The 144,179-nt window shown below is 41.3% G+C and overlaps 1 long non-coding RNA gene across 1 annotated transcript; it reads right to left on the bottom strand.

Moving 5' to 3' along the window:
* Positions 1-80,545: 80,545 nt before the first annotated feature.
* Positions 80,546-130,005, bottom strand: LOC143976171 (uncharacterized). The gene is made up of 3 exons (XR_013272538.1): positions 129,819-130,005; positions 114,186-114,338; positions 80,546-81,992 (listed from the first exon to the last, which is right to left on the bottom strand). It is a non-coding gene; the product is annotated as an uncharacterized LOC143976171 (long non-coding RNA).
* Positions 130,006-144,179: the final 14,174 nt, after the last annotated feature.

The raw sequence follows: 144,179 nt of genomic DNA, 5'->3' as shown, positions 1-144,179 counted from the left end.
ACGCGTAAAGAAGACCAGGTGCTGATGAAAGCCTCTGCAGCTGTGACGGTGCCAGGCTGAAGGGCTTTGTTTCAGGGTAAGTCTTGCATAATGTGCTAGTATTCAATGCATAGTAGCACATTATACCTTTACCGTGCAGTCAGATTTTTTCCCCCCAACTTTTACTACCACTTTAATTGTTGCTTTCAGAGAGAAAATAAATAAATAGATATTCATGAAGGTAAATTATAGTAAAAAGAAAACAACTTGCAATTAAACCAAAAAATTGCACATATTACATATTTACTTTCTTTCTATGGTAAGGTTATATTAGTCATGCTCAGCTTGTGATAGATAGATAGATAGATAGATAGATAGATAGATAGATAGATAGATAGATAGATAGATAGATAGATAGATAGATAGATAGATAGATAGATAGATAGATAGATAGATAGATGTAATTTAAAAAAGCAGTAGCTAGGAATAGTTATAATAATTAAACTTGGGGAAGGAAGGCAATATGAGTCAAATACAATGGAAGATAGTACCTGTAAAAGAACAGTGAGTCCAACAGAAAGTTAGAAGCAACAGAAAATAGAAATTCTAACAATGATATACAGAGACAGCTCTCAAGTCCCATATGTTTAGGAAACAGAGCCAAGAGGAAGCCTGAGGCATTAAAGGAATACAAATCACCTTCCAAAGAGTAGTTCATTTAGGCTTTAGTGCAGTGCTGGATTCCATGAAGCTAATTCAGGATCACCCACTGGTAGTCTGTGCTATAGATCTTTCCAGTGGAAGCTACATGTGGTATTGTATCATGGGGTGGAACATACATCTTAAAACATAACTTTTCAAAGAGAATAAACATCTTCTCCTATTGTTTGATCATCACTGTTCTACCTAAAACACATTCACAGTAACACCTTGTTGAGTAATCCCTTCATCAAGAAAGATCTCAAGCTCAACAATCACACCAATACTTGTTTTTTTCACAGATTTCTTAATTTTCTTTATTTTATGATTCATGGGCAGCCATTTTTGTGAGGGTGCTTTTTTAGAAATGCTTTTAAAGTGCATTTTAAACAAGATCATTGTGCTGAAAGGTAGACAGAAAATGATAAATACTTGTTAAAAACTATTTCCAGGAAACAAGTGATATGAATGCTATTGAACAGTGTTAATGTTAAATTCAGCATGTTCAGTTTACATTAAAGGATAGGTTCACTTTTGTACAAAAAATCTTTTTGCATGTAAAAAAAAAAAGTGCATTTGTTATTTTTTGTATTAGGCGCCTGTGAAGCATTGCACCAGTGATCAGGAGATGCCATGATGCCATGCAGGTCTCCTGCACATTGTCAGTGTATCTGCTTACCCGTGCATACCCGCACAACTCCACATCGCTGCGATAGATCATTGAGAGCCGCTAAGGCTGTTGGGACTTGTAGTTCATCATACACATAGCTCTGTGCATGAATGACGCAGCTGTGTGGGCGGAGCCCCGTACGAACGCAATGCTTTCAAAAACTAACAGCTAGCACAGGGAACTTCTCCCTGTACTGCTGCCACGGAGGGTAGGTGGGGTACTTGGAACATGTTCCACCCTAAAATTGGATAAAAAATGTAACATTCTCAAAGGTGAACTCATCCTTTAAAATCTATAACAGAAACAATAGCCAAGTGATCACACCTCAATTGTGAATGCCAGCATCCCTAAATCTTTAAATAGACCTTACTATGTTTAGATGGGACTTTTTAGGCATTCTGCTCATACACACACGTAAAGCTATAAAATGTTATTAATTAGAAACTAGTTAAAATAACATAGATATAAAAAATATATATATATATATATCAGGAGGTCATTATAATGATCAGAGTATGCTGAATATAGTATAATTGGTTTCTTTTGTAACAATCATTGAGTAAAGACATTGAATCTCCCATTCAGACAGCTACTAGAGAGGGGCCCAAAAATCTGCATTTGAAATATGATTGCACTAATATAACAAAAAGCAAACAAAAGTAACTACTCAAGATATTAATATACATAAAAGTATGGGATTTCTTTCTCTTTAAGATTGCGTTTAAGCCCAGTGACTCATTTGTCCACTCTCCACATAAATGATAATACAATGCTTTATGTTCTTCAGGGCCATAAGCTATTGTATTTCCTTGGTGGCACCTACAACTCCCCAGACATAAGTTTGCCTTTCCTCCCCTGAAATTTATGAGCAGAGAACTCATCCGACTTCACTTAAACCAATTTCAGGTCTTAGTTCTTCAGAAAAAAGCTGCTTTCATAAATAACCTTCAAAGGCTTACAATGCTGGAGACACAAAAAGATGTCACTGCACCTGACATGCATTATCAAAAAGACATATCACTATCAATAAAACATGCAGTAGTATTTAGTAACATAAGTGGCCAATTATCTTGCTAACTAATGTTGATCTTCAAATCAAACATTAATTGAAAATGACTTAAATTATTGTACATTAAAGCTTTTTGATGTGACACAGATGTATCTTAAAAGAAGGCGAGGACGGGGGGAAGAAAGCGGCTAGAACAGCATTTCGTTTTAATTTCCTGAGTGGAAGGTTTGAAGATATGACATTTAAGGCTTTGAAATGTTTGAACAACCTGTCATATTGCAAAGCTCAACTGCGGCACCTGTAATACTGGAAACTTCTACCTCTCAGCAGAATTTTGGCAGGCGCTTCAAGTACTGTAACATAGAGCAACCAATCAACATTTTCATTTGGCTACAGTACATCAGATGTCTTAAGGAAGTATAGTGTATAAGTAATAAGCACAGATTTCAAGCTATTATTACATACAACGTTAACAAGAAAGTCAATCTTGATTTGACTTTCATACTTTTATTTCCTACTCTTCTATACTTTATTATAAATTATAAGGATGTTTAGCCATTCAATGAAGACAGTATTTAACTGCAATTATCTTTACTCTACTTTATAGTTTACAGTGGGAATGAATGAAAGAGGAAATTGTATGTATACTTTGCAAAGTGAATGTTTACTTAACTGAATAACAAAGGTGATGTTGTGTTCCTTTTAAAACCTAAGTTTAGCTAAAACATAAATTAAAAACTCAGCACAAGGGACATTACATACCGTCAGTGAAATGTGTCACCTGTGCTGCTGTGATGATGCCCTCCCACTCCTGCCACTATAATCTTCCTTGTAGGGGTTATTAGAAGTGTGGGACCTGTCACAAGCTCTCATCAAGAGTGTATAACTATGACCGCTAATTACAGCTATGAATGTAACATAATCTGTGAATGGAGAGGATGGACCTATCAATTATTATCCCATTCTGAATTTATAGATACTGTTTCATTCATGGAAGCTATAGTAACAGCTTCTATGAATATAACATCTAGATGGGAAGGTTAAAGAAAGTTGGGTACTCTTGATGAGTGCCTGTCACAGCCCTTTAGTTCTTCATTTTAGGGTGCAATGGGGGTTGGGGCAGAGGAGGAGCAATGTTTTGGTGAAAAGAGAACAGAGCAGCACAAGGGATACATCTCACTAAGGCCCCTTTCACACTGGGGCGCTTTTCCAGTGTTTTAACGCTAAAAATAGCGCCTGTAAAGCACCCGAAAAAGCTCCTCTCAAGCCACTCCAGTGTGAAAGCCTGAGTGCTTTCATACTAGAGCGGTGTGTTTGCATGTCGGGAAAAAAGTCCTGCAAGCAACATCTGTGAGGCAGCGTAAGAACGGTGTATACACCGCTCCCAAAACGCCCTGCACATTGAAATGGATGGGCAGTGCTGCCAAAGCGCCTGCAAATCAATTTGGCAGCTAAGCAACACTGTGCTTTTAACCCTTTCTTTGGGCCACTAACGGGAGGTTAAAAGCACCCCGCTAGCGGGTGAAAAGCACTGCTATAACAGTGATAAAGCATCGCTAGAACTAGAAGGTATTGTCCCTTGTGCTGAATTTTTGTGTTTTGTTTTAAGTAAACTTAGGCACTAAATAACCAGTTATGTTTGAGAGACATTTAAAAAAAAGGCATTTTTTGTTTGCTGGTGATTGGATGGTTGACACAGTTGCAATGTATTCACTAAGCTAAGTGACCAATTCCTTTGCTTATCATTGTTTATTATTTTAGGAAATCAACCCTCATGAGGTTACAGACTCACAATGGATAATTTATTAAAAAAGTAGGGTTTGTTTACTTGGCAAGGAAAATCTTCTCTTTAAATAGTGTATGGTCACATAGTTTTGTGATTTAGATAAAGTTATGTTCCCTTTAAATACCCAGTCATGTGCAAAGAACATAATGGGGTTGATTTCATAAAATGGGAGTGTGCAAAACTCTGCATGGAAACCAATCAGCTTTCAAGTTTTCTGTAAAAGATGAATTGACCAAGCTGAAGTCAGAAGCTGATTGGCTACCATGCATAGTTGAACCATGATTGCACTCTCTTTTGGTAGATCAACCACAATGTCTGCTTGTACATAATTGAATGACTGAAGTAAACAAAGTGCCACTTAATTAACTAAGATATGAAAATATTAAGTTTGCAACATGAAAATACATTTTGCAAAGTGAACAGTCTTTACTTATTTAGTAAATGAACCCCAAAAACTTTCACTGTGAGAAGTGCAGTGTAACACAATCATTAATAAACATATTGAAGCTGATTTACTAAAGGATTTGAGATTGTATACACAATAGGTCCTGTAAATATTCACGTTCGTCATCTAATCATGTGCAGATGAAACAAGTAAACAGGAATTAGAAGATAGAGGGTGACTATTCAGTTTATTCTGTTAAAATCCTCACATTCTTTAGTAAATCAGCCCCAGTTTCTCTTTAAAATACATCTTGTGACCATTTGTTTCACTTTATCTGCATTCACTTGAAAATCCTTGCTCCTCCACAGCTATTACTACCAAGAGCTGTGTTGGTGATGAAGAGACCATGACGGAACTCTCCCAGTGATGTGTCAATGCACGTGTGGCCTACATGTTAGACCTGGGAACCATCAAAGAGAAGCAGGAGGTGCTAGGTATTCCACCGGCTACAGAGAAGCAAAAAGCAATGACTAACCCCCAATCAACGTGAGTATAAGGTAGCCAGGAGAAGGGGTCTTTGAAGAGAAACCTCACTGCATCCTGCATGGTCAAGGTGACAGTGTCTCTTTAAACGTATCTTTAAGTTAAAACTACAAACCTCTATAGCAGCATTACTTAATCATGTTTTTAAAATAATATTCATGTTTCAAGTCTGCCCACCTTAATTGTTTCACGGGCCACTTTATGCTTTGTGTTCACACAGATGCAGGTGACCATCTACTCCCTGTGAGGTTTTATTTTATTCTGCGCCAGTGCCAGCCTTTCATAAGAGTAACCCATTGTAATGCAAGGAGGTATATACAGATGTGCTGTGTTTTAACATGTAAGCTTGTAGCCCATTGCAGTAGTATATATCCTAGTGTGACAATGCTAAGGAAGCAGGTCAAGGAGCAATGTAACTCTCACACAAGAGGAGAAAGGCCTACTTTCTGCAAGCTAAATTATTGAAAAGAAATGAAACTTGTACACACGGTCGGACATTCCGACGGAAAATGTCCGATCGGACCATGTTGTCGGATAATCCGACTGTGTGTGGGCTCTATCAGACTGTTTCCGCCGGGATATACAACGGACAAAGTTTTAGAGCTGGGCTTTAAAACTTTCCAACAACATGATCCGATCGGATTTTGTCCGATTGTGTGTAGAGAATTCCAAACGGAGTGCCATGCATGCTCAGATCAAATTCCTAGACCAAAGCTATTGGCTACTAGCCTGAATGTAGTCCCGTCGTAACGAAATAACATCATCATGTTACGTACGATCAGATTTTCCGACAACTTTGTCCGACCGTGTGTATGCAACACCGACGTATTTTGTTGTCGGAATGTCCGACCATGTGTACAAGGGCTAAGAGAGACACTAAAGCTATTTAGGACTTGACATGTTTTATATATATGTACTCAACACAACCTCATCTTTGTTTCCAAAACAAACAAAAAATGGTGTTTGTGTGCACTAAAAATGTTCCCATGTATTTGATAAATAGCAGTGTAATACTGTGCAAAATAAAAAAAATGCAACTGCCACTATTTTATTCCCAAGGGTCTCTGCTTTCAGAAAATATGACATTGTTGGAATTTCAATACATTTCTACCCAAAAAATACATATTTTAATGTGTGTGAAAAATGTAAACATAAAAATAGTAATTTACCGGTATATCTTTGAAGTGTGGGAGGAAAGCAGAACACAAAGAGGAAACCCATCATCAATGCAGGAATAAAAGTACAGTATACCATGCTAACCACCTTCTATAATAATTATGAGGATAAATTGAAATAGCAATGATAATAATAATAATATTGGAACAAAGTCCATGCCATAGTCATACAAACTTAAAATATATATTATGATACGAGGTTCTCATGCTTTACTTTAGAACTTTAGTTCTGTTTTAGTTAGTTAACCTGAGTACAAAAGAGGAATAGATCTCTTTACTGGCAATCTATATTTTCACATTGGAAGGATGAAAGTGAATAACAATTACCTAATTGGTAACATATTGCATGTCAGCTCATCAGTCACAAGAGGAATCATCTAATTAGGTCCCAGGACAACTAAACATATCCATATATGTCTAAGCCAGCAGTCACCTGATTCTTTAAATCAAGGTTTGCATCCACAACCAGCAAACTAATTAAAGTGTGCAATTCATCAATGCAAAGATGGTTAAGCGACTTCTATAAGACTTTAGAATATAGAACATTTCTTGCATCACAATAAAGCCTATTCTTCTTTCCTAATATATTTTAATAGCGTGTGCTCTAGTAATAGATATACAGAATATGTTTGCATTTGTGGCCATTTTCTAGAATTGCTATCATGTAGTTAAATTTAGGTTCATGCTCCCCACTGGTGACATTTCAAATCCCTCATAGAGTGCCTCTAGCATTGTTCCTGACATCATATCATCATAATGCCGGTTTAATATGGAGGCTTCAAACTAGAGTTTTTTTTTTTTACCTAGAAGCTATAAAATGGAAGTTTTACAGTTTCTACAATATGGCTTAAAAATATACATATACACATATGAATATGTGGTGCAGCCTAACACGGTCTTTAAAAATAACTCCAGTCCAAGTATTGAGCAAATTAGCAATACTGCAGAAATGCAGGTACAGTAACCTAAATATGAAGCACGTGGCTATCTTGGTTAAATACATTTATTAATGGAAAACAAATCAGTAGGAGAAGCCTGTAAAGGAGGTATATTGCTCAAAGCACTTTAAACCCTGTTTATTAGCTGTAAAGTCTGTGCCTAGACATTACAGCCTTTTTTAATAACATTATTTTCCAAATCTAAAATCGCCAATTTTTCTTTGAAGGAAGTATAGTGTAGATTAATCACTAGAGGCAAGGTAGATTGGAACTACAGTACAAATCATTCCACCTCACTCCTCTCCCATCCCTTATACTTAAGGTGTTACTAAACCCACAACAGTAAAATCAGTCTGTATATGCAGTAAGGCATGGTGGTTATAATCACTGTGGAACCTAAAGGGTTAATCCTCCACAATGTGTAAAAAGGCAGTTTGATTCTATCTTCTCTGATCCTCCTTTTTGTCCACTGTCCCCAATCCATCTGCTGATAATACAGAGCCATTGAAGTCACTCTGCACATGCTTAGTTTGGTGTGTATTGCTATAGAGTTTTTTTCTTTTTTTCTTGGGAGGGTGGATGTGATTAGTACAGGGAAAATCAGCACTGTCCAGACAGAGGGCCGGGGATCATGCAGCCTCACAGGACAGTCAGAGTAGAATGAAAAATCCTCCTACAAGCTTCAACCAAACATTGATAGAAGTCACAAGACTGCTATATACTGCTGATGAGAAAAGGTATTTAGCATTTTATATTTACTAAAATAATTTCCACATTTTGTGTACTGTGGGAGACCAGATATAGTGAATACATAGTCCTGGGTTTAGTAACACTTTAAAGCCTTAGTTTATTTAGACCTCTTATGATAGGTGTACTCAGCCTATTGCATTAGGATGTACGCCCAAAGCTGCCTTTCCCCACAGGTGCCTTTCTCTGCAGCCTCAGCTGCAAGGGGCAGTGAATGAATGTGAAGTGCTCTGTGTTAAGTGGCTTCCTGTTCATTCACAAACTGAAGCATAGTAAGCACAGTTCACTATGCTTCAGCTATGAATTAACACAGTGAGCAAATGTTTTACACATTTACTAGCCCCTTCCTCCGCTCTTGAGAGTGCAAAATCTGGTGCAGCTCTGCATAGAAACCAATCAACTGTTGAGAAAGTCCAAGTTAGTAGTTGATTGGCTACCATGTGCAGCTGCACCAGATTTTGCACTCTCTGGTTTTAGTAAATCAACTCTAGTGATTAGTGTGTGCCCAGGCACACCTGGCACACCCGATGGGCATGCATATGCCTCTCATATGCATTTATCAGGAGTGCTGACTATGCCTGTCCTTTCCTCACCCTTTATCTATTCATAGGAGCTATACTGTATAAAGGAAAGGCAATATGTGAATGCAGGAGGATGACCATTTATCCATTCACTGTAAAGTTCAAGGCTATTTGGCCTGAGTGTAGTGCTTGCCAGCGAGTACAGTCCATTGCAGATATTGCCATTTGAGGGGTTTTATTTAAAAGAGAGTTCAAACATGGCTCTTCTTAGCAAAGAAATAGACATTCAGCCTCCTGGCTTTCACATACAGCTTTGCCGCTCGGGCCTTCCACGTTAAGCCCTCGTCTATCTCCTACAGACCATTTTCTCATTAACACTGTCTGCATAGCTATCAGCCTCTTACTCTTCTGGTCCTCAGGCTTGGGTTTCTGTCTATTTCAACCATGGTCAGGTCACTTCTAAAAGCCCAGCACACACCTGATCAATTAATGTGCTGGTGGTTCCAAAAACTTGGACCCAGGATTGGAGATTTCATTCCTGTCAGATCACTTTAAAATCTCCAGGGCTTCAGGACCCAAAATTACGTTTGTTAAACAATGGGCAAATCAAAAAGCTTGTTTCCTCTGCATGACAAAAGCTCCTTGGAGCCCCTCAACCTGTCTAGATGAGAATCCTGGGACAACAACTCTTTTTAGACCCTGGCAGGGCAACGCTCTGCCACACCACCCACTCTCCATTTATAGATTGTTATAGTACAGCTTCTATAAATGGAAGTGTTGGGTGGAAAAGAGGGCATAATCAGCATTCTTAAAGAGGGCATATGACAGGTCCTTCTGCCTTATTAACACTAGCCACACCACTAAAACACCAGTCAGCAGAACAAGGAAAATTGTATTGATTGCAAATAATGTTCATTGTGCTGATTTTTTACATTTTTGTTTAAACTTAGACTTTAACAACTGTAGATATAAAATATCAGCCATACAGAGAGCTAGTTGTTTTCAATTGGTTGACTTTGTGATATGAGAAGAAGTACAACCATTTTGTTTTACTGTAAAGCAGTGAGCAGACTTTGTCTATATAATGAGCAAATGTGGATGCCCCTATGTACATAGATAATTACATTCTATACATGGAAACATTTTATATTAATGAATAACACACATTGATATCATTATTTGATGATGTTGTACATGTATACATAAAATAATTGAAAAGGCTGTACATTCATTTAATATTTACTTATTCACATTTTATAGCTTGGTAAACTTTCCATCAAAATACATTTCACTAGAAGTATATAAGTTATTTGAAAGTGGGCCTTTGCCAATAAAGGAAACCCATAATAAGAGGAAGTATGGAAGATGCAATTGCTGACCTTTCCTTATACAAATTCTGGTTTCCTGGTTGCTTTGATGAAATAATGGTTTCAGTACTTTTTGAGGCACTTACCTGAAGTAAGCATGCAGATTAGGAAAGTTATGGTAAACGTCAAAACTCTAATCTTTAACCACTTAAGGACCAGGCCTCTTTTTCAGATTTGGTGTTTACATGTTTAAAACAGTTTTTTTTTGCTAGAAAATTACTTAGAACCCCAAACATTATATATTTTTTTTTCTACCACCCTAGAGAATAAAATGGCGGTCATTTCAATACTTTTTTTCACACCGTATTTGAGCAGCGGTCTTACAAGTGCACTTTTTTTTGAAAAAATTCGCTTTTTTGAATAAAAAAATAAGACATCAGTAAAATTAGCCCAATTTTTTTTATATTGTGAAAGATAATGTTACGCCGAGTAAATTGATACCCAACATATCATGCTTCAAAATTGCGCCCGCTCGTGGAATGGCGTCAAACTTTTACCCTCAAAAATCTCCATAAGCGTCATTTAAAAAATTCTACAGGTTGCATGTTTTGCGATACAGAGGAGGTCTATAGCTAGAATTATCGCTCTCACTCTACCAATCGTGGTGATACCTCACATGTGTGGTTTGACCACCGTTTGCATATGCGGGCGCTACTCACGTATGCGTTCGCTTTTGTGCGCGAGCTCGTTGGGATGGGGGGGGTTTAAAAATGTTTTTTATTTATTTATTTTACTTGATTTTATTTATTTTTACACTAAAAAAATAATAAAAAAAAATAATGGATCACTTTTATTCCTATTAAAAGGAATGTAAACATCCCTTGTAATAGAAAAAAGCATGACAGGTCCTCTTAAATATGAGATCCGGGGTCAAAAAGTCCTTAGATCTCATATTTGGACTTAAATGCAATAAAAAAAAATGTCATTTTAAAAAATGACATTGAAAAAAATATACCTTTAAGAGGTATGGGCGGAAGTGACGTTTTGACGTCGCTTCCGCCCTCCTATGGTATAGAGACGAGTGGGGGCCATCTTAGCCTCTCTTAGCCTCTCCAGCCCCAGCCATCGATAGGACCCGATCTTATCGGAGCCATCAGTAGCGATGGAGGGCGTGGGAGAGTGGCGGGAGGGGGGTGGCGCCTCTCCAGCTGCCGATAACAGTGATCTCACGGTGAACCCGCCGTGGAGATCACCATTATCGCACACATGACCGGCGCCTGAAGAGATGGATTTCTTGGTTGTGGCAGCAGTTGCTGCCATTACCGAGATATTCCTCTTCAAAAATAGGACGTACATTAGCGTGCGCTGGTCGTTAAGTGGTTAAACATGTTCTGGGTCACTGAAACAAAAAATTCTAAACCAGTAATTCAATATGAGAGTAAGGCAACTATAATTTTTAGAAAAAGCAATCAGCTTTGACAACTTTGAGGTATTTGTGAGGTAGAACTAATGTTTGATAAGCTCACCTCCTCTCCAGTGATGAGGTGTCCATGAGTTATTTCAATAGTGCCAGCATCTTTGCTTGGTCTTCTTTAGGGTTTGGCCATCTTGATTGACTACAAGATGAAACTTGAAGTGCCACTGCATAAATTGAGTATTTTACATAAAGTGATGCAAACAAAACATATAATCGGGTTAAAATATTTTAAATCTCGTGAGACTTCAAGTTTTCTCGTTTATGTTGTAAGGGGTTCACATATATCAGCCCCTATTGCAAGCAGCCTAGAAAGTGCTAACTAGTGTAGACATGATTTTATATGATATATCCTGACTGGCTGACACTGGAATCAAGGCACGCCTAGTTTAGTTTGCATTCTAAAGATGTTTGCAAACACTTAGGTAGAAAGACTTTATTAAAGAGAAAATGCATAGTATGTCTCTACTGCAAAAAAAAAGAAAAAATCTTGTCAGCTAGCTAGCTTTTTATTAACGTTCTGCTTTAAACTCTGCAGCATCATACAGATGAGCTGCATTCATTCTGGATGCTTACAGCTCACATTAGATTTGTAAATCCTCTTTCTTTCCTGCTGTACACTGACAATTTCAATTCAAATACATTATTAATATCATTATTTTCATACTATGATGACCTGAACTTCTGTGTGAAATTAATAATTTGTAGTTGTCTTTAAGTGAAGTTTAATAGCCATCATTAATTATGAACAATCCCATAAACTATGAATTATTAATGACAAACAAGTAATGTTAGCACATACAAATGAATTGGATGTTAAAGGTTTGATTGTGGATGCTTCATTTTCAGACTTTTTTTTAATCAACTGAGGGTTATTGCCCATGTGTAAGGCAATTAATTTCTGTAATTTGCTGTCCAGCTGAATTAACATGTCAATAAACAGTATCACAAATGTTGTTTTGAAAGGAAAAAGGTGAAAACGTCATGGACAATTTATTGTCGGAACAAACAAATGAAAAACATAACCTGTGGAAAGTGACAAAACATATTCCTGTGGAAAGTGACAAAACATATTCATACCCATGCCAAAGAACAAGACTTTAAATCATGAACTGCATATGCAGCCAACAATATCCTAAAGGAATTTGGATTACCCTGAACCTTTTGTATTTGAATTTGCTTATAAATACAGAAATTTGCTTTAGCAGTAACTATCATCAGATATTAACTCAGAAGGACTGAGGTTACATCGGCCATCTACAGATCTGCAGCCAAAACAATACAACAAAGTCCACAGTGTAGCTGAAATGTGAAATCTGGTTTTAAATGTGGTGTGTTTTTGAAAGACTGAAATTATACTTAGCATCTTTACATAACTAGAGAAATTATAATTATACTTTTCATTATCTAACATACTCAATTATATGTTGCTGCCAATCTCTTATTAAATCACACTGATTGGCAGCACAGCTTATGACGAAACATGGCAGGGAATGTCTCAGTGATTTTTTGATATAAACCAGCTTTCATTTGACTTGTTGCGAGCAATGGCCACACGCAAGAAAAAATTCAAAATGTATACCAGTACAGTGTCATAAGACAACTGTCATCAGACCAGTGCAATCAGCCTTAGAGCCCTAAATGTTAGCAGCACCAGTCACAGGGTCTGCAGACCAGTGTAAGCCAGCAACAGTGTTCCTGATCACACCAGTGCAGTGTTGCCTCTGCCTTCCGCCTTAAATGATCCTGGCCTCTTTATTGACCCCACGCCGGCCTGCTGCCTGGACTGACCCTTTATCTGCATATTGATCACATCTCTGCCTGTTGCCTAGACTGATCCTTTGCTTTTTTTTCTGACTACAACCTCTAATGAGCCATCTGCACATCTCACTGACTATGTTTATGTGAGATACTAGTCCCAGCCATCCACTGCAGATAACTGAAGTCCTGGGACCACATGTACTTTTTTTTTGAAAATCGTTTTTATTAGGTTTTCTGTTTTCCATGTGATACAAAGAAACAATAAAAAGGAAAAAGGGAAATAAACCACTACAGATGACGGTGAGCTGTGGTTGTTGTTACATATCGATAAATGATACAAATCGAAGTAAATCAAATAAGTCAATCAAAAGAGATCAATCAAAAGAAAAAGAAAAACAAAGAGAGAAAAAATATAAGGAATAAGTCAGAACAAAAGTAGTTCAAGGAGATCACCAAATATTATAGAAATTCGCTTACAAGTAACAGCACATTTTCCGTCTACTGGCTTTACTCATGAATCCATAATTATGAACTCGAACAGTCACATTTAAGGATCAACCTGGAATTCTAGTCGATCAGCACCTCTTATTTTACTCGGACCTCTGTGTGGCTCCCTCCGCACCCCAAATTGGGATCACGCTGTGACGGAGAGGCCACCCAGAGTAGAGTTAAATGACATTAAATGGGTCATGGAGTTATGGACGATCGATTTGGGATCTGTTCAAGGGATCCTGCTACTAATAAAAGTAGTGATTATTTCTTGTACCACTCTGTCCAACATTTCCACTGTAAATCAAATTTTTTGCCACAAGATTTCCTGAGAGCTAGTAATCGTTCATAATGATAATTTAGATTTACTTGAACTAGAACTTCTGATGGATTTGGGGATAGTACACTTTTCCAATGTCGGGCTATAACCAACTTGGCCGTGATAAGGATGTGTGTCACTACTATACGGAACTCGGGTGGGTAATTATCAATACCGATATGGAGAATTGCTAGAGCCGAGTTTGGGGACTGCAGCACCCCTGTGATTTCTCCAAGTATACTAAATAGTTTCCTCCAATAGCTAGAGACGTTTTTGCAGTGCCAAAATATATGTAGTATGGTGCCTACATTGCCGCAGTCTCTCCAACATAGAGATGAGTGAGTGGAGAACATTCTGGCTAATTGGTGGGGGGTTCTATACCATTTATGTAAGATCTTCTGGGTGAGTTCCCAATGGCTAACACAACGTGAGGCTTTATAGTTATATCTGAGGGCAGAGCTCCATTGACTGATGTCGTAGCTTTGGTGTAAGTCACTCTCCCAAGTAAGCATAGAGGGAGATTTCATTAGAAGTTGTTTGTGTTGTAGAGTGTTATATAAAAGGGAGATACCTCTATCTCTGGAGTTGTGAGAAACATAATATTGCCATATAAGTGTTTGAATTTCAATGGTTGGTGGTGGAGATCTTGATAGGAATGATGATACCTGGTTGTATAGAAATTTGCCAGTTTGGGGTAGGTTGAAGTCGATTCTCAAGGATTCAAATGATTTTAGCGTTCCCTGGTTGTATAACTCATCTACCCATGCCATTCCAGAATTTTCCCACGTGGCGATATTGCTGTACGGAAGCAATATAGCTAAAGTTTGAATCGGGAGTCTAATATTAGTGGAAGGCTTCCCCATCAGTTGCTGTTGACAAAGATGTCTCCAGGCTGCTATGGTTGCTACGATAGGCGGAGAGAGATATGTCAAGGATCTGAGTTTCCAAGTGTCTGCTAGGAGAAGGAGACTAATAGGTTGGGCATTTGTTATAGACGCCTCAATGTCTACCCATAGTTGTTCAGGGTTGGGAAGGAACCAAAGTTTCGCCTGTGCTAATATGGCCGCCCAGTAATAATCTTTAATGTCAGGGAGGCCCATGCCTCCTGCTTTCCTATGCGTTATAAGTTTGTTAATTGGGCATCTGGCTCTCTTGCCTTGCCAGATGTACTGCTTAAGAAGTTTTGTTAATTCATGGAAATGTGAGGCTTTATATGGTATTGGAAGAGTTCTGAATACGTAGAGAATTTTCGGCAGAATTAACATTTTATATGATGCTATTCTGCCTGCCCACGACAATTCAGTGCGTGAAATTTTGGAAAGGGTGTTTTTAACGTCTTGTAAGAGAACTTTCATGTTGACGTCTGCTAACTGGGGTAGATTTGCTGTTAATAGGATGCCAAGGTAGGGGATCTGCGTAGAAGTCCATATATAAGGATACGTTTTTTTCAGGTGGGAACTCGTGTGAGGGTTTAGACCTAGATCTAGTATAAGGGATTTGGTAAAATTTACCTTGTAAAAGGATATCTGTCCAAATGCTTCTAAGATATCATGTGTAAACGGGAGGGATACTACCGGATTCGATAAAAACAAGATGATATCATCTGCGAATAAGTTAACTATGTGTTCCTTTCGTTTGGTTTTTAGTCCTGAAATTTGTGGGTGGGATCGAATGGCCACCGCCAGGGGTTCTATCATCAGATTAAAAATTAGCGGTGATAAAGGGCACCCCTGACGGGTGCCATTCGATATATTGAAGGATTTGGATAAGAGCCCCATGGTAAAGACTTGGGCAGAGGGATTGGAGTAGAGCGCTAAAATGGCCGATAGGGCTTCGTTTTGAAAGCCAAATTTTCGTAGAGTCGCTTCCATATATTCCCACTGGACCCTATCGAACGCCTTCTCCGCATCTATTGAGAGAAGCAGAGAAGGCGTTCCTCAAGCTCTAGCTTGGTGGATGATATTCAATAGACGTCGTGTAGCGTCTGAGGCTTGCCTCCCCTTCATGAATCCGGTTTGGTCCGGACCCACCAAGGTAGGCATAATATCATAAATTCTATTCGATATCACTTTCGCATATAATTTAACGTCCCCGTTGAGAAGAGATATGGGGCGGAAGTTAGCTGGGGTATCTGAGGGTTTCCCTGGTTTGGGTAATGTAATGACATAGGCCTTGAGCATTTCAATAGGGAAAGATCCGGTTTTCCTAGCTATATTGAATATGGATATTAAGTGTGGGGATAGTATGGTACTGAAATGTTTATAGTAGGCATTTGAGAGGCCATCTGGGCCTGGGGATTTTCCCAGAGGCAGTGATCGAATTGCTTTCTCCACTTCCGTTGGGGTAAATGGGGTTTCCAACTCCTGGAGTTGTGTGTGTGATAACGAAGGTAGATGGATTTTGGCTAAGAAGGAATCTATACTCTCTTTTGTAGGTGTATTCGTGTTGGTATCCAAGTGTAAGTTATAAAGGGAGGCATAATAATCTGCAAATGCATCCGCAATTGCCTGGGGGTGTTCTATCTTTGCCGAGGTTGTGGGGTGGAGCAGGTATGGAATCGAGGTTTTGGAGCGTTTATCCTTTAACCGGTTGGCCAGGAGTTTGCCTGCTCTATTGTGGTTCCCATAGTAATTTATTTTGAGTCTTTTCATAGCTTGTTCGTGTTGAGCACAGTACCATTCCCTTATTTTGTATCTCACATGAAATAGTTTATTGGCTAGGTCCGGGGAAGGCTTAGATTGGTTTGTTTGTTCTAAAGAGCGGAGTTCTGTTAATAGATCGTTTAGTGTAGCAGATCGAGTTTTAAGAATTTTGGAATTGAGTTTTATCAGAACTCCCCTTATATAAGCCTTATGGGCGTTCCAGTTGGTGAAGGGACTAGTGCACTCAGGGTCATTAAATCTAAAGTACTCTTCCAAATGTTGGGAGATTTCTATTTGGAGTTTTGGGTCCTGCAATATAGACTCATTATTCCTCCAAATACGAGACGGAACTTGGGATCTAGTCCCTGCAATGCAGATCAACACAGGGGCATGGTCTGACCAGGTGATATCTAGAATAGAAGATTTTGAGATCTTGTGAAGTAACTCCCCATCCGTAATAAACATATCTAATCTGGAGTAGGAATTCAATCTTGGTGAATAGTATGTGTACGATCTCTCATTTGCATTTAGGCAGCGCCAGGCATCATACAATCCTTCCTGTAGTAGGAGGTCACGGAATTTGGGAAAATGATTCCTGACTCCAGATGAGGTATCTAAGTCTTTATCTAGAATCATATTAAAGTCCCCACAGATCAGTAAGCTGCCAACTCGCATCAACTCCATTCGTTTAACGACTTTCTTAAGGAACCTCAATTGGTGCGAGTTGGGAGCATATATGCAAGCTAGAGTAATAGGGATCTTATTGACATTACAAACCAATATAATGAACCTGCCATTGGGATCGATAAAGGAATCTTTAAGTTCACCGAATCTCTCACGGCTATCATGACTCCCCTTTTCTTTGCCGCTATGGAGGAGTGGAAGATGGATAGAAAGTTCTGGTGCGTGCAAAGCAGTTTGGACAGTTTGTGAAAGTGGGTTTCTTGCACTGCCAGGATGTCAGCTTTCTGCTTGATTGCTTCAGTCCAGAGGGATCGTCTTTTAGCAGGATGGTTAAGTCCGCGCGCGTTAAGCGATAGAATGTTAATATTCATGGGCTCAAATTAAAGTGCGATGTATAATCTCGTGTTTATGTAAGAAGTGGTTACGGTCCAGGACATAACGTATTTTGTAGAGGTGTAGTATCTTGGGCCCCAATTGCGAGGTAAAAACTATAACAATTGATGTACTGTATCTGCTTAGAGAAGTCCCATATTTACGTAGGTTGTGTCCATGAAGATCGGAGTATAGTAGGTAGGGATGCGATGATCCATTGCTGAGTAGGATTCGTGGAGGTCAGATTACTGGTCAGGTCCTTATGCCAGTACCATGACATGTGTAAGCGCCAAACAGAACGTGAAAAGAACACAATCGGAACAATAAAAAAAAGAAAAAAAGGAAAAAAATGAAAACAGGAGAACTGGGGTAAGAAACAAGACCCATACAGGTCAGGCAATATGAATGCCCAGAGTGGGGGTTTACGGTACGATAACATGTACCAGGAATGCTCAGGGAACTTAGTTGGAAGCTATGGAGAGGATGACCATGCTATAAGAACTCAAGTGTGGAGAGCTCTGGATCTACGATGTGGTTTTACTTGCCAATCGTTATGCAGTTTGGTCGGCAGTCTGTTGGACGACTGAGATGGGTCTGGATGATGGTCTGGTGGCAGGATCTGCCAGGTTCTCAAGAGATCCAGCCCTTCCTCTAGGGAGTGGATAAGATGGGTGGATCCGTTGAATGTCACTTGCAATTTGGCGGGGTACTTCCATTTATATAGGATCTTGTGGTTCCGCATGGCTTTGGTAACTGTCGCCAAGTTACGGCGAAGTTGCAAGGTGTGTTGTGAGAGGTCTGGTAAAATCTGGAGATTGGAGGCCGCCTCTGGAATGTTATCACCTTTTCTAAGCGTCTCCAGGATTCTTTCTTTGGTGTGAAAGAAGTGCAGTCGGAGTAAGACGTCCCGGGGTATTTCCTGGGGTAAAAATGACGGTTTGGGGACCCTGTGGATCCGGTCAATCATCAGATCCAGTGGAGACAGTGATGGGACCATTGCTTGGAAGAGGTCCTGGGCGTAGGATGGCAGTTGTTGTGTTAGGATTGTTTCCGGGACCCCTCGGATCTTTAGATTGTTTCTACGGGACCGGTCCTCAAGGTCTGCCATTTTTAGTTGCATTTTGTCGATAGTTTCTTGTTGCATTGCGTGCGAGTCCACCAACGCATTAAAAGAGGAGGTGACGTCGCTCATTCTGGTTTCCACTTGGTGCACTCTTCCCCCCAGGTCATTAATCTCAGCTCTGCATTGATGTAAGCAGGCTGCCATGTCAGATTGTAAAGATGACCTCAGTAGCATTAACAGTTCTTTAAGTGTGGTGTCAGAAATAGGCTGACCTGTAGTTGGGAACTGTGCGAACGGATCCACTTGTGGCTGTATTGTCGTACCTCCGCCAATCGGATCATTCGCTTCCATATCCGTTTGGTTAGACGTTCGTGCAGGGTCAAGTCTAGGCTTAGACTTGACAGGGCTTCGTGACGATGGGGAAACGTTCGGGGAGTCCGAATCGGAGGACTGTGTACCTATTTCCGCGTCCATCTCCACCGAGTGTTCCGCTCCAGGCTTCGTCTTAGGTGACGATAGATGGTGAGAGCGTCGTTCTGCGTGTCGGCCTCCTCCGCCAGCTTTCTGTGGCCCGCGGCCTACCGCCGAATAGAAATCCGGTAATTTCATGGTGTTAGCCGAGTGCTGTGTTCTCCTCCGCATGTTCGCTGGGTCGGCAGGTGTCTCCCACGTCTCTGGTGCTCGATATGCCGGCCGTGGGATGCAATTAGCGGGCTTGTGGACTATAATTCCCTGAGCATTGAGCGGAGCTCTTTCAACAAGCGGCCATTACGTTGCGCGGTCGCCACGCCCCCCCCCACATGTACTTTTTTGTTCATCCTTTGTTTAGCTTCTGTACTTCCTTGCTAGTGAACATAGCATAATGTATAATTCGTTAGAGAAGCCACACACCAGTAGGCTAGGCTTGTTTGACTTATAGGAATGGGTCCTTCTATATATGAAGCTACACTGACTATGTTCCCTGACCCCTCTTACAAAGGTGAGCATTACAGTGTTTTTGATCCAATATTTTGACTGATTTTATTGATACACACTATGCAATGTCAGGTACATAATCAGTCCAAGCATTGAAAAGTTGTATACATGTGATATCACCATACTCAAAAGGAGTAGCAGAATTTGTTTTAGGATGCAATTCTAAGTATACCCATGCTGTTTGGGGGAAATATCTTATTTAATTGACAACTCTGTATAATAAATACATTTTCTTTTTTTCTGCATTTTGTAAAAGCGCGTAGCAAAAAACATTGACTCTATAAAAGACTCACTGTAGCTCTTATTTAATAATTTGTGGTGTTTGCTTTCCAAAATGTGTTAATTTTGTGTATTTATCCATTTTTCAAACACATTCCACTGTTTCCAAGAATGTGATGGGTAGTCAGGAATTAGATGTAGAATTTATGCCCCTTAAAAAGCCTTAAGGTGCTCTTTGGAATTTGGACCCTTCTATGTACCTGGGGTGAGACAAAGTGTCACACGTGTGGTATCCCCGCACTCAGAAGGAAAAGCAGCATGTATTTCGGGGTGGAATTCTGAATTTGACTATGTTGTGTGTTAGAAATATATTATTAACACATTTTTTTTTCATAGTCGATCTACTAAAGGCAAATAGACTGTGTACTATGCAATTACAGTTGCTTCACCTTTTAAAGAATGCCCAATCAGGTGCAGGAAAAATTTAAAAAAATGCATTTTTGCTTGACCATGACTGGATGATGCTATGCTTTTTACTGAATACATTGGAGGGTCTGCTTTGCAAAATGTGGTCATTTTTTTTCTGCCACTTTAAGGCCTCAAAAAATGTGATATGTAGATGGGAAATTAGATGCAAAAATGATGCCCCTTGAAACCATGAATGTGCTCCTTTGATTTTGGTTCCCTAATGCATTTAGACAGCAAAAAAAGCCTTGTAGATGTGGTATTACCATACCACGGAGCAGTCAAAAAATGTGTTTGGGGTTTAATTTTAATTATGTGTATGCTGCATATGAGAAAAAATGTGTTGAAAATGACAACTTTGTGAAAAAAATATTAATTTTATTTACTTCCTTTTCCAGAAATTGTGGCGAAAAATTACAGCTTAAAAACATGTCTCTTACTAGATATCTTGTACTGCACTGGCATTTTAGAATACATTATGGAATTCATTTATCAAGAAAGATTATTTATTTACGAAGTTCCATAACAGAAACTAAGGAAAGCAATGTTATTTTCAAAATATAGTAAAACAATAAAAGGACCCAGTGGTGATTGAATACCGCTAAAATAAATTTATATTTGTGTAAAGAAAAACAAAATATATTTTGGTGCAGCGTTACATGAGTAATTGTTGATCAAAGTACAACAGTACTGAAAACTGAAAATGGTCTGAACAGGAAGGGGGTTTAACACGCCAATCTTCAAGTGGTTAACATTTTTCAGTGTTTATTTTCAATTACTGTAAGCAGGACACAGAAACTATATAACATGGACATCCAGTTACCTGCATGCATCTTTAGTGTAGTTCCTGGGGACCTCAGGAGACCAATGAGTGGTTTGTCATTTTTGTGAGCTTTTATATTTGTTTTAATATTGCTGCTAGTTAAAGTAGAGCTAACCCCTAACTTGATAGTTAGCTAAAGAACTCTACATCTTAAACAGTTGCTATCTTTTTTGTTTCATAACATACTTGATTAGGGTATTGTGGATGTGTTAGACATAAAACAAACACTTTCACCCCCCAACTTGTCACCCCACTCCAAAATTAGAAGACTGCATTGTTGAGACCAACCCTAACCACAGATAAGGGTCCTTTGAAGGCTTCTGAGGTACTAGAAACATGCCCGTGTCAACAACAGCTGCACCAAACCACCTTGGGGATTCTATCTGACTGTAACCACAGACACAGCAATTCAGACACATTAACTTACTGGAGCTCCAAAAGTAGCAAGGGGCTCCATATACAGTATGAGACAGGTCTCCAAACCCATTACAACCTAAATTTGAGCATCACCTTTTGCCTCAGTACCTACAGAAACAATAAAAATCAGGAACAAGTTTTGTTTTTTTATTGTGATAAGGTTGGTGAGAGAATGAAGGTTAAAGTGGCGTCCCGGCCATTTTTTTTTAAGTCAGCAGCTACTGTAGCTGCTAACTTTTAATAAGGACACTTATCTGTCCAGCGAGCCCGCGATGTCGGCTGCCCCGAGGCTGATCCATCCATCGGAACGGCTGCCGGCGCCGCCATCCTATCTAAGGGAAACAGGCAGTGGAGCCTTGCAGCTTTGTGAATGGCCCCATTGTTTTCTGGGACACACACATGTCCCAGAAGACAACGGGTCGCTCGCAGAGTAGGAGGAATTGAAGAAACAGCACCGCGGAATAGGAAGAGGCAGAATAGGAAGACTGCCTAGCAACAGGAGTTTCTGGTGAGTAAAAAAATTATTATTTTTTTTTAGTTTTTTTAAGAATATTAATGTATTTTCTTTTTTTTTTAAAGGTGGCCCTCCCCTTTAAAGTATATGTAAACCCTATCACTAAAATCTCATGTAAGCTTTAACATAGTAATATAATTTCAAAAGTAATTTTAAATAGTTTAAATGTACAACATTTTTTAAATAATACCTGATGATCCTGCCATACCAATCCTTGTTCAGGCGCTTGTTTTCTTTTATTTTTAGTGGTATGCGAAAAACAATGAAAAAGATAAATGAGAATAAATCTGTAGGTGTGCAGGGGACTCAGGTACCTAGGATGTGTAATGCCGCGTACACACGAGCGGATTGTATGGCGTACTTAGTCCGTCATACAATCCGATGGACAATCCGTCGTAGTTTCCACTGAACGGACTTGACCACACACGGATACACAAACAGTCCGTCGAAAGCTTGCGCGATGACGTGTACAGCACGTACGACGGGACTAGAAATAGGAAGTCCAAGACACAGCAAAGCACCCTTCCGCCGTGTAAATCCTTTCTGGGCATGCGCCATTCTTAGTCCGTCGAACTAGCATACTGACGACCGTATTGTCCGCTGAAACCAAAGTACGACGGAAAGATTTTTGGAAAAACCGAAATTCTTAGTACTCCAGACTGCACGCTGAAAATGTCCGCTGAAGCCCACACACGAGCGGATTATCCGCTGAAATGTGTTTCAACGGACTAAGTACGTCAAACAGTTCGACCGTGTGTACGCGGCATTAGACTAGGGATCCGCATAGGCAGATTGTGTAATTACTCGCACTTCAGTAGAGGTAAGTCCTGTTATTCTTGAAAAAGAGTTATTAGTATGTGGGGGAATTTTTATGTGGGGCATCCAACTGGGGTCGAAACATACCAATTTTTGAATTAAAATGGAGAAAATAAATCAAAGGGGAAACAAAGAAAGAAAGAGAGAGAGAGAGATCAAAAAAGGACTTCTTCGTATAGTGCCTATCCCTATTTAACCTTTTTATTTATTTATTTTTTTTGCATCACCATCAGGGACCCCACTGTGAAAAAGTCAGGGCAGCCATTGCTGGAGCCATTGCATGCAGACAGAAAGGAAATAGATGCAACAAGACTTTCAGGAGATCAGCATTGCTAAAAAAAAAAAAAAAAGTGCAAACTTTGACAATTGACAATTACAATTGTTTATGGGTTCATTTAAGGGTTACAAGTATTCAAATTATTGCTGTTAGATGAAAACGTATACAGGTTGAGGATATATGTGCACTAATTTTACCTATCACTAGCTTTTTGTCACTGTGAAAGCACTGCACTAAAAATCAGTGTACCTAAGATCCCCAAACAATGAATTGTTGGAACACTTTTACAGGTGTCATACATTGGGGGTACAGACTACATTTTTCAGTAATAATATAATAGGAAATACAAGTGTATCTGAAATCACATTTCAAAAGATTTTAATGAAGTGCAGGGTACAGAGAGAATGAGCAGAAAGCTTTATGAAAGGAAGTAGAAATTCTGCTTTGTTTTAGTAATTGAATCCCCTCATTGTTATAAACCAATGACTTTTTCCGATTATAAAAACGAAAATAACTCTGCAACCTTGCACGTTACATCTTACAACTCAACAATAAGGCTACACATTGTATTGAGAATCAGAATATTTATGTTTTTATTTTGAACAAAAGCTACATTAATTAGAAAAATGTCTATTCATCCATTTGTACAGCACCAGATTGTCTACATTTCTTTACACATAACTATCAGCGCTAATTTCTGAACAAACAAGTTGACAGTCTCGAGTGCAGTGCAGTTTGTTTTGAAAAACATTGTATTATATATGTTTTGGTTTGTTAAGAAGTAAGTGGCAGTGCATATAACATGTGTTTTGGTGTGTTGACCAAGAGGCCTTAAAGTGCAATTCCACCTATAAAAATAATTTACACATAAATAATTTTTACATAAATGTGCAGCAAATAACATAACAAATTACATTTGGAGAAGCTTTTATTTTTTTTTATTTACCTTTTAATCCCTGTTGCTATGTGGTTCCTTCTAATCTTCCCCTTCCTCCCTGCGGCTCCTGACGTCACTTTCCTTACAGCGGGAGCCTCCCATGGATGCAGATCAGCCCAAGAATGAAGCGGGGAAGAAGACGCCGCAGAGAAATATGCCGGACAAGAACACCAGAGCAAGAAGCAGAGGATCGGTGGAAGAAGCAGAGGAAGAAGAAGATGGAGGAAGAAACCGAAGGAAGAAGGAAGAAGGAAGGAAGAAGACCCGAAGAAGATGGAAAGAAGAATACTTTAAATAAAGGAATTGTCAAAAACTGTCTCTCTTAATTTTTAAAAATGTTGACACTTTTTTTGTGAAATGGTAGGGGTACTTTTGTACCCCATTACCATTTCACATGGGGGGGCAGGATCTGGGGGTCCCCTTTCCGATAAGCCCCCACCCGCAGACCCCCAAAACCACCTGGCAAGGGTTGTGGAGATGAGGCCCTTGTCCCCATCAACATGGGAAAGCCCCCTCCCAATGTTGAGGGCATGTGGCCTGGTATGAATCAGGAAGGGGGTGCTCTCTCATCCCCCCCTCTTTTCCTGCAGCCTGCCAGGTTGAGTGCTCAGATAAGGGTCTGGTATGGATTTTTAGGGGGCCCCACGCCATTTTTTTTACATTTTGGTGCGGGGTTCCCCTTAATATCCATACCAGACCTGAAGGGCCTGGTATATAATTTCAGGGGACCCCCACGCATTTTTTTTCTTAATTTTGGTTCCGGGTTCCCCTGTGGGGAAATCCCCATGCCATTTTTATCAATGAACTGTTATGTGTATGGACCCGACAATTCATTGTAGCCGCGAGTAGTTTTAAATGAGTTTTTTCCTTTAGAAATTTAATTTTGCTGTCAGACTGTTCTAAACACAGGAAACATGCTCCCTTTTACAGGCATACTATAGACACCCCCCCCCCCCCCCCCAGGTACGAAATTTAAAGGAATATTACACTTTTATTGTTTTACTTTAAGCATTATTAAAATCATTGCTCCGGAAAAAACGTCAGTTTTAAAAAAAAAAATTGCATTGATACATGTCCCCTGGGGCAGGACCCAGGTCCCCAAACACTTTTTATGACAATACCATGCACATAAGCCTTTAAAATTAGCATTTTTGATCTCTCGATAGACTTTTAAAGGGTGTTCCGTGGCTTTCGAATTTGCCGCGAACACCCAAAATTGTTCGCTGTTCGGCGACCAGCCAATGTTCGAGTCGAACATGAGTTTGACTCGAACATAACGCCCATCCCTGCTAAAGAACTGTAAAGTTCCCCCGTATCAATATATCAATCTATAATGCAAATTATCAAGTGCAAAATATCAAAAGCCCAGGGCAGTATTCCAACGTGATCACCAAAGTCCACAAAGGCTCTAACACAGGTTAATTTCATAAAAAGTTTTTTCTTTTTCTTTTTTAAATAAAGAAGCATTTGTTGCCAGCATTAGGCCTAAATAAGGGAAATGTTTTAGAAGATCATATGGATAATAGTCAAATATAGGCTGAGCTTCAAACAAATACAAATAAGAATACTTTCACGTCAGAGTACATTTCACCACAGGGTGGAGTAGGAAAAAGACACATATAGTCACAGTGCTATTGGCTTTGTCCAATGGATTCTACTTAATTAATCTTGGGATTTCTCCCTCATACAAGATTATCATTCACAGAGGATATAATACACTATCACCAGCCATAAGGAGCAGCGCCAAGACCTACCACATTACCCCCTTTTTTCTAATTTTGGGAAATAGATGTATGATTGCTGCTGAGATTGAAGGGGTGGGGGGATCAGCCTGTCAATGGTCAGACCATACGCAGCACACTGCACCAAATTGGTCTGCACGGCTGTTGCCCCAGAAGGAAGCCTCTTCTAAAGATAATGTACAAGAAAGCCTGCAAACAGTTTGCTGAAGACAAGCAGACTAAGAACACGGCTTACTGGAAACATGTCCTGTGGTCTGATGAGAGAAGAGAGAAGAGAAGAAGATAAACTTGTTTGGCTCAGATGGCTTCAAGCATGTGTGGCAGCAATCAGGTGAGGAGTACAAAGACAAGTGTGCCTTGCTTACAGTCAAGCCTGGTGGTGGGAGTGTCATGGTTTGGGGCTGCACTAATGCGGTCAGCACTGGGGAGCTACAGTTCATTGAGGGGACCATGAATGGCAACATGTACTGTGACACACTGAAGCAGAACATAATCCCCTCCCTTCGGGGACTGGGCCGCAGGGCAGTATTCCAACATGATAACAACCTCAAACACACCCCCAAGACGACCATGGCCTTGCTAAAGAAGCTGAGGGTAAAGGTGATGGACCAGCCAAGCATGTCTCCAGACCTAAACCCTATTGAACATCTGTGGGGGATTCTCAAACAGAAGTTGGAGGAGCGCAAGGTCTCTAACATCCACCAGCTCTATGATGTCATCATGGAGGAGAGGAAGAGGACTCCAGTGATAATCTGTGAAGAGTTGGGACTCCATGCCCAAGAGATTTAAGGCAGTGCTGGAAAATAATGGTGGTCATACAAAATATTGACACTTTGGGACCAATTTGGACATTTTCACTTAGGGGAGTACTCACTTTTGTTGCCAGCGTTTTAAACATTAATGGCTCTGTGTTGAATTATTTTGAGGGGACAGCAAATTTACACTGTTATACAAGCTGCACACTCACTACTAGCAAAGTGTAATTTCTTCAGTGTTGTCACATAAAAAGAATAAAATCTTTACAAAAATGTGAGATACTGTATATGTACAGATACCGTATACTATACATATATATTTAAGAATTGTCTAGGATATGCATGTCAAGGTTGACAAGTGAAAATCAATATGAAAGAGTTCCCCCTCTGTTTATGCTTCTCCTGCATAGATTGAATTCTATAATGCATAGATGCTGGCTAGTCTTTCATTGCTTCTGCTAATTGCATGTCAGTGATTTCTTCCAGGCCTGTAATAAATCTCTGGGCAGTGAATGTTGTGGTTTAGCATCTATCATTCAGAATTGAATGAGGCAGCTGGATAAGGCAAAGCCAGTTGGTAAGTAACTAAACAAGATTTCTTGAGGTGTGAAAAAAAATAAAATACTTGCTCCTTGCAACCTAATTTTCTTCCAAACATATAGATTACAAATGGTAGTTTTGGCAAGTTTCTTTAAACATAATTTTTATACAAATTATGGCATTTTGAAGAAACTTGCACCTACCGTAATTGCTGTGGTTGAATTTATAGGTAAATATCTTCTACATTGACCATGCCTCCATTTAAGTCATTGGTCTCCGGACTGCATTTTATCATTTGATGATATTTAAAAGCTGACAAAGTCATTGGAAGGCCCCCTCCCCCCTATCTACATTCTTATAAAGGGTCCTTTTTATTTTTCAGATCAAGTGCAAGTATACTGTCTGCAGTCTAAGTAAAAACACTTGTACGGGGAAAAATAATATTGAGCTACCAATATATAGAAAATCAGGCTGTATAAGAGATTGTTTTTCTTTGTATTGGCAGGAGGCCTGAACTTCAGCAGATTTGACTATGCATGGTGAGGAATAAACCTTACATAGATGTGTGCTCAAACAGGATACCAATCAACCATATCATTTAGAAAGTGAACTAGGTGAAAGCTGGCACTGCTCCATACACAGACTGATTTGCGGCATAAAAGAATTATGTTGTTGTTTTCTCTGCAGTTTCTCTGCAAGTGTGTGATCACCTTTACTTTAATTAAACAAATTTACATTAAATCTAAAACATGCAATGGCATATATAGTCTATACAGGCATACCCCACTTTTATGTACACAATGGGGTTTATTTACTAAAGCTGGAAAGTGCAAAATCAGGCTCACTTCTGCATAGAAACCAATGAGCTTCCAGGTTTTATTAGCAAAGCTTAATTGAACGAGCTGGGGTTAGAAGCTCATTGGTTTCTATGCAGAAGTGAGTCTGATTTTGCACTTTCCAGCTTTAGTAAATAAACCCCATTGTGTACTTAAAATGAAAATATTGGAAATAAGTAGGTAAAGATTTTGACACATGTAAATACAGGGTAGATATTTATGTGTATAAATGTCCACATTCAGCAATTGTACAAAAAGACCCTTTTTAAGCCTCCTTTCAGCCTCTCTCAAGCCTATAATGGCTGAGGCTGTAAAAACAATAGTTATCACCCAGCTTTGACATATCCATCAAGCCATGAGAACCTCCACCTCTGCATCTATGAGTATAATTACTATCCTCCCTATGCAAAGCAACTTACGTTTGAGGTTAATGGCCCTTTAATATGATATAATAACAGAATTGAAATCCCCCGGTACAACTTGATCTGCAAACAGCCATAATTAATATACACATTAGTCCATAATTACAAAGAGTCCCACAGCTGTGTAGAAAAATGATATGGTAATTCAGCAGCCTCCCATGAATGAGCCATGAGTGCAACACTAAAGCTTATTTAAGAACCCCGATAAAGAGTATGTTTTAACAAAATCAATATATACTGTGCCATAAATGGCAACGCTGTAGTGTGCATCATGATCACAAATACAGATACAAATGCAGGAAGTTTTCAGGGAGAATGGAATTTCCTTTTACTTATATAAAATTTATAGGGAAGAGATATCAAAAGTATTGATTTTCAGAAACCACTGATGCTGGGAAGATGATTCAACAGGCTATCTCATGAGCTCATTTTACATTAAAAAGGCAACAGATGAAATCTTTAAAGTGTAATAATATATTGCAGGTTACAACTTTATATGTGGTGGTTGCATTAGTGTCTTTTTTTATGATTTTTTCTTTTGGTTTATTTTCACCTGATGATTCTGTAACGCAATTCCTGTCCTAGGGTGACAGCAATCACTGTATTGTAACTATGGAAGAGCAGTTTAGAAAGCATGTTAAGACTACAGAACACCTCTCCCCATCTTCACAACATGGGGTAAGGTGTTCTGTAGTTCGCAGAGAGAATTTGGCATGATGTTAGCTGACAACACAGCAGCAGAGGCAGAGACCGAAGGGTGTTATCGGCTTAAAAGTTTTTGAGAAGAGGGCGCATGCGCGGCAGCTCCATGGACGGTCGCATGTCCTGAGAGCTCCGTTCACCCTGACCGTGTTCCCCCGCCGTTGAGCCACACGGAGAAGAGCTCCATACCGCAAATTCACCCTCCCGTCTCCGCGGATCAGTGCCACCCGCTTGATTCATCACGGCGAGACGCAGCTTATCCCGGCAGCTGACTCCGGAGCTCCAGGCCGCATACACCGCCATGATGGCGGACGCTGCTCCCGCCGCACAAGGCCTGCATCTTCATCCGATGCCATCCATCGCAGACCGACTCCCGTCTGACCCTAACTCCAGGGATCCTAATCTTCATACTGTGAGTTACCCGCTGACATCACTTGCATCCCCAGCATCCACGGAATCATTGCTGGGGAGATTTCATGGGGGATCCCCGCTCACTCCTATGGAGGACTATCTCTCCTCTCTGGCGGCGCGTGGGGCTGCCCCATCTATCCAAACTAATCCCACTGATCTCCCTGCCCTGCTAGAGACATTCTCCCAAATGCTCTCCAGGGGCCTGGCTCAGAACGCATCCCATATTACCTCAATCATTCAAGCTGACCTACAGCAACTTGGGGCCAGGATTGAGGCAATAGAACTTAAAACTGACCAGACTGTTGCCAGAACCATGCAAAATACTGACAGGATCTCTGAACTACAGGAGCAGCTGGACACTGCTTACTCTAAATTAGATGACCTCGAAAACAGGAATCGCCGATACAATTTTCGGCTCCGAGGCCTACCTGAATCTTTTAAAGAAACAGACGCGGTGGTACGCGCTTTTCATTTCGTCACTATTACCAGATCTTCCTGACCATCGTCTAGAGCTAGATCGCGCTCACCGAGCACTTCAACCCCCTCGCCAAGATGGTCTACCCAGAGACATTGTGGTCAAACCCCACTTCTTTAAAACTAAGGAAGAGGTCATGCGAAAGGCCAGAGAAACTGAAAATCTATCCTTCCAGGGCCATCCAGTCCAAATCTTCTCGGACCTATCCCCATACACGATCCAGCTGCGGAGATCCTTGAAACCACTCTTACAAATTTTAACACAAAACTCCATTGCTTATCGCTGGGCCTTCCCGTTCAGATTGCACTTCACTTATTCCAATAAACAATATGGCTTCTCCAACTTCACCGATGGCGAGCGCCTGCTTCTTCAATTGGGCCTCATCTCTCAATCTCCTGCTGACCCTGCGGATCCCAAGTCTTCCAGTTCTTCGAAGGGGCCTCCCCCTGCAAGCCCCGACAAGCCCCTCTGGCAAAAGCAGAAAGCGAAACGTCCCAAGGATGGACGCCCAACCTGAAAGACAGACTTTGGATATGTCGGCAATGATTACCTTTTTATGCTAATAACTCTTTGTTTTAGACTCCATGGTTACAGCGCTCCTTTTTCTCCCCCCTTTTTTTTTTTTGTAAGGGTACATCCCTTCTCAGACGGGTGTGATCGGCACTACCACAGACTTCCTACATGACTTTTGAAATCCCCCCCCCCCTTTTTTTAATGCCTATTTTGTGTTTTAGTTATGGGTTTCCCCCTTTTACGTCTTACCCCTAGATGGGTTTTGATACTATGAGCGGCAGCTCTTCTCCACGTGGCTTTCAATAGCTATCGCAAGCTTACGGCTCTCCCTCTTGTAATTGTTTTCCCTTTTTTTGTTCTACAGATTATTTTTTTGCTTGTTTTTCATTTTTTTTTTTTTTTTTTTTTTTTATTAAGCGGGTTTTAAGAAGCCCCTTATATAATTTGAAGGGGCATTGGGCCTCGGGTGGGACCCGGTCGGGGTGGTTTGCACTGCGCCCCCACCAGTCTCCGAGTGATGGGCTTTTTCTTCCCCTCACTCAGAGACTCCCACACTTATCCCTTTTTGGGACTTTTTCCCGAGACTAGGCTTCTCGGGCCTTACATGCAGGGGACTGACGTGTGTCATCCTCCCCTGCAGATTGTTTCATGTATTGTATGTGTTTTATCGGTTTTTGTTCTCTCAATGTTATCCATAGCTTTCAGGTGGTTAAAATGTCTTTTGCTCTTTCTCTGCAGGATCAGTCAACTCCTCCCTTACCCCTTTTTTCCTCCCCTCCTCTCCCGGGTCTACCAGGGCTCCTCTAAGCTGACAGCTTCACTTCCTTTTGCTGAGGCCTTCCTAGGCCAGGATCATCCTTCTCTTCGCAAGGATATGGTAAGAGATCCCTATATAACGTATTGGCTAATCCCTCTGACTCGCTATGCCTGAACAAGCACCCACCCCCTCCTTCTGTATAGCTACACATAATGTTCAGGGGATGAACTCTCCCATCAAAAGGAGAAAACTATTTCAATTATACCAAGCCCAAAAGATTGATGTAATTCTCATGCAGGAAACTCACTTCAAATCCACGTTTAATCCCTCCTTCCTACATAGTCGATTTCCCCACTTCTTCCTGTCTAGCGCCAAAACCAAAACTAAAGGGGTCGCAATATGCATATCTAGGTACCTTAGATTCACCGCTACGGACATATTTAGAGACAAGGAAGGCAGGTTTGTTTTGGTTAAGGGATCCCTGGAAGGAAATATCTACTCATTTGTGTCATACTATGCCCCTAATAAGGGACGATCAGCTTTCTTTCACTCCATGATGTCCACGTTGGACCCTCTACTAGAGGGTAAGGTAATAATGGGGGGTGATACTAACATCCCATTTGACCATTCCCTGGATAAAACTGGAAAAGGGTCAGCTCGAAACAGAAAACCTCCTAAACAGAGCACTAAGATTGCAGCTACCCTGCACTCGAGAGGCTTAGTGGACATCTGGAGAGAAAAGAACCCCACATGTAAAGACTTCACACATTACTCAGCCCCCCACCAGGTACATGCCAGGATTGACCATATTTTTGTGCAATCACACACTATCCCATTGGCCTTAAAATCGGAAATCAGGGACACATCACTATCTGACCATTCGCTTGTGCTACTTCACGTTCAGTCCACCCACAACCTCAGCAATAGAATCACGTGGTGACTTAACGAGGGTCTCCTTAGTGACCCAGCTCATAGTGCAGACATCTCCACTGCCATAAAGGAATACTTCTCCCTTAATAAAGATCCCCATACTCCCCCGGAAGTTGTCTGGGCTGCTCATAAAGCTGTGATCAGGGGGAGAATCATCCAAATCTCGTCCCAACTAAAAAGAGGGAGGAAGGCTCACGTAGACTCTCTATCCAAGGAATTCCGATTACTAAGCAAAGCTCATAAACGTACCCCCACTAGAGAATCCCTGGAAGCCCTGCAAGCAGCTAGGACTGCTCTCAATTTGGCTCTCACCACTGAGGCTGAGAAACACTTAAGATGGTCCGGGGCCAGGTTTTATTATCAGAAAGACAAGATAGGTTCTAAACTTGCAGCCAAATTATCCCCGAGGCCTCATTCTTCGGCGTTCCCGAAAATTAGAGATCAGGACGGAATTCTTACACAGAATCCCCTCCGCATCATGTCATCCCTCCTAAAATTTTACTCCTCCCTATATAAAGATGATGAGGATAAACCACAGCCCTCCGTGGATCAATTCCTGGATACTGTCTCCCTCCCAAAAGTGTCACCAGACCATGCGAACCTACTAGAAGACCCAATTTCGGTTACGGAAGTCTTAGAGGTGATCAAACACCTTAAAAGTAATTTGGCCCCAGGTCCTGATGGCTTCTCTGTGGGATACTATAAGAAATTTGCCCCGGTCATTGCCCCCTTTTTGGTCGATTTCTTCAACTCCATCAGGTCCGGCTCTCCCCTGGATAAAGCCCTGAACTTAGCCTATGTTTCTGTCATTCCTAAACCCGGTAAAGACGCATCCTTGGTGCAAAACTATCGCCCAATTTCGCTTATCAACAATGACCTAAAAATCTTAACTAAGGTGCTTTCTAATAGGATCTCATCATTTATTTCAAGATATATTCACAAGGATCAGGTGGGCTTTATCCCGGGGAGACAAGGTCCGGACCAAATCAGGCGAGCAGTGGATATCATCTCTATTCTTAACTCACATTGGGATGGCGGTCCCTCTCAAGACGGCTTTTTGTTGTCCATTGACTTGCAAAAGGCTTTTGATACGCTAACGTGGCCTTTTCTGTTTCGAGTCCTAGAGAAATGGGGCTTTGGTCCCCTTTTTCTGGGGACTCTCAGAGCCTTGTATTCTACCCCAAGTGCACAAGTCCGTCTACAAGGTTGTTATTCAGAGACGTTCAACATCGAAAAAGGCACCAGACAGGGGTGCCCACTATCACCCCTGCTGTTCGCCATCGCTATAGAGACTCTGGCTATTGCCATCAGAGCTCACCCTGACATTAGAGGAGTCCGTTGTGGTCCACAAGAACACAAATGTGCTTTATTCGCGGATGATCTCCTCCTCTTTTTAACTTCCCCACTGATCTCCACACCTAATGTTTTTGCCCTCTTGGAAGCATTTGGACTAGCCTCGGGTTTAAAAATGAATGCCTCAAAATCCCTAGCACTCAATGTCTCCGTTCCCCTGCCTATAGTAAATGCACTACAGAATCACTTCCCTTTTACATGGTGTCTCGATTCCTTACCTTATCTCGGCATCCACCTAACATCTAATATGAACTCTCTCTACTCGGCTAATTATCCCTCCGCCCTTGCAAAATGATCTGCGGATTTACTAACATGGTCCCATCTCGGTCTCTCCTGGCTAGGTCGCATCTTTGCGGTCAAGATGACCCTCCTTCCCCGTATCCTGTATCTGTTTAGATCCCTTCCTCTCCCAATTAAGAAAGCCCAACTCCAACCACTTCAATCTAAAATCCTTCAATTCATCTGGGGCTCCAAGGGTTGCAGAGGATCAAAACAATTATTGTATAGACTCAAAAAGCAGGGAGGCTTAGCGTTACCTAACATTTGGTGGTACTACCAAGCAGCACAATTAACCCAGATCTCTATGGTTTATTCCCGGGGCCCCAAACCTGATTGGGTTGCTATTGAAAGACTGGCTGCCCCCCATTACACCATTGACTATCTCATCTGGGCTCCGCCTAGAAGCCGACCCCCTATCATGTCTCCCACCCTCTCCCATTCGCTTGCCCTGTGTGATCAGTTACATAAAAACCCTGCATTGATCTCCAAATTACGGCCTTTAACGCATGTTTTTCACAATCCAGATTTCCCGCCGGGTATGAATATCCTAGCCTTTAGTTGGTGGCTCAACAAAGGACTACTCAGGATTGGCAATTTTTTTAACGCTTCAGGCCCTATCTCGCTTTCTTTCTGCCTGAAAAAACTCGAGATGCCCCCCACCGAACAATTTAGATTCTCCCAACTAACCCATTTCTTGCACTCCAGATGGCCCGATAGACCAAATCCTCCTACTATCACGACATACGAGTCATGGTGTTCGGACATAGCGAGTCAGAGGGGAGGGATCTCTACGATTTATACAGCTCTAGCTTCTGTCACGGCCAAACCTACCTATGCATTAGCCTGGGAAAATGATCTCAACATTTCATGGGATAATGACCTATGGTACTCCTGTTTCCAAAGATCTTTCACTGGGATCCTCAACGTGTCCCTGATTAAAGCTAGCCTTAAACTTGTCACTAAGTGGTACAGGGTTCCCGCCCGACTGGCACAGATCTTTCCGGAGGCGTCTCCTCTTTGTTTCCAGGGCTGCGGACATATAGGTTCATTGCTCCACACATGGTGGACTTGCCCACATATCAGGGGCCTTTGGAACAGGGTATTTGCCCTAATTCGCAAGCTGGTATCGCTTCCGGTTCCCCAAAATCCGGAAGTGGCATTGCTTAACCGCAAGGTGGACAAAGCCAATAAATCATCTCAGGCACTTATATTCTTTATCCTTTTAGGCACCAAAATCACTATAGCGGCCCACTGGAAACAACATACAGTCCCATTTGGGGCAGTTAAACGAAAGATCTCCTGGATTATGGCGCAAGAGAAGTTGGTCAGTCGCATACAGGACAAGGCTTCCTTCTTTGAGAAAGTGTGGGAACCCTGGGCCACATTCCACAAAATCCCCCTAATTCCGGGATTATAACTTGAATTTTTATAACTTGAATTATCCCTTTGCTAAGACACCCTGGTAGACCCCCCCTACCCCCCCTTGATCCCCCCTCACCTTCCTCCTTCCCCCTCTCCTACACCCCTTTTTTGGATTGATCTAGGATGAGCTTGGAGCTGACTGATCCCGTACTCTCCATGATACCTGCACAGTTAACTGTTCTATTTTCCCACCTGATAGTTTATAAGGCCTTACACTCTCTCATAGATGGTACAGGGTGTAACGGTTACTATAGTCTTTGTTGGTTATAGGTGTTGTGCACATACTGAGCCTGACGCCGCTTTGGCTTCCCGGGCTTGCTTAAGGAACTCAGTCTTCCGTGCTACTAGTTTATTAATAATTTGTCCTTCATTATGTTTTCACTAGTCCAGTCTCTGTCGGCCTATCTAGGTCGGGGCGGGGTGGGGGGGTCTCCTACCACAGCAAGTACCCTTTTCGGGGTGGTGGGGGGCTTTCTGTCACTCTTCCCTAGACCGCCCGCAATAGGGTGTAGGTGTGAGATGCACCCCTAATAATATCGCCGAGCAGTGACGATTTATTATTTAAGTTACCGCTAACGGGCCAACTTGCCTGGATAGCTGAGTCCCGCGCCCGTTAGACTCCCTCAAAGTTTTTCTCGTTAGGGCGATTTGGTCTCCTGAGGTGACTACATAGATCCTGACCGAAGCTTAATACATGTTATGCTCTGTTAGCTTTGGATCTTGCAGTGTGTATTACCGACCTTTACCGATAACATGTGCCTTTTTCTTACTGGTCATTGTCAATTAACAACTATCTACTGTAGTATTGCTTGATGATGTAAGGCTGACATGTCATGTCTTGTTTTTCTTTCGGTTTACATAAAATCAATAAAAAATATTGAAAATAAAATCATATGAAATTATATAATTTGTACATTGAGCCCTTGTGCGTCGCATCTCAATTCATATGATTTTGATATTATTTTGAACACTGTTATGATATTGTATTTTTCAATAAAATACATATTTTTTCTTCTAAAAAAAAAAAAAAAAAAAAAAGTTTTTGAGAAGGCACTACTTTTACACTCAGTGAAAATACATATTTCTCACAAACCTACAGTAAATGTCCAAGCAGTAGCTTTAATGGTTTAGGAATTCATATGTCCACAGTGAGTTGGGAGGTTGAGGCATAGGGGTTGATTTTCTAAAGGCAAATAGGCATTTCACTTTGCAAGAAAAGGAAAATTTTCCCCCAGAACTTAGTAAATGTGGTAAAATTTCAGTATACAAGGAATACCCAATCACATGCAAGGAAAATTATAAAAACAAAACCAAAAAATATATGAATTTTTGCTTGCTCATGATTGGCTGATAGAAGTCATCAGAGCTTGACCTTATTCACTAAACTTTGGGAAAAATACCCTTGCAAAGTGCACATTTCCAGAAAGCATGGGTTATCTTTGAACAGGGCTTTTTTTCTCAGAAAATAGGTGCTGGAACTCACCCTTTCTGCTCCACCCCAACCATGTCCCCAGCTACGCCTTCCTTTAGAGGTGAAAATTACACGGTTTCCAAATATTGGGTGTGATTGAGGCTCAGAACTGGGTATCACAGAAGGGGCAAGGTTCAGAAAAATGAAACACAAAGAGTACAGGACTCAGGAGTATGTATTGTGCAGTGCTGAGGAGTGCATATCATACAGGGTGCAGTAGCCATAAACATGTACAGTACACAATGTTAAAAGGTACAGTATGTACCATACAACATAGAGACCATGATCAGGAGTATGTAATCTACACTATACATACATAATCTGAGGCATATGATACTACCCCTATATACTGTGCTATACATTCTATAATCATGACCCCTGTTCTCTTTATACTAGGCTGTATTGTACCTACTTCTGACCACTGCACTCTGCACTCAGTTGTGTTGTACCTTACATACCCCTGACTGCTAAAATCTGTATGATATGATGTATTTTGCATGCTCCTGCCTAGTGTAAGATGTACAGAGTGATTGAATTATTCAACATATAGCCCTGTGTACAGAATGCAGTGGTCTATATGCAACATGTAATGTGTAGTCCAGCATACGGTGTGCAGGGGTCAGGAGTATATAATGTAAAAATCCATTGTACAGGGTGCAGAATTCAGGAGTATTGTCCAGGGGCTATTAATGTAACATATGACTGTAAGAGGTATGTAATGTATAGGACAGCATACAGTTATAACTAGGTATTGTATGAGGTATTTTACTAAATCTTCACTGTTGCACCCTGCATACCCTGCAATACATGACATACTCTTGGTTACTGAACTCTGTATACTTTTATGCCCCCTCCCCCCCAGCAAAGTTCCCCTGTCCTCTCCAAGCAAAAATCCCCACCCCTCAAAGTAACCATCAATAACTCGCCTCAGCACACCTCTTTGCTTTCCTCTACCCCCTCCCCAGCTCAACCTTGCGCCCAACATCCACAGTTCACCTACACACCTCCCCTGCCACAATCCACAACTGTGTACTTTGTCCACAGTTCACCTTAGCACCCCCATCCGCAATTCACAATTGTACCCCATTAACATCTCACCTCTGCACCCCTCCATTCACAGGTCACACCCCCAGTCCACAACTTACCTCAGCACCCCCATCTACAGCTTATCCTCACAGCTTTCACCTTTGCACATTCTGCACACCCCTTGCCTGCTATCACCCCCACACAAACCCCTCCTCCACAGCTTTCTCACCACTCACAAATCCCCCCCAAAGCTCTCACCTTTTCACAAATCCCCCCTCCCCTCAGCTCTCCCACCTTTTCATAGATCCCCTCCCCTCAGCTCTCTAACCTTTTTACAGATCCCCTCTCAAGTAGGCTTTCTCGCCCTTTCAGAGACCCCCTCCCCTCAGCTCTCTCACCCTTTCACAGAAAACCCTCCCCTCAACTCTCTCACCTTTTTACAGAACCCCCTCCCCTCAGCTCTCTCACCTTTTTACAGAACCCCCTCCCCTTGGCTCTCTCATCTTTTCACAGATCCCCCTCCCCTCAGCTCTCTCACAAATCCTCCCAGCCCCCCACACAAAAAGATCTCTCACCTGTTCACAGTCTGTCCTCCTCCCCAAAGTTCTCTTTCACCTCTTTCAGAATGCAGCCATCACAGCTCTGTTAGCTGTGCCTGGGCTTTTTTTTCAGCACAGTGATGTTCCTGCAGCTCTGCAATTTCACAGCACTTCACTCTGCTCTGTGCTACACACAGTTGTAACAGGTGGTAGGTGGAGAAAGAAGCTGCCACTCCAAGCCCAATATGTGGGCGATTGCAGCATAGAAACCCGGGACATCCACCTGTGTATCATGTGCTTGCCAACACTAGCACACAAAATCTGGTGAGGGAAGTGAGTTCTCTATCAGCTTCTGTGTTACATGACAAGCGGGAGAGGACATGGCTGCCGAATGTGGTGGAACTCCGCTCCGACACGTTCCGGCAGAAAAAAAGCCCTGTCTTTGAATATAAGTCTCCTGGAGGTGGAAAGCAGTCAGTCAGTGCGGCTGATTTTCTAAAACTGGAGCGTGAAGCTGTGCATGGTAGCCAATCAGCTTTTAACTTCAGCTTGTTCCATTTTGACAACAAAAAAAAGGAAGTCTTTATTTATTTATGTAAAACCTGTTAGCTGGAGCTTCCATTTGTTACTGTATTAACATCTGCCAGTACATCTAACACTCCTCCCCCGACTGACAATGCTGTTGTCCAAATCTGCCCCCCTGTGCTCATTCATCCAGAGTAGTGTCTGTATAATACAGGACAAGAAATATGTCACCAACACACCACGGATATCTAGAATAGGTCCAAAGCTTTATTCAGCAATCATAATTACAATAGTGATGTTTTGAAGCCTCGCACGACCCCTTTATCAGGCATGTGATGTCACAAACTTTGCTATTGTAATTATGATGGTATTGCTGAATAAAGCTTTGTACCTATTCTGGAGATCCCTGGTGTGCTGGTGACATATTTCTCACTGTGAATGTCTTTGATTGCCAGCTGGTGGTCGCTACCGCACCCATTAACATTTACAACCAGTTGTAGGAAAGTGTACCTTGGGAATATTGTGCTAGTATAATACAGGATCTGTCAGAGAATTGTTTGCAGAAGAACAGGCACATCAATCAACTCTCATCAGGATCGCAGGTTACAGGCACTTAGGCATTTGCCAGTGCAAATGCGCATGCACACACACAGCTGCAAATATTGATGCGCAAACGCCACTAGTTTCTGTATGATCTTCAGCTTCCTGTGCATTCCTGTGTTCTGCTTCTGCTTTCCAGTGTGTGACCTTGACTTACCCTCCTGACTCAACTTCTGCTTGTTCTCCAGTGTATGACCTTGGCTTGTTCCTGATTCAGCTCCCTGCCTTTGCTCCTGGCTGATATATCATATATGACTCCTGAGCCTGCTATCAAGCTCCGCCTGGTATGTCTGAGGGACTCCAGCCCTGCAGTGCACCCTGCTTGCCTGACTGTCATCCGGTGTACATCACTTCTGCACTTCAGCCTATTGCAGCTGGCAACATCTGCTTCTTTGGGCAGAGGATTCCCTGTCATCGCCTTCAGGGTAGCTCTGCACTCAGCCAAAAGGGAGGCCCTCTCAGCATTCTGGCCCCTGACCAGGTACGTGACAGTTACCGGACAGATCATCGGGTGAAAACAGAGGGAAAAAGCCTAAAGAAAAAATAAAAACAAATGCAGCGGCTACAGCTAAGGATTGAAATATAATATTGCAATATATTACATATTTTGTTTTGTTTAATATTGCTTTATTAACTGAAGTTACTAAATACAATCATCAACTACCAACCTATTCTTATTTGATAAAATAACTCTCCAATACTCAACCTTATACAATGATGCACCCCCCCCCCCCCCCCCGAATAAAATGCATAAAGGGAAGCTTAATGTACAGTTTGAATTAAAGTGGTTGTATAGTATTTTTTATTACTTTTATCTACAGGAAAGCCTATAAAAAGGCTTACCTGTAGGTAAAAAAAAATCTCCTAAACCTGTACGGTTTAGGAGATATTCCCCTCGTAATACGCCGCTGACTGCAGCAACGAATGTGCACAAGGGGATTCTCGGCTGAAAGTCCGGCAAATGTCGGACCCTGCCGGAAAGAAATCTCCCGTGCACATGCGCGGGAGTGACGTGAGTGCTGTGAGTGGCCAGAGCCGCAATACCAGGAAGAAACGCAGAGGGAACATGTCAGCTCCCTCAGCGTGGATCGGGCCAGATGTCGGGGCCTCGTTCTAATGTAAGTATTTCATAATGAGCTAGTATGTGGTGCATACTAGCTCATTATGCCTTTTCCTTTGCAGGTCAGGAAAAAAAAAAACTTCAGCAAGTATACAACCGCTTTAATGAATCACCCATTGTGATTTTTTATTTTATTTTTTTGCTTTTTTCTTTCTTTTCTTTTTTCCTTTGCTTCTCTCTTTCTTTTCTCTTTCTTCAATATGCAAATAGATATTAACAAATGACTGGAGAAGCATAAAGACAATCAGATTGTTTCTACAGTTCTGTCTAGATATGATAATAAAAACTTTGATCAATGTTGTAATAGCATCATCTAAAGGTTTGTTAAAATTCCCTTTTTCTTTAATGTTTTAATGGTCATGATTTAAAGTTGATGCAAGGTAATAAATTTCATAAACTGTTAAGTACTTAATTGATCATAAAAATCCATTCACCGACCACAAATCACCTTGTGTTATCCATTTGTATATCTTGTCATATGACTAATAAATTAGCTTAAAAATACCAGCAACAGGCTTGTCCACAGACACTAAATTCCGCATTGTGCTGAGTGCTTAAATGATCATAAAAATTCAACCATGAATACAAATTCAAGTAATGTCTTCAAATGGCTCCTATTGTCACAAGTGGGATAAATCAATATTGCACTTCCCCATAGAGTGAAAAATAATGCATTATGATCAGGCTAAAGAGTAGATAATTGAAAAGCTCTATCATATAAACTGTGTAATGACTAATCGGAAAAGAAGTGCAGATAAGACTGGTAAGTGAATTTAGAAAAAAAAGATGAGAGAATGCTGTTGGTATGGATTGAGAATAGTTTTAATTTCCTACCTTGTATTTTCCTCCTTATCTTTCCTTTCTCCTCTTTCCATTTACTTTTCTTATTTTTTATGGTCAACTGCTTAAAGTGGAAGTAAACCCATCGATTTAAACAGTTAAAAAAAAAAGGCATGCCGGGAATGCTAACTGCACATTGGCTGTGTTCTCAGCCAAACTGTCAAACCATCCAATGGCTGGTGTCATAACGAATCACATGTGCAGCACCATAGCAGTTGAAGAGGCAAAGATGGCAGCTTCCTTGGCTGAAAACGATAGGGGAGTTTACTTCCACTTTAATAGTACCCCTTCCGCCTTCCTTTCCTTTTTTCTTCCCACCCCTTACATCCTCTTTTTTTGGTAGAAGCTCACGTCCGCTTTGAAAACGACTTCTGTCTGTGTACCCACATAATCACATGTTAAGTCTTAGTGCTATAATTAAAGTATATCTGAATCAAACACTTTTATTGGATGTAGAGGGTGGGGATGAAGTAGAAAAACATAATGTTAAGTGTATGTTGCTGTTTGTGTCACAGCTTGTGTTAATCTAATCTAAGGACTAAAAGTGAGGGAAAAAATTAAAACTTTAGGGTGTGTTTAGAACAGAAACAGAGGGAATTGTTCCCATGGGGACACTTGTTCAGATAACACCTGTTTAGGAAGGGATTTTCCTCACTTTTGAGAACTTTCTTGTCACTTCTTGTTTGCAGGACAGAATGTGAACGGAATGGAAATCTCTCCAATGGAACCCCTGACATGGTTCTAAATATACAAACAGGATGTTTAACCTTTCCCTGCTATGATGAAAATGCAATAGATTTACATAAAGCTTTTTGAAAATTTGTGAACCAATTACAGTAGGAGGAAATACATTTCTGGAGGAATTCTGAACACACTCTGTACACAAGGCTTTTATTTTCCCATGGTAATAAGAAGGCAGAATTGTAATTATTATTATTTTATTTTTTTGCCAGTTTTGCAAAACATGATTTGGATAACAGACTATCTGAGTTCTTGCGGTTGGGGGGGGGGGGGGCAGTCCCATCACTTCCTGTCTAGGTAAGGACATATGAAGATCTCTCTAATGTGTGCACAGATGGCAGTGCCGAAACAAATACCTATCTATACCTACAGTATATATTACATGTACTGCATGAAGTTAAAAAATATATCAGAATGTACAATTATCTATGTTAAAGTGCTACATAAAATTCTACATGCATAAAAGTGGTTTTGCTATAATAAAGTGCTCTGTGATTTTCATTCAAAATAAACTTCAACATATGTTAAGAATGACGTGGTGTCTGTGTCTTCTTGCATTCAAATAAGCATTAAACTTCAAACTGTGCATTCACTTCTGTGACACAGATCCAATACGTAGTTCACTGATCAAACATCTATATGATAAGTTCACATCAAGATATAAATAAAGTCCAAAAAAACTCAATGCAATCCATTCCTTACAGCACATATTAACTCTTCTTGTGAAGGAATACCACACTCTGAAAATTAAATTTCACCCATGGTGGAAAGATTTTCACCCTATATGGTAGACCTCATATTTAAATATATTTAAATATGGTCTACAGCACTTTTTCTCATCAGGTTTGTTTATTATTTTTTAAATATAACCAAGATTGACAAATTGAGTACAAGGATGGCGGAGCAATATTCAAATAACAATATAGCCAAATATTATTATTATCATTCAGGATTTATAAAGCACCAACAGTTTGTGCAGCGCTTTGCAATATGAGGGCAGACAGTACACTTACAATACAAATCAATACAGGAGGGATCAGAGGGCCCTGCTCATTAGAGCTTCCGATCTAAAAAGGAGGGTCAAGTTGAAACAAAAGGTAATAACTGTGGGGGGATGAGCTGATGGAGAAAATGAAAATACAGTTAGGTGTGGGTGGAGTAGGCTTCTCAGAAGAGAAGTGTTTTCAGGGATCATCTAAAAGCTAATAAAGTAGGAGATAGGCGGACAGATTGGGTTAGGGCATTCCATAGGATTGGAGAGGCTTTGGAAAAGTCCTGGAGGCGGATATGGGAGGAGGTGATGAGGGAGCTAGAGAGCAGGAGGTCTTGAGAGGAACGAAGAGAATGAGTAGGTTGGTATTTAGAGACTAAGCTAGTGATGTAGCTGGGGGCAGAGTTGTGGATGGCTTTGTATGTAGTTGTTAGTATTTTGAATTGAATTCATTGGCTGAGCGGAAGCCAGTGGAGGGATTGACAGAGAGAAGTAGCAGACACTGAGCGATTGGTAAGGTGGATGAGTCTGGCAGCGGCATTCATGATAGATTGAAGAGGTGATAGACTATGTAGAGGTAAGCCAATGAGAAGGGAGTTGCAGTAGTCGAGGCGGGAGATGACCAGCGAGTGAATTAAGAGCTTTGTTGTGTCATTGGTTAGAAAGGGGCGTATTTTGGAGATGTTGCGGAGGTTGAGGCGGCAGGATTTGGACAGTGATTGGATGTGTTGCTTGAAGGAGAGTTCAGAGTCCAGGGCTTCACCTAGAACCTTGGCGTGAGGGGATGGGCTTATGGTTGTGCCATCAATTTTGACAGTGATATCAGGGGAAGGGGCATATGGGGGAGGAAAAATTATAAGTTCAGTTTTGGATAGATTAATTTTGAGGAAGTGATGTGACATCCAGACTGATATATTAGTGATATGTGAGGAGACAAAGGGAGTGAGCTGAGGGGTAGAGAAATAGATTTGGGTGTCGTCAGCATAGAGGTGGTATTGGAAGCCGTGGGAGGCTATCAGTTGACCCAGGGAGGAGGTATAGATTGAAAATAGGAGTGGTCCAAGAACAGAACCTCGAGGGACCCCAACAGAGAAAGGAAGAGGAGAGGAGGAAATAGAGTTGTAAGAAACGCTAAAGATGCGGTTGGATAAGTAGGAAGAGAACCATCGTAGAGTAAGGTCACGGAGACCAAAGGTGTGGAGTTTTTTGAGAAGGAGGGAGTGGTCAACCGTATCAAAGGCAGCAGAGAGGTCCAGGAGGAGGAGTACAGAATAATGTCGATTGGTTTTGGCCGTTAGTAGATTGTTTGTTAGTTTTAGGAGAGCAGTTTCTGTGGAGTGTTGAGGACAAAATCCAGACTGAAGGGGATCAAGAAGGCTATTATCAGCGAGGTGGACACTCAGTCAGTTGTAGACCAGACGTTCGAGTAGTTTGGATAAGAAGGGGAGCAAGGAGATGGGGCATAGGTTGTTAGGATTGGATGGGTCCAGTGAGGGTTTTTTAAGTATGGGTTTGACAAGTGCATGTTTTAGAGAGTTGGGGAAGATGCCAGAAGAGAGGGAGAGATTGAAGATGTGAGTTAGAGAGTGTAGCATAGAGCCAGAAGGCGAACGCAGCATTTGCGATGGAACAGAATCCAGAGGGCAGGTGGTAAGGTGGACATTACCAAGTAGTTTAGCACATATATTGATTTATGAACAGGATGAGTACATAACAATGTAAAAATGTAATAAGTAGTGCAACAAATAAACTAATAAAGTATTACATGGAAAGCATTAGAAAATTCTATCAGAAGTAACAAAGTAAGCTAGTGTATATTGGTTCATTTTGCAAGAGCAGTAATAAGGAGATCAATCTAATAGGTATATATTAAAAACAAAAGAGATAATGTGTTTATTAGTACCACACAAAAGAAAGGTAGAAAACAAAAATAGGAGTAGATAGAGAGAAGAGGGTAGAAAAAAGGGGGAAAGGGAATGGGGGGGGGGGGGGGGGGTTATAAGTAGTGATGCAATCCCAAATGAATAGAAAGTATAGTCAAGGCAAATAGAGTAAAATTTCCAAGGCAAGAATAGTGTGTCATCAAAGTCTGGAGGTAAACAATGCCTAACCCAAGGAAGCCAGAGTTTCTCAAATTGACCAATTTGATCTCTTTCGATTGCTTCCATTTTAGCATGAATAAGAGCTTTATTAGTTCTGTGTATGGCTTCCGCTAGAATTAAATATTGATTTTTCCATGCCTTAGCAATGATTGGTTTTGCAGCTGTTAGAAGCTGTAAAAAAAGGCAAAATTGATTCTGTGCAATTCCATCTGGTTTCAGGTTTAATAAGGTTTTAGATAGGCCTAATCAAAAACTGCCTTCCAGAATTTTTGGGCAATTGGGCAATACCACCAAATATGAAGAAGAATGCCAGACTCTGAACAGCCACAAAAAACAGCTCCAGGGTAATCAGAAGCATTTTTTGATATTCTAGTGGGGACCAAATACCAACGGGTTAGCATCTTAGAGTTAGTTTCCACAGCAACAACATTAGAAGAAGCAGACTTAGTGGCAGACCATATGCTAGACAATTCAGTAGCATTAAATGAGAGATTAAAGTCTAGTTCCCATTTGGACACATATGAGGGTGGACCAGTGTTAGTACTAGCTAAAATTTGCTTATAGAGAAAGTAAACAAGTCCTCTAGCAAATACATATGTGTTCAAAATGCAACATCTGGGATAGTTGGGAGTTGGAATTAAGATAAGGTTGGAAACATATTTTGATTTGCAAATATCGGAACAGTTGAGGAAGTCCAAATGTATCACACAAAATAGGAAAGGAATTTTTGGAGGAGGCAGTTACCAAATTATATAAATGGGATAAATTAGCTGTATTCCATGCTTTGAAAGAATTAGAAGTGATCCAGGCAGGGTAAAAAGCGTGATTTTAAACAAAAGAAAGGAGCGGTAAATGAGGAGATTGAAGGCCTAGAGAAGTTTTGAATCTGTCCCAGATGGATAAAGAATGTTTTGTGATAGGATTGTGATTAAAAGTATGATCAGTTGATCTTAAATATAACATGTTAGATAATGAAATAGGGTAACAGTCAATAGACTTAATTGTTACCCATAAAGGAATTTCTTTGATTGCCTGGTATTTTGGTAAATGTGCAAGGTGTGCAGCATGATAATAAGCAGAAATATTTGGGAGACCTAAACCTCTGCAGCATTGTGGGAGATAGAGAGTGGATTTAGAGGTTCAAGGTTTTGTTTTACCCCAGATAAAGGAGATAATTCTGCGCTGTATAAGCCATAAAAAATTTGATGGAACTGGGATGGGCAAGACTCTAAGGGTCCTTTCACACGGGGCGGATCAGTTCTGATCCGCCCCGTGGATATCCGTTTGCTCAGCAGGGATCACTCCGTCGATCCCCGCTGAGCAGGGAGATGACCGGTCCGTCTCTGCACACTGCGCAGGGACGGATCTGTCACAGCGCCGCTCTCCCCTATGGGAGATCGGATGACGACGGACCGCAGTGCCCGTCGTCACCCGATCCGATCCGCAGACGGATGGAAAAATAGCTTTTTCCTCCGTTACACTTTTTCGGATTGGAGCGGGTCGGATGTCAGCGGACATGTCACCGCTGACATCCGACGCTCCATAGACCTCTATGGAGCACCCGTTCAGGTCCGCCTGAAAAACTGACAGGCGGGCCTGAACGGGACGTCAGTGTGAAAGAGGCCTAAAAAGATATAAAAACTTGGGCAATATAGCCATCTTAATTAGATTCATTTTGCCTATCCAGGATAGAGGGATAGAGGACCATTGTGATAATAATACAGTAAGCTGTTTTAGTAATGGAGGGAATTTAGCTGAGTATAAGTCAGTTATTTTAGGACAGAGTTGTATTCCTAGGTATGGAAATCTATGAGGTGTCCAAGAGAAGGGAAGTGAATCTTTAGCAAGCTGAAAGTCTGAAGGAAATGTTGAGTGCAGTTGATTTTTGATAGTTAACTATTAAGCCCGAAATGTGTGCAAAACAGTTTAAGACAGAGAGGAAATTAGGTGCTGTGATATGGGGAGATGACATGAAGAGTAAGATGTCATCTGCAAAAGAGCATACTTTATGATGACATCCAGCTAATTCAATACCTTTTGTGTTTGGATCAGATCTAGGTAAATGGGCCAAGGGTTCAATAAGGAGTTCAAATTGGAGGGGGGAGAGAGGACATCCTTGACGGGTGCCTCTTCCAATAGGGAAAGGGTCTGATTTAAAACCAGCATATTTGATAAATGCATTCAGCTTGTCATATAAGGATGAAATCCACTTCAAAAAACATGGTCCAAACCCCCATTTTTGAAGAATATATTGTCAAATGCTTTTCTTATATCGAGCGATAAAAAGAACACAGGTAGACATCTGGATTTAGCAACATGGGCGAGTAAAGAAGCTCTACGAATATTTATTGCTTGGTATGAGGGGATAAACCCAACAATCCCAATCATCTCGATGAACAAGTTCACCTATTACTTGATTTAAGTGGGTCGCAAGTATTTTAGATTAAAAGTTTAATGTCAATATTAAGAAGTGAAATAGAAAGTTAATTTGTCCAATAGGTTGTATCAGATTTAGATTTGGGAAGCATGGAAATTATAGCCATTAAGGATTCTGAACAAAAAGAGTATCCCCTCAACAATGTATTGAAGGCCGCAGTTAGGATAGGAGATAATATATCAGAAAATTTATTGTAGTAGGAAGCAGAAAATCCATCTGGGCCTGGACGTTTATTATGCTTTAAAGCCTTAATAGTCTGCAATGATTTCTGTTGCAGAGATGGGACACTCAAGTCATTCATGGTGTCATTGCTGTTTTTGCAGTGAGCGTAAGATTCGAGCTAATGGGGTATCTGTTTTGTTTGCTTTGAGATAATAAAGGTGTTGTGATTTACGTATTAATTTATCTGCAGAGTTGGTGAGAAACAGGTCGAATTCTAAGCAGGCTCTATCAAGCTTAGCTTTAGTAGAAGGTGAGGGAGAATATTTGAATGCACCATGACACAGATTAAAGTCATTTTCTAATTTTTGGTGAAGGAGCTTACGCTCGTGTTTGAGAAATAATGCTTGCCGGATATGCGTACCTCAAATGACAGGTTCATGGACTTCCCAAAGAGTGAGAGGGGAAATATCTGTAGAAGTGTTTTTTTTTTTTATAACAATAGATTTTTATTGAAATTTTCCACAAGAATAGCAGCAAAAATTTTAACAGCATAAATACAGCCAAAATGTATGACACAGCATAGTCATAAGGCATTTTAGATTCAGCTTATTGAAGCATTAAACATTTAAGTTACATTATTCCTCTATTGGAATCCAAGTTTCCTGCCGTTGCACTTATATATGTTTATCAACTGCTTGAAATGAAAAACACTAAGGATCGGAGTGTATATATATATATATATATATATATATATATATATATATATATATATATATATATATATAGTAACCACTGGGTTATCTCCAGGGAGTGGGAACGATTCCTTTGGGTAGGGAGCATGCGGCCCCCCAACCCGGGCACCCCAACTGGGAGCTAACTGCACACCAAGCTAGTGGATCGTGCCTCCCCTTTGAATCGAGCCGTGGAGTTTCCCCACTCCCGGGTACCCAGCAATGCACACTGACTAGTTAGCTACATATTGTGAGTTCATAGTTAAACTTTGTTTTCTTTATACCAATTCAACCACAATTCCCATTCTTGGTAGGTCTCTCTGTATTTGCCCAGAGAAGAGGCAAACATCAGTTCGTATGATATATGCAAGTGCGTTGTCTGGAGAATCACCGAGAATGATGGTGCTACTGATGCCCTCCATCCTCTGGCTATCTCCAGTCTTACACTTAATAGAATATGGGTTATAATTTTCCTTAATCGAGGAGGTGATTTGTCTATACCTAAAGATAGAATGGCTAGACCTGGGCATGGGTGCACAATGGTGCTTGAAAGTACTGATATTGTTTTAAATATAGAAGTCCATAGGGGTTGTATTATTGGGCATTCCCAAAAGATATGACTGAGTGTGCCTCTATAGCCACAGTTCCTCCAGCACAGTGGCGAGGTTTGTGGGGTAAAGCAGGCAATCCTCGAGGGTGTAAGATACCACCTCAGCAACAACTTCTGGTAAAGTTCCCACAAGTTGGCGCTTCTGGTGGTCTTGTAGGTGGAAGATATGGCAATACGCCATTGATCGTCGGTGTACGACTTGGACAAATCTAACTCCCACGATCGCATGGAAGGGGTTTTAGTAAACTTTGTTTCCTGTTGTAGAAGACTGTACATTAATGAGATTCCCTTAATAGATGTAGTAGGGTTATTGAAATAGAGATAGACCCTCCATGGTAAAGCAGTGGATGGGTCGGGGAGTGTTGAAAGTAAGTGGGAGACTTGATTGTAGGTAAAAATGTCATCCGGCTTTAATCCGAATTCTAGCTGTAGTGCTCTAAAGGTTTTCGTGGCTGGTCCTATTTTTAATTCAGTAACTATAGTAATACCTTTGGTTAACCAGTGTTTAATTTTCAGGTTCGGAATTAAGAGTTGCCAACTAGATAGAGGTAGTGGAATAGATTTTAAGGAAGCATCGTCTAGTGGGGTGTGCAGTAGGACTTTCCAAGCCTCTATGGCTGCTACCATAGGTGGAGAAATGTTAGGAGGCATCGTGGGCATGAATCTAGCTGCTAAGAGTGGTCCAGAGGATTCCTGTAAGGGCATTGGTAGATTTCTAACTCGAGCCATCTAGTGTTGGCTTTACCCAAAAACCACTGTCTGATTTTGGCTAGGCACGCTGCCAAATAGTAATCTTTTAGAGTGATATGTCCTATTCCCCCTACCAATCTGGACTTGATGAGTTTGTGATATGCACACCTAGCTTTCTTCCCTTGCCACAGAAAGTTTTTTTTATCATGGATTGAGCTTTAGTAAAGTAGGTGTTTGGGACTGGAATGGGGAGAGTGTGAAACAGATATATAAATTGAGGGAGAATTGTCATTTTAAGGGCCGCCAGTCTGCCGAACCATGTTAGTTCTACTTTAGATAGAGAATGCAGTTTGGGCCCCAAGTGATGAAGAAATGCTGTGTAGTTCACCTCAACCAGTTGTTCGGTCTTAGCCGTTAGCGTAGTGCCTAGATATTGTATCCCATTGGCGTTCCAAGAATAAGGGTATGTTTCCTCTAGGCGAGCTTGAATGGTTGGGTTGATGCCTAGACCAAGAATGTGGGATTTGCTTTCGTTAACCTTGTAGTAGGATACTCGGTTGAATAGAGCCAAAGTATCAGAAATTGCAGCCAGGGAAGACTCCACCTCTGTCAGGATCAAGATAATATCGTCGGCAAATAAACTGATAGTATGACTTCCTGCGCCAGCTGGGAAACCTCTAATCTCAGGGTGGTTCCTGATATATATAGCTAGGGGTTCCATTAATAGGTTAAATATTAACGGGGATAATGGGCACCCCTGCCTTGTGCCATTGGAAATTGCGAAAGGTGTAGATAGTACCCCGGATGCACTCACTCTAGCCGAGGGATTAGAGTATAATGCCAGAATAGCTGTGAGTATACTACCGTCAAAGCCGAAGGCCTCTAGGACCTTTGTCATGTAAAGCCAGTGTATACGATCAAAAGCCTTCTCCACGTCTAAAGTCAGAAGCAGAGAAGGTCTTTTTTGCCTCTCGGCCATGTGGATGATGTTAATCATTCTACGAGTGGCATCCGACGTCTGCCTGCCCATGGTGAACACCGTTTGATCCGGATGAACAATTGTGGGGATTATTTGGACTAAATGCAGAGCTATCAACTTAGCGTATAGCTTCACATCTGTGTTGAGGAGCGAAATCGGCCTGAAATTGGAGGGGGTATCTGGAGTCTTCCCTGGCTTGGGTATAGTAATAATTATTGCTTCCAACATCTCAGGAGGGAAAGAGGCAGAGGCAGCGGCATCGTTAAAGACTTTCACTAAATAGGGGGTCAGCATATGAGCAAATTCTTTATAATATTCCCCCCCAAATCCGTCCGGCCCGGGGATTTATTAATCGGTAAACTGGCAATAGCTTTGTGGATGTCGGTGTCAGTAAATGGTTCGTTTAAAGATTGTAGTTGGGCGGACGTCAGTTGGGGAATGGAAATGGAGGACAGGAAATTATTAATTGTATCTAACCGTGGTTGGTGTGTCAAAGGGTCCTCTTTAAGGTTGTATAAAGACCCGTAATATGAGCTAAATGCATCCGCTATTTGTTGGGGATGATACACCTTTTGTTTAGTCACAGGAGGAACTATATAAGGAATTTTAGACGTATGTCTGTTGCCTCTTAAATTGTGCGCTAGGAGCTTGCCAGCTCTGTTGCCATGCACATAGTAGTTCATTTTCATTCGCTTGGATGATTTTTCGAATTCCTCTAGGAGCAGGAGCCTAAGATTATGTCTGAGTTGGGACAATTTTGCAGATAAGGCCGGTGTGGTGCGAAGTTTGTTTTGTGTACCTATGTCTGAAATTGCTTTAGTTAGATCGTTTAACCGCTTCAGCCTCTGCCTCTTTGCCCTCGCCCCCAGCTGTACCATAATTCCCCGCATATATGTCTTATGGGCATTCCATAATACACAATTATCTCTAACTGAACCATCATTATGAGCAAAAAACTCCTGAAGGCGAGTTTGAACAGTGTCCTTTGATTCTTTTTGCTGGAGAAGATAAGAGTTAAGTTTCCATATTGGACTCCTTTGCACCGCTGTTGGATCGGCAATGGACAACACCACTGGGGCATGGTCCGCCCAAGATATTGTGCTAATGGAGACAGTCTTAGACATTAATAACACTCTCTGATCAACTAGAAAAAGGTCTATTCGTGTGTAGACCTGATGAGGTGAAGAGAAAAAAGTGAAATCCCTTTCAGTCGAATGGAAGCAGCGTCATGCATCATATAAGTTATTGTTGTGAATGGATGGTAGTAGTTTAATAATATTCCGCTTGGAGGTCGAGGTCGAGTCACATGTCGGGTCCGGAGTGGCGTTAAAATCTCTGCATATTACTAACAAACCTTTTTTGATCTTCCGGATCTTTCTCATAAACTTGTTAAAATAACGGACTTGGTGCACATTAGGGGAGTATACGGTAGCGATCGTGTAGGTGGAAGAGTTCATGTCACAGACAAAAATCAAAAATCTGCCTTTTGGATCTTTAACTTCTAGGTGTACCGTAAGCGCCACCATATCTCTAATAGCAATGAGAACCCCTCTGGTCTTGGAATCAGCGTTGGCAGTAAAGACAAAGGGATAGCTTCTGTGTGAGCATTTAGGGGGAGCTGAGGAGCTAAAGTGCGTCTCCTGTGCACAAACAATATCGCTGTTATGGAGTAAAGCTTCCCTCCACAGGGATTTCCGCTTTGCGGGATGGTTAAGCCCTCTAGTGTTGATAGTGAGGATATTCAATGCCATATGTCTAAGGATCTACTTGCTAAGATGAAGCGTTGATAAAGACCTGAGATGGTGTTGTGTTCAGCTGGAGGGAAGTGAGGGCGTACCAGTGACAAAGGTCCCATACCCGGTAACATTAAGGGTGTACTCACATTGCCGATCATAGAAACAGAGGACCTTCCTGAAGGATCAAAAGGAGTAAGATACCAGTAGTCCCGGGTCTTTGTCATTATGGTCTCATGAAGGAGCCCAAAAAATCCTGCTTCTGGCATAGGTAGCCATCTCGTGGAAATAAAACGGAACATATTAAGAAAAATGAAAAGAAACAAGGATGTAAAAATGAAAAAATAAAACATAAAGCAATGCAACCGAGCACTAAACAGGGTGCTCAACTTAGGGAGAAGCAGGTTACCCGCAATCAGCAGGAAGCTGCTGCTATTTTTGGGGGTTTAGTCCGACCGTACAAGTCACGGCCCTACACTCCAGGGATTCAGAGTAAGTTATGACCATCCGACATGTTCACACATGAGAACGAGCGTTCCTTCCAGTGACTTCTTTCCATTCCATGTCCACTTTTCTGGGTGTGCTGGTGACTGGGGGAGTATCCGCATCCTCAGGGAGAATGTCCCACTCTCGCAGGAGAGCTATACCCTCTTCTAATGAAGAAATCACATATGTGCGATTGTCTCGTGTCACTGTGAGCTTCGTGGGGTATCCCCATTTGTATGCTACTTTGTGGTTCCGGAGAACTTTGGTAACTGTGTTCAGGTTCCTCCTTTTCTGTAAGGTGTATTGAGACAAATCTGCAAAGAATTGCAAGGTCTGATACTGTGGGGGAATAGCATCCTGCTTTCTCATGTACATCATGAGGCTTTCTTTAACATGAAAGAAGTAGAGGTGGAGTACATCCCGTGGTATGTGTTCAGACAGGTGGGAAGGTTTGGGCAGCCGGTGTATTCTATCAATGGTAATGTCGAGATCAGTGAGCTCAGGGATGAGGGTTTTAAAGAGCGTTGTAGCATAGGAGCTCAGGTCAGATTGTTGCACTGATTCGGGAATACCTCTGATTTTCAGGTTTTTTCTCCTCGACCTGTCTTCCAAGTCAGCCAATGTTGCCCTGACCCATGCAGTGTCCCTTTCTTTCTCCTCATACACGTCGACCAGATTGTTGATCGTATCAGCGTATTCACCCATTTTTACCTCTATGTGATCTACTCTGTCACCCAGCTCATGGATATCCCGATTAAATTTGTGCATTCAGGATGCCATATCCGATTGTATGGTACTCCTAAGAGACAACAGCATGTCTTTTAACACAGTGTCCATCACAGGCTGGTTCTGCGTAGGGAAAGATTTGATCGATTCCGGCATGTCTCTTGTGTCATCACCTGATTCGGGGCCTGGGCTGTCCAATTTATGCAATCCGTTGCCATCCAACCTGGGGCTGGACTTAACTGGGCTTTGGGTTGCTGGGGAAGGCGGAGAGGAGGGCCGGGAATCGGGTGAATATGGTATTTTAGGTAGATTCCCTTTCTTAGTGTTGTGTTTCGCCGCTGGGGCTGTGGAGACGGGGTAGGCCTTGGCGCCATCTTGCTTACCCTCCATGGCTTTTATGTGGAAGAAGTCCGTTAAACGTTGCGGGCGCCTTGGGTTCCGCCGTTTGTCAGGCATGTTCGCGTCTGTTGCCCAAGCTGAATCGCCAGTTTTCGGAGCAGAATCAGTGTTCGGATGGTCCGCTAATAGCCGCTTAATCCCTGAAGCGCCAGCGCTCTGGATCTATGCGACCATCTGGCTCCGCTGCAGGCCACGCCCTCCGTCTCTCTGTAGAAGTGTTATTAATGAAATAGTCATTGAGAGCATGTTTAATATCTAGACAATGGGACGGGTGAGTTTAGAATGGAATCATTAATGCACCAAGATGAATCCTGGGATCCCAGGATAGGGGAGGAGTACAAACTGCATTATTATCGGACCAAGTAAAGGGCATAATAACTAATGATAGGATCTCTGTGGCCATGCCAACACTTAGGAAGATATGATCAATCCTAGAAGACGATTTGTGTGGATGAGAGAAATATGTAAAGCATTTACAAGCTGGATTGAGCTCACACCAAGAGTCCAACATGTTATGCTTAGAGATAAGTTGCTGAAATGAAAGCTTAGGGGATTCAGGAGGTGGGAGAAGGGGGATATTTATCCAAAAAGGGAAAAAACACTTGGTTTGAGTCTCCACATAATATCACTGTACCTAACTTGTGTGAATCAATTGCATGAAAAAGATTGGAAGAAAATGATAATGGATGTTTATTAGGAGCATAATTTGTTACAGCAACATCAGAAATTTGCCCAATAAGAATGAGGTAGCGGCCTTCAGGATCTTTAATTTTTACAGGAAAGTACAAATGGGGTTGTACAGTGAATATCTATAAGAACCCCTTGTTGTTAAGTAGCTGCTGAGGCTGTATATACCTGTGGATGAGAAAAGCTGAAAAACTTGGGACAGGGATGAGCTGTGGCTAGGGATGAGCTTCGAGTTCGAGTCAAACTCATGTTCGACTCGAACATTGCCTGTTCGCCCATTCGGTGAACAGTGAACAATTTGGGGTGTTTGCGGCAAATTCGAAGAGCCGCGGAACACCCTGTACAAGTCCATGGAAGAAATCTAAAGTGCTAATTTTAAAGGCTAATATGCAAGTTACTGTCCTAAAAAGGGACATGTATCAATGCAAAAAAAAGTTTTAAAAACAGCCGTTTTTTGGGGAGACCCTTCAGGTCTGGTATGGGTTTTAAGGGGAACCCCGTGTAAAATGTAAAAAAAAATGACGTGGGGTTCACCGTAAAAAGCCATACCAGACCCTTTATCCGAGCATGCAACCTGGCAGGCCGCAGGAAAAGAGGGGGGGTGAAAGAGCGCCCCCCCTCTTGAACCGTACCAGACCACATGCGCTCAACATTGGGAGGATGCTTTGGGGTCCCCCCAAAGCACCATGTCCCCATGTTGATGAGGAGAAGGGCCTCATCCCCACAACCCTGGTCGGTGGTTGTGGGGGTCTACGGGTGGGGGCTTATAAGAATCTGGAAGCCCCTTAAACAAGGGGACCCCCAGATCCCAGCCCCCCTGTTTGAAATGGTAAGGGGGTACAAAAGTACCCCTACCATTTCACAAAGAAAGTGTAAAAAATAGTTAAATAAGACAAACACACTTTTGAAAAAGTCCTTTATTAAAAATAAAAAAAAGATTCCAGCGGTGGTAATCCACTTTTGCTATCCAGCGACGGATGATCATCTCTCCGGGGTCCAGCGATGGCTGATCTGATCCAGCGTTTTTCAGCTTTTCTCATCCAGGTCCCCAAACACTTTTTAGTTAGCCTTGAAAATTAGCACTTTCGATTTTGAACGTTCGCATACCATAGACTTTAATAAGGTTCTAAAGTTCACACGAAGCTTAGGTCTGTTCACAGGTTCTGGTGCGAACCAAACCCGGGGGGGTGTTCAGCTCATCCTTAGCTGTGGCAAATGAACAGAATGCTTTAGTGCGTTTTTGTGGTAAATGAAGACCTTGGACATTTAGGGTCAAGGGGGGTCATATTGGTAATATAAGGAGTTGCATAATAAAAAATGTAAGTCCTGATAGTAGGATCACATACAGTTCAGTATAGGGGATAGGAAAAGCTGGAAGAAAAGGAAAGGAATTGGTTCTCACTGAGCAGATATTACTAAGATTTGAAAAATAATAGAGAGAGTTAAAAGCTCAACAGAATGGTTTACTGTAAGGAGTGACAAGTGGTCCACCAGAGGCTAAAGAGCTACCGTCAGAATCCCACATAATAATGGGGATCAGATAGTGGCAAACTGGAGGTGCCAAAACACCACCAAAAGGAACACTGCCAACAATAAAAACGGATACATAAATAGAAATTATACTATTGTCCCATTACGTTCCATACCCATCAATGTGTCATGAGAAAGCATATGAAGAGGGATGGAAGGGATGGGGTAAGGTGTATACAAATAACAACAAAAATCACATAAAACATAAAAAAAATGAATAATAGCCCGAAGCTATGTAAAGAAATATAGTGAACAACTCACTGCTGTCAGTAAAGAAAATCCAAAAATAAAATAAAAATAAATAAATATATCAGCAGAAAAGTAAGGAGTTAAACAATGGAAAAAAATTGCATCGAGTGAGTTCTAAATTAGCAAGACAAAAAAAAGGGGGGATGGGGGTGTTTACCAAACATCTAGTTGGGAGTTAAAGTTATAAGAATACCTGACATGAAGTCAAACAAAAACCAAAAAGTCAGTGTACAGAGTCTTTAGGAGTTGGCATAGGAGAAGAAAAATAACCATGTTTTGATTGCCCCTGGCGACTTTTATTTCCTTCGGCACCAGTTGTTATTTGCAGGGAACTGGGAACGATTCAACTCCATGTGTTACTTTGGTTGAGAGGGCATTCTAGAAGCTGGATGTTTTGTAAAGAAGAGTTGGAGTTCTTCAGCAGAACAGCAGACATATTTAGATCCTTGGTAGGTGAAGCGAATTGAAAATTGAAAGCCCCGTTGATATGTGATTTGATGTCGCTGTAAAACTATAAGAAATGGCTTCAAAGCCCTATGCTTATAGAGATTTGAACTAAAATAGATCAGTAAAAAGTTAATAGGTAGGTCCCTGGAAAATCTGTGAATCTTTTTCTCTAGCTGCAGCTAGAAGTCGTTCCTTGGTACAGAAAAAGTGAATTTTGGCAATAATATCGAGCGGTGGTCCATCAGCTTTGCAAGGTGTAAGGGCTTTATGAACCCTGTCCATCTCAATTTGTTTGACTGGTATGGAAGGCTGTAGTTCTACAAATAGGGATAGCATAGTGGCTTGCAAATCAGTGACAAGTTCAGGTGTTCTATGTATACGGATATTGGAACGCCGGGCTCTGTTTTTGTAATCTTCTAAATGAGATTGAAGGACTATGTTTTCCTCTTTGAGGTTTCCAAATTCAACTGCATAAGTCTGGGTGTTATTTTCAAGTTCATCAACCCACAGCTCAAGATTTGCAGTGCATTGGCCAATTTCTCTGATTTCCCTAGTCAGGCTGTCTGTAGTATGATCTAAGGCAGTGATTCTCAACTCCTGTCCTCAGGACCCACTAACAGGCCAGATTTTAAGTATTACCTTGGGGAGATTCAGGCTAGAATATTGCAATCACTGAGCAGCAAATGCTATCACCTGTGCTGCATTTTAGTTATCTTGTAAACCTGGCCTGTTAGTGGGTCCTGAGGAAAGGAGTTGAGAACCACTGATCTAAGGTCTGTTTAAGGGCTTTGTAAAAGCATTTTTTTCAAATTGCCTCAGAACAGAAGACTGAGCAGGTCTGTAAAAAAATTTCATTTTTGAAGTTTGTATATCGAATCTGAGTGATATTTCCTTCTGTTTGGCCACAGACACCTTAGAGCGCTGAGAGGCAACAGAGGGAGGGGATGAACTAGCTATTCTGACTGAAACCTGAGGCAGACTTTTCGCTTCATTTTCAGACGAGAACTCCCAAGAACAATTACATTAAGGGGCAGGGGTTATTAGCAGACCGAATAACAATATTTACTGGGTGAAGCTGAGCCAGGACATGGTATAATATGTCAGAAATGTCCCTTCGGTTGCAGAGCTCTAAGCTGGCATGTCTGCTCAGTCAGGCTCCATCCATGTGCCTCTGGTCTACAGCACTTTTTAACCAAGACGGTTGATGGTCCAGTTAAGAACAATCAGATTTCCATGGACTTAAAGTGAGTAAACTGAGTCCTGTCAGAAGAGAGAGAGATGCAATGTTGCTCTTGGGGACAGTGCTGGATTGAGATTTGACTAAGGAAAGTATTTGGAGGGTTGGGAGGAGCTGATCAGGTTTTGTTTTTGCCTAAATGTAAAAAAAAACTTTAGTCTTTACAACCGTGTTAAAGCTCAAAAGGAAACATTAGAAGAAACAATAGTGATTTTCTTAAAATTAGCAACTTCTTTATTTAATTTATAATAAAACTCATATATTACGTTGCATCCCCCCTCCCGTTGCTTTTGAGTGGTTCTAGGGCTTACCTGGCAGAATGGGAAGCCTGATAACTGATCTGGCACTGGCAGGGTCTGGCTACAGAGATGAGCAGAGGAAAGATGTCCTCCACTCATTTTTCTGGCCTAGGGGGACCAGAGAGACATTATGAATGCCATAAACAATGCCTTTTTTTAAAGCACTTGATTATTTCTTTTTATGTAATGCTTTTCAATTGTAGAGGAGAAATGCAGGGTCTTATTGATTGCAGATCGCTCCATGAAGAGGATCATTCTTTATTTTTGCCATAAGAGTTGTTAAAAAAAAATTAAAATTAAAGGGATAGTGTAAAAATAGAAAAAATAATAATAATACAATTTTTTTAAAGTGCCCCCGTCCCCTTGTGCTTGCGCGTAGTGGTTACCCCATATGTAGGGCATGCCCACATATGTAAACAGTGTTTGCAGCACACAGGTGACGTATCCCCGTGCAGTAAAAGCAATATTTTTTTAGCACCAGACCTCCTCTCTAACTCTAAACTGATAACCTCTAAAAAAATTTAAAGTGTCATCTATGGAGATTTTTAGGTACCGTAGTGTGCCACCATCCCACGAGCATGCACGTTATATATTGTATTTTATATTTAAATTTGTTAAAGTGTATTTTTTTTCAAAAAAATTGTTTGAAAAAATGCTGCTCAAATACCGTGTGACATAAACAATTACAACGGCCCCTTTTTATTCTCTAGGGCCTCTGCTAAACAAAATATATAATGTTTGGGAATTCTAAGTATTTTCTAAGAAAAAAAAAATACTGATTTTTACTTATAAACAAAAAGTGTCAGAATAGGCCTGGTCTTAATTCTGGAGAAATAGCATTTAGGAGGTTAGGTTAACAGTTTGTGTACAATTACTCTTTCACATATGAAAAATGAATGTTGAAATATGATGATTGTATATGACACATAAACCCTTTTAGTGGAAACATTTTTAGAAACTTTTTGTATGAAAAGATGGCAATTCCCTGAAGCCAAAAAAAAAATGTCATCACGGTCAGAAAAATGTGCTGTGTCACATCGAAATGTTGGTGAACATAAAAAGTTATGTGAAGAGAATGTCACTTCTCCTAATTCCTGTGAAAGCCTTATATGTGCATCAGTAACAGAACTGATGTCTGCAAAAACTGTAACATAAATTCCTTACTATATGATTGAATTTGGAAGGGTGAGAAATAAAAATTAAATGGCAAGAGAACAAACAAGAGCAAACGCTGAATTAATTTGTATAATGTACATCTTTGAACAGTTTGTAAAATATGATAGTCCCAATAAGAATGTCTAAAGAGAAAGTCCACCACATCTTGTTGGCTACAGACAGAATCCAAGAGAATGGAATGATTAAATACCTCCTAGCTGGCTGAAAGAAGATATACTGCTGTTCTCCTGTATATTTGCAAGCCTAGCCTGCTCTGAAAAAGTCATTTGGTAAATATTCAAGTACCTCGCTGCCATTCTTGATGGGAACTAAAAGCCCATCTTTCATTTTTGCTGGCAAAACTGAATCTCATTGGTGGCCTTTAGTATTGAGATATGCATCCTCTGGAAGGAAATGTGCTGTTTTAATAAAACAGGTATTATTCAAGTTGAACATACCCAAAGAAGCTCATACCAGGCCATAAAATAATCACATACATCCCAGCCTTTCTGGAAAGTGCCACAGTTACCGGTATATCCAACTAAACCATCTGCTCAAAGTAGGCAGATGGCAGAGGTGTTTAGCATGGGAATAACGACCACAGTGGTGAGACTGTTGGCATACATGCACAATAAAACATAGCAAGGATAGATGAGGTGTATGTTATGCATCAATTCTGATGTTTTCTCAGGTAAAATTGCACTCATGTTTTTTCAAGTAAAAAAGTTTGTAAATGAGAGTTAGACTAGAAGAGCTTCTGGAGCTAGCAAAGACACACACCATGCCAAACTGAAAGGATCTGTAAGTTTTAAATAAAAATAATTTGGAACTGTTTATAAAAAATTTAACTTTGCACTGTGCTTGATGTAAAAAGGAAGACTTGGGGCTAAATGTACAACATGTTTTTCTGTTGTTACTACAGCTATCCAGCACGTATTTCTTTCATACTGCAATGGTGTGGAATTGGCCAAATATTGAGACAAATGGTAACTGCAACTCCGAATTTGCCAAAAAGATGAAGAATAAATTGACAATGCCAAGAGAGTAGAATGGTAAAGAGTTATGCAATCAGCACAAAACAAGACAAAACAGGCAACAAAACAAATACAATAGCAGGCAGTGCCTGGGAACAGCACTAGGTGGCAGCACAGTACAGTTCAAGAAACACTTAAAGAGGAACTGTAGTTGGCTCACATATTTGTAATAAAAACATCTTTGACATTCTGAAGCTTCCCTCCAACCACTTTGCATATTATTTTTTATTTACTGTGATTCTGTACTTGCCAAAAATGCTGCAGAAATCTCCCTCCACCGAGTCTGGCTGCATCCATTTTAATTGTGGGCAGCTGAAACTGCTGCCTGTTCACTTCCTGGATTTACAGAGACACACAGAGGCACACCTCCTGCTCTGTAGCTCTCATTGGCCCTCTTATGACTCATCCCCCCTCCCTTCCTGGCAAATTCTCATGAGAGTGAGAGAAAGAGCCAGGCAAGGTTCATATAAGAAGAGATATATAAGACAGATAACACTGCTTTAAAAAGAGAGTTGGTGCATCCTCCATTGACCTATTTTTTTAGGTTCACTGCCAGGTTTTTATAGCGCTAGGTACCCCGATATACTACCCAATAATGGTTTTAACCCCCTGATTGCCCCTAGTTAACCCTTTCACCCCCTTTTGCCAGTATCACTAAGCAATCGTTTTTCTGATCGCTGCATTAGTGTCACTGGTGCCATTAGGTAGCTAGTTATTTTTTTAGGTGCACCACCAGGTTTTTATAGTGCTAGGTACCCCGATATACTACCCAATAATGGTTTTAACCCCCTGATTGCCCCTAGTTAACCCTTTCACCCCCTTTTGTCAGTATCACTAAGCAATCTTTTTTTCTGATCGCTGCATTAGTGTCACTGGTGCCGTTAGGTAGCTAGTTATTTTTTTAGGTTCACCGCCAGGTTTTTATAGCGCTAGGTACCCCGATATACTACCCAATAATGGTTTTAACCCCCTGATTGCCCCTAGTTAACCCTTTCACCCCCTTTTGCCAGTGTCACTAAGCAATCTTTTTTTCTGATCGCTGCATTAGTGTCACTGGTGCCGTTAGGTAGCTAGTTATTTTTTTAGGTTCACCGCCAGGTTTTTATAGCGCTAGGTACCCCGATATACTACCCAATAATGGTTTTAACCCCCTGATTGCCCCTAGTTAACCCTTTCACCAGCAATCACCGTATAAGTGTCACTGGTGATGCTGGTTAGCCAGTTCGTTATTTAGTTTCCCTATGAGGTTTTTATATAGCGCCAGGGACCCCCATATACTACCTAAAAAAAAATTGAACCCCCTGATTGCCCCTAGTTAACCCTTTCACCAGTGATCACCATATAAGTGTTACGGATGACTCTGGTTAATTAGTTTGCTTTTTATAGCATCAGGGCACCCACCATTTATTACCCAATAAAGGTTTAACCCCCTGATCACCTGGCGGGTGATATCAATTAGGTTTTAGGGTCAGGGTCTGCATCGCCCCAGGCAGCACTAGGTTAGTGCCAGTACCTCTAACACCCACGCGCAAAGCATGAACCTCCCATAGTGGTATAGAATCTGAACAGATGAATATCTGACTGATCAGATCTATACTAGCGTCCCCAGCAGTTTAGGGTTCCAAAAAAATGCATTGTTAACAGGATCAGCCCAGATACCTGCTAGCACCTGCGTTTTGCCCCTCCGCCCCGCCCACCCAAGTGTAGTATCAATCGATCACTGTCACTTACAAAACACTAAACACATAACTGCAGCGTTTGCAGAGTCAGGCCTGATCCCTGCGATCGCTAACAGTTTTTTTTGGTAGCGTTTTATATTTAAATCCGGAAGGCAGTGCATGGTTTTCGGGGTCACGTACGTGGCTAGGCTCCCAAAAAGTCCCCCACATGTGATATCCCCATACTTGGGAGAAGCAGCAGAATTTATTTTGGGGTGTAATTTCACTTATGCCCATAGCATGTGTGAGAAATATGTCATTTAGTGACAACTTTGTGCAAAAAAAAATAATTATTCCTGCAACTTGTGGCAAAATATAAAATATTTCATGGACTCAACATGCCTCTCAGTAAATAGCTTGGGGTGTCTACTTTCCAAAATTGGGTCATTTGGGGGGGAGGGGTTTGTGCTATTTTGGCATTTTATGGCCTTCGAAACTGTGATAGGTAGTGAGGAGTGAAATCAAAAATTTGCACCCTTAGAAATCCTGAAGGCAGTGATTGGATTTTGGGGTGCCGTATGCGGCTAGACTCCCAAAAAGTCCCACATATGTGGTATCCCCGTACTCAGGAGAAGCAGCAGAATATATTTTTGGGTGCAATTCCACATATAACTATGGCATATGTGAGCAATATATCATTTAGTGACAACTTTTTGTTTACCCTTTTTTTTTTGTGTCATTATTCAATCACTTGGGACAAAAAAAAATATTCAATGGGCTCAACATGCCCTTCAGCAATTTCCTTGGGGTGTCTACTTTCCAAAATGGGGTCATTTGGGGGGGGTTTGTGTTATTTTGGCATTTTATGGCCTTCGAAACTGTGATAGGTAGTGAGGAGTGAAATCAAAAATTTGCACCCTTAGAAATCCTGAAGGCAGTGATTGGTTTTCGGGGTGCCGTACGCGGCTAGACTCCCAAAAAGTCCCACATATGTGGTATCCCCGTACTCAGGAGAAGCAGCAGAATATATTTTGGGGTGCAATTCCACATATAACTATGGCATGTGTGAGCAATATATCATTTAGTGACAACTTTTTGTAAACTTTTTTTTTTTTGTGTCATTATTCAAGCACTTGGGACAAAAAAAAAATATTCAATGGGCTCAACATGCCCCTCAGCAATTTCCTTGGGGTGTCTACTTTCCAAAATGGGGTCATTTGGGAGGGGGTTTGTACTGCCCTGCCATTTTAGCAACTCAAGAAATGAGATAGGCAGTCATAAATTAAAAGCTGTGTAAATTCCAGAAAATGTACTCTATTTTGTAGACGCTATAACTTTTGCGCAAACCAATAAATATGCGCTTATTGACATTTTTTTTACTAAAGACATGTGGCTGAATAAATTTTGCCCTAAATGTATGACTAAAATTGAGTTTATTAGATTTTTCTTATAACAAAATGTAGAAAATATCTTTTTTTCTCGAAATTTTCGGTCTTTTTCCATTTATAGCACAAAAAATAAAAATCGCAAAGGCAATCAAATACCATCAAAAGAAAACTCTATTTCTGGGAAGAAAAGGACGCAAATTTTGTTTGGGTACAACATTGCATGACTGCACAATTACCAGTTAAAGCAGTGCAGTGCGAAATTGTAAAAAGACCTCTGGTCCTTAGGCTGACGATTGGTCCTGGGGGTGAAGTGGTTAAATCAAGAGCAAGTCTCTGCCACAGACTTTGCTATAGAACACTTTAGTGAAACTGAAAGTTTGTAGAACCTTCCTATGGTACCAGTATCTTGCGGCCGGTCCGGCAATACCACACAAGATTGGATTCACTTGGGTCTTTCAAGTTGTCCAGGCTATTGTTGTGAAGCCAACCCTTGTGTGGCCTTCTCCCAAAGAGTCCCCCCCGGATAAATTCACAGTTGCTAGGCCTCTCCACTAACTGCAATGGCACCGGACCACCTCCGAATCCTTCCTTCAGTTTCCTTGCCTTTAAAAAGTGTGGATTTATGTGGTTCGGGTTTGACAACATATATACATATATATATATATATATATATATATATATATATATATATATATAGTGTTAAGAAAGTACCTAATTTGGGAGAGTCTGAATTTATCAGAGGGTGGCATTTCAAGGTTGCTTATACAACCGGTAAAATGTATATCCTTGGGGGGGGGGGGGTATAGGAACCATGGGAATGGAGAAGGCCCGGAGGATTGAATAAATCAGGGCATTGCAGGGAGCAGAAATAAATGGTCCTGCTCATGCTTCTGAACGAAATGAGTAACAAGATTATAGCAATATTACACCTTATAGGTCTCAGTTCACAAAAGTGCATAACATGCTTTTTGGACCCCTTCCCATCCACAGTCTGCATATAAACATTCTTCAAAGTCATGTTCTATAATGAAGATATGTTTACATACCTCTCTTTGACAGCCATGAGCCTGATTGCTAGCTTTTAATTCTGGCTGTCAGTGATAGCTATGTATCTTACTAACAGCTGGAAACCAATCTTCATCCACTTGTCAATCTATAAAAAAAATGCATAGTTTTTGTTAAGCCAGTACACCAAATGAAATCATTATATTTCCTTTAAAAACTTTAAAACTTCTTAAGTGGGCAAATTAGTCACAGTTATTTTCAAGTTTGCAGGTGCATACTGATGCTGCTAAATTAGAACTAAACTTTTAGGCATATAATATGAAATCTGATCTGGGCATGGAAGGGTTAAGCCTTCTCTTTAATACTTGTCATTTTACAACTATTAGTGCTCTTATAGCACTTTCAGTATTATTTAATATAACCCTTCTGATAAAATCATCATAAAAGTTAGTTCACAAAAAACTAATGGACAGGCTATAATAGCCTAAAATAGCACTAGCTTCAGCATGATAATAACTGTGAGTTTCAGTATCTATTGAGGAGAACACAAAAGAGAAATTGTTTGGAAAGGTGATACAAAAACACTTTGAGTTTAAATAATGATTTATGAGAAAACTAACAGTTAAAGAGGAACTTCAGTCTTTAAAAAATAAATAAATAAAAGTCAGCAGCTACAAATACTGTAGTTGCTGACTTTTAACAAACAGACACTTAACAGTCCAGGTATCCAGTGCTGTCTTCGCCTGGGTCAGTTCTTTGCCAATCTTTGGCTCCTCAGCCCCGCCATCTTAACTAGGGGAAGTTTGACCTTTGTTTTGCAGCTGACTTCTCATTGCCCCCCGCGCAGAATGCTCTGCGCTGTCAGATTGGTCCAATATTTTCCAGGTTGTGGGCAGGGAGAGGGCTCAACTTTTGCTTTTCTTACTAGAAGAAGAGCAGAAGTAAGTATCTGTAAGAAGTAGATACGCATAAAAAAAAAATAATAATGGTGGGGATGGATGAGCAGAACTTCTATTTTTAAGTGAAATTCTTCTTTAACCGCCTAATCCCTGGACCATTTGTCTGGCTAAAGACTAGACCACTTTTTGCGATTCAGCACTGCGTCGGTTTAACAGACAATTTTGCGGTCATGTGATGTGGTTCCCAAACAAAATTGATGTTCTTTTTTTTCCCACAAATAGAGCTTTCTTTTGGTGGTATTTGATCACCTCTGTGGTTTTTATTTTTTGCACTATAAACAAAAAAAGAGTGACAATTTTGAAAAAAAAACGCATTATTATTTACTTTTTGCTAAATATCCCCCAAAAATATATAAAAAAAAACATTTTTTCCCTCAGTTTAGGCTGATATGTATTCTTCTATATATTTTTGGTAAAAAAAATCGCAATAAGTGTGTATTGGTTTGCACAAAAATTATAGCATCTACAAAATAGGGGATAGTTTTATGGCATTTTTATTAATATTTTTTTAAATATTTTTTTACTAGTAATGGCAGCAATCAGTGATTTTTAGCATGACTGAAACATTATGGCGGACACGTTGAACAATTTTGACACATTTTTGGGACCATTGGCATTAATACAGCGATCAGTGAGATTAAAATTGCATTGATTACTGTAAAAATGTTTCTGGCAGTGAAGGGTTTAACACTAGGGGGCAGTGTTAATGTGTGTCCTGGTACATATTCTAACTGAAGGGGGGATGGGACTGTGCAGGGAAACGAACAGATACGAACTCTGTATGAACAAACAAAGGAAAAGATGCCCCAGGGATAGTACGGGTAGGAGTTTTAGTGAGTATCAATCAAAAAGTAAAGAAGTATAGAAAATGTAAGAAAAATAACAAAATTGTATTCAAAAAATATATAAAAATATTAATAAATAATAAAACAATACATAAGACAATACAGTACAGCTAAATCTCCCGTAAGGCAGGTCAGAGAGACTCTCTATAGCAAGAGCACCACCTGGCTTAGCAAGACAGGATACCCAACATGTTTTGGAAAAATCATTACAATTCCTTCCTCAGGGGTATGAAGATATATGCAGTAGTGTCTAGTATAAAGACAAATAAGTACAAATTAGAAATATAATAGATGAAATTCATGCATCGAAATATTAGAACACAAAATATATACACATGGCGATAGATTTGAAGCGAAAAGCTGAGGCACTAGAAATATTTGATTACAATTCATATGATGCTGATACAAAAACGAACGAAACTATATGTCTATATACATGGAGGGGTTGGCTATTTCCTAAAGACAACCTCTGGATATGATGTTGAGCATGTGCACTCAACTTTTTTGGTTGACATGGTGAGGCCTGTTCTGAGTGGAACCTGTCCTGTTAAACTGCTGTATTGTCTTGGCCATCATGCTGCAGCTCAGTTTCAGGGTCTTGGCAATCTTCTTATAGCCAAGGCCATCTTTATGTAGAGTAACAATTCTTTTTTCAGATCCTCAGAGAGTTCTTTGGCATGAGGTGCCATGTTAAACTTCAGTGACCAGTATGAGAGTGAAAGCGATAACACCAAATTTAACACACCTGCTCCCCATTCACACCTGAGACCTTGTAACACTAATGAGTCGCATGACACTGGGGAGGGAAAATGGTTACTTAGGTCCCAATTTGGACATTTTCACTTAGGGGTGCACTCACTTTCGTTGTCAGCAAATTATACATTAATAGCTGTGTGTTGAGTTACTTTGAGGGGACAGCAAATTTACACTGGTATACAAGCTGTACACTCACTACTTTACATTGTAGCAAAGTGCCATATCTTCAGTGTTGTCACATGAAAAGATATAATAATATATTTACACAAATGTGAAGGGTGTACTCACTTTTGTGTACTTTGTGAGATACTGTATGTATGTATGTATGTGAAAGCCCAGGATCACCAGCCATTATTGGTAAAAGCAAACAGTCTTTATTATCAAAAGCATGCAAAAAAAAAAAGCTTAACCTTAGCAAAGAAAAACAAACAAAAATATTCGAACAAATTCTGGCACAAAAAAACAAAACAAAAAAAATTGGCTCACTTCAAGTAGCATTCATCCTCAACAGGGTTTTTTAAAGTTCTCACAAGTTCCTCAGGAGTCCCAAAAAAGGATGTCTCCACAGTTCAGCAACCATGTCTCAATCACAAGTTAGTGCTCACTCAGCTGTGCACCTCACATACATTTTCTGGTTGTTTTCTGTTTCTCTTCTGGACTCCCTTGCAGGCAGGTTAGCCCCTGCAATCAGGTTTTGGAGGCTCTTTCCCACCAAAAGTCTTTCTGAAGCTCTGAATTCTGGGTCCCAAACAAGGACTTACAAATTCCGAGAGCACTGTAAATCAGCCCTCTCTTCTTCAACCAGACTACCCCAGAACCCCTCATCCTGCATGGATAAGAACCCCTAAATGAGAGTGACCATATATACCCATAGGAAGCAACAGGGACACAGAGAGCAATAAAAAAGATGCCTGAGGTTCTAGCACCGCTACTGTACTAAAAAAAAGGGCATTTCCATTTACGGCTGGGTTGCTGTTGAAAATTATCCTTCACTTCCTGAAACCATTGTCACATACACAGTAAATGAGTGGTAAAAGATATTTCTTTAGCTTATATAACATATTTAATTTTTTAAGTGGAATTAAAATGATAATAAACACTTTCCAAAGTTTCCCCTGGCCTCATCCAGTACCTAAAGTGATAACAATTCAGACCTTATATCTATCAGAAGGTGGAAAGAAAGCAAATCTAACACTTGAAATGCAAACAAAGGCACCTAGTGGCGCTATACAACATCCACACTGTTAATTATCAGTGTGCTATAATAACCAAAAAATACCCAACGTGAGAATGAAAATGTGCATAAAAAATGATCAACAATACAATAAATATTGATGAAGTAGCAACAAAATACAATCGAACAAAAAAATTGTTTTACAGTCAAAAATATATAAATCACACAAAAAGTGATGCTGTGAATAAGTGACAAAAGGTGAAAAATAAAAAATGAACACAAGAACAAATAGTGCTCTAATAAAAATGTGCAGTTCCAAAGTGGATTCAATTAATCTTCAATCAAGGAAAATTGATGGAGAGCAGTAACCATAATGGTGGCAATAGTTCAAAAAAATAATTAATTCAGATAAACATTCTGTAGCCAAGTGTCCATCAAGTGAAAAACCTCCACCGCAACCTTGGTGCTCGTGCCCCCCTTGTATAAAAAACTCACCAAAAGTATTGCCCAGCACTCTCGTGTCAGGCAAAAACGCTTATAGTGTATATAAGTGATGATTATTTTCTCCAAGCCACTTCTTATGGGAACTTCGCAGGCAGAGGATAGTCACTTATTATCTCAGAATTACCTCAAGGAGACAAAAGAAACTTCCCATAGTGCAATAATGTAAAGCTAGTTTAATAAAACGTCAAATTTTAAAATCACACTCACATGGATCCAATTAAAAACAGGCACTTCAAATAGACAATCCACTGGTCAGTTTAAAGGTTCTTCCCTCATAGGCAATGGTGAGTATACTGGAAACAAGCTAGGTAGAGTCACATAGCACCGTCTCTATACAAGGTATCTGTGTGGTACCTGACAGCAGATAGCTCAAATTGAAACCAGCGCCAAATGGTGATATTCCGTCCTTCAATCTGTATGTTCTCCTCCCTCCGCCTTCTATCAAACTAATTACTGTGTGTGCTGGTCGCCGTATAGCCACGCCCCCGACATGTTTCGTCCAATGGACTTCCTCAGACCTTATATTATGTAAGCAGGTAACTCCAAAGACATGCAGGTAGGTTAATTGGCTTCTGTCCAAAATTGGCCCTAGTATATGAATGGGGACCTTGGATTATGGGCTCCTTGAGGGTAGGGGCCAATGTGAGTGTGCAATGTACAGGGATAGGGACAATTGTAGACACTCACTCAGGTTGAACTGGATGGACTGGTGTCTTTATTCAACCTTACTAACTATGTAACTATGTAACTATGTAATGAAAATAAATATGAGTCCTGCTGTGTTTATCTACATCGCTGACAGCTATGATTTAGAAAAAAAATAATCTTCGTTTTTTTAATTCTTCTATTTGTGTATGCCTGTAAGGGCATTGCAATCCCATCAGTGGTAAATGTCATTAAAGTGTATGTCAAGCCAAAACCTTTGTTATTAGATTTCCCCCCACTTTCTGTCTTGTTAACAACATATTGCCAGACAGGAATTGAGGGGAAGACTTGAAGATTAAGGCCACGTACACACGGGCGGACTGTTCGCCCAACTTTGTCCGTCAAACAGTTTCGGCAAACAGTCCGCTCAAAATTAGCATGGACGGACATGGCCACACACGACGAACGAACAGTTTGCTGAAACCGTGCGCGATGACGTGAACGGCACGTACGACGGGACGAAAAATACGACGTCCTATACACTGCATTATAACTTTCGGCGTGAAAATCCTTTCTGAGCATGCGCGCAACTTTGTTTGACGAACAAGCCTACACACGAGCGGACTGTTTTACGGAATTTCCGAAAAACCTTGTCCGTCAAACTGTCCGCTGAAACTGTCCGCTGAAAGCCCACACACGAGCGGACTGTCCGCCCAAACACTGTTCAGCGGACAAAGTTGGGCGAACAGTCCGCCCGTGTGTACGCGGCCTAACACAAGCAAAAATAAAACCTTTTTCTACTTCTAGTTAGAATCCATAACAGGTTTTACTGCTATCTTGGGCTACATTAAATAGTTTTTCTCTCTTTCCTGGACTGTTAACAACATTTTCCAAACAGGCAGTGAGAAGAACTCTCCAACAGAAAAGAGATGGGAAAAAACACTGGGGTTGATTTACTAAAACTGGAGAGTACAAAATCTGGTGCAGCTCTACATGGTAGCCAATCAGCTTCTAACTTCGCTTGTTCAAATAAGCTTTGGCAAAAAGCCTAGACGCTGATTGGTTTCTAGGCAGATCTGCACCAGATTGTGCATTCTCCAGTTTTAGTAAATCAACTCCACTGTTTTAGTAGAATAGGGACAAGCTAGAACCTTTGTCAGAGTTGTTATCTCTTCTTCTTATGTTTCTTCTGTATAATAAGACTTTGGCTAGCTTAACAGGAAGTGAGGGAAACTCTTTGTAATATATATATATAATACAACCACAAAACAGGACTTTAGATGTGCTTTTGAAAACTCAGACAACATCAAATTTGTATAAAAATGGTCTACGTGTTTCACGGGAGCCCCTGCTTCTTCAGGACCACAGAAATCATGTGCAATATATAGCTCTAACTATAGGGGTATAACAAAAGAAAAGAGGGTCTAGAAAACCCTCCCCCCAACCTTATAGATGTATATTGTTATACAGTTGTACTGTGGCAGGTTGGCTCCCCTGGGCGAAACAACATTACCTTACATCGCTTCGCTTTTTGAACACTAGGGGGCATGCTTGCACCACCAGAGGCATGTGAGCACACTCGCGGCTTGTCGCCGGAGCCAATGCAAGTGGCCAGCACCTGTGATGACCACCAGGCACCCGCGATTGCTCATGACAAAACGAGAACTGTGTGTAAACACACAGATCCCAGTTCTCTCAGGGGAGAGGAGACAGATTGTGCGTTCATACTAAGTATGAACACCGATCTCTCCTTCCTCCTAGTCAGTCACATCCCCCCACAGTTAGAGCACACCTAGGGAACACAGTTAACCCATTGATCTCCCCTAGTGTTAACCTCTTCCCTGCCAGTGACATTTATACAGTAATCAGTGCAGTGCCGTTTTGTGTTTATATATATATATATATATATATATATATATATATATATATATATATATATATATATATATATATATATATTTTTTTTTTTTTTTTTAACTAAAATTTTTAAAATTTAAAATATTATATAATTTTTTAAATTGCATCCCGTCCCAGATTTCTAAAACAGTATATAAACTCTGTAATCTGGCTTTGAATAAAAAAGACAGTGGCTTTATTCCTTATCGATTCTATCCAAAACTAAAAAAACTATTTTTTTGGCTTGACACACGCGTAAAAAGTACACTGGAGTAGTATAAGGTGTTTTTTTTTTTTTTGTTTTTGTTTTTTTATTTAGAATGGTGTACCTGATTAAATAAGTATTATTTAAATGTCACTAGTGGTAAAAATGTTGTGTCATAATATTTTTTCTATGATTATGTAAATGAATGAAACCCATTTAGTAAAGAAATGAGTGGAATTAGTTCTTTTACACAGCAATATGGCAGAGAACCTTTCAAAGTATGGGGTAGCCACTTTGATGCTCCACATTCTATTCATTGCACATCTAAGGCAAATATAAAGACAAAACTGTGGTTTAAAAGCAGACAGAAAAGCTCTATCAATATTTCTGAGAACATGCAAAGCTGATGTTAAGAAACTTCAAGCCTCTGTTGGCAAGTTATTGATTACTCGGCTTGTTCACTAATGAGCTAACTGTATGAAGTTTAAGACAGAAAAGTTTACAATGTCAAAATATGCTGACACTGCATTTCACTTTGTGAAGGATGTTCAGCCTGAAAGGACAGCTGAGCTCTATAAATAGGCCACTGCTTTCCCATGTTGTTACATTGTAGTCTAGAATTTTTTTTTCTGCGGAGGAGGCTCAATAAGAGACCACTTGAAGGATGAACAATCATTGATTGCTTAATGCAACATATTTAAAAGAGTTGACATAGGCATCCCGTTTCTGGCAAGACAAATCTATGTGCCCCTGTCAAGAAGATAAAGCTTTGGCTTGGGCACCTAAGGCACAGAAAAGATAATGGATATTGCCCAAGGTCAGAGTGAATTCATTTCCAATGTTGACTTTTACAGCAGTCCGCTACTTCCATTAATGTGTGAATAGCAGGGAGCAACTGTTTAAAAATACATGGGATGAAATACAAGAAGCTACACAGGTGTATATCATTATAGACATACAGTGCACAGCAAGTGTCTATCCATCCATCTATCTGTCTATCGATCTATCTATCTATCTATCTATCTATCTATCTATCTATCTATCTATCTATCTATCTATCTATCTATCTATCTATCTATCTATCCTGCACTGTCCATTGGGGAAGGATAGCATTTTATAAACATACTATATACTACTTTAATTTTTTTATGCTGTATATAGCATGTGTGTGTGTGTTACATAGCATTATCTGACAATGCTATATGTACACCTCTCTTACTTGCAACATTTTGTCATGTTACAACCAAAACCGTAAATGTATTTTATTGGGATTTTTTTGTAATAGACCAAAACTAAGTGGCACATAATTGTGAAGTGGAAGGAAAATTATAAATGGTTTTCAATTTTTTTTACAAATAAATAATATAATATAATATGGCGTGCATTTGTATTCAGCCCCCCTGAATCAATACTTTGTAGAACCACCTTTCACTGCGATTACAGCTGCAAGTCTTTTGGGGTAAGTCTCTACCAACTTGGTACATCTAGAGAGTGACATTTTTCCCATTCTTCTTTGCAAAAAAGCTTAAGCTCTGTCATATTGGATGGAAAGTGTCTGTGAACAGCCATTTTCAAGTCTTGCCATAGATTCTCAATTGGATTTAGGTCTGGACTTTGACTGGACCGTTCTAACACATGAATATGCTTTGATCTAAACCATTCCATTGTAGCTCTGGCTGCATGTTTAGGATCGTTGTCCTGCTGGAAAATGAACCTCTGCCTCAGTCTTAAGTTTTTGGCAGACTCTATCAGGTTTTCTTCTAAGATTGCCCTGTATTTGGCTCCATTCATCTTCCCATCAACTCCGATCAGCTTCCCTGTCCCTGCTGAAAAAAAGCATCCCCAACACATGGTGTGTTCAGGGTGATGTGCAGTGTTAGTTTTATGCCACACATAGCGTTTTGCTTTTTAGGCCTAAAAGTTAAATTTTGGTCTCATCTGATCAGAGCACCTTCTTTCACATGTTTGCTGTGTTCCCCATATGGCTTCTCACAAATTGGAAATAGGACTTCTTATGGCTTTTTTTCAACAATGGCTTTCTTCTTGCCACTCTTCCATAAAGGCCAAATTTGTGGAGTGCAGGACTAATAGTTGTCATGTAGACAGATTCTCCCACCTGAGCTGTGGATCTCTGCAACTCCTCCAGAGTTACCTAGGCTGCTTCTCTGATTAATGCTCTACTTGCCCAGCCTGTCAGTTTAAGTTGTAACATGATAGAATGTTGAAAAATTTCAAAGCACTCTTTCTATGTATGTATGTATGTATGTATGTATGTATGTATGTATGTATGTATGTATCTATCTATCTATCTATCTATCTATCTATCTATCTATCTATCTATCTATCTATCTATCTAGTTAAGTTAAAAATGCTTCCCAAGCACCCTATGGGCAGTTTTGAAACAATTGATGAGCATTAAGGCACGTTATAACTGCTCTACAAATGCCTATTCCATTACAGGATATTAACTAATCCTATTATGCCGCATACTAGTACCTTATGATTTGACCTGCAGGGGGGCACATTTTTGGACTTTGTCAAGGAGAATTTACTACTGCCTTAAGGGTAAAATAAGAAAGTATTATTCTATGGAAAGAGTGGTAGATGTTTGGAATAGACTTCGGAGACAAAATAGAAAAGAAAAGGCCACAACCCTAGCCCAGTAATTTACTTTGAATAGACTTGCGAAATGTACAAAAAACAACAAGGCGTTCACATATTTCTGAATAAAACAGGTCAATAGAACGTAACCACTTGCTAACCAGACCTTTTTTCTGACATTTGTTGCTTACAAGTTAAAATCAGTATTTTTTGCTAGACAATTACTTAGAATCCCCAAACATTATATATACAGTGAATGAAAAAAGTATTTGATCACCTGCTGATTTTATACATTTGCCCACTGACAAATCAATGATCAGTCTATAATTTAAATGGTAGGTTTATTTTAACAGTAAGAGACAGAATAACAGCAAAAAATATCCACCAAAACGCATTTCAAAAAAGTTATAAATTGATATGTATTTTAATGAGTGAAATAAGTATTTGATCCTCTATCAATCAAACAGATTGGATCAAGGATGGCAGGGACAAGATTGTAGACCTACCCAAGGCTGCAATGGGCTACTGGAATGGGCTACCGGAATGGGCTACAAGACCATTGCCAAGCAGCTTGGCAAGAGGGTGACAACAGCTGGTGCGATAATTTGCAGTGTAAGAAACGCAAAATAACTCTCAATCTCCCTTGGTGATCATGAGAATGATGAGGAATCTTGTCAATGATCCTCAAGGCAGCTGGGAACAATTGGTAGCCCACTACACCACAAAGGACTGAAATCCTGCATCGCCCACAAGGTCCCCCTGCTCAAGGAAGCATATGTACAGGCCCGTCTGAAGTTTGCTAATGAACATCTGAATAATTCAGGGGAAAACTGTGTGAAAGTGTTGTGGTCAGATGAGACCAAAATCAAGCTCTTTGGCAGTGTTTAGCTGTGTTTGGAGGAGAATGCTGCCGAAGAACACCATCCCCACCATCAAACATGGAGGTGGAAATGTTATTCTTTGTTTTTTTGCTAAGGGGACAGAACAACTTCATCATATCAAAGGGACGGTGGACAGGGCCATGTACTGTCAAATCTTGGTTGAGAACCTCCTTCCCTCGGCCAGGGCATTAAAAATGGGTCACGGATGAATATTCCAGCATGACAATGACCCAAAACACACGGCCAAGGCAACTTAGGAGTGGCTCAAGAAGAAGCACATTAAGGTCCTGGAGTGGCCTAGCCAGTCTCCAGACCTTTATACCATAGAAAATATGTGGAGGGAGCTAAAGGTTTGAGTTACCAAACATCAGCCTCAAAACCATAATGACTTGGAGAGGATCTGCAAAGAGGAGTGTGAAAAAATCCTTCCTGAGATGTGTGCAAACCTGTCAACTACAAGAAACGTCTGACCTCTGTGATTGCCAACAAGGGTTTTTCCACCAAGTCCTAAGTGGTGTTTTGCGAAGGGGTAAAATTCTTATTTCACTCATTAAAATGCAAATCAATTTATATATTTTTTTTTAAATGTGTTTTTCTTGATATTTTTGCTGTTATTCTGTCTCTCACTGTTAAAAAAAAACCTACCAATAAAATTCTAGACTGATAATTTCTTTGTCAGTGGGCAAACTTACAAAATCAGCAGGGGATCAAATATCTTTTCCCTCACTGTATACAGTATATGTTATTTTGCAGAGACCCTAGAGAATAAAATGTCAGTCATTGCCTTTTTTTATGTCACGCGTTTTTTGCGCAGCAGTTTTTCAAGGCAATGTTTTGGGAAAAATACACTTCAATTGAATAATAAAAAACCCCCACTAAACTTAGCCCAATTTTTTGCATAATGTGAAAGATTATGTTATAATCGCGCGGCCTAGGTGAGGTTTAGTGAGATATTATAAATAAATAAATCATCAAATATTATCAACAAATCAATAAATAATATAAGTGACAAATAGTGTCATTCATCCCAAGGGGGAAAAAAAATATTTCTCTTTTTTTTTTCTCTTCCTTCTCTCTCCTCTTTAAATTACCCAATGACTGAATCCATAAATTAATAAACAAACAGTGTTGTGTGAATAAATTAAACAAATGTCCACAGCGTATGAACACACAATTATATGAATTAATGGTGGCTATGGTTATAAGGCCATATGTTCTGCAGGGTAAAAGCAAAAAACTTCAAAGAATTCCTTCTTGGTGGAAAATAAGCAAACTTTAACAGTTTTTCTTTGCTCTATTTCTTCTAATACATCCTCCACATGTAATCCTGCAAGTGATATATGAAAATGACCAAATGGCCGCTTACCAGATCCAAGGATCAAATGGACATATATCAGAATGAACCCTCCACACCGAGCGATATCCCACTCTCTTCCACAGCAAGGACAATCTGCTCTCCAATCAAAGGTGGTCACTCTCCTGCTTCATGCTCAGCTGTTTTCCGTACACTCTACTCACTTTGCCTCACCGGCTGTGAGTGCGCTGGAAAACTTCCCCCATCCACCATGTAGGGCAAAAAAAACCGTATATAGTGCAATAGGTTTTAACACATGAAAGCTTCTTTATTAAAAATCCCACACATGGCCAACAACCAAAGGGGTATGTAAAAAACACAGCAACACTGCAGCATACCAAAAAATATTTTTTCTTAAAAAAGGTAAAAAAGCGGTCTGATCATGCAGACTGTACCTATGTCAGACCCTTGGCTCCCACTGACGCGATTCTCTTTACAAAGCATTTACTGGGAAAGGAGTCCATAGGCGAGGCTTTAAAAATTTCTATAGGTTACCAGTTTAGAGGTCTAGTGCTAGAATTATTGCTCTTGTCCAGCCATTTGTGGCGATACTTCACATGTGTGGTGCAAACACCGTTTACATATGTGGGCATGACCTACGTATGTGTTCACTACTGTGCGCAAGCACGTGGGGACGGGGTTGCTTTATTTTATTATAATTTTTTTGATTTTAACATTGTCCCTGTAAAACATTTTTTTTTGTCACTTTTATTGCTACTGCAAGGAATGTAATCATCCCTTGTGATAACAATACAGAATGACAGGTCATGACAGGTCTTCTTTATGGAGAGGTCTGGTATCTAAAATACCCCAAATCTCTCCTCTACCCTTAAAAACAAAAGATCAAAAACATTTTTTTTAATCTTTTGGGTTAAGAAAAAAACAAAACATGTTTACATGGCTCGAGAACCGGAAGTGATGTTGACGTCACTCCAGGCCTCCCAGGGCATAGATATGAGCGGTGGCCAATCTAGCCTTCCTTATCTCTATGCCAAAAGACAGCTGATGCCAGATGGTGCCCAGGCTCAGCGAACGATAATGTTAGCTGGGAAGCGGGGAAGAAAAGGGACCTCTCTGGCTGCTTATAAAAGTAATCCCGCAGCGAATCGGCCAATGGGATCACTTTTATCAGAAAGCCAACCAGCTGATAAAAAAAAAGATAATGGGGTTATGGCGCAGAAATGCAGCCACAACCCTGTTATTGAACTGTAAATTAATGACGTACATTTACAGTTAGCGTAACAACCCAATTTATTAAAAAGTCAAAAAATATATATATCTGTTACAAAATTACCAAAAAAAGAACACTTACAAAAGTTACAAAAGTTAAAATAAAAATAGTCCAGTGTTCACAATTGAAAATAAATACCACTTAGGGGGTGATTTACTAAAGGGAAATAGATTATGCACTTTGCAAAGTGCAGTTGCACGCTGCAAATGCAGTTGCTCCAAAGCTTAGTAAATTATGTAAAGCTTCACTTTGCAAAGAATGCCCAATCACATTCAAGTAAAATGTAAAAAAATAAAACAATTTGCTTGCACATCACGGGTGACCTCATTGACAAACATTTCAACTGGAGCATATGATGTGGGGGGAACCGACTTAGACTTGGTCATCAAATTAAAGGTTTTACAGTTTTACAGGTCTGGTGGATTAATAGATTACAGACACTGAGCCCCAATGGAATAAATAAAGATTACGATCTTTACCTTTTTATCTAATGCACAGGTAATGATTAGTTGTTTCTAAATTTAATTGTCTTTTCCCTTTTAGAACGTGGCCGAGATAAATAGATATCTGAAAGTCTGAAGAGTATTTGATTACAATATATATTGGACCTTAGATGAAGGACATCTACGATGATTATTGAATGGGAATAATTGTTCTCCTTATGTGATGTATGATGATCCTGATTGACTGATGTAGTTCTGTACTGAAGGGGTTAATTCTGATTCGTTTTGACTATACTGATTGGTGATTTGGGTCGTACACCTGTGTGGCACACCCTTGATTTGTGTATTTGTATGTTAGTGTGTCTAGTAGAGTGTTACACAAGCCAGATACAGCCTAATGAAGAGCAGTTTTTTGCTCGGAACTGTACAGTGGCTGCTACTATGTAATTATGTAACTGTTCCTTTATTGGATTAAAGAAGAATTTGCATTGAAGCACGAGGCCCATCGTTTTTCCTGAATGTTTGATTGGTGGAGGATTGGAAGTTCCACTATGACGGTGCTTTTTAATATTACCAAGTAATAAGAGAAGGAAGTAACCTGCCCTAGGTTTGATATATATATATATATATATATATATATATATATATATATATTGTATATCATTTAATAATATACCATATACCTTATACCTCATTTAAAAGAAAAAAATTATTACACATTATTCATTCCGAATAAAACAATTTAAAACAAAATCTATATTTAAACCTCTAGGGGCTAAAATGTTTGTCTCATAAATCCAAAATGATTCATGTTGACTTAATTACCTGCCAAAATGACCCCCCCCCCACCCCCATGGTTATGAATTTTTTCTACAGACCAAAATACATTTTTTTCCTGGGCAGCGGCATTGCTGAAATAATATTGAAGAGCGTTTATATATAATTAAGGTGAGCAGATTTTTCACCTGGGGGTGGAGGTGCACAGATGTATGAAGAAGGAGTGAAGACAATTGGGGCTTGATTTAGACACATAGACTGTGCACTTTGCAAAGAAATTTTGCTGTGATTAGGATTATTATATTAGATCTACATATAGCCTTGTCATGCCCAGTTAGCCGGTCGGGATCCCTACTGCTTTAGCGGGTTGAAGATACAGTGTAATACTGCTGACAGCATTCCCATGCTTGTCCAGTCTAACTATAGAAGTTGCAAAGCCTGTGAACTAATTCTAATGCACTTCTCAATGAAAGGGTTGAAGAGGCATAATAGCACACAGGCAAACTAAGTGGCTCCAAAGACTTCCCATGAACATGGCTGGAAAAAGCAGAAAACCGCTCTCCATGGTGAAAAAAACTGGCCGCTACACAGGGCTACAGAAGACGAATCACAATTTTGGGGGAATGTGCGTCTTTATCAAGAGACTGCATTCTGAATTGAAGTGCATTGATTTTATTGTGCATTTTGGCTCTGCCAGTTCCATAGTCAGACTGGACAGGCACATCTTTTCTCTTCCTTTTTGTTGTCTCAGTTATTCTACTACCTGGTCAATTTTTGTAAAGCATAAAGATTCTTTGGCTTTTATTATTATATTATTATTTGGTATAATTGTTTATAGTTATTTATTATATTTTAATTCATGATTTTGTTTTTCAAATTTTATCATGCCTGGGATGTCTACTAGACTCTGGTTTGGACAAATTTAAGTGAGTTATTCCTAAGAATGCAAAATAATTGTACCGCTTTCAGCACCTAAAATCCAACATAATCATACCGCCAGGGAGGTTAACTCATACATTTGATTCCTTGAATTTTTTTACTTTATTAGAAAGTGGACTGTTATGGTTCAGTTTAGCGCAACATAATAATTGATATTTTGTGGAATAGACTTCCAGCAGAGCTAGTTGAGACAATCAACAGTGAAATGAAACATGCATGCAATAAACATAGATCTATACTCAGATCATTGAAAAAAAAAAAAAGAAGAACCGCTTAGTAATTTTCTACCATGAGCTTTCTTGGTTTCTGTTTTCTGTCTACCCCCTCTGTGTGGGGGATTGCCATAGCATTTTAGATGTTCCTCATAATTTTCATATACTGTACTATAAACTTATACATTTGATGATTTCTTTAGTGTGTGAATATTACATAACCATTCTTCTGTACAGGAATATGCATGTTTTCCACACATTAATTAATCCCTTTGCAAGGTCATAAAAATCTACACATACACTGTACATATCAAATTGATATGATAGATAGATAGATAGATAGATAGATAGATAGATAGATAGATAGATAGATAGATAGATAGATAGATAGATAGACAGATAGATAAATAATAAATTAAATATAGGGCTAGACATTTGAAATTAATTAATAACAGTGTTATTGCGACTAGGGCGATCTATAGATTCAGGTAATGTCTGTTTTTATCACATTGCTATGTGCGGAGTGCTATTTTAAAATCTGTGCTGGGACACAACTGATTTCCATAACCGCTTTTGCATTTATTGCCTAAGGGAAAAGCAGGAGCACAACGTTACAATGTTGGAATATACAATAAGGAGAAATTATTAAAGCTTCCAAGTGACAATAATAAAGCAGATTTTTATTTCAGATCTGAAAAGCTAGTTGTGATAAAATGCTTGATTTCAGATAAAGTATTTCAATCTCATTTTAATAATGTACCTGACAGATTAACCTCCCTGGCAATAAAAGATTAATGTCATTTCTTTACTTGGGGAACCTAAATCGACAAAAAGGATATTTGCTGATTTCCTAATACCTTAAAACCATTCAAAGAATATCTCAAATCAATATAAGAAGTTGCATTTAATAGAGACTATCGACACTATCATGAAATGTTTTTTTCCTTTGCCATAACTGATGAACCATTTTTACCTAGTTTACAAGGTTTAATAGGTATTTCTACATATTGTCAGTGTTGTGGAAAAGAAATATATAAATGTGTTTGCAGACATTTGCTTCAACAGCTTAGAAGGCTAACACATTCCACAAGGTCAGGAGAAGCGAGCTAAGAAACAAGGTGCAACATATCTCTGTAGACTACACGATTAACCAACTGCTGTTTTCTTTGAAAATCCAGAAAAGAGGAACAAATTGGTAAGGAAAAATTGCATCCCAATGGCATCAAGCAATTAGTTGGATGACATGTAGAAACCAATGTAGAATAATTAATTCAGAATGCTCTTCTCTCTAAGTTGCAGTGACCTGTTGGGCAAACATCATTACCCATCATCAGTGACAGATGTCTTCACATCTCACCGGTAGGGGCAAAAATGTGGATTAGAAAAAAGGCAGCTTAGTGAATTCTTGGAGGCATAGTGAATTACATCAGTTGCTCAAAAGCAGTAACATATCATTAGTTAAACATTCTCTTTTGGCCTCTGACTTGGACTTAACAGAGCATGTTTCTTGTCAAAACGAACAAATGATATATTCAGTTTGCTAACCATCAGTAATTTTTATAGGGAATAATTTGTAATAAAAGATCAGAAACCAATTTCTGCTATGAATACCAAACAGATGCAGTTATACATGCATGTGTTGCTTATTTTTGAGAGTATCAACCCATTGTAAATAAAACCTTGTGCTTCAACCTAAATAGGCATGTGTAGTAATTTGTATGTCTTTTATTAAGGTTGTTAGTATAATATAGTCTTGCTCTCCAATATGAGTTGGTTTCCTATTGTATTTAGTTGTGTTCTCTCGAAGTCAACGTAGATGTGTCATAAAATCTGTAAAAAAAAAAAAAAAAATCAGATTTATGTTACAGAAAATAAAAATCTTGGTTTATTTGCAGATTTGCACTCCAGTGGGTTAGACAGTCAGTTATCAGCCTTGGGCTAAGGCAGGAGATTGATTAGCCTCCATAATACCCCTTTCACACTGAGGCATTTTTCAGGTGCTTTTGGTCAAAAAGTGCCTATAAAGTGCCTGAAAAACAACTCCCCTGCAGTCTCAGTGTGAAAGCCCAAGGGCTTTCACACTGAGGCGATGCGCTGGCAGGACGTTAAAAAAATCCTGCAAGCAGCATCTTTGGAGCGGTGTATACACCACTCCTTCACTGCTCCTGCTCATTGAAATGAATGGGTACCGCTGCCAAACCCTTTTTTGGCCACTAGTGGGGTGCTTTTAACCTTTGCAAAAATTATGGTAAATCGCCGCTAAGAATAGCGGCACTTTACCGCTGGCGTTGCCAATGCCCCAGTCTGAAATTCAAATCAAATTTTACATTGCATTCCAGTCGCATTCGAACTGTAAACATGTTTCTGAAATCATAGACTGTGTGTGTTATTAGAGTACCATTTCAAAATAATGCTGTTTCAGTTAAGCCAAAGGTGATTTAGAGTCATTGTAATCATTTGATGAAGATTTTTCTTTTGTTTGTCACTTTGTCACAATCAAATTGAAACAAAAAAAAACATTTTTTTCCTTAAAATTTCCTCCTAAACTTGGGGTGCGGCAATAAATACGGTAATTACAAGCATTTCTGAAATATTGAAGGCTTTTATTGACAACATGTTTATGCAAGGAGTCAATATTTGCAATGTTGACCCTTCTTTTTCAAGACCTCTGCAATTCACCCTGGCATGCTGTCAATCAACTTCTGGGCTATATCCTGACTGATAGAAGCTCATTCTTACATAATTAATGCTTGGAGTTTGTCAGAATTTGTGTGTTAAGGTCTGGGGAATTTCCTAGTCATGGACCCAAAAGGTTCATGTTTTGTTCCTCAAGCCTCTTAGTTATCATTTTTGCCTTATGGCAAGGTGCTCCATCATGTTGGAAAAGGTTTGTGATTAGGGATGAGCCGAACACCCCCCTAAAAATTAATTTGAACGTGCGAACACCATTAAAGTCTATGTGACACGAACATGAATAATCATAAGTGATAATTTTGCATGGTATTGGCATAAAAAGTGTTTGGGGACCTGGGTCCTGCCCCAGGGGACATGTATCAATGCAAAAAAAGTTTTAAAAATGCCTGTTTTTTCGGGTGCAGTGATTTTAATAATGCTTAAAGTGAAACAATAAACGTGTAATATTCCTTTAAATTTTGTACCTGGGGGTGTCTATAGTATGCCTGTAAAGAGGCGCATGTTTTCCGTGTTTATAACAGTCTGACAGCAAAATGACATTTCTAAAGGAAAAAAAGTAATTTAAAACGACTTGCGGCTATAATGAATTGTTGGTTTTACAATACACATAAAAGTTCATTGATAAAAATGTCACAGAATTTCTCCACAGGGCGACCCCAAACCAAAATTAAAAAAAAAATGTGTGGGGGTCCCCCTAAATTCCATTCCAGGCCCTTCAGGTGACTTTCTTGGGTGCCCTGAAGCCTTCTTCACAAATGCAGTGGAAATGTTTTTTATGGTATTAAGTACATTTTCATGGCAATGAGGGACTTTGTGATTAATTGCAATTCATCTGATCGCTCTTCATAACATTCTGGAGTATATGCAAATTGCCATCTTCAAATGATGTCATTCTCAAAACTTTTGCCCAAAGCTGTATAGCACTACACATTACATAAATACACATTACACATTACATGAATACAGTATTTGGATGATCCAAGAATGTAATGTCTAGTGCTATACAGGGTGACAGCTGCCTTTTCGTCTAGGGCTAGTATGCCTACCAATGTTTGAAAAGGCCGCTGCTAAAGGTGAATTTGTGATTTAGTCTGACTATTTTCACAGAACAGGAACCAAGACTGGGAACTTTAAAATTACATACTGTATGCGTATTCCTCACTCATCTTCTTTAAAGATGAACTACTGTCAATTTGTAAAAATGATCTTAATAATCTTGTTAAGGCCAGAGGACTAATAGAGAAACATACTTACCTTATACCTTGCTCCTTCAGGCTTCCTCCCTGCCAAACAACTGGTCTTATAAAACTACTCTTCTTCATTGGTCTTTTGGATATCAGCTGCCACCACACCAATGTCATTATGCAAAATTCAGGACCAGTGGTCCTGCAATGTACATTCAAAATGCAGGGCCTATCCACATAACAGGTGTGGAAGAGAGCAATGAATCCTGTTATAGCCAGTTAGACCTAAAAAGAATTAGAGGCTTACTATAGGGTGGTAGGCTACCAAAATGTATTTTTTACAACCTGTTTGGAGTTCAGCTTTAAACAGCGAGTACAGTAAATCAGTGAATTGCCATTACTATTAAAGGAGTATTTGTAGCTGTGCTTAGGTAGATCTAAACCCTAACGAGAATAAATTTAGTTTGCTGACATACTGTATTATAAACAATTGCCTTTTTTCTCGTTCAAAATTTTTTTATTTTATGTTAAAATAAATTACATGTACAGAATATAAGACAAATTATGTGATACCAGAAATAAAAAGTAGACATATTGAAGTACGGATGATACAAAGCAAAGAAGAATTTCAAGATATTCTCGTGGGAATGACAATAAATGGGCTTATATATTTTAGAAATTGAAAACATTCTTATGGCTGAGTTTTAAACATTTTAATACCAAGAAAATATAAATATGTCTAAAAGAAAATATATGATTTTAAAGTTTTGACCATAACTTCTAAAGTATGTTTATAGTAAGTATTATATAGTAAGGGAAGAACATAAAAGGTATATAGGAGGGGAAGGGGAGGGAATAATTCTCCGGAGGAGGTTTTATATATCATCTAAGGTTGTAATTCTATAAAAAATCTTAATCACCATAACAATAAAACTCGGTTGTCAATATTATCTGACGTATAATATTTAATCCAGGGTTTCCATATGATATCAAACTTTGTCATCTGGTTTTTATCTATAGCGTCCATTTTAGCATGGATGAAAGATTGATTCATTCTATGTTTGGTTTCTGCAATATTCACCACATCTATTTTCCACGCATTGGCTATAGTCTGCTTTGCGGCTATCAGGAGTGTAAGAACTAATTTGAATTGTTTCTGATTCAGAAAGGCTGGTTTTAAATTAAGGAGAGCTATAATTGGGTCTGGAAAAATTGGACGATCAAAAAATTTTGTAATTATCAGAAAGATCTTTTTCCAAAATGATTGTACAATTGAGCAATGCCACCAGGTATGTATATAGGTACCTTTTTCTGGACAGCCACGAAAGCAGAGGCCACAATTGCCTTTTTTCATAAAATTTAATTTTTAACCTTTTTTCATGCATATAAATATCTCAGTGTTGTTGATCTTCTCCACCTTTTTAAGCTACTTCCTGTTCATGTGCACTTGCTCCAGTGTTGGTCGCATACAGCATTACTTTGGGCCAGCTTCCTAATAATGACAGTGCAAGGTGTGTCACCACTTATAATCTCCACCAGTGGTGCATATGACAGGGTGACAATGTAGAAGCATAATTGCAAGATGATTGTCACCCCATAACACAAGTGGAGAGAGCTCCAAGCCAAAAAGGTATCTCTGACCATATGTTAAAAATAAAGTCTAATATAGCAAGAGAGTCCAATATAGATGTTCCTTAATGTTAGATTCAGAATTCATATTCAAAAAACTTTTTTAATCCTAAATGTAAATTATTGAATAGATATGATGTACCAGTGCTTTTTCCAACAGAAGAAACGGCTCAAAGTTAACTATGAAAAAAAAGTACAATTTTTTTATTCAATAAAAGATTAAAAACGCTTAAAAAATTCACATCAAAAAGGGCTCATCTGAAGTATCCCGCACGGTGAAAATCGCATCTGTTCATCGGTAAACTGTTTAAGGGGATCTGCACTGTCCTGCAGCACTTGCCTGAGATGTTGGTAAGATTGCCAAATCGGTTTGACAAAGAAGAGCATGCTCCGAAATGGGTTACTGCCCACTGTTGTGTGACATCATCTTGCTGCCACTGCATTTCACTCTGGTTCCAGAACCCAGAAGCCATCTTGCCAACATCTCAGTCCCGCGCTGCGGGAACAATTTAGCGATGGCCAGATGTAATCTTCACTGTGCAGCATATTTAAGATGAGCCCTTTTTTATGTGAATTTTGTAGGTGATTTTAATCCTCTCTTATTGAATAAACATAGTGGTATTGCACTTAGAGGCATTTCCTTTTTTATTTTCATAGTTACCTCAGTAACAGGTAGTGTCTAAATTAGGATCTCTCAGGGATTCCTTGAGGCTGGGTTCACACTATTGCGAATTTGATGCGGGTTTCCTTGCATACAATTAGCATAGCAGGAGATTGCCATGGAGCCAGTTCACACATCTTTACAGCGGTGCCAATTGCACAGGAGCCCTGTGCGTCTTTTGCTCCGTTTCAGGTCCGAATTCAGCAAAAAAATGTGGACTGAAATTGGACCTGAAACAGTGAGTGGAGAAGATCAACAACACTGAGAATGGTGAACCCAGCCTGAATGAAAAGTTCATATTTAGGAACTGAACACAGCTCTTGAAATTAACATAATAAAGTTAATGAAAAATTTTATTGAATGGGTTTCTAATTACTATAATCTAAGTAATCAGTAAGTCAGACCTTGTGACTTTATATTTTATGCTGCACAACTTCCCTCCCATTCTTTAAGGTGTTATAATGAATCTGACCAAACTCAGGGTGAGAGTGATCCTACAAAAAGAAACCATATTACAAGCCCTAATATGGATCATTCAAAATGAGAACAAGGTACTAAGCCAAGCACTAGGGATGAGTGGCAGGTAAAATAAATAAACAAATTAGGTATGCAGTGTGACTTTAATTGGTCTAAATTAAAAAAAAATGTAATGTTTCAGATTTTTTAGGGGTCTGTTTACTACAGAAATGTATTACTATTACTGCATTTATTGCCATTTTACTGCAATCAGTCAACCTGCAGTAGTTTGAAAACTTCTAGAAAAATGTAATTATCAAGTTTAATGCCAACATTACCTTTATATGTTTTTTACTTTTGAATAGGGACATTTTTTATTTCTTTAAAAAAATAAAGCCTGCATGCATATTTATATATTGAAACAGCAGAAAGATTACCGGTACACTAGATACAATTTCACTAGATTTAGTGAGAAATATACTTTTTAATAAATCAACCCCAACCCCAATGTTTGACAAAGAAAAAGAAACCAAATGCCTCATATGTTAGTCAATCAGAACACTACGTGTTGGACAAAAAGCAGTGGTGTCTTTCTGTGCAACCAGATGAGGAACTGGTGTGGCAGTTCTCAGTAAACAATGTTTGAAGTATGAGAGGTTTCAATATTCCCTTTCAGAGGAGATTAGTTTAGTATTGGGGCTAAAGCAAAATTACTGCTACACACAAAAAATGTACCCACAAGCAGCCTGGAAAAGAAGAATAGCAATTGTTTCCAGTCTGGCAGGTAGTAAGTTCAATCTTTCCTCTTTGCTCCTCCATGTGTACAGAATACCCTGTCTCCCACTGGGTGTGCGGTTTCCCAGTCGGACCCTTTTTCAATAGTGTGTCATGTAGTGACTTAATATTTGGCAGATAGAAACACAGCACAGAGTGGGGAAACAGCCATCAGACACACCTGGAAGTTTGGATATCAGCAGAATTCATAGCTTCACAAGTAAGTAAAGATGAGTCCTGCTAGTATACAACACTTTCATGTGTGCTGGATGTCCTGTCTTTTGCTCGGTGTGGTTCAATAGCGTGTCCTGTAGTGACGTAGCATTTAACAGACAGAACAATAGCAAAATATGGTAAAGCAGCCACCAGACATACTGTACTTGTAAATATTGAATACAAGCTGCAGCCATACTGTAGCTCCAAAAGTGAGGCGCTACCTGCAGGAATGGAAAGTATTGTAGGATAATCTTTTTTGTGTAACAACAGGATTGCTGTTATGTTAGCCATTAGGCTTTAGAAGGCTAATTAACCACTTTCAGACCGGACCATTTTGCTGGTAAATGACCAGAGGTCTTTTTACAATTTGGCACTGCGCTGTTTTAACTGGTAATTGCGCGGTCATGCAATGTTGTACCCAAACAAAATTTGCGTCCTTTTCTTCCCACAAATAGAGCTTTCTTTTGATGGTATTTGATTGCCTCTGCGATTTTTATTTTTTGCGATATAAACGTAAAAAGACCGAAAATTTTGAAAAAAAATGATATTTTCTACTTTTTGTTATTAGAAAAATCCAATAAACTCAATTTTAGTCATACATTTAGGCCAAAATGTATTCAGCCACATGTCTTTGGTAAAAAAAAAGTCAATAATTGTATATTTATTGGTTTGCGCAAAAGTTGTCACATCTACAAACTAAGGTACGTTTTCTGGAATTTACGCAGCTTTTAGTTTACGACTGCCTATCTCATTTCTTGAGGTGCTAAAATGGCAGGGCAGTACAAAACCCCCCCAAATGACCCCATTTTGGAAAGTAGACACCCTAAGGAAATTGATAAGTGGCATGTTGAGCCCATTGAATATTTTATTTTTTTGCCTCAAGCGATTGAATAATGACAAAAAATGTATTTATTTTTTTTACACGAAGTTGTCACTAAATGATATATTGCTCACACATGCCATGGGTATATGTGAAATGACACCCCAAAATAAATTCTGCTGCTTCTCCTGAGTACGGGGATACCACATATGTGGGACTTTTTTGGAGCCTAGCCGCGTACGGGGCCCCGAAAACCAAGAACCGCCTTCAGGTTTTCTAAGGGCGTAAATATTTGACTTCACTCCTCACTACCTATTACAGTTTTGAAGGCCATAAAATGCCAAGATGGCATAAAACCCCCACAAATGACCCCATTTTAGAAAGTAGACACCCCAAGCTATTTGCTGAGAGGCATGTTGAGTCCATGGAATATTTTATATTTTGCCAAAAGTTGCGGGAAAATTACAAACTTTTTTTTTTTTTTTTTTTTTTTTTTTTCACAAAGTTGTCACTAAATGATATATTGCTCACGCATGCCATGGGCATATGTGAAATGACACCCCAAAATAAATTCTACTGCTTCTCCTGAGTACGGGGATACCACATATGTGGGACTTTTTGGGAGCCTAGCCGGGTACGGGGCCCCGAAAACCAAGCACCGCCTTCAGGCTTTCTAAGGGCGTTACAGTTTTGAAGGCCATAAAATGCCAAGATGGCACAAACCCCCCCCCCAAATGACCCCATTTTGGAAAGTAGACACCCCTAAATTTAGGGGTACACTAGTGAGACTAGGTAATAAATGGCGGGTGCCCTGAAACTATAAAAAAATAACTAACCAACCAGCGTCACCTGTAACCGTTATATGGTGATCACTGGTGAAAGGGTTAACTAGGGGGCAATCAGGGGGCTTTATGCGGTAGTATATGGGGGTCCCTGGCGCTATAAAAAGCTGCAGCGAACCTAAATACCTACCTGCCTAACTAGCGTCACCTGTGACACTAATACAGCGATCAGAAAAACGATCGCTTATTAGGCTGGGTTCACACTGGAGCGATGCGGGAACGCCACGAATGCGCGGCGGGTTCCCGCATCGCATGCCTCCCGGCGGCAGTTCACACTGCCCTATGCGAACTGCTGGGAGTGTCAGTGAAATGTTAATGACACCCCCAGATCAGTTCGCATATCGCAGTGCGATCTGCAAACTCGGATCGCATGGTGTGAACACCCATGCGATCCGATTCTGCTGCGGGCCAAAAAAAGGGTCCCGTGCGAATTTGCGGCGGGTGCGGTGGGTGCGATGCGAATTCAGCCATACTATCTGTATGGCTGAACTCGAATCGCACAGAGATCGGATGTGATTTGCACTGCAGTGCGGTGCGAATCACATTCGTTCTCATAAACCGCTGCAATGTGAACCCAGCCTTAGTGACACTGGCGATGGGGGGTGATCACGGGGTTAAACCTTTATTGGGGGGGTTAGGGGGGTACATTAGAACTAAAGGGGGCTAACCCTAACTGCCCTAACAGTTATTACAGTCACAAATGACACCAATGCAAAAAAATAAATAAATAAATAAAAATGACATTGGTGTCACTGTGACTGGGGGGCAGGGGTAATTGGGGGGGTGATCGGGGGGTGTGAGTGTGCCTGGCATGTTCTACTGTGTAGTGTCGTGTTGGTGCAACTCACCGATCCTCTCTCCTCGGTGTCGGAATGAAAAATACCGACACGGAGGAGAGATTACATCACTTCCTCTCCTGTGTTTACATTACAGGAGAGGAAGTGATGTCACGGAGCATTTTCATTCGTCGGGAGCGATCGCGAGGGGGTGGCCATGAATGAATGGCCGTCCCCTCGTCCGGGATCGCTCCCGAAGGAATACCGACCGCCGCAGGCACCGGGCGGGCAAGGACGTACATGTAAGCCCTTATGCCTGCCGGTGCCATTCTGTCGACGTACATCGTCGTGCGGCGGTCGGGAAGTGGTTAAGTCAACTCTGTCACCCAACAGGAGAAACACTAAAATGTTGGATAGCAGTGGCACACATAGCTGATGAAGAAAGTTGTAGCGCTGATAGTATACTTGTAGTTGCGCCTTCTGTTCTAGATGACTAATATTTTACTTTACCATAGGGGGGCTGGACTCTCCTCCTGGTCACAGCAGTGCTCCCGTAAGGCTCCAAGGCCCCCTCAGACTACTTAGCAACAAGGCAACATCTCTATTACTTGTAAGTACCTGTATTCTACATCACTCACATTTTCTCTTATTACTGACCCACTCTAGGTTGATTCCATAATTGACTAGTCAACGAATGTATGTTTTTTGATACTACTGTAACGCATTATCATTTGTAATACCTGTTAAAATCTAATAAAAAGAAAAAAGAAGCCGCTTGGTAACCTTTCTGTTTTGCACCTCAAGTCAGATAACTCTTTCAGACTGACAAACCTAGTCAAATCAAAATCACCAAACACATAGAGATTTAATAGCAAAGTTATTTTTGACTTGGTAGCAGGCTAATACCAGTGAATGGACACAAGACCATTGACTGGTAAAATAACTCAATGTATTAGGCTGAAGTGCAGAAGCTTGAGCATCAATGAACATATAGGAGATGGATGTTAAACACAGTCTGCTATACAGTGGAATCACTAGGCCAGAGCTACTTGAAACAGAGTTCTGTACCACTAGACTGGTGTTAACATGTGAACCAGCATAATTAATAGTAAGCACAGAACATGGGCATCAACTGTGTGGAGAATAAGAATACTGCAGCTGCTTAAGTTGCACCCAAAGATTTAAGGTATGTCCTATGTAATACCTCCTGTGTTGTAACTTTAAACTAAGCAAATAGTACCTGTAAGTAATCTGTCTTTAATCCAAAATCTTCAGCCAGCTAACATTGGGGTCTAGTTATATCATTGGAGTACATGAGAAAATTCACAAGCAAGACCTACAGACAATAATGGGCTATGGGACATCTATATGGTTGATTACTAAAGCCTCCGTCTCTCTAGTGTCTTTAGATCATGGCCGCAAGGCCCTCTCACCAGACCAGCATCCCAGCTCAGAAACTCCTGCTTCTGGAAGAGGGATCCTCTACTCCAGTTCATTGTGGCTCTGTGCTCTGTATTCACCTGGTTGTAACGCTTAATGTGAGTGCAGCGCAGAACACGCAGTGTTGATGATATAGTCTCATGCTCTTTTGTCTCTTTAAGAGCTTTGGGCAGAAGTGTAAATTTGACGTCGCTTCCAGCCTGCAATGGTATGGGGGCCATCTTCCTCTCACTCAGCTCTATACCACAGACGGAAGCAGACGTGATCGCTTCCAGTAAGCGGCAGAGGGCACCGGAGCGCGACGGTAGGGGGCCCTCTCCCGCCGCTAATAAAAGTGATCTCATGGCGAATCCACCACAGACTACTTTTATATGAAAGCAGACTGCCCGCTGAAGAACAGTATACCAGGGTTATGGCAGCTAGCTGCTGCCATAACAACGATATCTGTCTTCAAACAGCCGACATATAATGATTGGTTAAATCTTGATGATGAGTGGTTAAATCTTTGCACACACTCTAGTGGTACTCCACTAGTAATAGTCCAGAAGAAGAAAGAAGAAAAAGGGACATGATCCAATGGGAGTGCCATTTTGTGAATAAATATGGTACTACCTTGATGGTAACGAATACAGTAAATGCATCGATTAAGACTGGAGAGTAGGACATGATTGGAACTCCATAACAATTACAAAACCATTCTGTTTAGTTTCTAGACACTTTTTGTCTCTTAAGCCCCCTCCAATGTGGCATAATCCTATCAATCCCACAAAAAGTGGCCAAAGCGGAATCCTGATTGTGGTAGATTCTTAAATGACTGAACAAACTGTGTTTAGGAAACCCCTTTTTATGTTGTGCAACTGCTCGTTTACTGTGAACCCCAATTTTCTGGTTGTGCGTCCCACATACTGGAGGAAAGGGAATATACAAAAAGGGTTGGAAGCATTAGAAAAAACAAAAACATAGTCATACATATGGCTGATAAAGGGGAGGGATTGTAGTTTTATAGAAAAAGGATTATACTAAAGAATTAAACAGATTGGTGGGAGATAAAGACACGTACAAGAAACTGAGCGGTAACCCTGGAAATAAGTTTTTCAGGCCACCTGAGGCCAGGTGACAGATACACACCATTGGGATCAAGAGTGCACCACAAGGTTGTGAACCCTATGGCTGACTGCTGCGGATGGGAGTCTTGGTGGTAAAGGAAGGCAGGGCCACTGGAACACCAACACGGATCCCACTGGGGTTAGAGCGTAAGATTCCCTGGGGTGCGGAGTCTAAAGCCCCATACACACTATCAGTTTTTCTGCTGAGTTTTTCCTTCAGAATTACCAAAACCATATAATATGAGGTCAAACCTTAGGAGTTTCAATTTGTATGCAATCAGGCAGGCCCTTGAACTACATGGTTTTGGTAAACCTGAAGGAAAAACTCAGCAGAAAAACTGATAGTGTGTATGGGGCTTAAGAGCCAGCAGGTGTTCACCAGAGCCTCTAGTGATGAGGACTTCCTTACCCAAATAAACATCAATGAATATGGGCTAAGATTCACATCAGATACGTTTTTTGGATTTGGTACTCACCAAGTCCAGTGGTTGTATCACTACAAAGATATTTTTTAAGGAAACCGAAAGGAATGGTTATATATCAAAGGCCAGTTGCCATCACCCCAAATGGTTGGGGGCAATACCCAAGGGACAATTAATGCGCAGTCTGCATAATTGTACCAGTGCAGATGATTATGCCCTACAATCAGAGGTGGTGGTGAATACATTTAAAGAGAAGGGCTATAGAGAGGATGTTTTAACATCTATTCAGACAGAAGTATTACATTTGGACCGATGGGACTTATTGGAGAACAGGCCAAAGAGATCCTATGATAATAAGATCAATGTAGCGTCCCTGATGGATTTTAGTAGAGATTATAAATCTCTAGAACATGTTATCAAAAAATATTGGCCCATCCTTTTTGAGAGATAATACGTTAGCCAGTTTTCTCCCTAAACAACCTAGATTTATCTACCGTTGGGCCCTCATTTAAAGGAATAGACCAAATGTTTACAACCCTCCCAAAAAGATCAGATACAACAGGCTTTTACCATTGTAAAAGGTCTAAGGCTTGTAGGAAAACCAATATATCTAAGAGGAAGGTACAAACCTTTAGATCTTCAAGTAACGGCAAACAGTTTGAAATAGACAAATTAATTTCTTGTGATTCCACTCATGCCACCTATCTGATTTCCTGTCCGTGCGGGCTCCACTATGTGGGACGCACGACCAGAAAGTTGGGGGTCAGAGTAAATGAGCACTTGAACAGCATAAAAAAGGGGTTTCCTAAACACAGTTTGTCCAATCACTTCAGAATCTACCACAATCAGGACCCCAGTTTGGCCACTTTTTGTGGGATTGATAGGATTATGACACATTGGGGGTGGGAGGGAGTATGAGATGAAAAGTGTCTAGAAACGAAGCAAAATGGATTTATAAATTAAATACTTTACACCCTGCTGGTATTAACGTAGACATTGATTTGCATTGTTACATTTCAAATTTGTAATTGTTATGGAGTTCCAATCATGTCCCACTCTCCAGTCTTTATTCAATGCATTTAGTCTATTGATTACCATCAAGGTAGTACCATATTTATCCACAAGATGGCACTCCCATTGGATCATGTCCCTTTTTCTTCTTACCTCTTCTGGACTATTACCTGTGGAGTACCACTAGATGATGTGAAAAGATGGGTTTAATATATATTTTTATACATTTTCTACACCTTTAAATATTCTAACAAATAATCTTATTAATCTTAAGTAAATAGACCATTATTGTTTAGGTAAAATATGTAAATTTTCGACTCCATATTTGGAGCTGTTGGTGAGGATTGGAGTGGATTGGATATTCAATTCACCATGACTGTATAAATAGTTGCAGAGGAAGTGACGGGTCCCATCACATGACCCCTGATAACATCAGACTTGCTGATGAAATGCATCAGTTTAGGCAATATGTGATACGTCACTTCGGCCATCGTGTTGGAGCACAGGTGGAACGCAGCTTGGCATGAGCAGTTCTTTTTTATTCCTTTATTTATGAATCCCTTCTGGCTACATCTCTCATGAGAGGCGTCTGCATTTGCGGATATATCTTGACATCGCTAGTGAGTGGCGTCTGCATTGGCGGATACATCTTGACATTGCTAGTGAGAGGCGTCTGCATTGGTGGATGCCTCTTGACATATCTTTCTGCTTATCTGACACCTGTCATTGGTGTCTGATCAATATGGTGAGTAGGCTGCTTGCCTAAAACTGGTGGCACTTTCTATTACTGTCACTGAATTTATTCATTGCTGTACATTTTTTTTTTATCATTAAATTTTTTATTGAAGTTTTAATGATACAGAAAAAAGAGAGGGCATGAAATAAAACAAATTATAAGGGGGAAAAAAAACAAAGTAAGATGTAATAACATAAATGGTTACATTAGCACACACTGCTGCATCGATCAAGTTTCATCATGTAATAAGATACAATACAATCTCATCATGAACACTGAGATGTACAGAAATAAACAGAGAACGAGGTGTCAACAAAACTTAAAACCTCCGATATTTAGCACTCCAAATACTCCAAGTGGTATCAAATTGCTTGTATTTTAAAGTATTTATAGCTAATGCTCGCTCTAGGGTGTAATGTTGATGAACTGCGTTGGTCAGGTCCGTAATGTTTATGGTCAAGGCTGTTTTCCAATGTAGCAAAACCAAGGATCTTGCTGCCAGGAGAATATTGGAAACCACTACCCTCATGTTGTAAGGAAATTTTTCGATACCAATATGTAGGATCGCTAAACCAGGGTTAGGAAGAGTAATAAGTTATGAGTTGGAATACCTGGTTCCAAAAACGTATCAGGTTAGGGCATTCCCAAAACATATGTAGTAAGTGGCCCGGTTGCCCGCAGTTCCTCCAACAAAGTGTAGAGGTGTGTGGAAAGATTTTCGACAATCTACAAGGCGTGTATTGCCATCTATTGATAATTCTAATAGACATTGCCCAGTAGCTGATAGAGTGTGAGGCTTTTTGGATCTCTCGAAAAGCTGTTGTCCACTGATCTTCTGTAAATGTGTGTCCTAAGTCAGATTCCCAAGCATTGATCTGTTTTGTCTTCGTGAAGGACTTCTTATCCTGCAGAAGAGCATAAAAGATCGAAATGCCTTTGTTCCTTGAGGGTTCGCAGGTAAGAGAGTGCCAAACAGAGGGTGGTAGTTTAATTGTAGGGAGAGGATTTTTCTTCAGGAAGAGGGAGATTCGGATACACATGAAGAAATGATGGCTAGGAAGACCACATGTTTCCATTATCTGATCACTATCAAGGGCCTTGTCGTCAATAAAGAAGTTTTGGATAGTGTGTACACCATATCTCGGAAACTGTTTTAAAGACAGCATCGGGATACGGGCTTCTAGGAGACTCAGGGGAAATTGGTAATTGATAGAGTGGAGAATGCGGTGATCTTGATGTAGGAGGAATCTCCATGCTTGTAGAGAGGTTTGTATTATGGGGGAGATTTGGCGCAAATCCCAAGGCTTCCAAATGTCACCCATAAGGAGAGCTACTAGATCGGGAACTGGAGCCATGGCCATTGCTGTACATTTGATTGAAGAATTGTCGGTGGTGGTTTATGGACTTTATTATTGAAAAAAAAATCATATTTACATTTGAACACTATTTGATTACACCATTTTTATATATTTATTTTATTATTTATATGCATTTAAGCGTGGTATGAACTTAATTATTAATTTTCATTTTACTATTTGACCTTCAGTTATACTACTAGCTGCTCTATATTGATTTATTGATTCGGTTATATTTATAATTATTGCTTCCAGGATGCGTGGCTTAGAGGTTTCACCTTTATTTTTACTCATCTGTATAACGGTATTCCCAGATGATGTGTAGCATGTCCATCCAGTAAAGCAGGAACTGTGGTGTGACAGGGAGATGGGCCAGCTGGCTCTGTGTTGTTCTGGGTAAGAGAGGAGGAAGGCAGCGTGGAGCGCAGCTCTTTGGATATTGTGTGACATCACTAGGAAGCAGAGAATACAACAAGTTTCATCTTCGCTCATTTCTCGAATGTCTCATTTGAGAAAGGAACACGCATGCTGGATGGACGTGCTACACATAATCTGCACCAGGAATACCATTATACAGATGAACTTACTCATCATATTCAACATGTGAGTGTTCCATTGTCTTTTCTGCCACCATTTATACCTCATTAACATGCTGCACTTGGAGGCTCTTTTTCTGTTTGTTCTTATACTGCAGCTACACAGTGTTGACTCCACTCTTGAGAAGAGCCTTGCCCTAAGTGTCACAGTGTTCCATAGACTGTTTCCTGGCCCATCCCTTGGCTCATTAGCCATACCTATAAGGACAAGTTCTATAAAAAAAAAAAAAAAAGACTACTGGACTAGACTCATCATTGACTTGGCATGGATTATTCCCTTGTGTGGTTGCATGATACACATCTTTTGCAGTGATGTTGTGGCCTCAGCTCAACTGTGACCTGGTCTGGCTCCCAGGATGTGTTCACTCCCGAATCTCCTCAGCAAAAGGCTGTGCAATTCCACAAGCAGCCTAGGAAGATGCTGCTTTTTTCTCCTCCCTACTCCCCAGCCCTCTTGGGGACTGTAGTCTATTTAGTAATAGGAGCCCATAATAATTTTTCCAGTATGGACCCATTATCCACTGTGGCCAGCTTCAAGTCATTGGGCACTATCAGGACTCCCACTCCCCCTGCTGATGTGAGGTAGCAGGGCACTGAGGTCCAGCTTGACCGATTGCTGTAAATGCACAAACACTATCAATAACATCAGGGTTTAAACCTTGCAGCCTAATGCTTGTTAAAGTGGACTTCCCGCAACATTTTTTTTTTAAAGTCAGCCGCTACAAATACTGCAGCTGCTGACTTTTAAAATATGGACACTTACCTGTCCAGGGTGCCCGCGATGTTGGCACCCAAAGCCGATCTGTCGCTTACCTCTCGGGTGCTGCCACAGCCATCTTCGGTAAGGGAATCAGGAAGTAAAGCCTTGCGGCTTCACAGCCTGGTTCCCTACTGCACATACATGAGTCACTCTGCGCAATCCGGGTGGTCTCTGCTGTCTCTGGGATCCATGTGTTTTCCAGTAGACAGTGGGGGGGTGGAGTGGGAAGAGACGTAGACGCCCATGGGAGTCTATGCCTGGAAGTGTGTGCAAATACCTGTGTTATACAGGTATCTGCACCCCCTCCTTCTGAAAGGTGCCAAATGTGACACCGAAGGGGGGGGGGGGGGGTTCCGAAAAACAGAGGCTCCATTTTTGTGTGAACCTCCGCTTTAAAGCGGTTCTGCACTCATAATAAAACATTTGCCCATTCTGTTGCCTCTAGACCATATATTTGATAATGCCACCTGTTTTTTTTTTTTGATTCATCTACCTTTTGTAATCCGTAGTAGTTTATTTTCATCCCCTGCGGCGATGGGCGGTCTCTTTCGGGGATCAGCATCATTTCCTGCTGAAGCCCGCACTGTCTCCTGGGATCTCGTTCAAGTAATCCCAGGAGACATTGCGGCTAATGCACCCGACATCTCGCGAGATTTCGGCTAATACAGCCGACATCTCGTGTGATTTCGGCTATTACAGCCGAGATCTCGCGAGATTTCGGCTGTAACGGCCGAAATCTCGCGAGATCTCGGCTGTAATAGCCGAAATCACGCGAGATGTCGGGTGCATTAGCCGCAATGTCTCCTGGGATTACTTGAACGAGATCCCAGGAGACAGTGCGGGCTTCAGCAGGAAATGATGCTGATCCCCGCAAGAGACCGCCCATCGCCGCAGGGGATGAAAATAAACTACTACGGATTACAAAAGGTAGATGAATCAAAAAAAACAAAACAGGTGGCATTATCAAATATATGGTCTAGAGGCAACAGAATGGGCAAATGTTTTATTATGAGTGCAGAACCCCTTTAAGTGAGGAGGTTAGAAACTCACTTTGGAAATTAGTGATCTCATTTTCAGAGTTTTAAGAGAATGAATAAGTGTTAGAGCACTGTTATGCCGCGTACACACGACCGTATTTTCTATCAGAATAAACCCTGGTGGTTTTTCTGACGGAGTTCCGACAGAGTTCAAGTCTGAAACAGACTTGCGTATACACGATCACACCAAAGTCCGATCGTTTAGAACGCGATGACGTACAACACATAGGACGGGACTAGAAAAAGGAAGTTAAATAGCCAGTAGCCAATGGCTTTCCTTGCGTCATTCTTGGTCCTTTGGAATAGCATACAGACAAACGGTTTTCCCGATAGGAATTGATTCTGTTGGAAAGATTTAAAACATGTTCTATTTCTAGGTCCGTCAGAATTTTCGAAAGAAAAAGTCAGATGAAGCCCACACACGATCGGGATATTCGATAGAATGATTCCGTCAGACCTTTTCTACCGGTAAAGAGAGCCTTTGTTAGCATGTAGAAAACGCATATGTCACCTTCCATGTGCAAATATTATTAAAATTATACACAGAAACAAGCTTATTTTAAAAATTAGCACATTTATAGTATTTAATAAAAAAGACAAGTTCCCTTTAAAGTTATGAACAGTATAGGAAATCACATTTTTGGAAATAAAGCTGAAAAAAATCTAGCTTATGTTTCATAGTAAAATCGGCAGCAAGTATTTTTCATGGGTCGTTAGGCTTTAGCCTTGCAGTAACTACCATAATAATTATTTTTGCATTTCTATGCGTTATCATGAGAGATTAATATACATTCATCCTTAACCTCACCGTGTTGTTACGTTTTTATGTGCCTTACTTAAATTATCCATATGGGCTTGTAATTTATCAGGTTGATTATGTAAATGTTTGCCTGGTTGGCATTTAAAAGTATGTGTAATTGTTAGAATAACAGAATAATTATAATGGAGTGTGTCACAGAATCTCCTGAAAAGATTGTTATTTATGAGTAAATTTTAAGAGTGTATGAAAGAAATTCTAAAGGAATTAATTCATTCAGTGTATTTATAGATTTGATATATAATTATCCAGGAACACGTATGGCATATTTAGTTAGATCATTTTGTTTTCATGTAAGATAGTTTAGTCTTGGGGCTCGTGGTTCTCAATCAGCATGTCAACAAGCATTTTTATGACTCAATAATAGGGAATATACCCCAAGAATTTACATATGAATGAGGATGGTGGGTGTAGGTTGACGCACGTTCATGTTACATTTAACGTTCTACTTCCAAATCCTGTAATGTAAACATGTCTACAATATTGCTTTTATTACAATCATTAGAAATAGAATACTGTACCGACCATGATGCTGCAATTCCAGGGACTGGCCTTCAGGTTTGTGCATCCACATCAGGATCTAAGTGGGTCTACAATGACCTGCATAGATGCACTTCGGCAGAGCTGGACAATCCAGACATGTGGCCATGTTAAAGATAATAGCCACAGATGTGTCAGTAAAGCTAAATGTATCAGTGCATTGTGTGTCAGTATGTCACCTTGTACTGCAATCTCCTAAGATAGATGATATTCATACCCCCAAACCTAAAAGTAAAGCAGCATTGTCACTCTAGTAGCAAAAATGGCATTAGAGACTAACACCAGCAGGAGCACTAGGTCCAAAGAGAAGCAAAAGAAGCCTGAATTCCAAAAATGGAGGGGATTCATTAGAGATAAGAAGAGTTATTCTACTATTTGCTTAAAATGGTTGTAAAGTCATATATATATATATATATATATATATATATATATATATATATATATATATATATATATATATATATATATCTTGTATCCTCTCTGTTTTAAGAAGATATTCAGTATGGCATGTGGTATCATGGAGCAGCAACTATGATTACTATGCTTTGTACACATAAAGGAACACATGAACAGGCAGGATCAACCAGGTATAGTACATCATACAATGGGACAAATTACACTCCAGAAGCACTATGCTGTAGATCATGCTTTAAAAGAACAGAAACATAATTTTTTTAGGGTTACAACCACTTTAACAGTTTCCTCACACGTTTTAAATTAAAGCGGTAGTAAAGCCATTTTTTTCACTTTGACCTACCAGTAAGCCTATAATAAGGCTTACCTGTAGGTAAAAAGAATATCTCCTAAACCTGTACGGTTTAGGAGCTATTCCCTTTGCATGCACCCGCTGACTTCAGCAGTGCATGCGCTCTGAACTCCCAGTTTAATGTCCGGCAGATGGTGCCGGACCTTGCCGGAAAGAAGTCTCCCACGTACATGCGTGGGATTGACGACATCGCAGCTCTGGCCACTCACAGTGCCAGAGCCGCGATAACCCAGAAGACAAGCCGAGGGAAAATGTAAGCTCCCTTGGCGTGGACCGAGATCACCTGCTGACACCTCATTCTAAAGTAAGTATTTCATAATGAGCTAGTATGTGATGCATACTAGCTCATTATGCCATTTGCCTTACAGTTTAAAAAAAATAAAAAATATGTGGGTTTACTACCGCTTTAAACCACAACCAAAAAATTTCTGCATTTTTTTTCTTTTTAGGCTGTGTTCACACTGTCTTTGGATATGGCTCACAGCTGGAGTGTCCGGTGTGTCTTTGTTCTCCATTTCAGGGATGAATTTTGCCCTGTACACACGGTTAGACTTTCCGACGGAAAATGTGCGATTAGATTTTTATGTCATAAAGTGCCATGCATGCTCAGAATAAATTATGAGACGAAAGCTATTGGCTACTGGTTTATAGTCCTGTCGTACGTGTTTTACGTCACCGTGTTCAGAACGATCGGATTTTTCTACAACTTTGTCCGACCATGTGTATGCAAGACAAGTATGGGCCAAAATCCGTTGGAAAAAATCCAACAGATTTTGTCATCGTGAAGTCCGACCATGTGTACAGAGCGTTAGGCCCAAATTTCTTGCCTGAATTTGGAGCTCAAACGGAGCCAAATAAGCACAGGACCCTTGTGCAATCCACTGCATGGCCGCCACGGAGAGGTGTGTGAACCAGCTTAATTGAGAGCTGGTCACACTCTCCTGTCATGCAAACTGGATGCGGGGAACCCACATTCAATTTGCATCAGTGTGAACCCAACCTTGGGCTTCTTTTTCCTCTGTTTTCACCTGGTGATCTAGATGTAGGCCAGAACCCTTGCAGGGCGGCCTTGACTTATTGGGCTTACCAGTTATCTTCTCTTGGCCTGCTCTTCCACGTCTAGGGGTTCCCAGGGTTGATATCCAATGATTTGAATGCTGACACGGATAAAGTCCTTTTCAAAAGGTTATATTTTGCAGTAGTAACATCCAATAACAAAGTCTCTCGTGGGAACAGAGGGCATGGGTGAAGAACTCAGGCACCTTGAACTGCAGGTCTAACAAAGTCTCTAATTCCACCCAGAGAGTAGGCACTCGCAGCTGGGTACTTCAAGGCTGAACAGATCTCTAGCCAGAGATCATGGCAGTCAGCACGCTGACTCAAAACTTGAAGCAATCCTATGAACGTATACAAGTTGTAACTAATGCCGCGTACACACGTAGCCAACTATCTGGCGGACTTAGTCTGACGGACTTCCCGCCGGACTTTCTGAACAAGCTACTTACCCACACACGGCACTTTTTCAGCGGACTAATACAGTGTACTAAGTCTGACGGACTATCCGCCGTACTTTTGAAATGACCGGACCCACACACGCGGAGGAAAGTCCACTCATTTTGAGCGCATATCCAGGTAGCCGGGGCCAGCAAAGGAGGCGTCGCTGGCCCCGTCACCTGGTATGGACTTAAAGGGGAATCCCTACGCCGGCGTAGGGGTCCCCCCTAGGTCCACATCAGACCCTTATCCGAGCACGCTACCCGGCCGGCCAGGAAAGTGGGTGGGGAAGAGCGAGCGCCCCCCCCCTCCTGAGCCGTATCAGGCCACGTGCCCTCAACATGGGGGGGTGCCTTGGGGAAGGGGGGCCCCGCGGCCCCCCCACCCCAAAGCACCTTGTCCTCATGTTGAAGGGCCTCTTCCCGACAACCCTGGCCGTTGGTTGTCAGGGTCTGCGGGCGGGGGGCTTATCGGAATCTGGGAGCCCCTTTTAATAATACCGGCCCCCCCACCCTATGTGAATGAGTATGGGGTACAATGTACCCCTACCCATTCACCTGTGGAAAAAAGTAAAAATAAAACACAACACACAAGGGTTAAAATAGTTTATTGCACAGCTCCGGAGGTGTTCTGTCCGTCTTTGGGGGTCTTCTCGCCGGACTCCTCCGCTATCTTCTGCTAGCTCTTTTACTAGCGGAGGAGCCCGGCTTTCTTCTTTGCTGCCACCCTCTTCTTCCGACTTTGGGGGTCTTGTCCCCCTCTTCGGTTCTTCTTGCCGGGCTCTTTTACAAGCGGTGGCCCAGTCTTCTGTTGCCGCTGTTGCCTTCTTCTGTTCTTCTCTTCAGATGTTGCCTCATCGCTCTCTCACTCACAATGACGGGGACGCGGCATGCGGCGACTTATATAGGGACATCGCTGGATGATGAGGGGGGACAAGACCCCCGAAGTCAGAAGAAGAGGGCGGCGGCGAAGAAGAAAGCCGGGCTCCTCCGCTAGTAAAAGAGCTAGCAGAAGATAGCGGAGGAGTCCGGCGAGAAGACCCTGAAGACGGACAGAAGACCCCCGAAGCTGTGCAATAAACTATTTTAACCCTTGTGTGTTGTGTTTTATTTTTACTTTTTTCCACAGGTGAATGGGCAGTGGTACATTGTACCCCATACTCATTCACATAGGGTGGGGGGCCGGTATCCGGGGGCCCCCTTATTAAAGGGGGCTCCCAGATTCCGATAAGCCCCCCGCCCGCAGACCCTGGCAACCAACGCCCAGGATTGTCGGGAAGAGGCCCTTGTCCTCATCAACATGGGGACAAGGTGCTTTGGGATACCCCCCCATGTTGAGGGCACGCGGCTTGGTATGGCTGAGGAGAGGGGGGGGCGCTCACTTGTCCCCACCCCCTTTCCTGGCCGGCCGGGTAGCGTGCTCGGATAAGGGTCTGATGTGGACCTAGGGGGGACCCCACGCTGATTTTTTGGCATATGGATTCCCCTTTAAGTCCATACCAGGTGACGGGGCCAGCAACGCCTCCTTCGCTGGCCCCCGCTACCTGGAGAAGTGCTCAAAATTAGCGGACTTTTCTCTGCGCGGGAAAAGTCCGCTCATTTCAAAAGTATGGTGGACTGGCACACACACTGCCGTACTGTCCGCCGAAAAGCGAGTCCAGCGGACAGATTGGAGTGCAAAAATACTTTCTTAGTCCGCCGTACTTTTGGGTAAAAAAAGTCTGCCGGAAGCTACACATGGGCGGATTGTCCGGCGGACTTGAGTTTGCCGGACTTTTCCACCGGATTGTTTGATCGTGTGTACGCGGCATTAGGCTGAGCAGGAAGCCTTTTCCTCAGTACCTGGAACGTTTCCCATCTCCTCAATGGTACTGGAAAAACGTGAATTTGTCAATGTCCTTCCCAACTCAGTAACCAGGCACTTCCTAGGATGCCATTTGCCGGTCCTCCTCCAAAAAGTCCTCACCCGGTCACTTCCAGAAGCTGTGGTGCCTCTCCAAGCTGAGAGCACACCCGGACACCTTGAATCCTCCCTCAGTTATTGCACCTCAGACCAGCAGGGTCCGAGACTCGGGAACAGACGGATCCCTATCCCAGACCAGACGGGTCTACCCAGGGCCTCTAGCAGGAACATGTTGCGGGATGTCGAACACCCCATGACCGGGACCCCTCACGGGGCTACCCCGGTCCTGGAACCAGAACAGGCCACACAGGTCTCACAAACTCCTCTCTTCCTAACACGTGACCCTCACATCTTAAGTACCCCCTTCCAGACTCCCCAGTGGGCCCGGCACTCCCACTGATTGGTCCAGAGAAGGTTGATACTCAAAACGTCCAACCAGGCCTGGTTCTGGCCTGTCATGTACACCTCACTGCTCACATGACCAAGCAGAACTTCCAACACAGCCCGGCCAGACTGATGTCAAGGCCAACCTACGTAATTAACCCTCAGAACCCCTACTGTTCTGAGGCAAAAACTAAATTTACATGTGTATGACATTTTGTCCAAAATGTCATCCGCTACATAGATAAACAGAGACAGCAGCATTGTCAGTCTGAAGGAGAGAAGAGTGTTAGATGTGCTATCAAATTTAAATACACTAACAAATTGAAGATGAACTCCAGCTAACATTTTTTAAGCAGTTAATTCAGCTGTTTTGTTTCTTTTGGTGCAACGGTTTTACATAAAGAAATAAAAAGCTGATCATTGCAAGCACCCCTGGCAATGGTAAAGGGTTTGTCTTAACCATCCAGCTGCTAAATCTGCAAGGAAGCTTGTTCTGTTGAAAACACAACTGGCAGGATCACCAAGAAATAGAGATGATTTGTTGGTAGAAGCAAGATGACTCCCTTAAATTTTCCTTTGTCAAATCAGCGCTATGACATAAAGAATATAATGGAAAAACACTGGAAGGTCCTTAGGGGTGACCGGGTTTTGGGTTCCATTCTGCCAGAACAACCTAAGGTCGTGTACCGAGGCATTCCCCCTTTGAAATTACAGGTGGTCCCCAATATTGTCAATCCACCTAAACAACTTTCTTTTTTTCAGAGCATGTTTTTTTTTTTATCCGTGCAGAAGGTGTTCAATTTGCAAACTGAATGCGAATTGAATGCGGCACATTCTTTTCAATCCACTTCCACTCAGGAATTTTTTCAAATTAAGCCCTTTATCACATGCTCCACTAAATATGTGGTGTATGTGATAAAATGGCCATGTTCAAAACAGTTTATTGGCAGGACCAAACGTATGCTCCATGTGAGACTTGAAGAGCATGTAGCAAACATTAAACGGGGCTTTTCAAAACATAGCCTTTCTAAACACTATGCTTTGAAGCACGATTGAAACCCAGAAGGGACTACCTTTCTTGGTATCGATAACTTTTGTGGACATTGGAGGGGTAGCAATATGGTGTGGGAAGTCTCACGTTTAGAGACCAAATGGATATATCAAGCTCGAACTTACAACCCATTTGGTATGAACATTAAATGGGATGTCAATGCTTTTATTAATAATAGTTGATAAATTTGTAGTGTGAATTTTTCAGGGATAATATTAGCCATATATAAAGCTATGAAGTGTATTTATGTATGAGCAATTACTCCCGATGTCCAGATGTACTCACAGTCCCTCTCCCCATCTAGCATAATATGCCCTTTATTTTGGGCTCTATAGTGTGCTATTGATTGGCCAAATAAATACAACATTTGGTTGGATTTGAATATTTTACTGTTTTTAGTTTGTGTTTATTTGGAAGTGTTCCTTTCTGTTTGGACAAAAATACATTCCCTTGTGATTAGGTATAATGATTATTTCCTGGCTGTGGAGCGCACTTTATTAAAATATGCGTTCCACTGGGGGCGGAGCCGGAGAGCGAAGTGAATGGCCGCTTAGAACCACAGCTCCCGCCGAACGAAATCTCCGGAGCAGATTCCAGTGACGAGAAGCAACAATTTTTCAGCAGACCAGAGCGCTAAAGGTGGGCCACCCCTGTGATCATGTCGAGGAAGAGGAAAGACCGTAAAGAGCCTGGTAAGATGACGGATTTCTTCGCCTGGTCAGGCCGCTCAGACAGCCAAGATGGCGCCAGCCATACTCACAGCGCAGCGCGCCCGTCCTCCCCGCACGCTGGGAGAGGATGGAGAGGGGACAGTACTCGGGCGGAGGAGCGGAGACAGCGGCTACCTGACTCCCGTGCCTCATCCACCTTGAACAGCCAAGCAAAAGCAAAGCAAAGGATGAGGGATTCATCACCTTCAGGCTCTGAGACAGAGGGCAAGGGGATATTAATAGATGATACCATGGAGTTCCAGGACCCCATTGCGGCCTTCCCTACAAACAATGCCCCGGTGATAGATTCCACCATGAAAGAAATGCTGATGACTCTGCGGAGCGCAATACACACAGATATGTTGCAGTTGGTAAAACAATGCAAGGCAGAAGTCAAAGCTGTAGGAGACAGAGTGACCCACATAGAGAGTAAGATGGGAGAATTCACTACAACGTTAAATGCTATGGTTGACGTGCACAATGATGATGATGATGACATCCAATGGCTCAGGTCAAAGGTCGCGGACCTTGAGGATCGTTCCAGAAGGAACAATATCAAGATAAGAGGTATCCCCGAAACAGTTAGACACCAAGAACTGATGGCTCATTTGGCTACTATAATGCGGGAGGCTCTCCCGGATCTCCCCTTGGAGAAGTTAATCATAGATCGGATTCACAGATTGCCAAAACCCTGAGCAACTCCCTAGAGATACAATTGCGCAAATCCATTACTACTATGTCAAGGAAAAATTTATGTCCATGACCCGGAATGTTGCCAAACTGCCAGAAAGTATGCATGGACTGTCCTTTTTTGCAGACTTATCAGCCCACATGATGCAACGGAAGCGCAATTTGATGGCCGTCACAAAACCACTGAGGAATCACTAAATTACCTACCGGTGGAATTATCTAGCCAAATTGGTGGTTGCAAGAGGTGACCGAGAATACGTAATATCTACATTAGAGGACGGCATCAAGCTGCTGGAGAAGTGGAACATCCTCCCAAGACAAGAAAATACCCCCCACTCGGAGGAAGAAGAAGGAAGGTGTGACCCCAACAACTATACCTGAACATCTCAAAAGGTTGGTGCCTACAAATCAACTTCACCCACTTCGGAGATTCACACCGGCAGATTGGATTAGTTGAACTTCCCCCTAAAATTAGCAGGTCGTTTCTTTTTATATCAGTGCGGCAAGCACTTCTGTTTTGTTTTGTTTTCTTTCTTTTCTTTACTGCGGTTACTTCCTTTTGCACAGTTTTGTGTTCGATCGGACGTTTGAATCTTCAAGATACCTACACAGAAACGACTAAGAAAGGGCTCAATAGCCCAACTCCTATGGACGATACTTACCATTCCATCATTGCACGGTCCACTGGCAAGGTCCTAGTGAAGTGCCTTCATATCTAGCAAGTACCTTAAAATCCGAGGCTTTTGGCCGGTAAGGCTTTAACTTAGTGCAATATCGTTTCTACCCCCGAGACTCTCATACTATACATTCACTGATAATGGAATTCAAAATTACCTCCATTAATGTCAATGGGTTAAACACCCCTCAGAAGAGACACATGTTATGGAAAGAGGCCCAGTCTCAAAAATGTGACCTGCTATGCTTACAAGAAATGCATTTCAAAGCACAAAAACACCCTCACTTATCTCACAACCAATATCTGCACTGCTATTACACATGTGCGCAATCCAAAAAAAGAGGAGTAGCTATCTTAGTAAAACAATCCATAGCATTTAAATACAAAGCCCATTATAGTGATGAAGAGGGCATATATATTATTCTGGCGTGTGAGATAGGTGGGGAGGCTTATACCATTGTAAATGTATATGCTCCTAATAATAATCAGCTTAGATTTTTGAACAAATTATGGAAAAAAGTGCAACAAAACCTTTATGGTCATGTTATGCTATGTGGGGACCTGAACGTTATTTCTGACCAACATCTGGATGTCTCCAGCTCTGGTAACAGGAAAACGTTCAGGACGTCCCTTTCAGGTTTCACTCGTAAGAACGATTTGTATGATGTATGGAGGAGTCATCACTCCAATGAGAGAGACTTCTCTTTCTTTTCAAGGGTACACTTAACATATTCTAGAATAGATGTCTTTTTGGTGGACAAATTTCTTCTACAGAAGATTTCTAAATCAGACATAGGGGACATTTCCTGGTCCGATCACGCACCGGTATCTGTAACTGTGGGTACTCAAGGTATCACCACTAGAGCTAACAGATGGCGTAACGACACCTTGCTGTTTGCAGACCCGGTGCTTGCATCAGACATAGGAAATTCAGTGAAAGACTTTTTTGAGCATAACGACACACCTGATGTTGACCCATTTGCCCTTTGGTTATCCCATAAAGCATATGTAAGGGGGATCCTGATGAAGCACAGTGCAATATTACGGAGTAAAAGGAGGCAGCGCTTGGACGACATCTTAACTGAAATTAAGCAATTAGAATCCCAAAATAAACAGGCACCCACTTTGAACATAAGTACGAAATTAGCTACAGCAAGGGATGACCTTAGGAATCTATTAACAATGCAGCACATTCGAAATGTGCACAGACTCAAAGCTAACTTTTATATGCACGGTAACAAGGCAGGTAAATTACTGGCGAATCAAATTAAAGATAAAATACTTAAACAAAAAATTCAATTTCTGATCCACCATAAACATGGATCCAAACATATCAACCCCAAAGAGATTGTAGACACATTTAGAAGTTATTATGAAAACTTATATAATATATGGAAAGATCCTGATACTCCCCAACCTACACCATCTCTAATAAATTCCTTCCTAAAGGATATCTCTCTCCCCTCAATTACCTCCACAGAATTGGAAACACTAAATTCTCCTTTCACAGAACTGGAAATTAAAGAAACTATAGGTAATCTACCTAATAACAAGGCACCAGGGCCAAATGGGTATTCTTCGGAATATTATAAAAATTATAAAGAAATACTTGCACCATTCCTACAGAGGGTCTTCCAAGCCACTGTATCCTTAGCCTCCTTCCTGAGGAAATGTTACAGGCTACGATTATTACACTGCCCTAACCAGGGAAAGCGCAAAATTTTAGGCCTATTTCGCTTTTAAATACAGACGTTAAGCTGTATGCGAAGATCCTAGCAAATAGACTGGCAAAACTTTTGCCACATCTTATAGATCATGATCAGGTGGGATTCGTGGCAGGTAGACAAACCACGGATGGCACTAGGTGCATACTGAACATAATGCACTATGCAGTTGAATCAGGGCAGCCTTCAGTCCTCCTGTCATTAGACGCTGAAAAGGCCTTTGACAGGATACATTGGGGCTTCCTTTCAGAGGTACTCAACAAATTTGGGTTCAAGGGTCAAGTGCAGTCAGCTATAGGTGCTCTGTATTCAAAACCGTCAGCCATGGTATTTACAGAAGGTATATTCTCTGAACCATTCCCAATAGCAAACGGCATGTGACAGGGGTGCCCCTTGTCACCCCTGATATTCGCGCTCCTGATGGAACCATTGGCAGTAAAAATAAGGCAGCACCCCCAAATAACAGGGATACGTATAGGTAAGGAAGAACATACGGTGACATTATTTGCGGACAATGTTATATTATCAATCTCAAACCCAGTTAATTCACTCGCAGCGGTACGGGGGCTACTAGAACAATTTAATGCGGTTTCCTACTATAAAATTAACACATCCAAATCAAGTATTATGGGATTAGCGCTGCCTTCAGATGTGGAGAAACTTTTGAAAGACACAATGCCGTATACGTGGGCAGATAGATCCCTCCGATACCTGGGTATATCGCTAACAAACCAACTTTCCCACCTATACTAAGCTAATTTTGAACCACTAATTAATGAATTCACACAAGAAATGCACAGACTGAAATGTTACTACTTGTCCTGGTCTGGTAGATTAGCAGCATATGAAATGGTCTTACTCCCCAAATTATTGTATTATTTCAGAGCACTCCCAATCCAAATACCAGCCATTTTTTACACCAAAATGCAAACGGCTCTATCTAAATTCCTATGGGATGGGAAAAGGGCAAGATGTCACCAAAATATCCTTATGAAGCATAGAGGAGTAGGAGGAAAGGGAGTTCCAAACATTATGGACTACCACATGGCAGCCATGCTGGCACAAGTGGCAGCATTGCATAACACGGTCAACCCAATCCATTGGAGCAAGGCAGAGCAAACATACATAGACAGGAGAGAAGCTAAGAACTTATTACTTTCCACAAAACGTACGAACCAAAAATTATGTAAAACCCATCCCATGATTACAGCAACACTTAAAGCCTGGGATTACTTTATACAGGTTAAAAACCCTCACGTTAAACACATAGCAACTCCAATCCCTATTAAAACTCTTCTACTGTTAGCACCAAATCTACAGGTCCGGAAATGGGAGGAAGTGGGCATTCAATACATAGCAGACTTATATGTATCACACAAATTGAGAACATTTGAGAATTTACAATCTGTATATTCACTGCCACAAACAGAATTCCTTACATATGCGAGAATCTCGCATATCTTGGGAGATGCATCTGGTCAAGTGGTTGATGTCCCGGAGGAGATTCACAAGCTGTGGAGGGCAGAATCTACTAGGAAAAAAGGGATCACAAGCATACAAGCATATATAACCTGCTGAATAGCAAAAAATACCTGGATATCCCAAAACAATTTCAGAAATGGGAATCAGACTTAAACACAACAATATCCTGGGAACAGTGGAGCCGTGCAATTAGGAATAATACTGCCCACACCCAGTGTTCTAATTATAAAGAAGTAGCTCAAAAGATACTTCTCAGGTGGTATAAAACACCTTACATGTTGGCAAAATATAACAAAGCACTGACCAACATATGCTGGAGAGGTTGTGGTCAGGTGGGCAACTTGGTGCATAATGTTGTGGTCATGCATTTCTTTGAGGAGCTTCTGGGCAGTAGTTTTGGGCTTAATAGCCAAATTGACAGGAATACTCAATAAATTGAAAGCTGAACAAGCAATCTTGAGTGTTGATCTGGACATTTATCCCGGCAGCTGCCACCCCCCCCCCCCGGTGAAGGAAGTCATAAAATTAGTAGGCGACTCATATGCATATGAGAAAACGTTGGCCTGGAGAGAGGGGAATCAAAAGAATCAAGAATCAAAAGAAAGTTGCCCAGTGGTCCGTGTGGGAAAAATTTAGTATGAAGAATTGACATGTTCGTCCATATATTGGAAACTATTGTGATCATATATAACCTATAAACACATAGTAATACCGCATAGGAGGATACGCAGAGATGTAATTAACAAGATTCAAGTATTGCAGAATTAAACTGTTTACAGTTAAGTTGTTGGATGTATACTGAAAATATATAAAACAAAAATATGCTACCATGACAACGAACCAGATATGGTGGTCATATGATTGTCCAAAAGGAAATAGTTGGAAATAGATAACATTGTTTCTTGTTAACTTTTTGTACATGCATTTGATTTTGATGTACCGTATATACTCGAGTATAGGCCGACCCGAATATAAGCCGAGGCCCCCAATTTACCCCCAAAAAAACTGGCAAACTTATTGACTCGTGTATAAGCCGAGGGTAAGACATGCCTGTCCATCCCTGTGTGTGTGTCCGTCCATCCCTGTGTGTCCGTCCATCCCTGTGTGTCCGTCCATCCCTGTGTGTCCGTCCATCCATCCCTGTGTGTGTGTGTGTCCATCCATCCATCCATCCCTGTGTGTGTGTGTCTCCATCCATCCATCCATCCATCCCTGTGTGTGTGTGTCTCCATCCATCCACCCATCCCTGTGTGTGTCTCCATCCATCCACCCATCCCTGTGTGTGTGTGTGTGTGTGTGTGTGTGTGTGTGTGTGTGTGTGTGTGTGTGTGTGTGTGTGTGTGTGTGTGTGTGTGTGTGTCCAGCCTACCTTTGTCCCGAGCCTCCGTCCCGTGCCTTGCCTCCTTGCCTCCGTTCCGTCCCGTGCCGTGCCGTGCCTTGCCGTCGTGTCGTGCCTTGCCTTGCCTCCGTCCCGTCCCGTCCCGTCCTGTGCCGTGCCGTGCCTTGCCTTGCCTTGCCTTGCCTTGCCTTGCCTCCGTCCCGTGCCCTCTTCGGCGGCCATTGTAAAATTCAAAAGCCGCGCCTCCTCCTTCGCCTGTGATAGGCGGAACACTGAATTTCCCAGCAGCCTGTGTTCCGCCTATCACTGCCTTCGTATCATCCTCGTCCGTAGTACGAGGATGATACGATGTCCGTGATAGGCGGAACACAGGCTGCTGGGAAATTCAGTGTTCCGCCTATCACAGGCGAAGGCGGAGCCGGAGGCGCGGCTTTTGAATAGAATGGCCGCTGTCTGTCTGCTCGACACGCTGATCGAGCGGGCAGACAGCGATGACTCGAGTATAAGCCGAGGGGGGCACTTTCAGCCTCAAAAAAGAGGCTGAAAATCTCGGCTTATACTCGAGTATATACGGTATGTATCTTTATTTGAAAATCAATAAAAAAAAAAAAAAATGCGTTCCACTTTCTGAAAGTATGGCTGAGTCAATTCATGACTTTGTTTCGATATAGGTCACTTCCGGCGGATGTGAGGTGTGAAGACACCTACTTCCGTTTTTCTGTGTTTGCATTCCGGAAATATGCTGTGCGTCATTTCCAGTTATTGGAGCGCATGCGATGGTGTTTAGTTGCGGCGCATGCGGATGCCCTTTGTTTTGGCGTCATTTCTGGCAAATGGATCGCACGCGGGGTCTCATATGCATATGAGAAAACGTTGGCCTGGAGAGAGGGGAATCAAAAGAAAGTTATTGCCCAGTGGTCCGTGTGGGAAAAATTTGCTACCATGACAACGAACCAGATATGGTGGTCATATGATTGTCCAAAAGGAAATAGTTGGAAATAGATAACATTGTTTCTTGTTAACTTTTTGTACATGCATTTGATTTTGATGTATGTATCTTTATTTGAAAATCAATAAAAAAAAAAAATGCGTTCCACTCTCTGAAAGCGTTCAGAACAAGGTGACGTTATACACGTACGACGGGAGTACGTAGAGGCCAGTAGCCAATAGCTTTCGCCTCGTAATTTATTCTGAGCATGGGTGGCACTTTGTCCATCAGAATCCTGTACACACGATTGGAAAAGTCTGATCGGATTTTGTTGTCGGAAAATTTTAGATCGAGCTCTCAAACTTTTTTCCGTTGGAAATTCCAATGGAAAAAGTCCGATAGAGTCCACACATGATCAGATTTTCCGGCAACATAATCCGATCGGACTTTTTCAGTCTGAATTTCTGACCGTGTGTACAGGGCATAAGTGTAGCAATATGTTGCTAAATGTTGTACCTTCATTAAATGTAATTATATTGTTACACTTAGAGGCGCCTCTCTTCTCTTTTATACTCAGTTATGATGTGACGCAGTGACGCTGCTTGTATATCAAGACATCGCTTGTACAGTATATCAAGTCAAAATGTATTACAACATTTTGCTTATCTTGCAAAACGCTCTCAAACCAAGTTACTCTCAAACCAAAGTTTTACTGTATGGAATGACAATTGTCTTCCAAATATGTTTCTGCATTGTCACCTTCTTTCATACACTCCTGGTGGAGACTACAAGTGTTCATGCTGACATGCATTTTGCAGGTATGGTCCATCATTTTCTTTACCAATAAACTGATACTGGACAATTATGTGGCTGCAATTTACCAAATTTGCAGAATACATGAATATACGTTTTGTAAAACTGTTCAGTACTCCTTCTCATCAACTGGTTTTAGTAGACAATTTAGGCAAATAGAAAAAATATTTTTAAAATGTCATGCTAACTCACCTTTGTAAATACACGTAACCCTGGTCAGGCTACTATCTGCATGGAGTTTGAATGTTCTCCTTGTACTTGCATGGGATTTCTCCTGATAATCTGGTTTTCTCCCATACTCTAAAGTCATGTTTGTAGGTTCATTGGCTCCTGTGCAAATTGGTCCTAGTATGTATATACATGTATTATTATTATTATACAGGGTCTATATAGCGCCAACAGTTTATGCAGCTCTTTACATCATGAATGTATACATGTGGCATAGCGACCTCAGATTGTAAGCTCTAATGGCAGAGATTGATGTAAATTGTTGGCATTATATAAATACATATACATATAAAAAACAAAGGAGGAAAATAGCGGGACTTTAGATGGGGGATGTCACTGCAGACAGTGCATAGAGTATCTAAGTATATTTTAATAAACATGTACATTTTGACATTCCATGCATTTTTAACTAATAATAAAACATACGCAATAGAGCTGCTTTATAAATACAAGAATACGCATACATAAAATTCAACTTGATAAAATCTCGGTACATAAATTGTATACACGGACCAATAAAATGAGGGGATAGTAAGTCGACCTTGTCAGGGCACCCTTAATAAACTCTACGCGTTTCATGGCTCTTTGCCATTCGTCAGGAGTTAGGTGCAAAGATAAAGCTTTAAATACAAAAAATATGGGTTATTCGTTGCTACCCTTCAAAAAAGAGAAAAACCTGTTAGGGAGCAGAGGATCTGTACTCACAAGCTGTCTGTGAACTGTGCCCAGCTGATATCAAGGGAGGAGGAGCCCCAGATAAATTGTCTGTCCCGAGGCTGAGGTGGGGTGCCCCGCCCCAAACAAAGAAAGAGCCCAAAGGCAGGCCAGACCAACATGACACATTCCCAATGTGTGGAGAGTGTGTAGACCATAATAATCTAGAAACAAAAAAGTGTGAAAAATGTGAAAAAACAAAACTACATGAAAGGGTGTGAGTGCAGACATGAATGGATAAAGCACTAAGTCCAATATGTGTAACTTTTGGGGGGATATGTGTAACTTATGTGTAGGATTGCAATAGATGAACTGTGTGCAGTGCCTCTCTTAAGATAAAGGTCTGTTGATCAGCCCTGGCTATATATGGGCCCGGTCAAGGGCGTGTCCCCCCTACCAGCTTCATGTGCTATGCCAAGTGAGGAGCGGACAGTGCAATCCACCCCATGTGTGTACACCAAAGGTGGAGTCATGCTCACCCCGTCCCTGGCACAAGATGGACTACAAGATATATATAAATACCTGCAATAAATAGTCTATCAGGTGATATAACCACTTGAGCTCCGGAAAATGTCACCCTCTTCATGACCAGGCCATTTTTTTTGCTATTCAGCACTGTACCACTGTTCCTACTTAAATACTGGGCACTTACACCCCCTTCCTAACCAAGCCAATTTTCAACTTTCAGTCCTCTGGGATTTTTATTTTTTGCTAAACAAATAAAAAAATTTTTTGTTTCTGTTATAAAATTTTGTAAATATGTATGTTTTCTCCTTCACTGGTGGGCACTGATAAGGCTGCACTGACAGGCACTGACAAGGTGCACCAATGAGGTGGCACTGATGGGCACTGACAATGGGCACTGATAGGCGGCACTGATGGGCACTGGTAGGTGGCACTGATGGGTGGCACTGATATGCAGCATTGATGGGCATTGATAGGCAGCACTAATGGGCACTCATGGGTAGCACTGGTGGGAACTCATGGGCACTGATAGGCGACACTGATGGGCACTGAAAGGCTGCACTGATGGGTACTTCTGGGTGGCACTGATAGGCGGCACTGATAGTTGGCACTGCTGGGCACTGCTGGGCACTGATCGCACTAGGACTGGCAAGCATTGCGGATGGGCACTGATTGGCAGCTGCCTGGGCATTGATTGGCATTTCCCTGGTGGTCTAGGGTGGCATACCTGGTGGTCCAGTGTGGTGGCATCCCTGGTGGTCCTGGCAGCATCCTGGTGGTCCTGGGTGGGCATCTGGGGGGGGGGCTGCGCCGATAAACAATCAGCACTGACCCCCCCATCAGGAGAGTAGGCGATCGGCTTTCCTCTACTGGCGTCTGATGTGAGATAGGAGAAGACGATCAACCGCTCTTCCTGTTTACATCATGATCAGCTGTGATAGGACACGGCTGATCACATGGTAAAGAGCCCACATCAGAGGCTCTTTACCGAGATCGGTGTAGCAGTGTGTCAGACTGACACACCTTACCACCGATCGCAGCTATGCAAGCCCCCACGGGCACGAAAGAGCGGTCGTTCTGGAGGGCCGTCATATGATGTCCACCCAGAATGAGAGCCACACCACCCAGCCATCATTTGACGGCTGGCGGGCGGGAAGTGGTTAACTAGCAATTGCAAGGGCATGCAACACTGTTTGTAAATTAAATTACTATACTTTTTTTTCACAAAAATACAGCTTTCTTTTGGTGGTATTTGATCACCACTTAGTTTTTATTTTTTATTATATAAATATAAAAAAAAACAATATTTTTTTACTCTCTGCTATAAAACATATCTAATAAAAAACTAAAATTTAGGCCAAAGTGTATTCTGCTATATGTCTTTGCAAAAAAAAATCCTGATAAGTGTACATTGATTGGTTTGTGTGAAAGTTATAGCGTCTATAAATTATATTGTTCTTACAGGCTTGACTATAAAAAAACATTTTTTTTTTCTATCCATCTGCTTCATTATGTTATTTTTACACATATACATATTAAAGTGTATATAAAGGCATATTTGTAGCTTTGCAGTTAGGGAACAGTGAATCTTTTTTCAAGTTTTTATTGTTGTCTGTGCCCTGGCTGGGCAGATGCACCCCTCTATTTTTCCTGGTGACAACTGATAGTGAGACAAAAAGTGATGGATAATACAAATATATTAATCTATAATTAGATATAAAAAATCTACCAATGGGGACAGCTGTTCTTTTAAGGACACTTTAACTGCTTCCCGACCAACTGCTCCCCTGCTTGAACCGTCGTAGCTATACATTGGCTCACGGGGTCGGGATAACAGGCGCGCACACATGCCCGCTGCACAGCAGGGGTGCCGGTGCTCATGGCCGATGGTCGAGCGATCGTGACCAGGAGACACAGAACAGGGACGATTGTATGTAAACACATACTTCCCTGTTCTGTTCTGACAGGAGTGACAGATAGTGTGTTCCTATTAGCTAGGAACCACGATCCGTCACTTCCTCTAGTCAGTCCCCTCCCCCTTCAGTTAGAATCACTTCCCAGGGAACACAGTTAACTCCTTCATCGCCCCCTAGTGTTAACCCATTCACTGCCAGTGACATTGTTACAGTAATCAATGCCTTTTTATAGAAATAAATAAATAAATCTATCTCCTTGTAGACGCTATAACTTTTGGGCAAACAAATCAATATATTATATATTGCGTTTTTCTTTTTTACCAAAAATATGTAGAAAAATACATATCGGCCTAAACTGAGGAAAAATTAGCTTTTTTTTAAAAAAAAAATGGGGATATTTATTATAGCAAAAAGTACAAAATAATGCGTTTTTTTTTCAAAATTGTTGCTTTTTTTGTTTATAGTGCAACAATAAAAACTGCAGAGGTGATCAAATACCACCAAAAGAAAGCTCTATTTGTCCAAAAAAAAGGACGTAAATTTTGTTTGGGGTACAAAATCACGCGACGGTGCAATTGTCAGTTAAATCGACGCAGTGCCAAAACGCAAAAAGTGCTCTGGTTAGGAAGGGGGTAAATTCTTCTGGGGCTGAAGTGGTTAAGAGGGGAATTATGTTTACTTCGTAAAGATTTCCTTTAGTTTCCTGTTGCGTCTCTAAGGCAGGAAGTAAAGGGAAATCTCCTTCCTGCAGTTAAGTTGAACTTACCATATTTATTGGCGTATAACACGCACTTTTTTCCCCCTCAAATCAGCGGGAAATGGGGGTGCGTGTTATATACTGATCCCCCGCTGTTTCTATACCCCTTCTGCGCTCTATGCGGCTTTCGGGTATTTTCGGCTATCTTCGGCTGTTCTCGGCTATTTTTGCCCATTCTCGACCGTTCTCAGTGGCTTTCGGAAAGCCGAAAGCAACGAGAATGGCCGAGTGTGGCTGGAAATAGCCGAGAACCGCCGAAAATAGCCGAGAACAGCCAATTGCGGCAGAAAATACTCGAAGGCCGCCGAGAATTACCGAGCGTCGCTGAGATACACAGGACATCCGCTCTGTATCTCAGTGGCGCCATTTTTAAATCAAATCATTTTCAAATGACTGGCAAGGCTACAATAGAAGGCTGCAAATGGCTGACAAGGCTGCAAATGACTGACAAGGCTGCAATTGTCACTGACAAGGCTGCATTGATGAGCATTTAAATGTAAGTTTTTTTCCTTAAACTTCCCTCCTAAAAGTTTTTTTCTTTTAAATTCCCTCCTAAACTTGGGGTGCATGTTATATGCCGGTGCGTGTTATACACCGATAAATACAGTACTTTTTTACTGCAAGGTCCAATTTAAGTTTGATGACTTTTGTTAAATTTCCTGAGATTTGCCTATATTGCACATATATCATTAGCTGGTCCACTGTTTACTAAGTAGGACCAGTATAATCTTATAGAACAAGTCACTCGTGTGTCTAAGTGAGGCAAGGAAATGCAATGCACAGTGACTGCTAATTAACACTGTTTCAAAAATATCTGTAAGTGACGTACAGAAACTGATGGGGTGAGCAAGAAGACAGCTGGAAACTGGCTTCATCATCGACTCCCAAGCCTCTCTTGCATTAATCTTTCTGAGAAGGGAATTGGAATGTTTTCACGTTTGCACACATGAAACATATATCAGTAGATACTCTTTGCAGAGCCAGCGGCACTAAGGAAAAAAAAAGCCTCTTTGTGCATGAAATGATGTTTTCTGGAGGATCCTTGAGCAGTACTTGTAAGCAAGACCAACATAGTTTCTACAGTTTAAATTAAGGACAAAAAAATAAATCCATTGGAGAAACAGTTTCCAAAGTGTGAAACATGTACCACTGTTAATATTTGCCCTTGGTGGTACTAAGCAATGTTGCCATTTTTTTCTCTTTAGGATAGCTACCCTGTATTAAAATAAGGTCACTTTAGCTACTACTTTCAACTACAGTACTGTTTATTTAAAGGGAAGCTGTAGTGTATTTTTAGCAATACATATTTTGATCAGATTGATTTATTATCCCTAAAAGTAATTTTTATTTTGGCACTTTTTCAATTTTAGTTGCTTGATGTTTTATATTTTGACCACTGCCTTTTATATACAAATTGTCAAGCACTGACCCTATCAAAGAAAGTCATGAACATTTTCTAATCAATAATGCCACATACACACAACCGGACATTCTGGCAGACTAGGTCCGACAGGATCAGTCCGTCAGACAATCCGATCGTGTGTGGGCTAGTCCGACCTTTTTTAAAAAAAAAATCAGACGGACCTAGAAATAGAACATGTTTCAAATATATCAGACAGACTCAAGTCAAACGGACTAAAAATCGGGAAAACCGTTCGTCTGTGTGCTAGTCCGACAGACCAAATACGAGGCAAGGGCAGCTATTAGCTACTGGCTATTGAACTTCCTTGTTTAGTCCCGTTTACGTCATCACGTTCAAAATGAACGGACTTTTGAACGGACTTAGTCGAGGGACCCCAGAAGACGAGGTTTGGGGTTACTTTGCAAAATTAGCTGCACAGTGGAGGTAAGTATGATACGTTTGTTATTTAAAAAAATAAAAATAATTACCCTTACAATCACTTTAAAGTTATAGAAAGGCACTGGACACCCAGCAATAGCACAATGGCAGAAAAGGTGTCCAGTGAGTCCCCCCACCAATTCACAAACACATATATAATAATGGATATAGTGAAAGCAGGTATGCCCTGAGGGAGCCCAGGCATACATGGCACGCACATATTAGACATGACAATTCAGTTTGTTGCAGGCTGGTTGGTAAGTGAGCTGGGAATTTTTCTTTGTTGTTTTTGTCTTTAAATTTCCTGCCTACATATCCCTTTTCTGAGGCACAGAACACTAGAGAATGGAGTGTGGGCAGGCAGACATAGAGGAGTAGGGAGGAGCAGATTGATCCCTCTCTCCTCTCTCATTCTGCAGGGGAGACTCTGTGCTGACCCTGGGCAGTGTGAGAGAGAGTGTCACAGACACTTAGACAACTGCATCCAGCCCCCAGATGGTTGGCAACCTTGGTGATTAGGGTGAGGCCAGGCACACCTTGCCTATGCACCTGCCCATGAACTTGGTGGTTGTGGTACTTGGTTACTTAAGAAGCCAGCCACAGTCCTGTCTTAATAATGTGTCCAGGTTTCAGTTGGTCTGAAATCCCGGATTGGGTCAGAAATCCTAATGGTATTGGTATAAACAGTGTGCGGAGATGTAATTGGTTTCATATGGTCCAGAATATATTATATCCCCATTAGTCTTTGTCCTTATTACATCTAGTGTATTATCACCATTTGGCCAGTTTTATTTGCATACTGCTCCCAGGAGGCCTTGCTGGGCTGAGCTGTTCCCCTTTTGCTGTTTGTCCTTTATGGCGGTTGTTTCCATCCAGCTCGGGGGCTGCGATGTGCATAGGGGAGATCTGTTCTTGATCTCTTGCTGTCCTCCCCTGTCTTTTAAAAGGGGTAGTCACCTGCACTTCGGCGCCATGTTTTCCATGCCCATACACTGACATCTGTTGTTGCATCTGTGCACCCCCCTTGATGGTGGACATCCTATGGACACCCCTACATCACCGCCCGTACATGACGCTGGGGGCGTAACCTTCAAGCCCTTGTGGGTATATCTAGATGTTCAGCACAGCTGGGATTCTGATTCACAACTTGACGACTGGATAGAGCAGTCACATCTCTAAGAACAAACTGACAACCATTGGATTTTTCACTCCATTGGGGTACAACTTTCTTATTTTCTTGACACCTATTGGGTCTGTTACATTGTCTTTATACACGTGTAATACTTATATAATTTCTATATTGCCCCGTAGTCTCTCTGCCCGCATCAGCTTTATAACTATGTTGGTCTGCATTCATGCATATACCATATTTCATATTTCAGATAGTCCTTCTTACCAACATGCTCTAATAAGCTTAATTCATTTATTTACATCTTTATGTATATATAAATAAAATTTTAGAACCTTATACATTAAGCCATTTTTGCAATTATGATGCCCTCTGATATATGTGCATCCTTGCAGACATTTTCCAGACATGATTTAAGGGGCTAAGTGGAGACCGCAGTGAGAAATACCCCTATCCAGACCGTGCTGATCCTCCGGATGTTCCCCTGTTGTGGCCTCCCCCTCAGCTCCCTAGCTGGATGCACTACACGGCTGCCATTTTGATATCCAGCATTTGGCAATTTATCTCAGACCTCAGTAAGTATGAGGTCTCTGTTTCAGACCTCTCTTGCCAATTATTCCGCCTGCCGCCATTTATTAACAACATACATTTATTGATCTTATTATTTACATTGCAGATACAACATGCATGCATCCGCCCTTGAAGAAGCGATTAGGGTCTCCCGAAATGCATAGGGCTTTATTGATGCTTGTTTTATGCCAGTACATGCTGGGTATTATTGATGTCTGCATTATGTTTACATACTTCCCTGTCCACATGTATGTACATTTTATTTTCTTATTGTGTATGTGTATTTACTGACCCAGCAACTTTTAAGTTTTATTGTCGCTCAAGGATGTACAACATTTGTAATAAATCTTTGTATATTTACTTTCATCTGTTTTGTGTACATTGGCTATTATGCCGGGTAACTCACAATCATTGTTGTTGCCGCTCTGTTACATAACATTTTGAAACAAACACATTGACTTTGTCTGAGTGTTTGCTGTGGACATTGGCTAAACCTCTCTCACCTCACTTAAAGTCCCAGGGCTATTTTTCTTATTTTGTATGCCTTATTAGGGATGGAGGTGTCAGAGTGGTCACACCAGACCTTAATCTCCCTTCTTAGAATATATTATAAACCAAAAATCTTTAAGGATAATTTTATCATACACACTCTTGACCATGTGCATGAGAAAAGATTGTGCAACCCTCATTAACTAAGAAATGCTTTATTCTGCTGTCTATTCATCATGCAGGTGCTGCATTGTAAACGCACCTCACTAACTCCTTTAACCACTTAACCACTTGCTTACTGGGCACTTAAACCCCCCTCCTGTCCAGACCAATTTTCAGCTTTCAGCGCTGATGCACTTTAAATGTCAATTGCGCGGTCATACAACACTGTACCCAAATTAAACGTTTATAATTTTTTCCCCACAAATAAATCTTTCTATTGGTGGTATTTTATCACCTCTTTTTATTTTTAAAATTCTTCTCTGTAATTTTTTTTTTTAGAAAGGCTTAATTAAAAAAAAAAAAAAATATATATATATATATATATATATATATATATATATATATATATATATATATATATATATAGATATTTTGTTATAACATTTTGCCATCAGGTAATTTTTCTCCTTCATTGATGCACGCTGATGAGGCTGCACTGATGGGCACCGATTGGTGGCAGTGATGGACACTGCTGGGTGGCAATAATGGTCACTGATCGGCACTGGTAGGTTACATTGATAGGCAGCACTTCTAGGTGGCACTGATTGGCACCACTGGTGGGCATTGATAGGTGGCACTGGTGGGCACTATGGGCACTGGCAGGTGCTAATGGCAGGTGGCAGTGGCAAGGGGTACTGGTGGGCACAGATGAGGCAGACTTGACTCTTCCTCTTTGGGAATGATGTCCCTTGCACATAAGCCAGTGATTGGATTTTTTTTTGGCATGAATAGAAAAAAAATTTACCAAGCTTTTGTTTACATCATGTGATCAGCTGTCATTGGCTGACAGCTGATCACGTGTTAAGGGGTCGGGACCGGTCCCTTACTCGGATCTGTGATCACAGCCTCAGTCTGCAGGGGGCGCGGGGAGCGTGCAAAGGGGAGGCCGTCATATGACGACCTCCTGGAAATTCAGGTCAGTGCTGTGGCCATCATTCGGCTATAGCACGGATGCCAAGTGGTTAAAAAAATTAAAATAAATCAGACTTCTGTATCCTTTCGCGAAAGCGTAAGTCTTCAGGTTTGTCTAAATGTCTGGCTACATGTTCACATTAAACATCGTGTGCCTCTTCTATAATATCAGTATATGGGTAAAATACACTTGTGGTCCTTATGCAATTGCAGTGATGCAGTTACTCATAAATCCTTATTAGTAAGCTCAGTAGACATTGTCGGCAGGCTCAGTCAAGTGTGATTAATTGAAAACAAAAACAGTATTATAATTGTTGCATATTAAAAATAGAACAGGCTTGTTAATGCTTGTGAATTATTAAATGATTTATTAAAGGTAGAAAAATAAAGTGTGGTTTTTGTTATAAATTGCTAGCATTCTTCTGAGCTAACATACTTCATAACAACATACTTAAGAACTTGATTAGTTCTATTAAAGGCCAAAACTTTCTTGACAGCAGATCAAGGATAATGAAAACTGCAACCAGTAAATCCTCACTGGTAGAAATCAACAAAAGTTTTCAAATTCAGTCCACTGCTTGATTAGAACCTCAGTCTGCCCCAGTACCCCTAGTAAGTCCTTTTTGTCCCAGTGACAACGGGGACAAAAACAATATTAATAGGGACATAGACAGAAATATAAATCAGAAATAGGTTCTAGCTTTCTTCTACTTAAAGTGGTACTAAAGGCAAAGTAAAATAAATAACATCTATGATGCAGTCTATCAGGAGCATAACACAGCCATCTTTGTTTTGTTACCCCCCCCCCCCCCCCCCCCCAGGTAACATTGTATTTTTAGCCGTTTACCTTGCTGTTTTTTTTTCAGCTTCCTTTAACACACCAACATGTGCAGCAAATGGGTTATAGGATCGAGACACAGCTTTTAACACTGACAATGCTTACAACCATCAGCTTTTACACATTTAGTTAAAACCTTTATCCGAAAAAGGAAAAAAAAATCTGTAACTGCTTAAACATCTTAGTTGGAGTTAGAATTTAACATGTTAGTCACTTATTTAACCACTTGCCGACCAATCCCCATAGTTGTACTGCGGAAACATGGCTCGGCTGCGTGAATCCCCGTCATGTTACGTCACTTCTTTATGTGGCCACTAGGGGCACGCCCGCTGTTCGCCCTCGGAGCCGATGCGAGCAATGGCCGCGGGCTCCCTTGATCGCGCATGACATGGCAAGAACCAGGATCTCTGTGTGTAAACAGAGATCCCGCTTCTCTCAGGGGGAGAAGAGACAGATCGTGTTTTCATACAAAGTATGAACACCAATCTGTCTCTTCCCCTAGCAAGTCCCATCCCCCCTTCAGTTAGAACACATAGCAGGGAACACAGTTAACACCTTATCAACCCCTTGTGTTAACCCCTTCACTGCCAGTGACATTTTTACAGTAATCAATGCATTTTTATAGCACTGATCGCTGTATAAATGCCAATGGTCCCAAAAATGTGTCAAAATTGTCTGATTTGTCTGCCATAATGTCACAGTAATAATAAAAATCTCAGATCATCGCCATTACCAGTAAAAAAATAATAATAATAAAAATGCTCTAAATCTATCCCCTATTTTGTAGACGCTATTACCTTATGCACAAACAAATCAATATACGCTTATTGCGATTTTTATATGTAGAAGAATACACATTGGCCTAAACTGATAAAAAACTTGCTTTAAAAAAAAAACGGGGAAATTTATTATAGCAAAAAGTACAAAATATTGTGTTTTTTTCAAAATGTTCACTTTTTTTGTTTATAGTGCAAAAAATAAAAGCCACAGAGGTGATCAAATACCACCAAAAGAAAGCTCTATTTGTGGGAAAAAAAGGACATCAATTTTGTTTGGGTACAACATCACATGACCGCGCAATTGTCAGTTAAAAACGACGCAGTGCCGAATCGTAAAAAAACATTCAGTCATTCAGCAGCCAAATTTTCCGGGGCTGAAGCCATTAAACTAATTGTAAAGTCTTGTTTTGTTTTTTTAATAGCAAACATGTTATACTTACCTTCTCTGTGCAGTGGTTTTGCACAGGGCAGCCGGATCCTGTTGGAGTTCCTGGCCACTCCCTTCTGCGGGGTGCTCCCACAGCAAGCAGCTTTTAATAGGAGCACCCAAACAGGCATGCTCCCGACCCACGGCTCTGTGTGTCCATTCACACATAGAGCCGTGGCATAGCCCTGCCCCCACTGTCTCCTGATTGACTCATGGCTGTGATTGACAGAAGCGGTAGCCAACGGCTCCCAAAAGCCAATCAGGAGTGTGAATCCCTGGAGAGCCAGGACTCTCATGGACATTGCTGAATCAAGGCAGGGCTTAGGTAAGTATTGGGGGGGCTGGGGCTGCTTCACACAGAAGGTTTTTTACTTTCATGCATAGACTGCATGAAGGTGAAAAAAACTTGTACCTTTACTAACAGTGCTGCTGCACTTCCATAGATAGAGGAGGCACCCTAAAGCCCCATGCACATGATCAGAATTTCTGCCAGCAAAAGTCAGATGTGAGCTTTTGGTCAGAAATTCCGGCTGTGTGTATGCTCCATAGGACTTTTCCAGCCAGCAAAAGATTGAGAGCAGGTTCTCTATTTTTCGGTCAAAAAAAGATCAGATCGGAAATTCCGATCGTCTGTACAAATTCCAACATGCAAAGTTCCTATGCATGCTCGGAAACAATTTGATGCATGCTCAGAAGCATTCAACTTAATTTTCTTGGCTTGTTGTAGTGTTGTACATCACCACATTCTTGACTGTCGAAAGTTTAGAGGACTTTTGTGTGACCGTGTGTATGCAAGCCAAGCTTGAGTGAAATTCCGTCGGAAAAACCCTCCAAGTTTTTTCTGACGGAAAATCCGCTGGTGTGTATGGGGGCATAAGACAAAACGTGTGATCCTGGCTGAAGCACTAGGTGAAAAAAAAGAAAGAAAAAAAAAACAGAAAACAAATGCAGCCACCACATCTACAGATAGGCAAGATGCAATATGTTCCATTTTTGTTTTTTAGTTTAGATTCTAAAAAGTGTTTTTTTTTATTTCTATGTTGCTGTAGAAGCATTCCCTTCTCTTCCTATCTGGTTAAACATTGTCAGCAGAGCAGAAATGGAGGAGTAATCACTCTAGATCAGTGGTTATCAACCCTGTCCTCAGGGCCCACTAACAGGCCAGGTTTGCAAGATAACTGCAATACATCACAGGTAATATCATTTACTGCTCAGTGATTGCCGTATTCTACTCTGCATCTCCCCAAGGTAATACATAAAAACTGGGCACTGAGGACAGGGTTGATGACCACTGCTCTAACGGATCGAGGGATAGCAGTAAAAACCCTACAGGTGCTCAACTCTTCTCCGATCTATCCAAATGTAAGAAAGCATGAACTTTGTGCTTTTAACACAAGCTACAATATTTGCTTGATAACATTAATAGCTTGCCTACAGATAATTTGTTTTTGTTTCCTCAAATTTCTCTAAAAGTATAATTATAGTCAATACTTTTGGAGAAGGACTCCCCCAGATTTTTACAGATATCCAGGGCCCATTTATTTATATATATATATATATATATATATATATATATATATATATATATATATATATATATATATATATATATATATATATATATATATATTAGGGTTGGTGGTCCTAATGCCAGATGGGATTAAATTCGGGTCACATATGAGTTCTTATGCATGTAAGCGACAGTTCATAGCACCCAGCCAAGGATAACATATCTGTGAAGCATCATAATTAATAATAATAATAATAATAATAAGTTCCAGGATGGTAAAATGTTGAGCAAATTCTCAGTTTGTGAATCAAGGTATAATGTGGTCCAGAGAAGGATCAATCTTCACTGCTGGTGTACAGTCATGTCAGCTTCCTACATATAGCCACAGCAATAAGGAATCAGCCAAAAGATATGTGTGAACATGGATATCACCTCCCTCACACACCAATCAGGTTCCAGGTTGCACAAAGTGAGTATATTTCATCACCAACTTGGAAATAAATCCTCAATGTGTTAAACGCCCATGTGCGTCACAGAGACCAAATTGTCATGGGATGTTCCATAGGGTGCATGCATGTTATACTTATCAGTTCAGATGTCTCTGAAGAAGCTTATTAGTCCAGACATCTTTTAAGATATAGGACCATAACTGCCATTTCAGAGAGATTCATGCTTGGATGTTGAAGTCCCAAATCACAGAGAAGGGGGATCACCAATGTGGGAAAAGGGTGGATGTGAAATGTGAAATTAAGCCTGACCAGACCCAAGCCGGCTGCTTCAGACATTTTACTAGACAAAAATGAAGGAGAACCTTCCACCCAGAAATAAAAACCCTTTTTTTTAGCTTCCTGTCTAGTGAAACCACTGTAGGCAAGACAGGAAATAAGGGAAATCTCTAAAAAAAAACTCCTGACAGACCCTTGCATCTTTCATCCAGTGCTGCACTGACATTTCTGGATTCTGAGTCATGGGGAAAGCAAAAGAATTGTCAAAGGATCTGCAGTAAAAGGTAGTTGAACTGTATAAAACTGAAAAGGGATATAAAAAGATATCCAAAGAATTGAGGATGCCAATCAGCAATATTCAAACTCTAATCAAGAAGTGGAAAATGAGGGGTTCTGTTGAAACCAAACCATGGTCAGGTAGACCAACTAAAATTTCAGCCACAACTGCCAGGAAAATTGTTCATGATACAAAGAAAAACTCACAAATAACTTCAGGTGAAATATAGGACTCTCTGAAAAGATGTGGTGTGGCTGTTTCAAGATGCACAATAAGGAGGCACTTGAAGAAAGATGGACTGCATGGTCGAGTCGCCAGAAGAAAGCCATTGCTACACAAATGCCACAAAGTATCCCGCTTACAATATGCCAAACAACACAGAGACAAGCCTCAAACCTTCTGGCACAAAGTCATTTGGAGTGATGAGACCAAAATGTAGCTTTTTGGCCACAACCATAAATACTGCATTTAGAGAGAAGTCAACAAAGCCTATGATGAAGGGTACACCATTCCTACTGTGAAAAACAAGGAAGTCGATTGCTGTTTTGGGGATGTGTAAGCTACAAAGGCACAGAAAAGTTAATCAAAATTGATGGCAAGATGAATGCAGTATATTATCAAAAAATACTGGGGGAACATTTGCATTCATCAGCCAGGAAGCTGCGCATGGGATGTACTTGGACATTCCAACATGACAATGATCCAAAACACAAGGCCTACTGTGAAAAACATGGAAGTGGATCGCTGTTTTGGGGATGTGTAAGCTACAAAGGCACAGAAAAGTTGGTCAAAGTTGATCGCAAGATAAATGCAGCATGTTATTAAAAAATACTGGGGGAACATTTGCATTCATCAGCCAGGAAGCTGCGCATGAGATGTACTTGGGCATTCCAACATGACAATGATCCAAAACACAAGGCCAAGATGACCAGTCATTGGCTACAGAAGAATAAAACGAAGGTTCTGGAGTAGCCATCTCAATATCATTAAGCCACTCTGGGGAGATCTCAAGCGTGCAGTTCATGCAAGACAGCCCAGGAACCTCCAGGAACTGGAGGTTTTTCCAAGAGGAATGGGCAGCTTTACCATTTGAGAGGATAAATAGCCTCATCCACAAATACCACAAAAGACTTCAAGCTGTCATTGATGTTAAAGGAGGTAATACACAGTATTAAGAACTGGGGTATGTAAACTTTTGATCAGGGTCATTTGAGTAGTTTCTGTTGTCATTATAATTTTAAAAAGAATAAACACGGTTGATTGATAATAAATGGTCTCAGCCAAACACTAACCATGAGCGATTTCTGTGTTATCATTCATATTATCTGAAAAATTATGACAAAATCATAAATTCTGCCAGGGTCTATAAACTTATGAGCACAACTGTAGCAGCAAAAACCAGATATGAATCTAAATGCACCCACACCAACCAAACTAAGAAACAAGTTTTGTTCTTGGCATAACTTTTAAAGCTTAAAGTGGAAGTAAACCCATGGATTTAAACAGTTAAAAAAAAAAAGGCATGCCGGGAATGCTAACTGCAGATTGGCTGTGCTCTCAGCCAAACCATCAAACCATCCAATGGCTGGTGTCATAACGAATCACATGTGCAGCACCATAGCAGTTGAAGATTAAACAGAGGCAAAGATGGCAGCTTCCTTGGCTGAAAACGATAGGGGAGTTTACTTCTACTTTAAATGTACAGTATATGTGTTTAATATATGGTACAGCAGTAATCCAACCTTTAATAAAAAAATATGCATGCTATGTTATACATTATTGCTACATAAACTATAGCTTTGTGATACAAAGTGATTTTGACGTAGTGCTATGCATACAACACATCAAACAGTCATCGCACATGTGAAAAGATAAAGATATAATTAAATGCCTGAACCTACTCTGTGCTATATCCCTAAAGCCTTCATTATATTCCCCAGTGGGGGGGATAGTCACATGCCTCAACAGCATAACACAGAGCACAGATTGTGCCCACGTGCTAGTGAGAAAGCGCGCTCTAGCCATACCTGTTTTCCATTCCTATCGCTGTTTTCTTCAATGTTTTGCTGATCGCCTAAAGCACTGCCAGTTTTAGATTCCAAATGAGCCACCGGAGATAATTAATGAGCGTCTTTTTTTTTTTTTTTTTGTCTCTACCTATATACAGCTATGTTGCTCATGCATGCAAACTCTCTGCTTGAGATCCTGTTATTGTCAAATGATTCTAGATTCAGCAGTTGCTGTAATTTGTTAGCCAGCGAGTGTCGTATTAAATGCTGCATTGTAAAATATTTATTATGAGCAGTGTTGTATAAAGAGATTTATAGCTGGGAAGTGTTTTCTGGAGAAAAAAAGAAAAAAAAAAAAACAAGGCAACAAATACAAGGAAAAAATATTCACTCGAAACCTAGTGTGGCATATCATATTGATTTCAGAAGGAACACTGTTTGTCCAAGGTTGCTTTTGTAAAGTACTGCTCTATAAAGCTCAGGTATGGGGCCATATATTTTGTGCTATTTGCTGCACTGTCACAGTGACCTTGTTCAAATACCTAATCTAAAATGTATTCCAAACATTACATGAGTGACTGCTCCCCAGTTCAGATTAAAATCCAAACCACTTGCTCATTGTCTTGGCTGGAGCAGATTTTCTGTTGTCGTTGGATAAATCCCCTAGATGGCAGTGCAGATTGTAATTAGAGTGATAACTGTAAGCTTTGTTTATCAGATAAACACTTCTTCAAATGCCACTGCGGTATTTTATATATTCGCTGGATCAGTTGTCATAAACCGACAATGTTTATTGGACGCCAGAAATTTGTGAAACAGGGTTGGCGATGTTGAAGAAAATGACTATAAATGATGCTGAGGTCATTTATTCAAGTTACATTCTAACCTGACCTATATTGTTGGAGTTTTCTCTGCATCGACAATAGGTGAGAAATAAAGCGAGCTGTGCCTGCTGTTACTAGCTGACTTCGCAACCTACAGCGTCTTTATAGGAAACCTGTACTAAGAGAAATAGGGAGTCACGGTACGCCTTTGCCTTTGAAAATGCTAGCTGCCTGGCTGTCATATGTGCTGTCGAGCACAGTCTGAATTGATCTGAATACTTCAGGAGGTCTCGGTCACTGAGCCTGAACATGTTTGCAGATTGTTTTCTGACTTTACTCTAATTGCACTGTTTGTATGCTTGTTCCAGATTAGTAACAGATCATTAGAAAACATTGACACTTATGCCGCGACCACACGGTCAGATTTTCCAATGGAAAATGTTCGATGGGAGCTTATTGTCGGAAATTCTGACCGTGTGTAGGCTCCATCGGACATTTTCCATCGGAATTTCTGACACACAAAGTTTGAGATCTGGATCTCAAATTTTCCGACAGAAAAATCCGTTGTCGGAAATTCAGATCGCGTGTACACAATTCCGAAGCACAAAGTTCCACGCATGCTTGGAAGCAGAACAGCCGTACTGGCTATTGAACTTCAATTTTCTCAGGTCGTCGCACGTCACTGCGTTCTTGATGATCGGAATTTCTACAACTTTGCGTGACCGTGTGTATGCAAGACAAGTTTGTGCTAACATCCGCCAGAAAAAATCCCATGGATTTTGTTGTCGGAATGTCCGATCATGTGTATGCGGTATTAGGCTACTTTCACACTGGGGGGGGGGGTGCCGGCGGTAATGCGGCGCTAATTCTAGCGCCACTTTACCGTTGTTTTAACTGAGCTATTCGTTTTAACCACTGCTAGCAGCTGAAAAAGGAGTAAAACCACCCACAAAGCGGTGCTGCAGCGCCAATTTGTCGGAGGTTTGCCAGCGCTGCCCCATTGTTTTTAATGGGCAGGGGCGCTTTAGGAGCGGTGTATGCACCGCTCCTTCAGCGTTGCCAGGAAGCTGCTTGCAGGACTTTTTTGACCGTCCTTCAAGCGCACTCGGGCTTTCACACTGGTGTGAGAGGAGAGGCTCTTTACAGGCGCTATGCAGGCGCTATTTTTAGGAATGTAGCACCTGTAAAGCTCCTCAGTGTAAAAGTAGCCTAAAGACAGACAGTAATTTAGCATTTTAGAAGAAGGTCAGTCCTTGCAATCTTATTCTCTCTCTGTACAGGTTTATTTTAATACCAGTAGTATAACCTTGTTTAGCAGAAGGCACTTCTTACATACCCTTACTATGTTCAAAAACTAAACAACGCAAATAAATGTGCTTCAATAAAGTAATCTAAATTGACCCAATGCAGGGGTCTTCTTCTTAAAAAAATGACAACTGTATTGCAATGCCCAAAATATTGTTTAAGTACTGCAATGCATTTGTCAATAAGAGCAGTGGTAGAATACAGTTCCTTGAAAAAGTATTCATACCCCTTGCAATTTTCCACATTTTCTCATGTTATAACCAAAAACTTAAATGTATATTATTCGGATTTTATGTGATAGACCAACACAAAGGTACACATAATTGTGAAGTGGAAGGAAAATGATAAATGGTTTTCATAATTTATTTACAAATATGTGAAAAGTGTGGCGTGTATTTGTATTCAGCTTTACTCTGATACCCCCAACTAAAATCTAATGAAACCAATTGCCTTCAGAAGTCACCTAATTAGTAAATAGAGTCCATGGAGGTTATTTACTAAAGGCAGCTCCACCTCGCACTACAAGTGCACTGGAAGTGCAGTCGCTGTAGATCTGAGGGGCAGATCTGAAATGAGGAGAAGCCCTGCTGATTTTATCATCCAATTATGTGCAAGCTAAAATGCTGTTTTTTATTTTTCTTGCATCGGATCTACAGCGACTTTACTTTCAAGTGCACTTGTAGTGCATAGTGGATTTACCTTTAGTAAATAACCCCCCCCCCCCCGTGTGTGTAATTTAATCTCAATATAAATACAGCTGTTCTGGAAGCCCTCAGAGGTTTGTTAGGGAACAAGCAGCATCATGAAGGCCAAGGAACACACCAGATAGGTCAGGGACAAAGTTGTGGGAAGCTTTTAAGCAGGGTTAGGTTATAACAAATATCCCAAGCTTTGAACATCTCACGGAGCACTGTTCAATCAATCATCCGAAAATGGAAAGAGTTTGGCACAACTGCAAACCTACCAAGACATGGCCATCCACCTAATCTGAAGGGCCGGGAAAGTCGGGCATCAACCAGAGAAGCAGCCAAGCGGACCATGGTAACTCTGGAGGAGCTGTAGAGATCCACAGCTCAGGTGGGAGAATCTGTCCACAGGACAACTATTAGTCATGCACTCCACAAATGTGGCCTTGATGGAAGAGTTGCAAGAAGAAAGCCATTGTTGAAAGAAAGCCATAAGAAGTCCCTTTTGCAGTTTGTGAGAAGCCATGTGGGGGTCACAGCAAACGTGGAAGAAGATGCTCTGGTCAGATGAGACCAAAATTGAACTTTTTGACCTAAAAGCAAAACGCTATGTGTAGTAGAAAACGAACACTGCACGTCACCCTGAACACACTATCCCCACCGTGAAACATAGTGGTGACAGCATCATGTTGCAGGGTTGCTTTTATTCAGCAGAGACAGGGAAGCTGGGCAGAGTTGATGAGAAGATGGATGGAGCCAAATACAGGGCAATCTTAGAACAAAGCCTGTTATGCCACATACACACGATCAAACAATCGGGTGGAAAATTCCGGCAAACTCAAGTCCGCTGGACAATCCCCCCGTGTGTAGCCTCCAGCAAACTTTTTTTACCCAAAAGTACGGCGGACTTAGAAAGTAGTTTTGCACTCCAATCTTCCCGCCGGACAATCCGGCCGTGTGTATGCCAGTCCGCCGTACTTTTGAAATGAACGGACTTTTCCCCCCGGAGAAAAGTCCGCTCATTTTGAGCACGTCTCCAGGTAGGCGGGGCCCCGCGGAGGATGCGTCGCTGGCCCCGCCACCTGGTATGGACTTAAAGGGGAACCCCAACGCCAAAAAAATCGGTGTGGGGGTCCTCCCCAGGTCCACATCAGACCCTTGCCCGAGCACGCTACCAGGCCGACCAGGAAAGAGGGGGACGAGTGAGCACCCCCCCCTCCTGAGCCGTACCAGGCTGTGTGCCCTCAACATGGGGGGTGCATTGGGGAAGGGGGGGGCTGCGCGCCCCCCCCCCACCCCAAAGCACCTTGTCCCCATGTTGATGAGGACAAGGGCCTCTTCCTGACAACCCTGGCCGTTGGTTGTCGGAGTCTGCGGGCAGAGGGCTTATCGGAATCCGGGAGCCCCCTTTAATAAGGGGGCACCCGGATACCACCCCCCCACCCTATGTGAATGAGTATGGGGTACAATGTACCCCTACCCATTCACCTGTAAAATAAAGTTAAAAAAAACAACACACAAGATAAAATAGTTTATTGCACAGCTCCGGGGGTCTTCCGTCTTCTGGGGTCTTCTCGCCGAACTCCTCCGCTATCTTCTGCTAGCTCTTTTACTAGCGGAGGAGTCCGGCTTTCTTCTTCTCCGCCGCCCTCTTCTTCCGACTTCGGGGGTCTTGTCCCCCTCTTCTGTTCTTCATTCACATAGGATGGGGGGCCGGTATCCAGGGGCCCCCTTATTAAAGGGGGCTCCCGGATTCCGATAAGCCCCCCGCCCGCAGACCCCGACAACCAACGGCCAGGGTTGTCGGAAAGAGGCCCTTGTCCTCATCAACATTGGGACAAGGTGCTTTGGGGTGGGGGGGGCCGCACCAACCCCCAGAACCTTGGAAGGAGGGAAGATGGGGGTGGAATTTAGTGAAACAGATCTATATTTTCTTCCTGCAGCAGCTGGAAGTAGGCTTCTCCTCCTCTCCCACTCACTGACATTCATCTGCCACAGGAGGAAAATACAGGGGATCGGTACCAATATATGCCACACCTGCCACCCCTCCTAACCCTGTTCCACTTTTTTTCTGCTGCCCAGGTCCCACTCTTGTTTTATTTCAATAATAATATATTAAAGTGTAATTCCTGTTCTGTTCTATGAGGAGTGACAGATTGTGTGTTCCTAATAGCTAGGAACCATGATCTGTCATTTTCTCTAGGTCAGTCCCCTCCCCCTACAGTTCTAAACACATACAGGGAACACAATTAACCCCTTGACCACCCCCTACTGTTAACCCCTTCCTTGCCAGTGACATTTTTACAGTAGCCAGTGAATATTTATAGAACCGATCGCTGTTTATATGCCAATGGTCCCAAAAATGTGTCAAAAATGTCTGATGTGTCCGCCATAATGTCGCAGCCCCGATAAAAATCACAGATCACTGCCATTACTAGTATAAAATAATAAAAATGCTATAAATCTATCCCATATTTTGTAGATGCTATAACTTAGATGCTATAACTTTTGTGCAAACCAATCAATATACGCTTATTGTGATTTGTTTTTACCAAAAATTTGTAGAAGAATACATATCGGCCTAAACTGGGCAAAAATTAGCTTTTTCTAAAAAAAATGGGGATATTTATTATAGCAAAAGGTACAAAATATTGTGCTTTCTTCAAAATTGACGCTGTTTTTTTGTTTATAGCGCAAAAAAATACCAACAAAAGAGACCTCTATTTGTGGGAAAAAAAGGACGTAAATTTTGTTTGGGTGCAGCATCACACAACCGCGCAATTGTCAGTTAATGCGACGCAGTGCCGAATCACAAAAAATGGCCTGGTCAATCAGCGGCCAAATCTTCTGGGGTTGAAGTGGTTAAATAGAAAATAGAAGTGGTTAAATAGAAATAGAAAATGTCTTGTGCCTGGCTGCAGTGTGCCTCACAGGGAATAGAACCTGGGATCAAACCGTCAGACCATCCCTGTCTGTGCGCTACTTGTGTATACATACTTTTGGAAAATGTTAAGAAAACATTAAATAACTACGTTTATTTTTTATTTTTTTTCTTGCACTCTATATCCTGTGGGGGAGATTTTATCCCACTTCCTGTCCTGGAGCTGTAAAGTGAAGCAAAATCTTTACAAAATAATAGGAATTCCTCTATCCACTATCTTCAACCTCTGAAAAATGATCCATGGTTGATTGCATTTCAGAGGTCATTTTACAGGCAATGAGGATGTGTTATGCAGGATCCTCATCCTCACTGCTTGCTTTAACCCCTAAAAATCTGCACCACTGAACCCATTTAAGTAAATGGAGCTTGTTCAGCAGGTGGTATTGGATGGATTTCATTAACCACTTGCCGACCGCCTAACGTACATGTACTGCTCTGTTGCCTGAAATCAAGTATCTGTATTTCATTTTGTGCAATAGCCACTAGGGGGCTCGTGCGTGCCACTGGAGATGCGCACTGATTGGACAGAGGGGGAGCCAATCAGCAGATCCGGGGGACAACCGCGATCGTACCTGAGAGAGGCAGAACGGCGGGCTGTCTATGTAAACAAAGCAGATCGCCGTTCTGACAGGAGAGAAGATAGAGATATTGTGTTCTGTCTTCACCCAGTCAGAGCAACCCCCCCCCCCCCGACACAGTTAGAAAGCACTCCCCAGAGACACATTTAACCCTTTGATCACCCCTTCCCTGCCAGTATCATTAGTAAAGTAACAGTACATATTTTCACAATACTAATGTCACTGGTCTCCAAATAAGTGTTAGTTAGTGTCCAATTTGTCCTCCGCAATGTCACAGTCCCACTAAAAATTGCTGATCGCCGCCATTACTAGTAATAAAAAAAATAATAAAAATGCCATAAAAATATCACATAGTAGACGTTATAACTTTTGTGTAAACCAATCAATATACACTTTTTGGGATTTTTTACCAAAAATATGTGGCCTAAATTTATGATTTTTATTGGATGTGTTTTATAGAGAGTAGAAAATTATAAAAAAAAAATCAAAATTGTCCTTTTTTTGTGTGTTTCTAGAGCAAAAAAATAAGAACCACAGAGGTGATTAAATACTGTACCACCAAGCTCTATTTGTGGACATCAATTTTATTTGGGTACAGTTCAGCAAAACTGCTCAATTGTCAGTTAAAGTAACGCAGTGCTGTATCACAAAAAATGGCCTGGTCATTAGGGGGTAAAACCTTTCGTGGCTGAAGTGGTTGCCTGTACACAGACTATGCACATTAAAGTATTAACTGATTGTGAGAAAGCAGTAAAAGAAATTTAGCCCTTTCACTTTTTGCAAAAATTCACATTTTAGGCCAGAAAAATAGTTAAAGTGTTTGTAAATACTTTTTTTTTTTAAGTTTATACTTACCTGCTAACCTGGAATTGCACAGAGTAGAGCTGAACTTACTCGTCTTGGGTCCCCGCCAGTACTTCTAGCTCCTCCAGTTTCCTAGGGGGAACTTGTGCAGTCTCGCTCCCGGGGCACACTGCCTGCATCTATAGACACAGACAATGGGGCTCGGACCTTTCCCACGCTCCCACATTACTGGCTTTGATTGACAGCAGCAAATCCAGTGAGACCAGGAAGTGAAGAGAGGGAGCCGCTGCAGACAGGCACAGCACTGGATTGATTGAAGGCTCAGGTCAAAGGTGTGTGCAGCTCATTGCATCAGGGTGTGCACCCTAAAGCTCAAACACATGTGTATGTGTCTACATATATATGACCTTACACATTAACCTCCTTGCCGGCACAGTGAAAGAGAAGTGCATAAACACTTCCCTTTATGGCAGAGCCAGTAATTCCCTGTACACACGGTTGGACATTCCGACGTCAAAATCCATCAGATTTTTTCTAACAGATTTTGGCCCAAACTTGTCTTGCATACACACGGTCACACAAAGTTGTCGGAACATCTGATCGTTCAGAACGCAGTGACCTACAACGCGTGTGATGGGATTATAAAGAGGGCAGTAGCCAATAGCTTTTGTCTCGTAATTTATTCTGAGCATGAGTGGCACTTTGTCCATCTAAATTGTCTACACGCGATTGGATTTTAAACGATCGGATTCTGTTGTCGGAAAATTTTAGATCCTGCTCTCAAACTTTGTGTGTCGGAAATTCCAATGGGAAAAGTCTGATGGAGCCCACACACGATCGGATTTTCCAACAACAAATTCCGATCGCAAATTTTCCGTCGGAAAGTCCGACTGTGTTTACAGGACATACAGGGAGATCCGTTCCTGCTGGCACACAGAGCGACACCCTGGCACACCCTGTGTGCATGCCTTTGGCTCAGGTAAATAAGAGGGGGGGGGGTGAAGGGGGATACTACTACCTAAATACAAAATGCATTCAGGTAAAAAAATTGCAGGATTTACAACCACTTTAATCCTTCCAAACATTTTACATTTTCTGAAAGCAGGGACCTTGGAAAATTAAATGGTGGTAGCGGCAATTTATTTTTACGTAACATAATATTAGTGCAACAGTTTATCAAATGTTTTCAGTAAAAACTACACTAAAGTTTATTTCAGTGCCCACAAACACAATACAATAGCCAATATTTTGATAAAATATAAAAGATGAGGTTGTGTTGAATAAAAAGATACCCAATATGTCAATCCTTAAAATTGTGCATGCCCATGAAATGGTGACAAATAGGGATGAGCCGAACACCCCCCCGTTCGGTTCGCACCAGAACTTTCGAACGGACCCCAAATTCGTACGAACTTTAGAACCCCATTGAAGTCTATGGGACTCGAGCGTTCGAAATTAAAAGTGCTAATTTTAACGGCTAATATGCAAGATGCTGTCCTAAAAAGGGTTTGGGGACCTGGCCTAAGCCCAAGTACACACGGTAGGAGATTTTGCCAACCAAATCCGTTGGATTTTGCCCGTCGGATTTAGTCCGACGGATTGTGTCCGAAACTGTTCCATACACACAGTTGGGCCAAGTTGGCGAAAAATCCGATCTTTCAGAACGTGATGACGTAATTTCGTTACGATGGGACTACATTCAGGCTAGTAGCCGATAGCTTTGATGTAGGAATTTGATCTGAGCATGCGTGGCACTTGGTTCAATCAAAATGCTCTACACATGATCGGATTAGGTCCACACGGCCCAGTTGGTCGGGAAATCTTTCCAACATGTTGAAAAATTGGGTCGGACAGAGATTCGGACGGAATCAGTCCAATGCATACCACACACAGTCGGATTATCTGACGACACGGTACGATAAGACTCATTCCGACAGATTCTCCGACCGTGTGTACTAGGGCTTAAATGTTTTTAAAAATGGCAGTTTTGGCGGGAGCACTGATTTTAATGACAATTAAAGTGAAAAAAAAGTGAAATATTCCTTTAAATATGGTGCCTGGGGGGTGTCTGTAGTATGCCTGTGAAGTGCCACGTGTTTCCCGTGTTTAGAACAGTCCCTGCACAAAATGACATTAAACGGAAATAACATCTTTTAAAACTGCTTGAGGTTTTAATGTTATATCTGGTTCCTGCAATATGGTTGAAAATCATTGAGAAAAATGGCATGGGTAGCCCTCCCTGCCCATTACCAGCCCCTTTGGGTCTTGTATGCATATTAAGGGGAACCTCGTACCCATAATAAAAAAAGGAAATGCGTGTGGCCCCCAGGCCCTATATATTTAGAACAGCAGTATACAGGCGGTGCAAACAAGACAGGGACTGTGTAGGTTTGTTGTGTTAAGTTGAATCTGTTTGTAATTTTCAACTGGTACATTTTTAAAGTGTAGCTCCAGTCAAAAAACTATTTTTAAGCTTTTTGGTAAACATAGGGAAGGGTTATCACCCCTGTATAATTTGTTTTGTCGTCCATCTTTTTTCATTTCACTTGCTGTTGTCTCCTTCCGTTTGCAAGAAGGAGATGTTTGTAAGTTGGATGTTTGAAAGTAGGGGCCTGCCCTATATGCTCTGCAGAAATGGCGGAACAAGGTGTTGGTTTTGCCACAACATTGTAAGCCCTCAAAGTGACTCTTGGTGGGCGCTGGAGCGCCCTGCTGTGAATGATTATATCAAGAATTGTAATTACATGCCATTGTTGAACAGTGGTAGAAAAATTGACCTTTGGTGGTTGTGGTGCTGGTGCCACAACACTATAAGTCCTCACAGTTACTCTGGGTGGGCACAGGAACGGGCCCTCCTGTGAAATATTATATCAAGAATTGTAATTACATGTCCCTGTTAAACAGGGGCAGAAAAATTGGGCCTTAGGCACTGGTGCTGGTGCCACGACACTGCAACCTCTCCCATATACTCTAGTTTTAATGCAGGAATTAGCCCTGCTGCAAAGCATTGCATCAAAAATTGTAATTAAACGCCCCTGTTAAACAGGGGCAGAAAAATTGGACCTTAGGCACTGGTGCTGGTGCCACGACACTGCAACCTCTCCCATATACTCTAGTTTTAATGCAGGAATTAGCCCTGCTGCAAAGCATTGCATCAAAAATTGTAATTAAACGCCCCTGTTAAACAGGGGCAGAAAAATTGGGCTGATGGCATCACCCAGAACCAGAAATGTTCTTCCAACATATCAGCGGAGGAGGAAGAGGATAGACAATCAACATAACAGGACAGTCACTCAGCATAGGCAGTCTTGAAGGGATGTGATATTTCAAAAAAAATTATTCGGTTACATCAGCTTCAGGTGCATGGAAGCTGTGGGTTATCCAAGACTGATTCATCTTGATGAAGGTCAGTCGATCAACTGATTCGGTGGACAGGCGCACCCTGTGATCGGTAACAAAGCCACCAGCAGCACTGAAGGTGCGTTTCGAAAGAACGCTGGATGCAGGACAGGCCAGTAGCTCAATTGCATACGGTGCAAGCTCTGGCCAGTGATCCATCCTCAAGACCCAGTAAGCCAGAGGATTTTCGGTGGGAAAGGTGTCCAAGTCTGACCTTGCCCCTAGGTATTCCTGTAAATCAGATGCTGGCGATGGTTGCTGGAACCGATCATACCTTGGGGCTGCGGACTAAAAAATTGTCTGAAAGCATCAGTCAGACGGCCACCTTCTCCACCGCTCCTTCTGACCGATGCCTCAGCAACACGTTGTCCAGGACCAGGAGTTTGTAACCTCCCAGTCTCTGGGAACGCGTTGCACAGACCTTTCTGCAAGGCCTCCCAGAGATGTCTCATCCTCTGCTCCCTCTGCGATGGCAAGATAAGGTCGGCAACCTTACCCTTGTACCGTGGATCAAGGAGAGTGGCCAGCCAGTAATGGCCCTCTCCTTGATCCGAAGAATACGAGGATCCTTCCGCAGGCTTTGCAGGATCAGGGAGGCCATGCAGCGTAGGTTAGCTGAGGCTTTCGGTCCGGAGTCCTCTGGGTCACTAAGGACAATATGATCCGCAGCTACCTCCTCCCAGCCACGTACAAGTCCACGGGTTTCTTGGGACTGTAAATCATCCCTACAAGACTGCTGCTGCTGATGCTGAGTGCCAGCCTCCACCTCCATGCTGACACAATCATCCTCCTCCTCCTCTTCCTCCTCCTCATCCTCTTCCTGTGTGATGGGTGGCACAGCAGGAACACTGTCTGGATAAAGGGGGCCTTGAGAGGCAAGGAAGTCCTCCTCTTCCTGCCTCTGTTCTGCCTCAAGTGCCCTGTCCATTATTCCACGCAGCGTATGCTCCAAGAGGTGGACAAGAGGTACGGTGTCACTGATGCATGCACTGTCACTAATCACCATCCTTGTGGCCTCCTCAAACGGTGACAGGACAGTGCATCCATCCATGATCATGCCCCACTGGCGTGGTGAGAAAAAACCGAGCTCCCCTGACCCTGTCCCGGTGCCGTAGTCGCACAGGTACTCATTGATGGCCCTCTGCTGCTTGTGCAGCCGCTGCAGCATGGCCAACGTTGAGTTCCACCTGGTGGGCATGTCACATATAAGGCGGTTCTTGGGCAGGTTCAACTCCTTTTGGAGCTCAGCCAGCCGAGCACAGGCATTAAATAATCGGCGGAAATACACACAGACTTTCCTGGCCTGCTTCAGGACATCCTGTAAGCCCGGGTACCTGCCCAAGAACCGCTGCACCACCAGGTTAAGGATGTGAGCTACACAGGGCACATGGGTCAGTTGTCCCTGTCGGAGGGCGGAGAGGAGGTTGGTGCCATTGTCGCTAACCACCATTCCTGGCTTAAGCTGGCGTGGCGTCAACCACCTCTCGGCCTGCCCCTGCAGAGCTGACGAAACATCCGCCCCAGTGTGGCTCCTGTCCCCCAAACAAACCAGCGCAAGCACAGCATGGCATAGTTTTGCCTGCGTACTTGCGTAGCCCCTGGAACGCCTACGGAGCACCGCTGGTTCTGAGGACAGAGCACTGGAAGAGGCCATGGAGGAAGAAGAAGAGGAGGGGGTGGAGGAGAGAGGTGGAGAGAACCTCCAACACTACTGCACCTTGTCCTGCATCCTTCCCAGCTGCCAGAAGAGTGACCCAATGGGCCGTGAAAGACGGGTAACGTCCCTGTCCATGCCTGCTGGACCATGAGTCAGCGGTAATATGCACCTTACCACTGACCGCCCTGTCCAGTGAGGCAAGGACGTTGCCTTCCACATGCCGGTAGAGAGCCGGAATCGTCTTCCGTGAGAAAAAGTGACGTTTGGGGACCTGCCACTGAGGAACCGCACATTGTACAAACTCACGGAAGGGGGCCGAGTCTACCAACTGAAAAGGCAGCAGTTGAAGTGCTAGCAATTTAGCCAAGCTAGCATTCAACCGCTGGGCATGTGGATGGCTGGGAGGGAACTTATTTCGCCTGTCCAGCAGCTGGGGCAGGGACATTTGCCTGCTATAATCGGACATGGGTGTACTACTAGCAGAGTGCCCGGAAGCACTTGGCTGTGACACACCACCTAATTATACACCTTCATTCCTCTCAGAGCAGGTTTCAGAGAGGACTGAAGGTCTAGTGGGGTTGGAGATGCCAGCTGATGAGGAGCAAAGAGAGGTCCGCTTTGTTCTTTGGTGTGGATCTTTGAGGTACGCTTGCCAACGAGCTGCATGGCAGGTCAACATATGTCTGGTCAAGCATGTGGTGCCCAAGCAGCTGATGTTTTGGCCACGCGAGATACGCTTGAGACATATGTTGCAAATAGCAGCAGTGCGATCTGATGCACTCGTCTCAAAAAAGGCCCACACCAAAGAACTTTTAGGATAACGCGCAGAGGCAGCGCCCTGCACAGGCGGAGCTCTGCGGTGTGATTCAGTCGGTGTGCTGCCCCTAAGCTGGCCCCCGGAGGGCATCCTGCCTCGTTGGACATGTGCCTCCTCCTCCTCCTCTCTCCTACCAGGCACCCACGTGGAGTCAGTGCCCTCATCATCTCCTCCCTCTTCATCGCTGTAGCAAACCTGGCAGTATGCTGCAGCTTGTGGAACATGACTGCCAGATTGCTGTCCTTCTTGAACATCCCCTCTCTCTGCATTCACGCTACTGCCTTCCTCTAGCTGAGTATCATCATCAGAGCCTACAAAACACTGGGCATCCTCCTGGAGCATGTACCCAACACTGTGCTCAAAGAGTTCAGGAGACTCCTCAGGAGGATGTGGTGGGTCTAGGGAAGGAGTCACTGATGATGACATTGAGACGAGGGAAGACGATGCGTTGGCAGCTGCTTTGCTAGTACCCTGAGACTGGGTGAGAGAGGATGAGGAGGATGAAGAGGGCTTGGTCATCCACTCTACCAAGTCGTTGGCATGTTGCGGCTCAACATGTCCAGCTGCCGAAAAGAAGGACAAGCGTGCCCCATGGCCACGTGCTGATGATGATGATGCACCGTGTCCAAGACCAGCACTGTTGGCTCTAGACACAGAGCCTGCTTGCCCTCTTTTATCGGCTTGCACCTGTCTGCCTCTCCTTGCTGGCCTTCCAGACATGGTAATGGCCTGAAGGGAGTTCTGTAAAACAGCAATTGGGTAGTGTATATTGTGCTGGCGGCCTTATATAGTGTGGGGCGTGTACTACACAGCCTGAGCTATGATTGGCCACAGGCATCCTGCCTGTGGCCAATCATGGCTCTCCTCACTGCCGGCGCTGTGATTGGCCAAGCATGCGGGGTCACAGTGCATGCTTGGCCAATCATGAGCCAGCAATGCACTGCGCCATCGCAGTGCATTGTGGGCCGTGAGCGCCACACGAATTTGGCGCGAACGGCCCATAACGTTCGGAATTCGGCGATGTTCGAGTCGAACTTATGTTCGACTCGAACACGAAGCTCATCCCTAGTGACAAACATCAATACTCAAAATTGTCCATAGACAATGCTTTAAATTGTCTTTACAGATCATAAGTTTGGGATTAACTGTGAATTGTGGCCCTATAGTTAGTTATTTCTATCACATCAACAAATGTGACAATACATAACATGTACAATTGACATATACATTGACACATCTATGTACAGGGAGGTGGGGGCATGTTTTTTATTTGTTACATTCATTTTTGGAAAAAATGTTAACTTAATTTTATTGTTATCACATAGAGGACAAATAGGCACCATGGGATAGCATATTTACAGTGACAGG

This window comes from Lithobates pipiens, unplaced genomic scaffold (assembly GCF_037356315.1).
Source record: "Lithobates pipiens isolate NorthernLeopardFrog02 unplaced genomic scaffold, aLitPip1_a1.2 Scaffold_13, whole genome shotgun sequence".
NCBI lineage: Eukaryota > Metazoa > Chordata > Amphibia > Anura > Ranidae > Lithobates > Lithobates pipiens.
Note: the sequence above shows the minus strand (reverse complement) of the source record. Positions and strands in the feature narration are given on the sequence as shown.